The 101,586-nt window shown below is 43.6% G+C and overlaps 1 protein-coding gene and 1 non-coding gene across 2 annotated transcripts; both read left to right on the plus strand.

Annotated features, from left to right (window-relative positions):
* Positions 1 to 13,833: 13,833 nt before the first annotated feature.
* On the plus strand, positions 13,834 to 60,849 carry SUPT16H (SPT16 homolog, facilitates chromatin remodeling subunit). The gene is made up of 26 exons (XM_075828963.1): positions 13,834 to 14,192; positions 16,356 to 16,448; positions 16,648 to 16,818; positions 19,930 to 20,085; positions 32,869 to 33,015; positions 33,099 to 33,250; positions 33,571 to 33,743; positions 34,303 to 34,393; positions 34,484 to 34,557; positions 34,667 to 34,779; positions 41,597 to 41,662; positions 41,786 to 41,884; positions 42,040 to 42,155; positions 42,266 to 42,419; positions 48,975 to 49,102; positions 49,192 to 49,327; positions 49,419 to 49,545; positions 51,783 to 51,901; positions 51,997 to 52,122; positions 52,887 to 52,999; positions 53,154 to 53,229; positions 53,372 to 53,541; positions 57,973 to 58,102; positions 58,642 to 58,771; positions 58,956 to 59,033; positions 59,626 to 60,849. Exons 1-26 carry the CDS (start codon positions 14,127 to 14,129, stop codon positions 59,736 to 59,738), a joined length of 3,117 nt encoding a protein of 1,038 aa, XP_075685078.1. The 5' UTR covers positions 13,834 to 14,126; the 3' UTR covers positions 59,739 to 60,849.
* On the plus strand, positions 16,172 to 16,273 carry LOC142722787 (small nucleolar RNA U6-53/MBII-28). The gene has a single exon (XR_012875079.1). It is a non-coding gene; the product is annotated as a small nucleolar RNA U6-53/MBII-28 (small nucleolar RNA).
* Positions 60,850 to 101,586: the final 40,737 nt, after the last annotated feature.

Consider the following 101,586-nt stretch of genomic DNA (forward strand, 5'->3'; position numbering starts at 1 on the left):
CTTTGCAAATGTGACCTGGCCTCCGCAAACCATTCCTGCTAAATTTGATCTCAAAAAGCCAAATAGTGCTCTTTCCCTTCTAAGCCCTGCCGTGTGTCCAAACAGCTGTTTATTACCACATGTGGGGTATTGTTTTACTCGGGAGAAATTGCTTTACAAATTTTGTGGTGCTTTTTCTCCTTCAGTCCTTCTGGAAATGAGAAAAAATTAGCTAAACCTAGATTTTTTTGGAAAAAATGTAGATTATTATTTTCAGGGCCGACTTCCAATATTTTCTGCAAAAAAACTGTGGGGTCAAATCGCTCACTATACCCCTAGATAATTTCCTCAATGGGTGTAGTCTTCAAAATGGGGTCACTTGTGGGGGGTTTCCACTGTTTTGTCCCCTCAGGGGCTTCGTAAATGTGACATGGCCTCCGCAAACCATTCCTGCTAAATGTGGACTCCAAAAGCCAAATGGCGCTCTTTCCCTTCTAAGCCCTGCCGTGTGTCCAAACAGCCGTTTATTACCACATGTGGGGTATGGTTTTACTCGGGAGAAATTGCTTTACAAATTTTACGGTGCTTTTTCTCCTTCAGTCCTTGTGGAAATGAGTAAAAATAAGCTAAACCTACATTTTCTTTGAAAAAATTTAGATTATAATTTTCACAGCCTACTTCCAATAAATTATGCAAAAAACCTGTGGGGTCAAAACGCTCACTATACCCCTAGATAATTTCCTCAATGAGTGTAGTTTCCGAAATGGGGTCACTTGTGGGGGGTTTCCACTGTTTTGTCCCCTCAGGGGCTTTGTAAATGTGACATGGCCTCTCAAACCATTCCTGCTAAATTTGAGCTACAAAAGCCAAACGGCACTCTTTCCCTGCTAAGCCCTGCCGTGTGTCCAAATATCCATTTATTACCACATGTGGGGTAGTGTTTTACTCGGGAGAAATTGCTTTACAAATTTTGTGGTGCTTTTTCTCCTTTAGTCCTTGTGGAAATGAGAAAAAAAATCGCTAAACCTACATTTTCTTTGAAGAAATGTTGATTTTAATTTTCACGGCCTACTTCCAATAATTTCTGTAAAAAACCTGTGCAGTCAAAATGCTCACTACACCCCTAGTTAATTTCCTTGAGGTGTCTAGTTTCCCAGATGGGGTCACTTTTGGGGGATTTTCACTGTTTTGGAACCGCAAGAGCCCTTCAAACCTGACATGGTGCCTAAAATATATTCTAACAAAAATAAGGCCCCAAAATCCACTAGGTGCTCCTTTGCTTCTGAGGCCTGTGCTTCAGTTCAGTAGTACGCTACGGCCACATGTGGGATATTTCCTAAAACTGCAGAAACTGGGCAACAAATATTGAGTTGCATTTCTCTGGTAAAACCTTCTGTGTTATAAAAAAAATTGTATTAAAAATTTATTTCTGCAAAAAAATATGACATTTGTAAATTTCACCTCTACTTTGCTTTAATTCCTGTGAAATGTGTAAAGGGTTAAGACATTTTCTAAATGCTGTTTTGAATACTTTGAGGGGTGAAGTTTTTAAAATGGGGTGACTTTTTGGGGGTTTCTAATATATAAGGCCCTCAAAACCATTTCACAACTGAATTGGCCCCTGTAAAAATAGCCTTTTGAAATTTTCTTGAAAATGTGAGAAATTGCTGCTAAAGTTCTAAGCCTTGTGAGGTCATAGAAAAATAAAAGGATGTTCAAAAAACGATGCCAATCTAAAGTAGACATATGGGGGATGTTAATTAGCAACAATTTTGTGTGTTATAACTGCCTGTCTTACAAGCAGATACATTTAAATTGAGAAAAATGCAAATTTTTGCAATTTTTCACTATATTTTCGTGTTTTTCACAATTAAATACTGAATGTATCGACCAAATTTTACGACTATCTTAAAGTCCAATGTGTCACGAGAAAACAATCTCAGAATCGCCTGGATAGGTGAAAGCATTTCGACGTTATTACCACATAAAGTGAAACATGTCAGATTTGAAAAATGAGGCTCTGTCAGGAAGGTCAAAAAATTCAATGTGTTCTGACAATTCTAAGTCCTCTTCTAAGCGGACTGCAGCCGCGAATTATAGTTGTTTCATACAGGCAGTGCGGCCATCAGAGATGGTGGTTTGACTGCACTCTGATAGCACAGACTACAGGGCAATATTAGCATTACCATATAGAGACTTTCAGTTCACATTGCGCTTTTAATCTTCATTTGTATGCTTATAGTCTTTTACAATAAAGTTATATGTTATAATATCAGTATGCATTCAATAGGTACCTGGGAAACAAGGGCTAATCTTTTTGCTTCGGCAATATTGATGTGTTTTTGCGTGTATCTCAGCTCACCAGTTACCTGGGTCCTCCGTTTTTTTCTTTATCCTGTCTGATGGGCCCTGTATCTGAACCTACCACATGTTAGGCTTAGATACAGGGTCCCAGCAGACAGTAATCTTATACTGTATAAGATTACTGTCTGCTGGGGCCCTGTATCTAAGATTAACATGTAGTAGGCTTAGATATAGGGCCCATCAGAGAGGATTTTTTGTGTTTGTGTTTTTTTTACAGGTTCGGCTATTGGACTACGTCGGATTCGAGGACTACTTTGATGACGTTTTTTTTTATGATCAATAAAATAGTTAATGAGGATTGTGTGGTGTTTTTTATTTCAATAAAGTATTTTTTCTATGTCTTTGTATTTTTTTTAAACTTTATTACTACTGCCTTAGTAATGGCTGCTGGCTGATTGTCAGCGTCCATTACTAAGGCGGGGCTTAATGTTAGCCGGTGCAGAGGCGAACACTAACCCCCGTTACTACCCTGATACCCACAGCCAGGGCCGTCCTTAGGTTGGATGGCGCCCTGTGCGGGACTCTCTATTGCCGCCCCTTATACAAACCAAAAATTAACCACATATATAGACACGCTGGAACATATATACTGTACATACATAAAGACAGATATTTAGACATACAGGCAAATATACATACACACATCTGGAATATATACATACAGGTAAATATATAGACGTACAGACACATATACACACACACACACACACACACACATCGGCAGATAAATACACAGACAGGAACATATACAAATACATAAAAGGCACATATATACAAGCAAAAAAGACACTGTAAAGGATCTGCCAGACACAGCTTCTGTGTCGACGCCCGTGGTTAATCAGTCTGCACCTGCTCCTAAGTCTGATAGAGTGACTCGATCATCTACCACTCAGGCTGGGAGGCTGAGAAGTGGGAGAGCCTATCACAGCCTGGCCAGACGGAGCTAGCTCCCGCCCTCTGTCTATTTATACCTTCATTTCCTGCTCTTCCTTTGCCTGTGATTCTGTCTGGTTTCCTGGCTCTGCTGTTCCTGCTAGTACTATTGACCTCTGCTTCAAATTGACCCTGGCTTTACTGACTACTCTTGCTCTGCGTTTGGTACACTCCTGGTTTGACTCGGCTCGTTCACTACTCTTGTTGCTCACGGTGTTGCCGTGGGCAACTGCCCCATTTCCCTTAGCTTCTGTGTACCCTTGTCTGTTTGTCTGTCATGCACTTATTGAGCGTAGGGACCATCGCCCAGTTGTACGCCGTCGCCTAGGACGGGCCGTGCAAGTAGGCAGGGACTGAGTGGCGGGTAGATTAGGGCTCACCTGTCTGTCTCCCTACCCCGTCATTACATAATCACAGGCCCATATACCTTTTCTACCCTGGTCCCTGACTCAACTTTGGACCCCCTTGAGATCCTGGCTCAGCAAATGCAGGGCCTCTCCCTACAGGTCCAAGCCCTGGCTCAGAGGGACAACCAGCATGATGCTACCCTGGTAGTGCCCCCCACCTCACCTCTTGAACCCCACCTCAAGTTGCCTGACCGGTTCTCAGGGGACCGGAAGACTTTTTTCTCCTATCGGGAGAGTTGTAGGCTCTATTTCCGTCTAAGGCCCCACTCCTCAGGTTCTGAGAGCCAGCGAGTGGGTATAATTATGTCCCGGCTCCAGGACGGGCCCCAAGAATGGGCCTTCTCCTTGGCTCCTGATGCCCCTGAACTTTCCTCTGTTGATCTTATATGACGAGACTGACAAGACTGCCTTTGCCGAGAGTCAGCTGGTGACCTTACGTCAGGGTAAGAGACCCGTTGAGGAGTACTGTTCTGACTTTAGGAAGTGGTGTGTAGCTTCTCGGTAGAATGACCCTGCCTTGAGGTGCCAGTTTAGATTGGGTCTGTCGAACACCCTGAAAGACCTGTTAGTTAGTTATCCCTCTTCTGACTCTCTAGATCAGGTAATGGCTTTAGCGGTACGTCTTTACCGACGTCTCAGGGAACAACGACTTGAACGTTTTTGTGCTTTCTCCTCTGGCTCCCCCATGATGGCTCCCGAGGTTCCGTTGCTTCGTTCTTCCACGGAAAACTCAGATGAACCAATGCAACTCGGGGGCCTCTGTGTCTCTCCAACAACGTAGAGAGCTCCGCAGGAAGAGTGGTCAACTGCGGGGATGACAAGCATCAAGTGAACGACTGTCCTAGGCGTAAGAATAAGCAGCCGGAAGAGCTTCCGCGCCTAAGTGACCATCGGGGAGGTCACTTGGGCGCACAGGTATTTCCCGTAAATATGAAACCTAATAAGATCTTGCTTCCCTTTCAGGTCTCTTTTGAGGGTAGGTCTGCTGCCGGCAGTGCCTTCGTGGATTCAGGGTCTTCTGCCAATATTATGTCTGTGGAATTTGCTATGTCTCTAGCTATGCCATTGATTAATTTGCCTAAACCTGTCCCGGTAGTGGGTATCGACTCTACTCCACTTGCTAATGGTTATTTTACGCAGTATACCCCTGTTTTTGAACTCCTTGTTGGCTCTATGTATTTGGAGCAGTGCTCTGTACTGGTGATGCAGGGATTATCGTCCGATTTGGTTTTAGGCCTTCCCTGGTTGCAGATGCATAATCCCACGTTTAACTGGAATACTGGGGATCTTACCAAATGGGGTAATGAATGCATGACGTCATGTTTTTCTGTTAATTTTATTTCTCTCCCTGAGGAGGTGAACACTCTACCTGAGTTTATTCAGGACTTCGCTGATGTTTTTTCTAAAAAGGCCTCCGAAGTGTTACCTCCTCATAGAGAATACGATTGCGCAATCGATTTGGTACCAGGAGCTAAGCTCCCTAAGGGTAGGATATTTAATCTCTCTTGTCGCGAACGTGAAGCCATGAGAGAGTAAATCCAGGAATGCCTGGCCAAGGGTTACATTCACCCCTCTACTTCTCCGGTAGGTGCTGGTTTCTTCTTCGTAGGGAAGAAGGATGGTGGTCTTAGGCCGTGCATCGATTACCGAAACTTGAATAAGGTCACTGTAAGGAACCAGTATCCCCTTCCTTTGATTCCTGATCTCTTCAATCAGGTTCAGGGGGCCCAATGGTTCTCTAAGTTTGATCTACGGGGGGCTTATAACCTTATCCGCATCAGAGAGGAGGATGAGTGGAAGACTGGGTTTAACACGCCCGAAGGTAATTTAGAATACCTCGTCATGCCCTTTGGGATGTGTAATGCTCCCGCGGTCTTCCAGAATTTCATAAATGAGATTTTAAGATACTACCTGGGGATATTTCTTGTAGTGTACCTTGATGACATACTTGTGTTTTCCAAGGACTGGTCCTCCCACATTGAGCATGTCAGGAAGGTGCTCCAGGCCCTTTGGGAAAACAAACTGTTTGCTAAAGCTGAAAAATGTGTGTTTGGGGTGCAGGAGATACCATTTTTGGGTCAAATCCTCACTCCTTATGAATTCCGCATGGACTCTGCCAAGGTTCAGGCTGTGGCTAAATGGGTCCAACCTGCCTCCCTGAAGGTGTTACAGTGCTTCCTGGGGTTTGCTAATTATTACAGGAGATTTATTGCTAACTTCTCGGTCATCGCTAAGCCTCTTACGGATCTTACTCGCAAAGGTGCTGATCTCCTCCCCTGGCCTCCAGAGGCGGTCCAGGCTTTTGATGTCCTTAAGAAGTGCTTTATCTCGGCCCCAGTGCTGATTCAGCCTAACCAAATGGAGCCATTCATTGTGGAGGTTGACGCCTCCGAGGTGGGAGTGGGTGCTGTCTTGTCCCAGCGTACCAGGTTCCTCACCCATCTCCTTCCCTGTGCCTACTTCTCCAGGAAGTTCTCGCCCACTGAGAGTAACTATGACATTGTCAACCGCGAACTCTTAGCCATTAAATGGGCATTTGAAGAATGGCGCCACTTCCTGGAGGGGGCTAGGCACCAGGTAACGGTCCTTACCGACCACAAGAATCTGGTTTTCCTAGAATCTGGCCAGAGGCTAAACCCGAGACAAGCTCGATGGGCATTGTTTTTTTACTAGATTCAACTTTTTGGTCACCTATAGGGCTGGGTCTAAAAATATTAAAGCTGATGAACTGTCGCGTAGCTTCATGGCCAGCCCTCCTTCGGAGGAAGATCCTGCTTGTGTTTTGCCCCCAGGTATAATAATTTCCTCTGTTGATTCTGACTTAGTCTCCGAAATTGCGGCTGATCAAGGTTCAGCTCCCGGGAACCTTCCTGAGAACAAGCTGTTTGTTCCCCTTCAATTCCGGCTAAGGGTACTCAGGGAAAATCATGACTCTGCACTATCTGGTTATCCAGGGTACCAAGCACCTCATTGCCAGAAACTATTAGTGGCCTGGGTTGCCTAAAGACGTTAAGGCCTAAGTCGCCGCTTGTGAAATTTGTGCTAGGTCCAAGACTCCCAGGTCCCAACCAGCGGGCTTACTATGTTCTTTGCCCATTCCCCAGAGACCTTAGACCCATATCCCCATGGATTTTATCAACGATCTGCCTCCATCTCAAGGCAAGTCGGTGGTGTGGGTTGTAGTAGACCGCTTCAGTAAGATGTGCCACTTTGTGCCCCTCAAGAAACTACCCAATGCTAAGACGTTAGCTACCTTGTTTGTCAAACACATCCTGCGTCTCCATGGGGTTCCTGTCAATATTGTTTCTGACAGAGGGGTACAATATTTTTCATTGTTTTGGAGAGCTTTCTGTAAAAAGTTGGAGATTGATCTGTCCTTCTCCTCGGCCTTCCATCCTGAAACTAATGGCCAAACTGAGAGGACTAATCAGTCTCTAGAACAATATTTAAGGTGTTTTATTTCTGACTGTCAATATGATTGGGTCTCCTTCATTTCCCTCGCCGAATTTTCCCTTAATAACCGGGTCAGTAACTCGTCAGGTGTCTCCCCCTTTTTCTGTAATTTTGGGTTTAATCCACGGTTCTCCTCTGTTTCACCTGGTGGTTCCAACAATCCCGAGGTAGATGTCGTTCATCGGGAACTGTGCACAGTCTGGGCCCAGGTTCAGAAGAACCTAGAGGCGTCCCAGGGCATACAAAAGACTCAGGCAGATAGAAGACATTCTGCTAACCCCTTGTTTGTGGTCGGGGATCTGGTGTGGCTGTCTTCAAAAAATTTTCGCCTTAAAGTCCCGTCCAAAAAATTTGCTCCTCGGTATATAGGGCCGTACAAGGTAATTGAAGTCCTTAACCCTGTCTCCTTCCGACTGGAGTTACCCCCGTCTTTTCGAATACACAACGTGCCTCCCTCCTGAAACGCTGCTCCCCGTCCTTGGCTACCTCGAGGAAACCTCCGGTCCCTGTTCTCACCCCTGAAGGGGTAGAATTCGAGGTGGCCAAGATTGTGGACAGCAGGATGGTCCAAGGCTCCCTCCAGTACCTGGTCCATTGGAGAGGATACGGGCCTGAGGACAGGACTTGGGTACCCTCCCGGGATGTTCACGCTGGGGTATTGCTCAGGAGGTTCCATCTTCGGTTCCCCAATAAGCCAGGTCGACCTAGAAAGCGTTCAGTGTCTCCTCATAAAAGGGGGGGGGGGGGTGCTGTAAAGGATCTGCCAGACACAGCTGCTGTGTCGACGCCCGTGGTTAATCAGTCTGCACCTGCTCCTAAGTCTGATACAGTGACTCGATCTGCTACCACTCAGGCTGGGAGGCTGAGGAGTGGGAGAGCCTATCACAGCCTGGCCAGACGGAGCTAGCTCCCGCCCTCTGTCTATTTATACCTTCATTTCCTGCTCCTCCTTTGCCTGTGATTCTTCTGTTTCCTGGCTCTGCTGCTGCTGCTTGTACTATTGTCCTCTGCTTCATATTGACCCTGGCTTTACTGACTACTCTCCTGCTCTGCGTTTTGTACCTCGTATACTCCTGGTTTGACTCGACTCGTTCACTACTCTTGTTGCTCACGGTGTTGCCGTGGGCAACTGCCCCATTTCCGTTAGCTTCTGTGTACCCTGTCTGTTTGTCTGTCGTGCACATATTGAGCGTAGGGACCGTCGCCCAGTTGTACAGGACGGGCCGTGCAAGTAGGGAGGGACTGAATGGCGGGTAGATTAGGGCTCGCCTGTCTGTCTCCCTACCCCGTCATTACAGACACATTGACAAACAGACCTATATATACCCAGTACAGATGTCGTAGATTTAATGTGCAGCCCCATGTAACACCACAGATAACACACAGTAATAACTGAGTACAAATAATGTAGTAGATATTGCCTGCAGTCCTATGCAACACCACAGATAACACAGTGATAACTCTCTGTGTACAGATAGTGGCGTAGATGTTACCTGTAGTCCTATGTAACACCGCTGATAACACAGTGATAACTCCCTGAGTACAGATAATGTCGTACATGTTAACTGCAGTCCTATGTAACACCACATATAACACACAGTGATAACTCTCTGAATACAGATAATGCAGTAAATTTAACCTGCAGTCCTATGTAACACCGCTGATAACACAGTGATAACTCTCTGAGAACAGATAATGTAGATGTTACCTGCAGTCCTATGTAACACTACAGATAACACTCTGAGTACAGATAATGTAGATGTTACCTGCAGTCCTATGTAACACCACAAATAACAGTGATAACTCTCTGAGTACATATCATGTAGATGTTACCTGCAGTCCTATGTAACACTACAGATAACAGTGATAACTATATGAGTACAGATAATGTAGTAGATGTTACATGCAGTCCTATGTAACACTACAGATAACACAGTGATATCTCTCTGAGTACAGATAATGTCGTCGATGATAACTATGCCCACAGACACATATAAACACACAGAGAAGCATATATATATATATATATATATAAAAGGGCAGCAGAGTAAATAGTGGCAGAAGGGCATATAAGGGGCAGCAGAGTATATAGGAGGCAGCAGGTTATATAAGGGGCAGCAGGATATATAGGGGTAGCAGGATATATAGGGGCAGAAGGGTGTATAGGGGCATCAGTGTATATAGTGGCAGCAGGGTATATAGAGGGAAGCAGGATATATAGGGGCAGCAGGGTATATAGGAGGCATCAGGGTATATAGGGGCAGTAGGATATATAGGGGCAGCAGGGTATATAAGTGGCAGCAAGATATATAGGGGGCAGCAGGGTATATAAGAGACAGCAGGGTATATAGGAGGAAGCAGGTTATATAAGAATCAGCAGGTTATATAAGGGGCAGCAGGATATATAGGGGTCAGCAGGGTATATAAGGGACAGCAGGGTATATAGGAGGAAGCAGGTTATATAAGGGCAGCAGGATATATAGGGGAAACAGGATATATAGGGGACAGCAGGATATATAGGAGGCAGCACAGATCTTTGTTTTATCTGTTCTACTTTAACCCCTTAATGACCGGGCCATTTTGCACGTTAATGACCAAGGATTATTTTTTGTTTTTTCATGGTCGCATTCCAGGAGTCGTAACTTTTTTTTTATTACGTCGACATAGCCGTATAAGGGCTTGTTTTTTGCGGGACGAGTTGTATTTTGTAATTGCACCATTTTTAGATGCTTACAATATATTGATTAACTTTTATTAACTTTATTTTAGGAGAGAATTGAAAATAAGCAGCTATTCCAGCATTAATTTTCACATTATAAATTTATGCCCTTTACTATGCAGCGTAAATAACATGTTCACTTTATTCTATGGGTCGGCACGATTACGGGGATACCAAATATGTAAAGGTTTTATATGTTTTCCTATGTTTGCACAATAAAAACCCTTTTAGAAAAAAATTACTTGTTTTTGCATCGCCGCGTTCCAAGAGCCGTTATTTTTTTATTTTTCCGTCGATGTGACCGTATGTGGGCTTGATTTTTGCGGGCCAATGCGTAGTTTTCATTAGTACTATTTTGGGGTACATAGGACTTATAGATTAACTTTTATTTTATTTTTTATGGGGGGAATGGGAGAAAAGAGAGAATTTTGCCGTTGTTTTTTGCGGGTTTTTTGGACGCCGTACATCCGGCGGTTTCATTAATGTGTTCATTTTATTAGTCAAGTTGTTATGATCGCGGGGATACCATATATGTGTATGTGTTATTTGTTTTGACACTTTTACTGAATAAAACCACTTTTTGGGCAAAAAAAGTAGTTTTATTTGATTTTGACTGTAATTATTTTATTTTTTTTCAACAAACTTTATTTAACTGATTGACATTTTTTTTTTAAGTCCCACCAGGGGACTTCACTATGCGATGTGCCGATCGCATATATAATGCTTTGGTATACTTAGTATACCAAAGCATTATTGCCTGTCAGTGTAAAACTGACAGGCAACCTGTTAGGTCATGCCTCCGGCATCGCCAAACAGGCAGTTGCGGAAGACAGACCTGGGGGTCTTTGTTAGACCCCCGGCTGTCATGGAAACCCGACGGCGACCCGCGATTTGTTTGCGGGGGCGCCGATCGGGTGACAGAGGGAGCTCCCTCCCTCTGTCAAACACATTAGATGCCGCTGTCACTATTGACAGCGGCATTTAATGGGTTAAACTGCCAGAATCGGAGCGCGCTTCGATTCCGGCAGTTGCAGCAGGAGCCAGGCTGTGTATAACAGCCGTGCTCCTGCCGCTGATCGCGTGGGTACACTGGCAGTACCCGCGCCATCACAGGACGGATATATCCGTCCTCCTGCGCGAACTAGCAGCTGCTGAGGACGGATATATCCGTCCTTCGGCGTTAAGGAGTTAATATTGAACACACACTTTTACAAAGAGACATAAACACATGCAGAGGCAAACACAAACTGTAACATATACACATACACACACACACACACACACACACACACACACACACACACACACACACACACACACACACACACACACACACACACACACACACACACACACACTGTAACATATACACATACAAAAACAGAGACACATACTGTATACACACACACATACTCTCACCATCTCTCCATGCTGACAGGATCACAGGCTTCGTGCAGGACGGGCTGTGGGCGGAGCTTCCTCTGTGGGCGGAGCTTCCTCTTCTACTGTTATTTACTCTGTGTGTGTAACTAAGAACAGACACAGAGTAGAGGCAGAGCCCACTGGCGCCCCCTACATGCTTGCACACCCCTAAGACCGGCCCTGCCCACAGCAATCAGGGGTGCCAGGAGGAGACGGGTATGATCCAGTTCCCGACTATCTGTAGCGATGGTCGGGTACTGGGGCAACTGCAGGCTGGTATTATTAGGCTGGGAAAGCCAAAAAACAGTGGCACTTTGCATCCTGGTAATGCCAGCTTGCTGCTGATATGTTGTATCTGGCTGGTTATGAAAAATGGGGGGGACCCCACGTAGTTTAGTAAAAAATAAATTAAAAAAAAATTATGTGGGGTCCCCCCCATTTTTCATAACTAGCCAGATACAACATAGAAGCAGGAGGCTTTGAGGGCCCACTGGTTTTGGGCTTTCCCAGTTTAAGGGTATGTTCACACACAAACTCGAAAACGTCTCAAAATACGGAGCTCTTTTCAAGGGAAAACAGCTCCTGATTTTCAGACGTTTTTTTTACGGCCGTTTTTGGAGCTTTTTTCAATAGTCTATGGAAAACGGCTCCAAAAACGTCCCAAGTGTCCTGCACTTCTTTTTCGCGGCCGTTTTTTTACGTGTAAAAATTCAGCGAAAAACGCTCCGTCGGAACAGAATGCCGTTTTCCCATTGAAATCAATGGGCAGATGTTTGGAGCCGTTCTGCTTCCAATATTTTGGGCGTTTACGGCCCGAAAATAGGCCGTGTGAACATACCCTAATGATACCAGCCTGTGGCCGCCCACGTGCCCGACCATCACTACAGATGGTTGGGTACTGGATCACACCCGGCTCTTCTTGGTACCACTGGTGGTGGTGGGTACCGGGTTAATAATGGGGGTTAGTGTTAGCCTCTGCATCAGCTAATATTAAGCCCCGCCTTAGCAATGGACGTTGTCAATCAGCCAGCGGCTATTAATAAGGCGGTAGTAATAAAGTTCCAAAAAATACAAGGACATAGAAAAAATATTTTATTGAAATAAAAAAAGCACGACACAGTCCTCGTTAATCATTTTATTAAGAATAAAAAAAAAGGCTTCATCGAAGTAGTCCTCGAACCCGACGTAGTCCAGAAACCGAACCTGTAAAAAAACACAAACACACAAAAATAATTAGTAACACTTAAAAAAGCAAAACCATTCTTATACTTACCTTTCCTGGGTCCAGCGCTGGAGCCGCATTGTCAGCGAGCTGGGCCCTATAGGGTCGTAGTGCTACAGATATGCTGTCTCATATACATATACACACACACACACACACTTTTATTTGGGGGGGGGGGGGGGGGGGGTAAACATGTCTCAGGGGTTGTGCCCCTGATCTTTTAAGACCCTAGCAATGCCCCTGCATGTAACTGTACCCTTAGTGATTAAATGTCTGACACCTGGCCAGTATATTTGGGTGGAAGAGGGTCAAGCCTATTTGTGATGCCTCTTAATAAATGTAGCGCATCTTGGGCTGTAGGTACCACAAGCTGAAATCTACGCCAGCTATAAGCTGACGTAAAATTTTACTATAATTTATCGCTTTTTTTTATGGCCGTGGGTGACTCTGCCTCTGACCACAAAGACCTGACCACTTTTTCAAAACATGGTGAGGGCGGCATAAAATCGAAAAAAGTCAAAATATTTTTTATTCAAAATAGGCAGGCGCCAAGATTTTCAACTTTTTTTCAGCCACAATTTGCATCACGTTGCACAGTAAATTGCTTGGGAGATATATCTGCAAAGAAAAAGTGGAGTAGTTTCCCATGGCAACCAATCAGGTTGCTGCTTTCATTTTCCAAAAGAACTCTGAAAAATTAGAAGTGGACTCTGGTTGCCATAGGCGACTACACCAGCTTTCCTTTGCACCAGTTTTTATCCTTCATGTCTTTTAAGTCACTGGGGAAGATTGAAGTAGATCTGTTATACTATGGTGTCCAGTTAATGGGAACATAATATCGGGACAGGTCCGCTGCACTACTAGCCCAAAAAAATATCGTGCCGTTTTGGCTTATAGCAGCTATCAAGCTATACAGCGGACTCGTAGTTATAAATCCGCTGAAGTCATGAGGGGAGCGCTCCTCTCTCACGTGTGAATGATGGCTGCGTGTATCCAGCCACATACATGGCAGCCCGTCAATCACTAGTGCAGAAGAAAAGTGAGGAAGTAGTCTACAGTAACCAATCAGATTACAACTCACATCTTATCTGAGGCATACTACTAAATGAGAGAAGTAACCTGATTGGTTGGTTGCTTTGGGCACCTACTGCACTCTGAGGTAGTATTTAGAATCTCCCTCAGTAGATCTTAATTTTAGTGAGAAAGGCTAAGTTATTTCTAATTAATATTATTAATTAAAAGTAAATAGAGAGACCTAATTTGCGGCTACGTTACAGTGAGAAAACGACATGTAAACATCTCCGACGATACTCCAGTTTTGTTTTCTTCTTCCTATTAGGGAATCAATAGATGCGTTTCAATGCTCACATCCGGCGGCAGGGGGCGCTGTGGGCCCTGCTCGGTCCTTTCTCTCCGCCCTCCGGTTCTCTCTAGCAAGTCGGGATTTCCCGCTCTGCGTACCATCTTTTGTGCGTTTGATTTTGAAAGCCCGTGCAGGCCATCCTACGGGCTCCGGTGTTTCCCGGAATACTATCCGTTTGACTGGCAGCTGGCCCGGCAAGTAGAGTAGGAAAGACACGCGGGAAGACCGGCCTGCTCCGGGAGGGAGCCCCGGCCTGTGTACAGGATGGCGGTCAACCTGGATAAAGAGGCCTATTACCGGCGAATTAAGCGTCTGTACAGCAACTGGAAGGTGATAAATGGCGGGTTTTTATGTAGATTCTGTCTTTTATTTCTCACTCCATGCTTTCATGTCACCGATTCAGATCCCCCATCGCATACCTCGGTAACGTGCGTATTATCCCCGCCACAACCGTCATCCGTGTCACGTGTGTGCTGCCCAGCTGCAACTGAAATTGTCCCCTTTACGTAGCTAAATAAATGTCTAGATGTATGTGTGCTGATGAGCTACATCACCGGGGGGCTATATTAATATATATATATATATATATATATATATATATATTAGTGTGTGTGTGTAGAGTAAGGGGTTAATACAGTTTCCACACCACGCTGTATATCCAGAGGGATTCTGTAGGACCCGGATTTAGTAACCGCAACCATTCAGTATAAACTGTCAGCTCCGTGCAGCCATGCTCCATTCAGTGAGCCGCTGCATGTTTCTGTTGTGTGCAGTAGGACATGCGGATTGAATATTGCAAATAATTGTGGTATATCTAAGGCCCTGTTCACACAGTCTTTTGCAGGCAGAAATTTGCCTCAGAATTCCTTCAGGAATTTAGAGGCAGATTTTGAACTGCCTGCATGTATTTTTTTTTGCCTGCGGCCATTGAAGCTAATGCAAGGACTGTGGGTAAAAAAAATGCTTCGGAAAACGGTCAAACAAGCGCCAAGAAATGTCGTGCTTTCACTGAGTGGCTAAAAGCCGCCTGGGAAAACCCCTCTACCTCCCATTGAATTCAATTGGGGGCGATTTCGGACATTTTTTGGTCTTTGATTCCGACCTGGTTTCCATGAACTTAACCCTAACAAAAAAACGCGCCAATTTTAGTTGTGTATTTTGTTTCTTCCTTTGAGGGGCAGCCAAAAACACTGGCCTGATGTCTGCTGTTAATAAATAGAAACTGGGGAGGAGACCTCCAGCTCACCTTTCACACTCCAGTGTGGTGTGGATTGTGGATGGCGCTCGGATCCTCGTGTCGGCACACGGCAGGCTAACGAAGAAGGAAGAAGGTAGGAGGTAGGATCCAGCGCTCGGTGTAGTTAAAACGGATATTCTGTTCCAAGTTTATTGGAGGTAGATTAAAAGGAAGTCCAGTTGCATGTAGTCCTGGGTGAGTGAAAAGTGGAGGTGTATGTCTTGGAACAGAATATCCGTTTTAACTACACCGAGCGCTGGATCCTACCTCCTACCTTCTTCCTTCTTCGTCTGCTGTTAATATATAGGAACATATGAATATCTCTACACACAGCATTTTGGTTTAGGGCTTGTTTTGCTTTCTTTCCTCAAGATGCGTCAAGTTTTGTGGATGGCGTTTTTTTTCATAGACTTCAACAGGCTTTGTAATGTGCCTTAACTGTATAAAATAATGCTAACTATAAGACCTTGGATGTGGTTTTAAATGAAAGCGAGAATTCCAGTGTGAACCCAGCCTAAAAGGGACCCCTCTATTTTTAGGCCACAGAAGAAATATATAAACTAAGGCCTTATAGATTTGCTATCATGGATTCCATTCTAGTTTTGGCTTACAAAATGCAGCAAATCTGCACTATGGGATCCCGGCCTAAGGCTTCGTTCACATCTGCGCTAAGTTTTTCTGTTCTGCCCGTCACATGAATAGAAGAAAGAAAAAAAACAAAAGTGCCGTAGCTATTGCATCACGGACTCTTTAGGGCACCCGATGGAACCGATTGACTTTAATGGGCCTCCGATGCTGATGTGAACAGAGCCTAATCTGGCCGTAAACCATGTAATGTTTCCCCAGATTTCCTGAGTGATAGTAAGTAACATTATGACACTGTGATTGGTGGTTGATCAGGTTTTATCCAGCACATGTTTCAGGGCAGCTTGGTAGCTGAGTGGTTAACTCTGTTCCCTTCCCCGCTGGGGCTGTGAGTTCAAGTCTGACCCGAGCAGCTATTGATCACTGGTTTATTCAGCTCCATTTCACCCTGTAGATCCAGCTGTGGATGGAAGATTGTGTCTGGCATTGCCTGTGATGATTTGCCATGCTAATACTGATGCTGCAGCAACCCAGGAGCATGTGGTTTCTGTGCTGGCAGCGATTGAGTGTAAATGACTTACTGAGGCTGCCATGACATCTATGTATGCTTTTTATTCCTTCATTTATGTAGGAGAAACAGATAGACAGTAGTAATTGCTTTTATCTTTCAGAAAGGTGAAGATGACTACTCCAATGTGGATGCTATTGTGGTATCCGTGGGAGTGGACGAGGAGATTGTGTACGCCAAGTCCACTGCCCTACAGGTGAGACACAACATTATGTGTAAGTTTATTTATTTTTAAAATAAATATATATATATATATATATATATATATATAACTTGTGTATGCTTTTTTTTTTTGTGTGTGTGTGTGCGCAGCACGATCTGTGCGTGCGTGAGATTTCTGTAAATGTCAAGAATCTAATGTGTTTGGTATTTGTTTTTTTGTCTGCTTGTTTTAGACCTGGCTTTTTGGCTATGAGTTAACAGACACCATAATGGTTTTCTGTGAGGAGAAAATTATCTTCATGGCCAGCAAGAAAAAAGTGGAGTTTCTTAAGCAGATTGCAAACCTAAAAGGCAATGAGAATGCCAATGGCACCCCAGCAATCACACTGCTAGTCCGGGAGAAGGTATGTGCTCGACTTCTGCTAATAAACATTCACACTGCAGTAGTTGCCACTATTCTGATGCTCCATAAGACCGGTTCACTTTACAGGAACCTTTTCACTTATATCACTAAGCTAGTGGGGGCAACAGCTTGGTGGTCTCCGATCCTTAGGTGTCCTGGGAACGGTTCAGTGGGTGCCATTGCACCCACTAGCTTTATATTGTTAGGAAATTTTATGGCTGCCCCAATTTTCAAGAAAATTTGTCTCCTTGATGGATTCTTTTTAAATAGTGGCACCTGAATCACGTACCTACAAAGTTCAGGGGTGCTATAGGCAACTACACTGCCAAAAGCAAGAGTAAAATTTAGTCTCAATATGTCACCACATTACATTGCTAAGGCCAGGATCACACACAGTTTTGATGCTGTTTTTTTTTCTCAATCTTTTTAGCCAAACACACAGGTGGACGCAAAAAAAAAGCAAATATATCAGTCTTTTCTCTTTACCTTTCTTTCCCCTTTGGATCCACTTCTGGTTTGGAGTCAGAACCTGCATCAATACTGTGTGTTTTGTGTGTGATCCTGGCCTAAGAGCTGCAGGCAACAGTTATTACAGAGCAAATAAACACCATAAATAAACCAGATGGGTTGGTACCCAACTTTCCCAGACCCCTGAAGAAAATATTTAGCGAAGACCTGAATTAAAGTGCTAAAACTTGACTTATATTTGAAGGGAACCTGTCAGCAGTTTTGAGGCCTCAAAACTTCTGACAAGGTGATATAGGGGAAGGAAAGGGCATTTTTTTACCTTGTTGCATGACAGATGTTGGATTCCCCGGATGTGGCGGTCACAAGTGCCACTCTCTGCTCTGAGTGTCAGCTCTAGCGGCCAAGCGAAAGACCGCTGGAGCAGTCACTCAAATGGGCGAGACTTGCAGCGTGCAGTGCTGGAGCACTTGTACATAAAGTGGTGCCTTGGTGGCACTTAAAGGCTCTGTCACCACATTATAAGTGGCCTATATTGTACATAATGAGATCGGCGCTGTAATGTAGATTACAGCAGTGTTTTTTTTATTTAGAAAAACAATCATTTTTGACGGAGTTATGACCTATATTAGCTTTATGCTAATGAGTTTCTCAATGGACAACTGGGCGTGTTTTACTTTTTGACCAAGTGGGCGTTGTGGAGAGAAGTGTATGATGCTAACCAATCAGTGACCAATCAGCGTCATGCACTCCTCTCTATTCATTTACACTGCAGATAGTAATCTTACTAGATCACTATGTGCAGCCACATACACACACATTAACGTTACTCAAGTGTCCTGACAATGAATAGGCATCACCTCCAGCCAGGACGTCATGTCTATTCAGAATTCTGACACTTCGTTAACATTTGTGTGAGATTTACAGCAAGGCAAGCGTAATCTCGCGAGATTACGATGTAAACTGTCATTTAAAACGAAATTACGCTTGGCTTTCTGTAAATCTGACACAAACGTTACCGAGGTGTAAGGATTGTGAATAGACGTCACGTCCTGGCTGGAGGTAATGTCATTCACTGTCCGGACACTGCAGTAACGTTAATGTGTGTGTATGTGGCTGCACATAGTGATCTAGTAAGATTACTATCTGCAGTGTAAATGCATGGGGAGAAGTGTATGATGCTGATTGGTCACCGTTATACACTTTTCTCCACAACGCCCACTTGGCCATACAGTAAAACACGCCCAGTTGTCCATTAAGAAACTCATTAGCATAAAGCTAAAATAGGTCATAACTCCGTCAAAAATGATCGTTTTTCTACATAAAAAAACACTGCTGTAATCTACATTACAGCGCCGATCACATCATGTACAATATAGGCCACTTATAATGTGGTGACCGAGCCTCTTTAAGATCGGTGGGAATTAAACATCATTTTCTTGGTCATTCAACTTGCATGACTGAGAGAAAAGGTATGTGTAAAATGCCCTCTGCTATATCGCCCCGTTTGCAGTTTTGAGATCTTTCGTTTTTTATTTTTTGCCAAATAGTTTTTAACCCCTATTACACATGGTTTACGATTTCTACACCTCATATTTATTGCACTTACTATATTTGGGTAGATTGATTCTTTTATAATGAAACACCAGGCTGGTAATAATGGGTGCCATCCATTCCAATGGGCTCAGTTTTGTATATTGTTGCAGAATGTGTTTTCTGTAGTAAGCATTACAAAGAGCTCTGTTTTGTATGTTGGTCTAAACCATGATGCTCTGATCTTGAGGTGTTTTTCTTCCCACTATTTAGCACCTTGATGTTTGCCTTTTTACTTTCTATGTGCTTTCATATGTAATGTATATTATAGCTCTAATTGGTTATGTACATGGTGCCTGCCCTTGGTCCCAGTTTGTCTAGAAATTTTAGGGAGATAGTTTGGTAACATGCCTGCAACCAAGGAAAATTCGCTCATTTTCGATAGAACACATTTATGTTGTCGAGTTGTTTGTAGTAAACACTATGATTGTTACTTTACAATTGTCTAAAACTTAAACTAAAAATTGTTCACATCCTGAGACCTGTTGGTGAATTCTTTTTCCCAACTAATTCTGTTAGGCCTTATTCACACGAACGTGTATTACGTCCGTGATACGCGCGTCACACGGACCTATGTAAGTGAATGGGGCTGTTCAGACTGTCAGTGATTTTCACGCATCGTATGTGCGCTGCGTAAAACTCACGACATGTCCTATACTTGGCCGTTTTTTGCGCATCATGCACCCATTGAAGTCGATGAGTGCCTGATCGCACACGGAAGCACTTCCAGGTGCCGTGCGTGATTCATGCTACAGTAGTAAAATAAATGAATGAACAAAGAAAAGCACCTCCTGCTTTTGTTTGTAAACATAAACAGTCATCCTGCTGCCATATTCGCGGAAATCACGCAGGCACGCACCAAATACTCATGCCTCACGGAAGTTTTGTACGCGCAAAACGGGCACGTTCGTGTGAATAAGGCCTTAGGGAAAGATTATCTGAATGCTTCTAAAGACTTTTCCCCAAAATGACGTCTATGGTCAGATTAATAGTTAAAATATGGCCATGGTACAATAGTACACTGCTTAATTATGGATTATCTGCTCTTTTACAGCAAAATGAGGGTAACAAGGCAAACTTCGAAAAGATGCTCGAGGCTATTCGAGGGAGTAAGAAGGGAAAACGGATAGGTGTTTTTAGCAAGGACAAGTTCCCAGGAGATTTCATGAAAAGCTGGTATGACTGTCTAAATAAAGAAGGTTTGGACAAGGTAAGAAATTACCATTTCTTGTTTGTTACGTTGGGGGACACACTGTGTATATAATGTTGCCACTAAGGAATAAAAAAGTGGCTCCTCCTACAGGATATACCCAGGATTGACACTGAGCTATTCAAGCTTAGCTTGGTGTCCGTAGGAGGCAGACATGTCTGCTAATGGAGCAGAATCTCCACCAAAGATATTTTTTTTAGATTTCATTTTTTTTTTCATCGAGCAAGAAGATGGGGCACAGGTTTGACACCTGTGTCCTGTCCTTGGCGGGCGCACGGTGTCATATTGCACTGATGTCTTCAGTCAAGTTGAAAAAGAGAGACCAGAGCGTCAGCTGCTCTGTCACCCACCAGCCCAAGGAGCACCTCTAACACCTCTCCCACCAGTGTCCCCTTAGTAATGGAGGTAACTCTAATGGGATTCTCCTGCTGCTCACTCATCTGAGAGGATGGTGAGTGTTACTTGCGCACTGCAGCCACCACCCCTGGACCTACCCTTCAGTAGCATGTAGTTTGGGGCTCTTTGGCTCATTTTGCCTGCGGCACCATTTTCTTCAACATGATAGATGCCAGTTGCAACATTTTCGGCTCCATAGTACAAGCAGGGGGGCGGGCCCTTCTTCCCTATCTCCTCATGGGGACTGAGCCTTCCCCTCTGATTGACCGGTCTCCTCACATGAGACGCAAGCGGCCAATCACGGCACTCGGGACGCAGAGGCTATTTGTCCCCTTGCCTGCTGCACTGCTGTCCTCCATATGGACAGACACTGCTGGGGACACAGGACCTCTTGACTAGTGCTTCTGCATTTATGCCTCAGGTGGGATATCAGGCACTGAGGCATAAAGGAGGCTGGTCCTCATATGCTTCCAGTCAGTGACTGTCACGTCACAATGACAGAATACATTACACTATGTAGGTAGTGTAATGTATTTCAGCAGCGATCAAAGCTGCAAGTCTAAATGTCCCTTAGTGGGACAATTAAAAAAGTGAAAAAAAGTAATAAAAATGTTTTAAAAAAGTGTAAAAATAAGTTGTTACATAAACAAAAAATGCTTTTTTGCCTATAAGTCTTTTATTATAGGCAAAAAAGTGAATACATTAAAAAAAAGTACACATATTTGGTATCACCGTGTTTGTAACGACCCAAACTATAAAACTATGAGGGTATGTTCTGAGTTTTTTGCAGGCAGAAAATTCTGCATCAAAATTCCGCAGTTTGCCGTGTTTTTTGCACGCGGCCATTGAGCGCCGCGGTCAAAAACCGCCGCAAATTACTTTCTCTGCCTCCCATTGATGTGAATGGGAGGTCAGAGACGTAAACGCCCGAACATAGGGTACGCTGCTCCTTTTTGCCGCTAGACGGTTTTTCCGCTCGTCGTGAAAATAACTCTTCCGCCTCCTATTGAAATCAATTGGAGGCATTTTCGGCAGTTTTTTGGCATGTTTTCCGACGCGGTTTCCGCTTCAAAAAGCGTGTCGAAAAAACTCAGTGTGAACTGACCCTAATATTCTTTTTCCCGCATGGAGAACACTGCAAATAAAAAGTAAAAAAACAATACTAGAGTTACTATTTTATGGTCACCACCCCTCCCAAGTTATAGAATAAAAAGTGATAAAAAAGTCGCATGTACCCCAAAATAGTACCAATACAAACTACAACCCGTCCCGCCAAAAACAAGCACTTACACAGCTTTTTTTGACTGAAAAAAAAAAAAGTTAGAGCTCTCAGAATATGGTGACACAAAAAATATTTTTTATAAATAAGTGATTTTATTGCGCAAACGCTGCAAAACATAAAAAAACCTATATACATATGGTATCGCCGTAATCGTATTGATCTGCAGAATAAAGTAAAATTGTCATTTACAGTCCACGGTGAAAGCCGTAAAGCCGTAAAAAATAAAAAAATAAACATGGTTGGAATTGCTGTTTGTTGGTAACCTTGCTTGCCAAAAAATTTAATAAAAAGGAATCAAAAAAATCGCATGTACCCCAAAATGGTACCAATGAAAACTACAGATTGTTCCGCAACAAATAAGCCCTCACACGGCTCCGGTGAAGAAAAAAAAAATAAATTCTGGCGATGCAAAATGTGCAGAGCGTTCCAAAAGCGGATAAGATCGGGCGCCATTTATCAGTGCGACGCCGGCCACACATCTGCGGATTATTATTTATTTACCGTATTATTATACCCTCTTATTATGCCCTGATGTTCTCCGCACAGATAACACATACCCCCACATTATAAACCGAAATACAGTAAAACGCCAAACAGAACTACTACCAAGCAAAATCTGCACTCCAAAATCAAAATGCCGCTCCCTCCCTTCTGAGCCCTGCAGCGTGCCCAAACAGCAGTTTACGTCCACCGATATGGCATCGCCATGCCCGGGAGAACACCGTTAATATTTTGAGGTATTTGTCTTCAGTGGCACAAACTGGGCATAACATATTATGCACTAAAATTGCACATCAGTGGAAAATTTAAATTTTCACTCTGCACTATCCGCTGTGCATTAACACCTTCGCGTACCACGACTTAACAGCATGTCGTGATGTATGGAGTGGGCTCATGCACTGAGCCCGTGTCATACGCTATGGGTGTCAGCTGTGTATTAAAGCTGATACCTGGGACTAACGGACAGGAACAGCGATCGCGCTGTTACAGGGGCCTGTAAAAATGACAATATACTGCAATAGGTTAGTATTGCAGTGTATAGAACCTGATATCTACTGATTGCTGGTTCAAGTCCCCTAGGGGGACTAAAAATGTGTAAAAACAAAAGTAAATAGTTGTTAGTGGAAATTTTTTTATTAATAATTAAAGTCCAAAAAAAATACACACTCCCATCTTTTTCCCTCTAAAGTAATGTAAAAAAAATACACCAAATTGGTATCGCTGTATCTGAAGAAGTCTGAACTATTACAATATACCATTATTTAACTCACGGTGAACGGCGTGAAAAATAAAGAATTTAAATCTGCAAAATCGCTATTTTTTGGTCACCTTGGCTCTACCAAAAAATTTAATAAAAAGGGCTCAAAAAGCTGTATGTACCAATAAAAACTACAGCTTGTCCTGCAAAAAATAAGCCCTCACACCACTCAATCGACCAAAAAATAAAAAAGTGATGCCTCTCAGAATATGGTGAAACAAAACAATTTTTTTTATAACATAGATTTTACTTTGTAAAAGTAGTAAAATATAGAAAAAAAATATAGAAAAATTTGGTATCGCTGTAATTGTATTAAGAAAGAAAAGCATTTCCGGTAAATTTGAGCTCCAAAAGCCAAATAGCGCTCCTTCCCTTCTAAGTTCTGCTGTGGGTCCAAACAGCCGTTTATTACCACATATGGCATATTGCTGTATCAAATGTCTACATTTTCTCAGAAAACAAAAGTAGATTTTCACCTTTTACAGACCAGTTCCAATAAACTCAGCAAAGCAACTGTGGGGTAAAATTGCTAACTATACCCCTAGGAAAATTCCTTGAGGGGTGTAGTTTCCAAAAGGGGGTCACTTTTGGGGGGTCTTTACTGTTTTGGCACCACAAGACCTCTTCAAACCTGACATGCTGCCTAAAATATATATTTAAAAAAAAAAAAAAGAGGCCCAAAATCCACTAGGCGCTCCTTTGCTTCTGAGGCCTGTGTTTCAGTCCAGTATCACACTCCTGACGAAGCCGGTCGTTCGCGAAACGCGCGTCGAGGCGTTCCTGTGCCATTTCCCCTCATCTCCTGCTTCCATCATGTCGACAGGTATTTGCATGAGTTATGTTCTCAATATTATGTTCACCTTATATGTCGATGTGCAAAGCACGTTATTCATTCCTTGCAGATTTATGACATGTACTCTTTCCATGTGGGTATTTCATTCACATCGATATAGTCTCTCTCTTTCTCTGTTATTTCTGTCATCTGTGCTTTTGGTATGGTCGCATTAAGATGTGGGGATTTTTTGGTTATGTTTTCTGTGCTTCCCATGGTATTTTGTCATACTTACTCCTCTTGATATATGATCCGCCATATACAGTCTTTTAATACATTTGATATTGTTATACCATGTATTGTGATACATTAATAAAAGTATATATTTTCATATTATCCATGGTATTTACTTTCAGATTCTACTGGGATGTTATGTCCCTGGCGCTCGTGCGCTTATAGGTTGGTTTTTTTTTTTTTTTTTCAGTATCACACTAGGGCCACATGTGGGATATTTCTAAAAACTGCAGAATTTGGCCAATAAATATTAAGTTGCATTTCTCGGGTAAAACCTTCTGTGGTACAGAAAAAAAAAAAATGTATTACAAATGAATTTTGGCAAAAAATAATTTAATTTGTAAATTTCACCTCTACTTTGCTTTAATTCCTGTGAAACGCTTATTGGGTTAAAACACTTACAGAATGTGGTTTTTGAATACTTTGAGGGGTGTAGTTTTCAAAATGGGGTGATTTATGGGGACTTTCTAATATGCAAGTCCCTCAAAGCCACTTGAGAACTGAACTGGTCCCTGAAAAAATCGCCTTTTGAAATTTTCCTGAAAATATGACAAATTGCTGCTAAAGTTCTAAGCCTTGTAACGTCCTAGCAAAATAAAAGGACGTGAAAAAACGATGCAAACATAAAGTAGACATATGGGAAATGTAAACTAGTAACTGTTTTCTGTGGTATTACTATCGGTTTTACAAGCCGATACATCTAAATTTTGAAAAATGCAAATTTTTGCAAATTTTCACAATCTTGGTGTTTTTCACAAATAAACATTGAATTTATCAACCAAATTTTTTCACTAACAAAGTACAATATGTCACGAGAAAACAATCTTAAACACTTGGATAGGTAAAAGCATTCCCAAGTTATTACCACATAAAGTAACCATGTCAGATTTGAAAAAATCTTCTTCGTCCTGAAGGGGTTAAGGGAAAATCCTCACGCCAGAAATCAGCGTGTATAGCCTGGTGGTAATCTACTGTTTTACATGCTGCCGATACAGGTTCAGATCTTGGTGCTGTGCTGTTTCTAACTACAACCGTTGCAGTTTATTATGCTTGTTCCAAGTGCAATACTAAATTTTATTGTGGTCAGTCTACTTCCGAATGCGATGTATGCCGACCTCCTGGCTAGGCGCCTGCAGCCTCTGCACCTCTGCCACCCCCAATATTGCTCACCCCTGGTATGGATCCGGAATGGTCCCATTCCCTTTTCAGAACAGTTGATAACCTAGCAAACATCACTTAGTCTATCTTTGGCAGAATGTCTACCCGCCCTCCACTGGACTCCTGTTCTGCCCGTCCTCGTCTGGGCTATCAATGTCTTACTCTTGAGGCAGACCCCGCAAGTAAACTAGGTCCACACGCCTGCCTTCACTTTCACCGTCCTCTTCTGTTTCACCTCTCCCACCACCGGTTGAGGTCTGGTGCTTCCTCTCCCCCAGAGAGGTTGTGTGAGTGCGAACTGTGTGATTCAGATTCAGCTGGTAAGGGTTCTACCCCTCCCCACCTCGGTGGAGTTCCTTATTAGGGCTGTCCGTGACACCCTACAGGTCACTGATTCTGCACCTTCAACTTGCTCCATTCCCTTTTTCTGCCTCAATTTTCCCTAGGGGGTCTTTCCATAGCATTCGTAACTTGAAGGGATTGTCTTTAAGCGTTAAACACCAGGACAAGAAGTTCACACTGTAGTGGTCTGGATGTTTTCTACCCTTTTCAAGGAAGGAATTCTTCCGAATGGGTTAGGTTCCTGGCGGTGGATATGCAGGTTTCTCGTTTAGCCTAAACTACTACTACTTCATAATAGTCTGGATCGCTGTGTGGCACTTTTGAGGCCTCTGGCTATATCTGGGTTAGCAGAGCCATCACTGACTGTGTGCACAAACTCAGTCATGGCCTACTCTCAGGCCCTTCTCAGGAGGACCTGGTGGTTCTGCCTCACCTTATCTCGACTGCGTCCAAGGATGTGTGTGAGGCTGCCTTGAAAGCTGCCCGTCTGGTGGCTCTGGCTTCGGCCTCTTGTATTGCTACCTGGCTCAAAGCTTGGTCTGTTAGTACGGCTTCCAAGCGGTCCTTGACTGCACTCCCTTTTGTGGGTTCCTGTCTCTTTAGTCCTGGATTGGACAAAATTATCTCCGAGGTCACAGATGGCAAGAACACCCATCTTCCTCAAACCAGGGTCAGACTAACTACTTCCACAAAAAGGCCAGTCCCTGTTTTTGGTCCTTTTGTGGGCTCTTCAATGTCGCCCAGATCACAATCTCACCAGGATTGGAAGACCAAACCATTCTTCAAGATTCGCCCCCTCCTGGCGACCCCGGCCCCACACCTACGAAGGCTAGAGCTGGCAAGGCCAGTTCCGCCTGAATGTGCGCCCCCACTCGATTTTAACTCTGATGGGGGGGACAGACTTTTGCACTACAATTTTTTTTTGGCTCTCTCACGTTTCGGACGCTTGGGGTCATGAGTCAGTATCTGCAGGATACGAAATTGAATTTGTCAAACTCCTGGAGTTTTCGATCAGTCCACTGTTTTGAAGTCCCCGTCCCCCCCCCCACTCCAGGGCAGCAGGCTTTTTTTCGCGCAATCGACTCTGCTTCAAAAAATTATCATTCCTGTACCCTCGAACCACAGGTTCTGGGGATTCTATTCCAACCTTTTTGTCATCCTCCAAAAAGGGAAGTTCGTTGCGGCCCATCCGGGGCCTCAAGCGTCTCAAAGCACATGTTCGTAATTGTCAGATGGAATCTCCGGACTGTCATTGCTTCCGTGGAGCAGAGGGATTTTCTTTCTCAGTGGACATCAAGGATTCGTATCTGCACGTTCCTATTTGTTAAACTCCCCAACGCTTCCTCCGCTTGTTGTACTGTCCTGTCGTTACCAATTCGTTGGCCTTCCCTTTTCAGTCTGGCCACGGCTTCGAGTCTTTACTATGTTCTCTCTCTGATGGCACTCCTTCGCACCAGGAGGTGTCTGTTACCTTGTACATGGGCGCCATCCTGATCAAGTACTCCCCCAGGGAGGACCATAAGAAGGCTCTTCAGATTACTCTTAACACACTGTCGATTCTGTTGGATTGTCAACCACTCCAAATCTTGCCTATCTTAATCTGCGATTTTGTTTTCCGTCCTCCAGAGCATCTATTGATTCTTCAAGAAGGGATTTATTCCTTGCATACAGCCATTCCGACGTCACTCCACCTCTGCATGTGGGTTCTCAGGACCATAATGGCCTCGATCAAGACCATTCCCATTGCACAGTTCCACACGTGCCCTCTTCAACGGGCCATCCTTTCCCAGTGGAACCGATCCTTACGAGTCTGGATCTGAAGTTCGTCGTTCCCTTCGCAGTCTGTCGCTCACTTCTGTGGTAGATCACCTCCCTGGCCATTCCCCGGGGTCATTCCTTCCTTCCACTGAATTAGCTGATCCTCCCCATGGATGCCAGTCTCAAGGGATCTCAATTTCATTTTAGCGGTCTTCTTACTCTCTGTTCCCCTTGAACCATTGCGAGACATCTCTCTTCATTTTCCATCCTGGAAAGTTTTTTGTTTTTCATTTTTTGTTTTTTTTAGTGCCAAATTTTATTGAAAATCATGTCAACGTGGGCACCACAGAGAAGAGAAGCATAGCATATACATAAATACAATGGTGTACGCACCTATACATAGATATACAGCATTTTATATTAATAACATAAAGCAAACCAACACAAAACAAAACTGCTGTCCATTGATTGACAGGATGGTAAATGAAATGCAGCATAGAAAGAATATATACAGCAAACACAGGAGACACCCCACCAGCAGCAATGTGTTTTAGGAAGTATGTGGATTGGCTTTCCAGGATTGCCAGATTTTTACAAACTTATCCGGGCAACCACGGGTTTCGTAAGGAAGTTTGTAAAGCGAGAGAATGGAATTAAAGCTAACCTTTCACCTGCCCATACTTGTGCCTCTGAGTTCAGCATGTTATAGGCAGTGCTGCACAAACTGTGGGTCACTTTACCTTTTTTTTTCCCTATCCGCCATTATTTAGCTATCCGTGCCATTATATTTGGCGCCTGATATTTAAATAACCCCCTGAACTGTCAATGGGGTGTGTAATTGGCCCCCAGTTTAGGGGGTTAATTAAATATCGGGTTCCAAATAGAATGGCACCAATGTCTAAATAACGGAGGAGGATAGGAAAAAAAAAGGGCCCCAGGGTTTGTGCAGCCCTGCCTATTACATGCTGCACTCTGCTGCACATGTATTGGCAAGTGAAAGGTTCTCTTTAACTACTGCAGTTCACGCTTGTAGCTTAGGGGGCTTCCAGTTCAGAAGAATAATCTCTTTTGCATAAAACAATAATATCATAAGGGATCTGGTAGCAACATTGGGAATAAGGTCTTACACCAGAAGGAGTAAGTAGACTTTAGGGTGCAATATACGAGGAAGTCCGATTTTAGACTCTACTCCAGGACCTCAGCCCAAAAGTCAGATATGACCGAACACTCCCAAAACATGTGAAGGAAGGAAGAAGTCCTCCCTCTGGCACTAGGGGCAAGTAGGAGAAGAGCGCTTCCCCATTCTAAACCGCTTAGACTGGGTGTAGTAAATTTGTTGGAAGAACTTAACTTGAATAAGCTGATCCCTTCCAGATATCAAGAGACCAGTTAGGGCACCCAAGAGTTCCACATGATCTTCATTCGAAACAGAGAGTAGGATCTGGGACCATCTATCTAAAGCTCTGTCAGTTTTATTGGTAGAGACCAGTAACAAATGTTTGTAGAGAGTGGATATCCGCTTGGTCTGTGTCTCCTGAGTTACAATCCTCCACTGGGGATGTGCACAAACAGAGATCATAACCCGCAAACTGCGACCAAAGGGCATGTCTGGAAGAATTGGGATTTCAAGTGAGGTGGTATCTGATGCTTAGTACTGAGTTGCGTAAAATTGACATTCTTATTTTCTATCACCACATCCTCAAGTCAGTACTCCCAATTCTGCCCACGTAGAGGGATTTGAGAGCCTTTGAATGTGTCAGGAGTGGGTTATACCAAAGAGGTGGTCCTGGGTGACCAGGACACCACCTTGGTTCGAAAAAATAGGAGAGACCTCTGCCACACCTTCATGGTGGACCGCATGGGTATAATGAGGAGATAACATGGTGGAGGTGCTAGTCGGAATAAAGAGTTGACCAGGGCCTTACATGGCCCCAGTAGGGTAGCCTCAAGATCCGTGCATGGGTTTAGATGCCTAAGACTCCCCCCCCCCCCCCCCCCCCCCCCCCCACCCAGTTGGAGTGTGCTAGGGGCAATGCGAGTGGGATTCCACCCGCACAAATAAAGGACCCAAGATCCTTATCCACCCTCGAATAAAATGAAAGCGGCAACCACACAGGATTTATGGCAGCGGTACATAAATCTCGGGAAAGACTTAATTTTAAATAGATTGCTGCAGCTTGTTACCGAAAGAAGCAGGTGTCTCCAATTGTCAAAATCCACCGTAAGGCGCTGTAAGAGTGGAGAGATGTTATCCGGTGTAAAGGTGTTTCTATCAGGACTAATCACTATACCAAGATATGTAATGTTATCCGCCCATTGTAGGGGAGAAGGAAGAGTGGGCCCCCCTGGCTCCTACATCCACCGCCATTATCAAGGACTTTGACCATGGAAAGTTTTTTGGGTTCTTTTCAGATTGCGGTGACCTCCATCCGGACTGTCTGAGCTGACAGCTCTTTCTTGCTGTTCTCCTTTTCTGACTCTTCATGAAGACAAGGCGGTGCTCCGCACAGTGCCTTGTTTTTTTCCTAAAGTTTGTTTTTTGGCTTTCCACATGAATGACAATATTATTTTGCCGTCTTTGTCCTTCTCCCAGTCATCTGAGGGAGCGTTCAGAGACCAGCAGGACGTGCTGTCACTGAAGCCATCAGTCCTGTGATTCAGCGAATGGTACAGCTGCACTGTATATAGGATACAGAGCAGCTGTATCTTGCATAGTGTAAATATTTTTTAACCCCTTCCCGCCGCAGCCCTTTCTCATATTTTCATTTTCGTTTTTTTTCTCCTCACGTTCCAAAAGCCATAACTTTTTTTTATTTTCCCATCGATATAGTCCTATGAGGGCTTGAATTTTACGGGACGAGTTGTAGTTTTTCGTAGCACCATTTATTGTGCCATATAATGTACTAGGAAACGGGACAAAAAATATTTTTGGGGTAGAAAATGAAAAGAACAGTGATTCCTCCATTGTTTTGCATGTAGTTTTTACGGAATTCACTGCAATTAAAACAACATGTTAACTTTATTCTGCGGGTCAATATGATTATCGCGATACCAAATATATATTGTTTTTTCTATATTTTAAAACCGAAGTGTAAAAAAAAATAATTTTATTTTGTTGCCAAATTCCGAGAGCCATAACTTTTTATTCCATCGATTTAAGTGATATGAGGGCTTATTTTATGCGGGTTAAGCTGTAGTTTTTAATAATACCATTTTGGTGTACATGCGACGGTTTGATCACTTTTTTTATTTCATTTTTTGTGGCAGATGAGGTGACCAAAAAATAACGATTCTGGCGTTTTTATAATTTATTTATTTATTTTTACGGCGTTCACCGTGCCGATTAAATAATGATATATTGTAATAGTTCAGACTTTTACGGACGCGTCGATACCAATTATATTTATTTATTTTTTTACTATGCTCCAGGGGGAAAATGGGAAAAGGTGTGTTTTTGTTTTTTTTTTGATAACTTTTTTTATTTTTTTATATATATATTTTTTTTTTTTTTACATAAACACCAACTTTTATTTTACTTTTTGTATTAGTCCCCCTAGGGGACTTCAACCAGCGATCATTAGATCGCTTGCTCGATATTCTGCAATACTAATGTATTGCAGTATATCGTGATTCTGACAGGCTTCTATTAAACCCTGCCGGAGGCAGCGCTTAATAGGACCACAAAGATGGTGGACCTGGGGGCCTTCATTAGGCCCCCAGGCAGCCATAGCAACCATCGTCCGGCCCGCCCCCCGATTGCTTTGCGGGGGGCGCGATGAGCTTTTAGAGGGGGTCGCCCCTCTCTTTCTAACAATTTTAAATGCTGCGGTTGCTATTGCCGCTATATGCCGCTCGTTACTCTGAAGTGTCGGCTGTAACAAACAGCCAACACCGGCATCGTATGGAGCGGGTTCACTCCGTGAGCCCGTTCCATACTTCCCCTACCCGACTTTGGCGTATGGATACGTCAAATGTCGGGAAGGGGTTAATAGATACTAGTTTGAAAGTTGCACCAAACAGACATTTTTATTAAAAAAATATATATCACTTTCAAAGGTTTACATAGCCTTTAATGGATTTGTCTTTATTTTTTTTAAAACCTAAGTAACTATGTAACATATTGCAGCTGTTTGCGTTTAAAGAGGCTCGGTCACCACATGCAAGATCGACTTACCTGCAAACGCTGATGCTGCTGCAGAATCAACTGTAGCCTCTGGTGCCGATGTGGCCGTCACGATGCAGGACCTGTGAGTGACGTCACAGATCTGCACTGTCAGAAGCTGGGCGTTCTGAAGAGAAGAGGATGTTACTTCTCTTCAGAGCGCCCAGCTAGTGAAAGTATTAAAAACGCCCCGATGTACGCACATAATACACGCCCACTTGGACTTTTACTTTTAAACACACCCACTTGGACTTTTGCAAGCCTCATTTGCATAACTACAAAAATGGTCATAACTTGGCCAAAAATGCTCGTTTTTTAAAAATAAAAACGTTACTGTAATCTACATTGCAGCGCCTATCTGCTGCAATAGCAGATAGGGGTTGCAAAATCTGGTGACAGAGCCTCTTTAATGCCCAATTGGGCGTGTTTTACTTTTTGACTAAGTGGGCGTTGAGGAGTGAAGTGTATGACGCTGACCAATCAGCGCCATACACTTCATTCATTTACACAGCACATAGTGATCTTACTAGATCATTATGTGCAGCCACATACACACACATTAATGTTGCTCAAGTGTCCTGACAATGAATATACATTACCTCGAGCCAGGACGTGATGTCTAGATGTCTATTCACAATCCTGACACTTCTGTAGCGTCTGTGTGATTTACAGCACAGCACATCGAGATCTCGCTGTAAATGACAGTTTACAGCGTAAACTCGCGAGATTATGCCTACTATGCTGTAAATCAGAGAAGTGGTCAGGATCCTGAATACACATCCCGTCCTGGCTGGAGGTAATGTATATTCATTGTCAGGACACTGCAGTAATGTTATAGTGTGTTTATGAGGCTGCACATAGTGATATGGCTATATCACTATGTGCTGTGTAAATGAATGGAGAGAAGTGTATGACGCTGATTGGTCAGTGATTGGTCAAGGTCATACACTTCTCTCCACAACGCCACTTGTTCAAAAAGTAAAACACGCCCAGTTGGTCATTAAGAAATACATTAGCATAAATCTAAAATTGCTCATAACTTGGTCAAAAATGATCGTTTTTCTAAATAAAAAAACACTGCTGTTATCTACATTACAGCGCCGATCACATCATGTACAATATAGGCCACTTATAATGTGGTGACAGAGCCTCTTTAACTAGGACAATCTCTTTGTTGGAAAGATACCCTGATAACAGATAACCGCTTCATTGCTGGTTAGACCATAACCCTAGTACAACCCTTCCTCATAGGCAACATGAAAGTATTGGGAATGAGCCCTTATCTATGAGCAAACCTTAAATGAAATGAATGTAGCACATTATTTAGTGTGTCTGTTTCAAAGAAACTTGTTGTTCTGTAGGTTGATATTAGTGCTGCAGTGGCGTACACAATTGCTGTAAAAGAGGATGGAGAACTAAACCTGATGAAAAAGGCGTCTACCATTACTTCTGATGTCTTTAACAAGTTTTTTAAAGAGCGTGTCATGGAGATTGTGGATGCTGATGAGGTAACAAAATACTCTATTTAATAATCATTTGTTTTTTACTTCTGAATTAAATGTGCGAAACATTTATGCTGTTCTAATTCTAGAAAGTACGGCACAGCAAGCTCGCAGAATCTGTGGAGAAAGCCATAGAAGATAAAAAATATTTGGGTGGGACAGACCCATCCACTATTGAAATGTGTTACCCTCCCATAATCCAGAGTGGAGGAAATTATAATTTAAAATTCAGTGTGGTCAGGTAAGTTTTTAATTCTAAGGGTAAGGCCAAACGTAGCGGCGGAGACGCCGTGCGACAACAGTTCTTACTGCAAATAGGCGCAGTTTTCAAATTTATAATGGTCGCGTGGTTTTGCAGGTAAAACTGTTGGTTACTTTTAAAATCGTGTGGCCATTAATATTGAACCGTGCAAATTTGAGGAACAAACTGTCGGAACTGTTTTCGTCCGCACCTCGCACAGCCACTATGTGTGGCTTTACCCTAATAAAGCAAAATTAAAATCTGGTGTGTGCTTATTTGGAAACGCAAAAAGCATCTCTTTTTTGTATTTTTGCTTACAGTGACAAAAATCACATGCACTTTGGGGCAATAACATGTGCCATGGGTGTCCGCTTCAAATCATACTGCTCCAATTTAGTGCGCACGCTGATGGTGGATCCAACACAGGAAATGCAAGAAAATTACAACTTTTTGCTACAGATGCAGGAGGATTTATGCAAGGAGTTTAAGCATGGTATGTGCTTAATGAATTGTCAATCTATATTTTATGCCAATGGCCCATCTTTACCACACCTGTGAGGGTATTGATTTATTAAATGGCTTTATATAAGGGAATTGTAAATGCAATTCACTTAGCTATAAGCCACACTTTGCCTAAGGCGCCACTTTCACATGGCAGTTGTGACACAATTTAAGGACACAGGATTTTGGGGTGTGGATGTAATATTTGAGATTTGCTGCTCCTCATGAACTATGCCTCCTGTTATACAATTAATTTGTCACCGTCTGAGGACACCGCATCAAGGTTGCAGAATGTTAAGGTGGAGATGTTACCAATATCCAGCCCATGGCTTGATACCTTGCTCGGCCAAATCCCAGTACAGCCCCCTCCTGTCCTGGGGCAGGGCCGCTCCTGAGGTTTAAAGCCACTCGTTTTATATAACCGTTTGGCTTTATACACACACGTTGCGGTCTATAGCAGTCTTTGCTTCGATTTAACAAAGATCTTGGTGAAAACCACAATATGACCGATCCTTTAATAATAATGTTCTATTCTTCTGTATTGACACAAGGTGCAAAAATATGTGAAGTCTATCAAGCAGTAATGGAGCAAGTGAAGAAGCAGAAACCAGATCTGATGAGCAAGATCACTAAGAACCTGGGGTATGTGCAATACAGCTGTTTGTGCATAATATTACATGCAGCAGATACTCTACTTCTTACTAACCCTTTCTTTTTATTTGGTCTCTACAGCTTTGCAATGGGAATAGAGTTTCGGGAAGGATCCCTTGTAATAAATAGCAAAAATCAGTTCAAACTCAAGAAAGGTAAGAGCCCAGTTAATATACTTTGTGATTGGAAAGCTAACAAGTGTTTATGAAACACCAAGTAAGAATGTATCAGTTTTGCTGATTTCTGATGACTTCTTCATGTTAGGAATGGTGTTTAGTGTGCACTTGGGCCTATCAGACCTCGCCAACAAAGAGGGAAAGAAACAAGAAGAGAAGACCTATGCTTTGTTTGTTGGAGATACAGTGCTGGTTAATGAGGTAAACTTGCAAAGGAGGAGGACACCTTTAAATATAACCCTGCTGTGGTTTTGAAAAATATATAATTTTTTTTATTATTGTGTGATTTTGTTTTTTTGTGAATCGGCAGCCTTTTTTGCCGTGATCTTACAAGAATCTCAGCAATAATGAATGGCTGAACAGTCCGGTGAATACACCCTTAGGTAGTCCTGTGCACCTGTCCACACAAGGTGATTGACCGTTTTTGTTGTTCGTAGGGCTGGACGATTAAATTTGATCGCCATTTCAAGTTGGTATGATTCTGGGTTTGCCCAGAATCGTGAAATCGTTACAGGTCCTGCCCCTATAGCGGGAGAGTAAAAACAAAAACCCTTTAACAAGCAGACACGCTGCACAGCGCATCTACTTCAATGAATGGCAACAAAGAAAAGGAGCAGTAGTGAGGAGGACTGGGGTTTTCCAACTGTGTGTTATACTGTGAGTCCAGAGATTGTTTGTTTGTTTTATACGGAGTCCCTTTTACACCTGCCGATATTTGGCCGACGCAGCGAGCGCCGATCAACGAGACATCGTTGATCGGCGCTTGTTTGCTCCTGGCACACGGAGCTATGTATGGCGACGAGCGGTCTTTACTCCGATCGCTCGTCCCCATACGTTATGTCGGCAAAGCGTCTCCCCTTTTTTTACACAGGGAAATGTTCTGCCGACAACGATAATATTTGACTCTTAAACGATACGATCAACAGATCTCGTTCATCTGCTGATCGCTGGCCTGTTTACACAGGGCAATTATCGGGAATGAGCGTTCTATGAACGCTTATCTGCCCGATAATCGCCCAGTGTAAAAGGGCCTTTACAGAAGTGGTTTTCGTTCTCTTCGGTTATGATAACGCCGTATCAGTGGAGGGGCCTCGGTGCTGGTGATGTGCAGCGGTGTTTACTAGTTCTGTGTAATACTGCTGGTAATAAATCTAAGGCTGGGTTCACACACCCTATTTGCGGATTCGGGCGTTTTAGTCTCTAATTACGTCCGAAAATATGGCTCCAAAGCGTCGGCAAACATCTGCATATTCATTTGAATGGGTTTTACGATGTTCTGTGCCGACGGTCATTTTTTTTACGCGCCGCTGGCAAAAGACGGCGCGTAAAAAAGACGCCCGCGTCAAAGAAGTGCATGTCACTTCTTGAGACGTAATTGGAGCCGTTTTCAATTGACTCCATGGAAAAACAGCTCCAATTACGTCCGTAATGGACGCTGCGAAAAACGCCTGCACGTGCCATTACGTCTGAAATTCCAGAGCTGTTTTCTCCTGAAAACCGCTCCGTAATTTCAGCCGTATCGGACGCTGCCGTGTAAACATACCCTAAGAGACTTGACACCGAAGTTATGTTCCTAAGAGCAGTCCTAAATCACACGCAAACTTTGGGGGTAACTTATAATCCTTTCTACACCAGACAAGGGCCCAAAAGTCACAATTTGGCGTGACCTCTGCAGCCCAACAAGTTAATTATAATTTGCGCCAGGCTAATTGTAACATAAGGACATGTTAAATGGCCTATTACACTGACCAATTTTGGCCGGTGCAATGAGCATTGATAGAGACCGCTCGTTTGCGCCAGTCACAAGGAGTTATGTATGTGGACGAGCGCTCGTTGCTCAGATCGCTTATCCCCATTATCATGTCGCCAGCACATCTCTGTTTACACGCCAAGATGTTCTGCCGACAACGATAATATAAAAGATTTTTAAAATATGATCAGCGGATGAACATGCGTTTGCTCGTTCATCTGCTGATCGCTGGCCCTTTTACACAGGGCAATTGTTGGGAAGGAGCGTTCTATGAACGCTTGTCTGCTCGATAATTGCCCAGTGTGAAAGGGCCTTAAGCATGTATGTCTGCAGCTTTCCAGGCGTACACGCTAACCGTAGGGAAAAATTGTGAGTGGGGCCTTATGTGTATTTTGCCTGAGGTCTCACTGTTCTCCTGCTGCTCATATATGCACTACACCATATATACTGGTACATGGTTTACTAGCAATGTACCATATATACCCTATCTTGGTATTTTTTTTCAGTTTATTTAACGGAAATCGAGATTCAAATCGAAAATCGTCCTTAGTGTTGAAAAAAATCTAGATTCTATTTTTTGGCATAATCGCCTAGCTCTACTTGTTCATTACATTGGGGGGACACAGACCCTGTTACTTAAGGAGATGGGCGCTATAATGTAGGTAACAGCAGTGCTTTTTATTTAGAAAAACTCTATTTTTACCACGTTGGGAGCGATTTTAGTTTTATGCTAATTTAGTTTCTTAATGCCCAACTGGGCGTGTTTTTACTTTAGACCAAGTGGGCATTGTACAGAGGAGTGTATGACGCTGATCAATCGGCGTCATGCACTTCTCTCCATTCATTTAGTCAGCGCATAGTGACACTGCGTTGTTCACTATGTGCTGTCTTATACTGATACATTAACGTTACTGAAGTGTTTAGACAGTGAATAGACATTCCTTCCAGCCAGGACGGGATGTCTATTCACAATCTTGACACTTCGTTAACGTTTCTGTGGTACTTACAGCAGAGCAAGCGTAATCTCGCTGTAAATGACAGGTTACAGGGAGAATAGATTGCTCTGATACAATGCCCACTTGGTCTAAAGTAAAAACACGCCCAGTTGGGCATTAAGAAACTAGTTCGCATAAAGCTAAACTCGTTCCTAACGTGGTTAAAATAGATTGTTTTTCTAAATAAAAACTACTGCTGTCACCTACATTATAGCGCCGATATCCTCATGTAGGAGATAGGGGCACTTATAATGTGGTGACAGTCCCTTTAAACGGCTTGGAACAGCTCCATTGCTGTTCCTGGCTGTTAGAGCAGCATGTCCGCTGTAAAACACAGCTGACACCTGCAGTCTATGGAGCTGGCTAAGCGCGTGAGCCCGCTCCAAACATCATCCCCTCCCCGCTCCATGATGTGCCGGCACATCATGGGTCGGGAAGGGGCTAAGTAAGAAGCGGTCAGGAGGCCCTTGACTTCCGACTATAAGATGCAGGGAGTTTTTAGCAAGATTTATTCTCGCTAAAAACTCAGTCTTATAGTCCGAAAAATACGGTAAGTGATGTCTCCTACTGGATGTACCCTGCCCACAGACACTGAGCTATTTAGTCTTACGTAGTGTCCGTAGGAGGCAGACACTTCTGTTGATGGAAGCAGAGTCTCTGCCAAGAATTTCCTTTTTATTAAATTTTTTTCTTTTTATCATGACGATCTAGGGATACAAGATTTACCGGTGTATCCCTTTCGGCGGACGCAGTGTCCTATGTAAATGCACTGTTGTCCAACCTGCCTATGAAGACAAGCAGGTCAAGAGTGCCAGCTCCTCTGTCACCCACCAGCCTAAGGAGAACCTCCACCAGTGTCCCCTTAGTAAAGGCGGTAACACGGAGGGAGGGGGTGCACCTTATGGTCAGAACATCTGGGAGATGAAGAGTAGGGCGAGTGTTACTTAACCCCCCCCATTACCGGGCCACAGTTTGTGCATTGTAGCGGGCTACTGGACCTGCCTATTCCCTGGGGCTTGCCCTTAACCTACTCTACGCTGCCTGGCACTTTTGGGCCGACACAGCTGATTTTTGCAGTATGGCCGGCGGCGCCATTTTGCTCTTTACTGCACAAACGAGGGGACAGGACCTTAACTATAGAATGCACCAATAGCGCTTCAGCGTGCTTTCATCACTATCGCATCATGGGGAATCGCTCTCCTGATTGGCCGGTCTCACATGACTGCCAGCGGCCAATCACAGTGCTCCGTGTGTGGAGGCTTCAGCATTCTCCTCTGCTCTCCTCCATTCGGAAGGACGCTCCTGGGTACACAGGAATTAGGCAGAGCTGCTGCTTCTTGCCTCATGAAGGCCATCTGACATCTTGAAAGCGGGTTGGGTCAGCCCTAGCTTCTACTCCCCTACAGGTGCCCTAGCCTACAGGCACTGATTTATTTTTCTAAGAGAAAGTAGTCTTTAACAGTGCTATTTTCAAGATCGAACACTTCTCTAGCAGCGCTAGATGAAGCCGCCGTTGCCCCTTGAGTAGGAGTACCCCTTTCTGAGCAGTTTGAGTTTTTGGGGTTTTTCTTGCCTTAATTTTCACTGTCCTTTTTTTTTTATTTTTTTATTTTTTTTAATCCGCCCCCCCATGTGGGCAGGGTATTTATGGTCCTGAAGTCAGGTCTGGTATCTTCTCTCCTCTTAGGGAGGCTCTGTCTGATGGTGAATTATCTGATACCAATCCGGATTCAGTTGGTAACATGGTGGAGGTGCTAATTAGAGCTGTCCGTGACACTTCAGGTCACTGATTCTGCACCTTCCACTGACAGATCCTTCAGCCCCAACATTCTCAGGCTCTTTCCAGCCCACTCGAACTAGAGGGGTATTGTCTTTAAGGAATTGAAGCACGTGAACAAAAAGTTTTCGACCGTTTTCAATAGGGCAATTCTTGCGCGTAGTTGCGGACTTTGGTGGTAGATCCTTCGGTCTCCTGCTTACCCAAGACCACTACCTTGCCAATGGCGGATTCCACTTCCATCAATGATCCCCTGGATCGCTGTGTGGGCTCCTTTGATAAAACTACCTTTTGAGGCTTTGGGCTTTGCCATTTTGCATTTGTCAGTGTTATTAGAGCTCTCGCTGAATGGGCTCACAAACGGTCACGGCCTGCTCTCAGGTACTCCTCAGGAGAAACTAGTCTATCAATCTCCAACGCGTCCAAGTATATCTGCGATGCTGCCTTTGACACTGCCCGCCTAATGGGACGGGCTTCTGCTTCCTCTGTCGCTATTCACAGGAAAACTAGATGACTGGACACTGAGTCGGTTTATTTGAATCATCAACTGGTCCATGTATTGCCTATCTCCTTTACAGCAGATAGTTTTTTTTGGGGGTTGCCTTCGAAACTCACTCAAAGGTTTCCCTTCGTTCGGAACGTCTTCTCATTCTTCAGGATGGGATTTGTTCCCTGCAGACGCCTGTTCCGAACTCACTTCGCCTCTGCATGTAGGTGCTCAGGACCTTGGTGGCATCAATTGAGACTATTCCATTTATGCAGTGCCACACGTGCCCATCTACAGCATGCAATCAGTGGATCTGAAGTTCATCCTTTTCTCAGTCCGTCGCTTCAGTGGTGAATCATTTCTCCAGCCGTTCCTCGAGGGCACTCCTTCCTCCCGCTGAATTGGCTGATCCTCTCAACGGATGCCAGTCTCGGGATGGGGGGCACTTTTCGGAATCTCAATAGGGGAGCCATCCCTTGAAATTGCTGTGTAATGTATTTGTGTAGTACATTTTGTAATTTATTTTCCATGTCTACTCATTAATTTGGACATACTATTGTCATTACTATAACAATCCAGTGAAAATCACATATACTATGATCATGATAATGTTCAAGCAGTGGCCAATAGAAATGACTTGTACGAGAAATAACTGTCTAAGGCCTCATGCACACGACCGTAAAAACTCCCGTTCTTACGGGTCGTAATTACGACCCCTAATAACGGGCTCATAGACTTCTATTGGCGACGGGTGCCTTCCCGTTTTCTCACGGGAAGGTGCCCGTGCCGTTGAAAAAGATAGAACATGTCCTATTTCAGGCCGTAATAACGGCACGGACAGTCCATAGAAGTCTATGGAGCTCTCGTAATGACGGGTGGCTACATGTGTGCACCCGTCATTACGGCAGCGTTGCTAAGCGACGTCAGTAAATAGTCACTGTCCAGGGAGCTGAAAGAGTTAACTGATCGGCAGTAACTCTTTCAGCACCCTGGACAGTGACTACAGATCAGTATAAACCTGTAAAAAATAAAAATAAAAGACGTTCATACTTACCGACAACTTCCTGCTTCCTCCAGTCCGGTCTCCCGCCCGTTGCCTTGGTGACGCGTCTCTCTCGACATCCGGCCCGACGTCCTGGATGACGTTTCAGGCCATGTGACCGCTGCAGCCAATCACAGGTCAATCACAGGCTGCAGCGTTCACATGGACTGCCGCGTCATCCAGGGATGTCGGGCTGGATGTGAAGAGAGGGACGCGTCACCAAGACAACGGCCGGGTAAGTATGAATTTCTTTAACTTTTATTACAGAAAAGGCTGTCCCTTCTCTCTATCCTGCACTGATAGAGAGAAGGGGCTGCCGATTACTGCAGTGCTATTTTGCCGCCAAAAACGTGCTCGTAAATACGGGTGGAATACGTGTGACACCGGACCCATATTTACGAGCACGGGTTCGTAAATACTGGTGCAAAACGGGTGGAATACGTGTGACACCGGACCCGTATTTACGCCAGTATTTACGGGTGGGAAAAAATACGGTCGTGTGCATGAGGCCTAAGGGTGTGTTCACATCAACGGAAAGGGAAACTGAAACCATAGCTTCTGTTTGCATTACCATTGATTTTCAATGGTAATGCTTCTTTTTCTAACGGTTTCAGTTTGTTTGTCGCCGTTCCGTGAGGTTTCCGTTGTTTTGGTGGAATCATTAGCGCAGTCGACTGCGCTATTGTTTCCGCAAAAAAACAACCTAAAGCCTTACAGAACGGAGAGAAACGGAAACTATTAGCAACTGAAACAATACCATTGAAATGGTAATGCTAACGGCAATCTATGTTGTCGGTTTGCCTTTGCTTTGATGGGTTCCCCTGACGGAAAAGTCTGACGGAACCCATCAACGGAACCGAACACTGATGTGTACAGGCCCTTAGAGTCCATAGTTATGCCGATATTTCAATACAATTGTATTCTCATATAATTAATAATATAATTTTCACTTGTGAATTTTACTTAGGAGGGACCAGCAACTATACTTACCAGTGTTAAGAAAAAGGTGAAGAATGTTGGAATCTTCTTAAAGGTAAGCTGTAAAAAATTAAGGCCCATTTTCATCTGGATTGTCAGAACTGTATAGATCTGTTTACTTGACGTTTAATCTTACTGTGATTTGTTAGAATTTGACTTTAAAGTTCTGTCTCATCAGAATGAAGATGAGGAAGAAGAGGAGGAAGAAAAGGATGAAGCTGAGGATCTTCTTGGCCGAGGATCTCGAACCACGGCACTGCTTACCGATAGGACCAGGGTATGTTCTGTATTTGACCAAACATTGGCTGGCTGATGCACCATACACTGAATTATTTTGCTTTATTAGAGTTATATCTCTTAGGATCTCATGTATTGTCTCGACTATATTGTTTTTAAGTTGTGCTATATTTCATTTGTAATCTCGTCCTATAGAATGAGATGACCGCAGAAGAGAAGCGTCGTACACATCAGAAAGAGCTTGCTACACAACTCAATGAGGAAGCGAGGAGGAGGCTAACGGAACAGAAGGGCGAACAACAGGCACAGAAGTAAGCTCCTCATCCTAACCGATATTACGAATATAGGTCATTCAAAATACTTTCATTTAACTGCTTTATGCACCTTTATTCACTGGTAATAATTTTCTCTCTTTATTAAGGGCTCGAAAGTCTAATGTTTCATACAAAAGCACATCTCAAATGCCAAAAGAGCCAGAGATTCGGGAGATGAGAATTTATATAGACAAAAAGTACGAGACTGTGATTATGCCTGTGTTTGGAATTGCTACTCCCTTCCATATTGCCACCATCAAGGTAAATAATCATCTGTTAACAGTATTTCGTTCTGCAGAATTGACACCATGGACATTTCTAAAGAAGTCACCATCAAAAATATGACCTGAAGGCTTGTTTGTGTTCAGTGTGACCTAAAGAATGTTACAGGAGAGTGGAGCACTTTTACCATGCAGTGCACCTTATCAACACTGTCCAAGAGCCGGTACTGTTCTAGTATTTATTCCACTTCCTAATATACAATGTTTAGAAGTTCAGTGCCTCTTTATTGCATTTTGAAGTGCTGTCCCCTGATTATCTAGGTCTCCTCCCCAAGCAGCTCCTCTGCTCTCATGCTTGATGCAATCCGGTCCATCAGCGTCTCCCATTGCAACACACTGCGCCTGCGTTCGTTTCCTGGTACACAAGCACAGATTAAGGTATCATACAAAGCTTTCATCTACGCTTGCACGCCAGAAAACAAACGCATGTGCAGTGCATTATAATAGGAGACGCTCATGGATGGGGTTGCGTCATGTACCCCTTAATCAGCGGCCGGGACGAGAGTGGAGACCTAAATAACCAGGATGCAGTGAAACCGTCCCGAATTTCTAAGTATTGTATATAAGTAGTATATACAGTGCCCACCAAAAGTTCCGGAACACCCTCAGAACTTTTTAACAGCTCGAGGTACAGGGTTGAAATTTTCTGGGATTTAATGGGGCCATAAAATCTACCAGTTAATGCCCAATCAACAAAAAACACCCCTACTCCCTTGGGGGCGGTATACTCTCAAATGGCACGGGGGGGGTTCAAGTGGGGGCTCATTTGAGAGCTTTTATCGCTGAGATTTAACGTTAAAGCTATCCTCTTCATTATCAGCTACCACCGGTGTTAGCAGTACCCAAAATGTACCGCGCGAAGGTCGCACGGTCAGATTTACATCTCATCGGGGTGTGAGTCCCCTTGCCTCTTTTGTGTGTGTGTGTACATACAAACATAACAATTACTGTATTAACCCCTTAGTGACCAGCCCATTTTAGGCCCTAATGACCAAGCTATTTTATTCGTTTTTCTATAGTCGCATTCAAAGAGCTATAACTTTTTTATTTTTTCGTCTACATAGCTGTATGAGGACTTGTTTTTTGCGGGATTAGTTGTGCTTTTTAATAGAACCATTTTTGGGTACGTATAATTTTTATATTAACTTTTATTAACCTTTTTGGGGGGGGATTATAAAAAAAACCTGAAATTCCGCCATTGTTCTATGCGTTTTTAAATTGACGCCGTTCACTGTGCGGCGTAAATAACGTTACCTTTATTCTATGGGTCGGTACGATTACGGCGATACCACATATGTAGAGGTTTTTTATGTTTTACGACTTTTGCACAATAAAAACACTTGAACTAAAATTATTTGTTTTTGCATCGTTGCTTTCCAAGAGCCGTAATTTTTTTATTTTTCCATCAATGTAGTGATTTTTTGGGCTTGTTTTCTGCGGGACAAGACGTAGTTTTGAATGGTACTGTTTTGGGGTGCATGGGACTTATTGATTCATTTTTATTAGGACTTTTTGGGGGGGGCAATGGAAAAAAATTGCAATTTCGCCATTGTTTTTTGCGTTTTTTTTTTTACGGTGTTCACTTTGCGGTTTAAATTACATATTAACTTTATTAATGGAGTCATTACGGTCGCGGCGATACCACATATGTGTACTTTATTTTTTTTTTTACACTTTTACTAAATAAAACCACTTTTTATGGAAAAAAATGTTTTTTTTTTTACTGTACTTTTTATTAATAATCTTTATTTCACTTTGATGACTTATTTTATTAGTCCCACTAGGGGACTTTACTGTGCGATATTCCGATCGCTGCTATAATGCTTTGGTATACTTCGTATACCAGAGCATTATTGCCTGTCAGTGTAAATCTGACAGGCAATCTGTTAGGACGTGCCTCCGGCGCGTCCTAATAGGCATATGTCCAGGGCAGACCTGGGGGCTTTTATCAGGCCCCCGGCTGCCATGACACCCCATCGGAGACCCGCGATTGCATTCGCGGGCCGCCGATGGGTGACAGAGGGAGCGCACTCCCTCTGTAAACAAAGTTAAATGCCGCGGTCGCTATTGACGGCGCCATTTAATGGGTTAAACGGCCGCGATCGAAGTAAACTTCGGCCGCGATCGAAGTAAACTTCGATCGCGGGCGTTGGAGCAGGAGCTCAGCTGTCATCAGACAGCAGAGCCCCGGCTCCTGCCTGCACGGGACACCCGTGCAGGACTTGGACTAGGCTGACGTGAAAAGGCGTCAGCCTAGCGTAAAGCCCATTAGTGACCGACGTAAAAAGGCGTATTACTGGTCACTAAGGGGTTAAATCAAATGTTCGAACTGAAGTCCTTCAACAACTTGACAGTCCTAAGCGAACGTAAAACGTGTCAATAACGTTATTTATAACATCTGTTGTGATTTGAATTAGAAATGTTCACTATTCTTTCCCGCAGCTCGTCTAAGTTTGCGATCCTATTCTCATAGACTTTACTTTTTAAATGCCCCCGGTAAAAAAACAAAACGTATAATGGGGTCAAATCTGGTGATCTCGGTGGCCATTCTATCGGGCCTCTTCTACCAATCCATTGATGAGGAAAATCCATTGATTTCGAGCTTGCAGAGAAAAATGAGCCGGAGCTCCATCCTGCTGATACCAAATATTGCGGAGAGCTTCTCCAGCAATATTTTGAATAGCCAGTATCCCTTGTTTTCTTAGCAAATTGCAGTAATTTTCTGCATTTATGTTTCCTTCAATGAAAAACAGTCCTACAATATGATTGAGCAATATTCCGGCCCAAACGTTAACCTTCTGATACTGAGTATGACTGTCTCGAATCCAATGTGGATTTTCGTCTGCCCAATACCTCATGTTCTGTCGATTTACAGAACCGTTTAGTTCAAACGTAGCTTCATCTGAAAAACAGGTCCAGTTGAAAATCTGATGATTATCATCAAATCGTGTCATCGCAAAATTCCACTCTCCTGTCATAATCATCTTCGGATATCTCCTGAACTAGACGTATTTTATAAGGATGATAATGATGCCTCTTCAAAGTTCGATGGACTGATGTGGCGCTGATATCATTTTGTTGTGCTCCACTCGAGACAGATGTATGGGCATTATCATGTACAGTGAGCAGAACATCTGAAGCTTTTTCATCATTACTCGCATATTTGGGTCTTCCGGATCTGGGTGCGTCTTTAATTGAACCGGTTATTTCTAACAGTTGACCATGAAATTGGTTCGCGGATAGGATAAGTGGCATTGAATAAAGCCGCTACTTCTCCATAGGATCTTATTTTTTTTACGCCATACCCTCTCATCATCAATAAAGTGATCCTTTCCGTTTCGGTCAAATGCATTTTGTGATATGACAATAGAAATGTAAAAAAAAGAAAATTACTCTCCGAATTAGCGCTCTCTGAAATTCACAAGTGACTACCGAAATGTGTACACATGAAATCATGTTACAATCGTAGACAAGGTCCATTTTGTATTGCCGAGACCGATTGTAATAATACATAATTTAAAGTCACCTTGATGTGACATTCCCAAGCTCACCCACACATGCACACGCGCCCACACACATTTAGGATTTTACCCACGTGGTACATTTTGGGTAATGCTATTGTATCCTATCTCAATCGATTGCAGCATTTTTTCTGTATTGATGGGGGATGGGGTGGTTTTTTTTTTGGCGTTAACTGGTAGATTTTATGACCCCATTAAATCCCACCAAATTTCAACCCTCTACCTCAAGCCATTCAAAAGTTGAGGGTGTTCCGGAACTTTTGGTGGGCACTGTATATCCCCCTTATCCATTGTTTAGCATGCATTATATATAAAGTGGCCAACCTTTTTTTTTTAAGGCAAAGAGTTTGCATGTAGATACATGATTTCATTTCAGTTACATGATCAAATGATGCGTTTTACTAATGACTGGCACCTATATAGAGATAAGAAATCAAAATTAATAGTCACTTGTACGGACGCAATCTCTTAGGTATCCCGTATAAAAAGTGGATGTGCCAGTTATCGTCCCATTTGATTGCTCAATGTGGACCTCAAAATTTACGCCAAATTGCTGGCTAACAGATTGAATAAACACCTACCCACCCTGATTCACCCAGAACAGGTGGGATTTGTGCGCGGTCGGGAGGCACGTGACAATACTCTTAAAACTATGGATATTATTCATCATGCCCAGACTCCAGGCACACCTCTCATGATCCGGTCCCTAGATGCCGAGAAGGCGTTTGACAGAATATCCTGGCTCGCCCTTCATCACACACTTCAACACCTAGGGCTAGGACCTTCCCTCTTTAATAAAAGTATGGCCCTCTACCATTCTCCCTCTGCCCAGATAAAAATTAATGGCTCCTTCTCTGCTCCCTTTACTATTCATAATGGCACAGGCAGGGCTGCCCCTATCCCCATTGTTGTACGTTCTCGTTATAGAGCATCTCATGGCCTCTATTCGGGACAGTCCGGATATTAGGGGTGTTCTTATCAGCGGGATGGAATATAAGTGCTCTGCATTTGCGGATGATTTACTGGTTTATCTCACGAACCCACATGTGTCTCTTCCCTCGTTGATGTCCGAGCTGTCCTGGTTTGGGTCACGGTCCAATTTTAAGATCAACTTCTAAGTCAGAGGCTCTGAATGTACCCCTTTTGTCCATAACAGTATCACTTCTCAAGAGTGATTTCCCCTTTTCCTGGCCCTCTAGGGGCATAACGTATCTGGGCACGCGTATATAAGTAATGACCTTTCACAACGGTTTGTCAATAATTTCATTCCCCTACTGGCCAAATTTCGTAAGGATCTTGATTCCTGGAATAAACAAAGAATTCTCTTGGTTTGGCCGTATTAATATTATAAAAATGTCACTCCTACCCAGATTGTTGTACCTCCTGCAGACTATCCCCATCTCCATCCCCTCTTTGGTTACGTATCCAGCAATGCTTTGGATCGTTCATCTGGCCATCGGGTCGTCCCCGAATAGGCAGGACAATTCTTATTCGGCCCAGAGATGCAGGTGGGGTTGGTTTGCCGGACTGTCGTCTCTATTACCTATCGTCAACTCACGCTTGTGTTCTTGACTTTTTTCACAACTATGACTCAAAAGTTTGGGTTCGTTTAGCCCAACAACTATGCACCCGTAACCTGTCCACCCTACCGTGGACCCTGTCTGGGAGCAGATTGACTCAAGCCTCATTTGTGGTTTCCCAGACTCTCCTGGCATTACTTTCTTCTGGGGTGGGAGGTTCACTCATAGACCCACTGGGTCCATTAACCCCCGTTACGGACAACCCAGCATTTCCTGCAGGTGAGGCTCGACTCTCATTCTTAGGCAGGACATCCACTAATCCCATGTTCTTTACTCAAGTCCTTTCCAATTTCTCTACTCCCGTTACACACAATCTCTCCAACTGATGTGCCCTCAACACGCCACATGTTTGAATATGCCCAACTACAACGTTTTTATAGTGTAACCAATCGTCATGCACACCTCCATCGTACGCTAACTGAATTTGAACGCCTGTGTTTCCACCCTGCCCCCTGCGCGCGCACGCACGCACACACACACACACACACACACACACACACACACACACACACACACACACACACACACACACACACACACACACACACACACACGATCTCTGCATTATACAAACTACTGCTCTCCCAACGATGTGAACACCTTCCACCTTTCTGCAAGGCTTGGGAAAGGGACTTGGACAAAACATTCACTGAAGTACAATGGAAACTGTTTTCTCCTCTCCCAAAAAGCCTCTAGCCACACGGGCTCAGGAAACTAGTTATAAAATAGTGTCAAGTTGGTATCGGGTCCCTACTGCCCTTCATAACTGGTACCTGTCGGTGCCAGACAATTGTTGGCGCTGTGGAGCTGCGGGTGGTTCCATGTCTCAAATTTGGTGGAGTTGCCCCTCCCTGTGTAGCTTCTGGGACACGGTACTTCGTATCATATCAGAAGTCCCCAATTCTCCTGAGGCGGCTCTACTATTCATGTTCCCTATGCCGCCACCCGTTTATAAACTATCCCTTACTAGACACGTCTGTCAGGGCCGCAATATCGGTTATCCTACGCAAGTGGAAAACGTTGGTCCCTGTGATAACGCTTATAGGATGCAGTTATACTTTGTTGGGGGCCGAAATGTTCTGTCTCATATTTATGCAATGCTCCTGTTCACTATGTTTACACTTGCTGCTGATGTATACCGCCGTTAATCATGGGATGTCCACCCTCTTGTTTGGGCTTTGCCCTTTGTTTTATTTTAATTTTCAAGTGTGGAGGCCCTCCCTCCAAATGTGTTTTTATACTTGTTTGTTTCAAAACCAATAAAAACTTTGAATATGAAAAAAAAAAAAAGTGGATGTGTTGTCTCCTTTTAACTATATTAACCACTAGTCACATGAAGACATGCACTGCCTTATGGTTTTGTGGTGTTTTTTATTATTTAAATTTTTTTGTTTGTTTTTTACATGTTTATGTTTTCTGTTTCATTTTGTACAGAATATTAGTATGTCGGTTGAAGGTGATTATACTTATCTCCGTATCAACTTCTACTGCCCTGGTAGTGCTCTGGGGCGAAATGAAGGCAACATATTTCCCAACCCAGATGCCACATTTGTTAAGGAAATGTAAGTAATGTTTGTTTCAATAATGTGTCCAAGTTTCCTAAGCATTTTTATTTTTTTGTTTTATTTTTACGTTCTCTTCTTTTATTTAGAACATACCGGGCCTCCAATATGAAGACCCCTGGAGAGACTGCTGTGCCATCACTTAACTTGCAGAATGCTTTTCGAATCATCAAGGAGGTTCAAAAACGATACAAGACCAGGGAGGCAGAAGAGAAGGAGAAAGAGGTGAGAAAATGAGACTGACTTGTGTCTCTGGCTGTATCCTGGGTGCTTGATTTCTATGCAAATTAATTGATGCTTTCCATTCCTTCTACAGGGCATTGTAAAGCAAGATTCTCTTGTCATTAATCTTAATCGTAGTAATCCAAAACTGAAAGACCTGTACATTAGGCCCAACATTACACAGAAGCGAATGCAGGGCTCTCTTGAGGCCCATGTAAATGGTAAGTGTGAACCGCCAAACACAAAGCTTTGCCTAAAGCTCTTCAGTCTACAGAAACTTGGCACCTTCATCAGACTGTAATTACAAAATATTGAATAAGCTTAACTGGTTGCTGACACAGGACGTGAATACTTGTCCTGATTGGTGGGTACTCGGCGCATTAGGATGAGTATTCTCGTCCTGTGTGACAGCCAGTGTCCACGCGCCACGATGATCAAAGCAGCGGCTGTAACTGCTGTAATACACAGCCGCAGCCCCGCTCTATCGGAGGAGAGAAGAGGAACCTCTTCTCTCCGCTGTTAACCCCTTGAATGCCGCGATCAAAGCTGATCACGGCATTCAAAGCTAAAGTGTGAAGGGGGTCTCCCCTTTGATCGCGTCACAGGAAATCCCTGTGACTCGATCAATGGCTATACCTGGTATGGGCAGATAGCCCAGGGTCCATTGAAGGACCCCAGGGCTGTCTGACCATATTTCCTGTTAGGGCATACTTAAGTATGCCCTAACAACTGCCTGTGTACAATCCGTACACCGGCTAATGTACTGGCATGTAGATATATGGCAGTACATTAAAGTTCAAATGCCTCTATGGGATTAAAAAAAAAGTTTTGTTAAATAAATAAAAATATCGTAAAAAAAATAAATACACATTTTGTACAATTTAACTTTTCAAAATAGAAGTCCCGAAACACGAAATAATACACGCATATTTGTTATCGCCACGACCGTAACAACCTGTACAATAAATGTATAATGTTATTTATGATCGGTATATGGTGTAAAAAAATAAAAATAAAGAAAACTGCAGCGGAACTGCGTTTTTTTTTTTTTTTTTCTTTCTTTCTACATTTCTGCCAAAATAAGAATTTATAGAAATTAAACAATAATGTAAATGTACCAAAAAATGGTACCTACATAAAGAACTACTTGCCCCGCAAAAAACTGTCTCCTAAAGCTACATCGGATAAAAAGTTATGAGCGCCGGGATGCAAAGAGGGAAATATAAAAAAAAATGTTCGGTCCTCAAGGCCAAAATTGTCCGTGTCCTTAAAGGAACAGTGTCACCAACATTTTTTTTTTTTATATCAGTTTTATGTTAGGGTTTTATTAAAAACGTTTATATTTATTTGTGTGTTACTTTTTTCTATTTTTACACTTTTTCTTCCCTATGGGGGCTGCCATTTTTTTTTCCATTTCTGTATGTGTCGATTAACGACACATACAGACATGGAATACGGCAGCTCCAGTCCCATAGGGACTGCGAACGGGGCCCGTTCCATCCACTTTGGTGTACGCCGTGTGTGTGGGAACGGCGCATGCGCCGCTCCCACACAGTCCGATTTGAAATGCGCGCCGTCCGGCACCATTTTCCTGTGGACCGGAAGTCGCGGCCGGGCAGTAAGATTACTACTTCCGGTCGCGGCTTCCGGACTTGTGCACATGGAGCAGCGGCAGCAGACGGAGCGGACGGACCGGAGGGAGCGGCGGCGACTGGAGCAGGTAAGGGATTTCTATGTATGTTCGTGTTTCAGTGTGTTTTACTACTGTATGTAAACCTTCTACACTGTGTGTTAGCTCAAAAAATGGCGACACACAGTGTAGGAGGTTAGACCGTTCAAACCCCTCGTTTCTCCCGGCACTAGCCAGGATAAAGGAGGGGGGGATTCTGAGAGCTCACTAGAGCGAGTGCTTTTTTCCCAATTTTGCAGCATAAAGCAATGTGGTTGCTTTACCACATGCAATGCTGCAATTTTGGGAAGTGCTCCATCTAGTGACCAGTGCTGGGAAATATTATAAATTGAATCCAATTTATAATATTTCCTGACTCGTGAAAAAAAAAAAATAAATTAGAACAATGTTTAATCACCTACACACTAAATGTTTAACTAAAAAAAAAAATACATGTTTTTCTGGCAACACATTCCCTTTAAGAGGTTGCAAACTGTAAAGCTGAGGGTTAATGTGTTTGGAGCAGATTTTTGCATGGTACATGCCCCTAGTGCTAACGAATGGGCCTCATTATCTTTTTATGCCAGGCTTCCACCACATTGATAAATGCACTCCAGTGTGTCAGATTATTACATGAACAGTGGTGAGATGACCGTTCGGTTTACACACCATATTTAATTGTTCAGTTTAAGGTCTATAGACGCATATGCTGCCTAGTTATGTGACACTTTGTAGACAAATGAATTATTTTTTTTTGTAGTCAAACTTTTTATATTTTTCATCTCTTAGGTTTCCGTTTCACCTCTGTAAGAGGAGATAAAGTGGATATTTTATACAATAACATTAAACATGCCATTTTCCAGCCTTGTGATGGAGAGATGATCATTGTTCTTCATTTCCACCTCAAGGTAAAGATTAACTTTTTCTTTTTTCTTCTTTAATGGATCACGTTTAATTATTTACATATGCAACCAACGTATCGTGTCATGCTTTTGTTGTACAGAATGCCATAATGTTTGGGAAAAAGAGACACACGGATGTTCAGTTCTATACCGAGGTTGGAGAGATCACCACAGATCTAGGAAAGCACCAGCACATGCATGACCGTGACGACCTGTATGCCGAACAGGTTAGCAGAAGCCACCCTTATCCAAGTGGTGTCATTAACACGGTGTAACATACCATTTATTTCTCTAAGAGAATATTTTCTTACACAATACAAGTTTCACTTATTTATTTGCAATGATTGTCTTTTCCCTGTGGCTTCTGCCATAGCGCATGTTTCCGAGACCATCTTTTAAATGGAACAAACGTTGAGAAGATAAATTTCCTTAGCTATACAGTTACGTGGGCACCAAGTTCACACTTAGGAATGTTCAGCAAACATAGTGCTCTTCTCTGTGGACCCTTTTGTACCATCAGATTGACATCTTAGTTTAAATGACTTACGGTTAACCCCGTCCCTCCGCAGACCATTTGTTTTTTTTCATCTTAATTTTTTTCGCACTGCATTCCAAAAGCCATAACTTTTTTTTTTTTTACTTCTCTGTTGACATAGCCGTATAGGCTGTCAGAGGCGGCGGCCGCCCCCTCTTCCTAACCGCAGTCGCTATTGACCGTGGCATCTTAGGGTGTCAAATAGGCGGAATCAAAGTGATCTTTGATTTTGCCTGTTGCAGTGAAGTGTCTGCTGTATCGTACAGCTAACACCCGTTCAGCATGGAGTTGGCTCTGCCCGTGAGCCCGCTCCACACAACCCCTTTACACCTGTCAAGTACAGTTACGTTATAATGCGTTAAGAGGTTATTTGGTGACAAAAAAATCAGCAAATGTCATTTATATTGTAAAATATATCTTAAACAAAATGTTATCTTTTGTCTTGTATGGTAACAGCTGGAGAGAGAGATGAGACACAAACTGAAAACCGCCTTCAAGAACTTCATTGAAAAGGTTGAATCTTTAACAAAGGAGGATCTGGAGTTCGAGGTGCCGTTTCGAGACTTGGGGTAAGACTAATCACTTTGCCGTTGAGTTCACTGTAGTATTTGTAGATTTGCAAACATTCTGAGTTTTTGCCACAAAAACATACTCCAGCAACTTCTTAACTTGTGCAAAGGTTGTTAATGTTCTCATATGTTAAATTTGATGTCCATGTTCTAGGTTCAATGGAGCTCCGTACAGAAGTACATGTCTTTTGCAGCCAACGAGCAGTGCTCTGGTAAACACAACAGAATGGGTGAGTGTTCATTTTTTATTTTTCTCATTTAGGGAGCCATTTCATTATTTTTTTTTTTGGGAGGGGGTGGGGGGGTTGTGTCCTTAACCTTAGAATTGCCATGGCCTATTTTCCTTAAATAGTGTTGGTTTTGATTTCACAGCCACCATTTGTTGTAGCATTAGACGAGGTCGAGCTTGTACACTTTGAGAGAGTCCAATTTCACCTGAAGAACTTTGATTTGGTCATAGTCTACAAGGATTACAACAAGAAGGTCACTATGATCAATGCCATCCCTGTGGGATCACTTGATCCAATCAAAGAGTGGTTAAAGTGAGTACACCCATTGTTTTTTGTTTTTTTTAAGTCTGACACACATTAAAAGTAAGCTTTTTATGTGCAAACCATTGTAAATCAAATTTGCTCCAAATTATTTTCCTGAAAGATTTTTCTTTTATCTAATCCTCTAAGAAAAAAAAAAAATAAAAAATTCTGAGGAGAATTTGGAGCTGTATATTTTTATATGAATAATTCTTTTAATGTTGTATTCCATTTGATGTTCACAGCTGTTCCAGAGGCTATGTTTAGAGCCTCCATTACAGATTCTGTTTTTGTTGGACAAAATAGTGCATCATGCTGCGTTACTTTGTCAGGCAAAACTACAGAACTTCATAGGGTATGTTCACATGCAGAATCAAAAACGGCTGAAAATCAGAGCTGTTTTCAGTGAAAACAGCCTCTGATTTTAAGACTTTTTGGAAGCTGAAAACTTTTTTTGAGGCGTTTTTCTGGATGTTTTTGGAGCTGTTTTTCCATTGACGCAAGTGACATGCTCCTTCTTTTTTGGGGGGCATTTTTTCCCTCTACACCTCCACGACAGCACCACCAGGAGGGATTCCCCGCCTACAAGGACAATTCTCCCTCCTTACCCTCTCCAGTTGTTTCCTGTCCCTTGGGACACGGGAAGCAGGATCCGGGCAGAGCTCCGTGGGATCAATGGGTTCTTATCAGGCGCCATGGTCTTGTCTCTTCTCCTGGACGAACGAGCGGTGTTTCGGCATGGAGGATTGGGGCGGGGACCTGGGCTCAGAGCGGCAAATGCCTCCTCTCTAGCTCCTTAGCATAAGTCCTCTCTAGCTCCTTAGCATAAGTCCTACAGTGCGGGCAGCCCTGGGCTTCCGCACCTATCTCCAGATAGACAGGTAACGGGGGTCCGCGCTAACCTGGCAGCACTAGACTCAGGGATTTCCCTTGGGCAAGGAAATCCCTTACTGCACGTGGAGCCAGCGTCTCCAGCATCCGGAAGTGCTTAGCGTGCATGCGCGAGGCTTAACCAGCCTCTTAAAAGGTACAGAGTTTGAAATTTTCACAATTTTTGGTGCCCAAATGTTTTTTAAAACCAGTACTGCTGGTTTTATCTGGGTAGTGGTTGTGAGTTATTTCAAGGCTGCTACTTGCTGAATTCATAGAGTTCAGCCGAGATGTCCCGTGCAGAGTCTGCTCACCCATCCAGAGCCCCTAGCCGGGAGGTAAAGTGGGAATTCAAAATATCTGACATACAAAGAGGTGCAGAACTTACAAAAAATCGCTTCCTACCACACATAAGAAAGCGCTATGCCAAAAATGGAGAGATTCGCAGTAACATTGAAAGGGAAGGTTCATCATCTTCATTTCCAGACCCTGCCATTTGGCCTCTCTGCTATAATTTTGGTTAAGATCCTGTGGGCAGAAGGGTTCACGGCCTATCTTCATCAGAAAGAGATATTAATCATCCCATAATTGGGACGATCTATTATGATCAGCAGAATCTCATCAGCGATTAAGTTGCCATCTGAAGAAGACGCAACAGCTTTTGCCATCCCTGGGCTGGCTGATCAACCTAGAAAAATCAGACCTGACACCAGAGCAATCAAAGGTATTTCTAGGGATTCTTTTGGATTCTCGGGTCCAGACTTTGTTTCTTCCAAGAGAGAAGAGAGATGTGCTACTCCAGAAGGTCACTTCCTTCATTTATCAAATATCGGCTTCTATAAGAGAGATAATGTCAATGTTGGGGTTGCTAACATCTTCCATTCCGGCAGTCAGATGGGCCCAGGCACACTCGAGAATTCTCCAACACTTCCTTCTGTCATGCTGGGACAAGAAGCAGGAATCTCTAAATCGCAAAAGGAGGATTCCTTTCAGGGTAAAACAATCTCTGATGTGGTGGACACAAGAATTTTTTGTCTTGTGGTCACAAAGGTACCCAGTAGTCATAACTACAGATGCCAGTCAGTCCAGATGGGGAGCCCATTCAGGTCAGAACATGATCCAGGGATCATATAACCTCTCTCTATCAAGAGCTTCATCAAACTTAAGAGAACTGCAGTCTCTGAAAGCCTTAAAGTCTACTAAAGGGCAAAGCCATCTGTATTTTCTCAAACAATGTTTCTACGGTAGCATACCTGAACAAACCAGGAGGAACGAGAAGCCGCCTACTTTGTCAGGTATCAGAACAAATTTTTATCTGTGCCGAGCAAAATGTTTTATCTCTTAACAGCTATACATCTAAGAGGAACAGAAATTCAGGTGGCAGAAAAATCAGACCTGACGCCAGAGCAATCTAAGGTTACCGCGAATCTCCGGATTCTTTGTGAGTCTGGATGTATTGGTATATGGAAGTAAGCATCCTGTAGGTCTATTGAGTCCATGAATAAAAAGGGTCTGCGCATATTGATGGTGGAAGTAATCCTCTCCCTCTTGAACTGCAAACTACCTGAGCAGACAGACCTTGTTTCCAGGAGAATGGTGTCTGAATCTGCAGATATTCAAAGACCTTACCTGAAGATGGGGACAGCTGGAGGTAGATCTGTTCGCAAACAGGAAGGTAACTAGGTTATTTTCCCTATCCTACAAGGACAATCCGCCAGGAGTAGATGCCCTGTCTCAAACCTGGAGGGGCAAACTCCTATATGCTTTGCCTCCATTCCCTCTCTGGGTACTGAAGAAGGTGTTGGAGGAGAAAGCGAGAGTTATTCTTATAGCCCCATATTGGCCCAAGTGGTCATGGTTTCCACTATTGCTGAGGATGTCTCAAGAAGCCCCCTGGCATCTACCTCCCAGGCGGGACTTGCTGTTGCAGGGACCAATCCTTTACCCAGAGGTGAACCAACTTCATCTTACAGCTTGGATGTTGAACGGAACATGTTGATGTAGAAGGGCCTTTCAAAAAAAAAAAAAAAAAAGTGGTAGATACATTATTGAAGAACAGGAAAAAGGTCACCTCCAAGGTTTACCACAGAGTTTGGAGAACCTTCCTCTCCTTCATGAAGCGAACCTCTTCAACGGATTCTTTTCTCCAACCCTAGATATCCACTATCCTTGATTTTCTTCAGTCAGGTCTCAACTTATGTTTAAAGAGACTCTCTCACCAGATTATAAGTGCACTATCTCCTTCATAATGTGATCGGCGCTGTAATGTAGAGAACAGTGGTTTTATTGTGAAAAACTATCATTTTTGATAGTTCTAAACCATTTATGATAATTACTTTCATAAAAGACAACTGGGCGTGTTTTTAGTCCAGATTTCATTGTCGGCAAGAAATATCCCTTCCTCCTTTCTGCTCTTCCCCCTAAGAATGAAAAGGAGGCAGAATTTCATACGTTGGATGACAGAAGATGTATCCTCACCTATCTAGACAGAACAAAAACTTTCAGATGTCAGGAGCAATTGTTAATTCAGTTCCACGGCAAAAACTGAGGTCCCAAGGCAAGTAAGATATCTATTTCAAGATGGATCAAGGAAGCGATCTCCCATTCCTAGAAAGTCATGGAGAAGTCTCCTCCTTTGCTGCTTAAAGCTCATTCAACCAGAGCCGTTTCTACCTCGGGCTGAGAGTACTTCTGCCTCAATTGAGCTGCGACCTGGTCTAGTCCAAATACCTTTTTTAAACACTACAGATTGGATGCAATGTCCAACTAAGACCTTCGCAGTGGCCGTAAAGTTTTACAGGCCATTATCCCCCCCCCCCCCCACCTCCCCTTTAGGAAAAAAAAATCTGACAATCCTTCTGGTGGTGCTGTCGTGGAGGTGTAGCAGGAAAAATTGCTTATTACTTACCGGTAATTTGATTTTCCTCTAACCTCCACGACGGCACCAGGTTTTTCCCCACCCTTTTCCATAATTTTATTACAAGAATTTTAAGATTCTTAGCCTGCATATTATCAAGTCTCCGGTATTAACTGGAGAGGTTGAGGAGGGGGAATTTAAACGGCTTCCGGTTTCCTGTCCCTTGGAGGCAGGGAATACCTCCTGTTGGTGCCGGTGTGGAGGTTAAAGGAAAATCAAATTACCAGTAAGTAACAATCATTCTTTACGCACAGTTTTGTAAAACGGCAGCATAAAAAAAAACGCCTCGTCTGAACGAAACACCATTTTTCCCATTGAATTCAATGGGCAGATGTTTGTAGGTGTTCAGCTACAATCTTTTTAGGCGTATTTCGGGGCGTTTACTGAAAACACAGCGCGTGAACATACCCTTACTGTCAATGGGATCCGTCGGGCGTTTGTTTTTATCATGCGAATGATCCGGCAGCTCCGATTTTTCGTTCTGCTCCTATGATTGAGCACAACGGAAAGCCCTGACGCAGATGTGAGCAGTACCTTTATATAGATCACTTTATATTAACAGATTTTGACCTGTATGTAAGCTATCAGTGCAGTGTCATGTTTAGCATAACTAAAATTGTAAAGCCATCCACTAATTCATTTATTTCCTTACACAGCTCATGTGATATTAAGTACACCGGAGGAGTTCAGTCACTGAATTGGACAAAAATTATGAAAACCATTGTAGACGACCCTGAAGGTTTCTTTGAGCAGGGTGGCTGGTCTTTCTTGGAACCAGAAGGAGAGGTGATAAAATAGTGTATAACATAATTGTGCTTAGTGGACCGGTCTACTCTCCTGACGTGTCCTGTTTTAGTAAATACTTGTATTCCTCATGAAATAAAAATTATTTTCTTTAGAGCTCTGCATTTTGCTGTTCCTGTTTATTCCTCCTGGAAATAAATGAGTTGGCGACTGGATGTCACCATTCTTCTTGTCAATAGGGTGTGTTCTTACAAACTTTGTACAATCACTGCTGACCGTGTCAATGTCAGACTGTGTAGGGACATGCTCCATTGACCCGAGAGAGCGCCTAGTTGTCAATTTATTCATACATTTCTTTGAGGAAGAATTACAGAGCAACGGCACAGTGCGAAGTTCTAATAAAAGATGCTCCAAAATTATTGTTGTCTGTGGAATATAGGAAACTATTAAACAGACATGTCAAGAGAACGGACAGCTCGTCTTTAACGTGAATGTGTCTTGAAAACAAACATTTTAAACAAGATTTTCTCATAATCTCTTTGTGACTGTAAAGAAATGTTTTTTTTTGGTCCTTTTTTTAGGGCAGTGAAGCAGGAGCGGACGGTTCAGAATCTGAAGTAGAAGATGAGACGTTCAACCCCTCTGAGGAGGAGTATGAGGAAGAGGAAGAAGACAGTGATGAGGATTATTCTGATGAAACAGAAGACTCTGGTATATATTCGGAATGAAATACATTTTAATCTGATGTGGTCAACTGCATATAAAGTCAGGTGACATTCTGTGAACAGCTAAAATTCTAAGTGGTTCTAGTGACCAAACTATGAAATAGGGGAATTAATAGTAAATGAATAAACTAGTGTTTTATATATAAATAACTTTGTATTTCTTCTTAAAGTTTACAGTGAAGAATCTCTAGGCACTGATGAGGAGAGTGGTAAAGACTGGGATGAACTAGAAAATGAAGCTAGGAGAGGTGAGTGTCTTTTGTAAGAATTCATTTCCATTGCATGATGTATAGACAAACTAGAGCTGCATGACTTGGTCAGGTGACTATTGATTAAAACGATCCCTAAGCTAGTAGATACCGTTACACTGACCTCCTAGTGGCTGTCAAGTTCAAATCAGGCGCTGGGCAGCCTAGTCCAGTAACCAAATTAGTGTGTGACTCTAGCTGACCACACACAAACTAAAGCACAGTGGTAAACAACCTTATTTGATCCAAGGATCACATAGCACTACATAAATTGGAAACCATCAAATTAAAATATGTATTGCAAACTTACAGCAAGTGTTAAGTTAATGCAGGAGCTCTGAGCAAGTCTAGTTCTATTCACTTGGGAGGCATTATTGTCATGTAGCCTCGTCACATACAGTAGCCAAAGTATCATGTAACATCCATCTGCATGCAAGTTAGGTGCCATGTGGCTGCAGCATAATAGGACATTATATCCTTGTTACAGTACCCATAATGTCAGGCACAAAGTTAAAAAAAAGTAGTTGTGTTGTAGTTCGTTACACTGACTTGGTGTTTGTTCAAATTAATGGTAACGGTCTTGCCTCAACAGCTGACCGTGAAAGTCGTTATGAGGAAGAGGAGGTACAAACTACGACTAAGAAGAGGAAGGGTCTTGGGCCTGTACATGCACCCAGCCCATCAAAGAAGAAGAGGAGGAAGTAACACTAGTGATACCTCTTCCTTTTCCCGACTCACATTCTTCCTTTGTTTTCACCCCCTCTCTACTTTTAAAGTAAATTTCCATGTCCCATCTTTTTGGTCATTCCTCTTTGTCTGTTCCCATGATTCAGAAATTCTTACCTTTCCTTCACTTGCCCTATGAGTCTGAGGTGTGTCACCTGTGCTTTTGCTGCTACAGACTGCTGGGAAGCTATGTAATTGTTAAATGGACCAATATGGCATTATGTCATCTTGATTTTCTTGAAACTGGACTGGTCACACAATTAAAACCATAGTGCATTTTCACTGCACACAAAAATACTCCCTATTTTTTTTATTTGAAAATCCATTTTTCATTGTATCTATAAACTCTTCCATTATTTCACGGACTTTGTGATGCTGTGTGGCAGTTAAGTGGTTAAAGTGACACTGCCAGTCTACAGAGCTGGGTGGTTTGCCTGTATCCCTATGTGCACTTGACCAATTCCCTTGCCTCCTCTTAAAGTTTGCCGTTTTCATATTTCTTGTGCTGCTCTCCTAGGATTTCTTGTAAAATGTTACTTTTTTTTAAATTTTATTTGCAATATGTTATTTTGTTTAAAGTGTCAGGCGTATCATCATTCTTCTCGCTGCTCATCTTCTGACTTTAGGCTGTTCCACCATAAAGGTGTTTTTTTTTTTTCTTTTGGATTTTCCTTCATTGCCTCTGTTTTTCTCTCTAGCAGTGAGAGGTGTAAATGGTGTTTTTCCGACCTTGGAGACGTATAAACAAATAAAAGAAAAACATTTTTGTACCTTTTTCCCCGTTTGCTATTTTTTTGAGATCCTGTGGTAGATTAAGACCATTTTTACTGAACACTCAGATTCTGTGGAGCAGCACTTGTAAATGACACCTTGATTGTTCAGTCCTGTTCTAAACAATAAAATGCGATTCCTCAGGGATACAATGCCACCTTTTTGTGTGTGGTTTTGTGCTTTCATTACCTAATATTTAGAGTCGGTGAGCCAATGTTCTAAACCTTTTTCTCATTATTTACAGTACTTTTGCAGTCTCACCAGTGGGAGCTAATAGGACAATTTTAAATAAAAAATGCAACAGCAAATAAAGATTGAACCTGCTTGTTGGTGCGCTTTTTTTTTTAATATAGATTTGTTATACTGCTTGTGGACTACATACTTTACCAGAATTATTTATTTGCAATTTATTCAATATAAACCATTGAGTTCCTTAGTTTATAGTGTCTTCTCTTTTCCAAAACTCACAACAGAAAGTTACAGCTATTACAACTTTTTTATGGTTGTCACCTAATTTTACAGATGTCTTCACCTTTTCCTGACATTTGCCGTATGGGTACGCCATGGAAAGCTAGGACTTCCCGCAAATTGCCGTATACATACGCCAAATGTTTGGCACCGGCTCAAGCTGAGCCGGTGCTATCATCGCCGGATCTCAGCGGTATCTTACAGCTGATATCCGGCTGTAATGGCGGGGACAGAAATTAGCTTAGATCCCTACCATTAACCCCTTAAGTGCAGCGCTCTAACGCGATCGCTGCACTTAAGGTGTTTGCAGCTCATCGGAACCCCAGCAATGAAATTGCCGGGGTTCCGGTGGCTGCAACGGCAACCAGAGGCCTAATACTGGCCTCCCGGTCTGCCTAGCACGGAAGACGGTCCAGATCAGCCCGGCGGCGGAGCCTGATCAGCTTCTGTAGCCGCCGGCAAGATGGCGCCGGCTCGGGAGCTGATCCGGTGTCATCAGCAGTGTAAGTCAGCTGTATGTTACTGCTGACATCCACCTGTAAAGGCAGGAACCGGAGCTAGCTCCGATCCCTGCCATTAACCCCTTTGATGCAGCAATTGAAAGCGGTTGCTACCAGATCGCTAGCCCTGACAGGCAATCAGGACTGGCGACTGCTGCTATGGCAACAGGAGACACAATGGCCTCCTGCTCTGCCATTACGGAAGCCGATTGGGCCCCGCCGGGAGGTGAAGCCTAATCGGCTTGCTGTCAGTGAATAACTGACAGATCTAATACATTGCACTACGTAGGTAGTGCAATGTATTAGAAAAAAAAACATCAGCCAGTTGGACCTCCAAGTTCCCTAGTGGGACTTGAGAAAAAGTGTAAGGCCTCATGCACACGACCGTAGCCGTGTGCACGGCTGTGATTTTCGGGTCGGCCGGCTGCGGACTGTCAGGCACATGGCCGCGGCCATTGTTTTCAATGAGCCCGGACCGCAGAACCGGGCCGTAATAAGACATGCCCGTTCTTTCTGCGGTGTGGGCTCCCGGGCCGTGCACGGACCGCAAAAACTACGGTCGTGTGCACGGCCCCATAGAAAAGAATGGGGCCGCAATTCTCCCGTGGATTTTCGGGGGAATTGCGGCCGCAAAAACACGGTCGTGTGCATGAGGCCTAAAAAAAATATTAAAAAAAATAAAAGTTTGAAAACAATAAAAGTTGCAAGTAATAAAATAAAACACAATCGCCCTTTTTCTCTTATCAAGTCCTTTATTATTGAAAAAATAATAAACCATACGTATTGGTATCGCCGCGACTAACGACCTGAGGTATCAAAATATTATATTTATTGCACACGGTGAACAGCGTAAAAAAAACACGTGAAAAACTATACCAGTGTTTCTGTATTTTTTGTTGACTTTGCCATACAAATATTGAAATAAAAAGTGATCAAAAAGTTGCACATATGCAAAAATGGTACCTATAAAAACTATAGGTTGTCTCGCAAAAAAGAAACCCTCATACAGCTCCGTCGACAAAAAAATTAAAAAGTTATGGTTCTCATAACTTGGCGACAAACAAAACACATTCTTTTTACAAAAGTATTTTTTTTGTGCAAAAAGTTGTAAAACAAAGTTCTATAAATTATCGCCGAAATCGTACTGACCTGCAGAATAAAGTTAACATGTAAGTTATAACACATGGTGAACGCTGTATAAAAAAAAAAAAACTTTGTTTTTGTTTACCTGGCCTCCAAAAAAAAAAAAATAGGATGAAAGGTGATCAAAAAGTCGCATGTACCCCAAAATGATACCAATAATAACTACAGCTCGTCCCGCAAAATAAAACCCTCATACCACTACGTCTATAAAATAATAAAATTAGTTAAGGCTCCAGTAAGTCAGGAAATGAAACAGAAGAAATGTTCCCCTCGGGCCGCACAACTGAATATTTTTTAAGAGGCGATTTATCAAGGACTTAAAATTAGGGAACCAGGAAGGGGGAGGGCCAAAACATATCCACTGGAAGCGACGGGGCCCATATTATACCAGGACAACACTTTCCCAGCAAAATTCCCCGTACTGCAAAGGTGCGGAGTGTGGACCAAAAGGGGCATAAAGGACGCCATTTATCAGTGCAGAAAGGATTGCTTCACAACGTGTAACACATCTATGGAACACTTTATTATTTTGTTTTTTTACCCCATTATTATACCACCTGACTGTGCCCCTGATGTACTCTGCCCAGCTTACATGTACCCCCACATTATAAATGGAAACACCAGCAATACTCAAACAAATCTACCAAGCAAAATCCGCTCTCCAAAAGCCAAATGGCACTCCCACCGCTCTGAAACCTACAGTTTGCCCATACAGCAGGTTACTTCCACATATATGGCATCGCCATACCCAAGAGAACCCTTTTAACAATTTTTGGGGTGTGTGTCTCCAGTGGCATAAGCTGAGCATTACATATTTGCCACTGAAATGGCATATCTAGGGAAAAATATAAATTTTTAATTTGCACCATCTGCAGCGCATTCATTTATGGAAAAGACCTGTGGGGTGAAAATTCTCACTACACCTCTTAAGTACCTTGAGGGGTGTATTTTCCAATTAGGGTCACCTTTCAGGGGTTTCTTTTTATTATTTCACATCTGAGCCTCTGCAATTGTGAACCAATACTCGAATGTCCAGGCAAAAAGAGTAGGGCCACATGTAGGGTTTTTCGGGAAACACCGCATAATAATTCGAGAGCTGTCTTGTTATGGTGACACAAGCTGGGCACCACATATTGGCATATCTATGGAAAAAATCCCATTTTCACTCTGCAACATCGAGTGCACACTAATTTCTACAAAACACCTGCAGGGTTAACATGCGTACTACACCACTAGGTAAATGCATTGAGGGGTGTAGTTTCCAAAATGGGGTCACTTCTGGGGGGTTTCCACTGGTTTGGTCCAACAGGCACCCAGAAATCAATCCAGCAAAATCTGTACTCCAAATGGCGCTCCTTCTATTCTGAGCCCTGCCGTGTGCCCAAGCAGCAATTTATTAGATATGGGGTATTACCGTACTCGGGAGAAATTGCTTTACAAATGTTGGGTTCTTTTTTTACCCTTTATTTGTTGAGAAAATGAAAACTTTTGCGCTAAAGCTACGTCTTATTGAAGAAAAAGATTGTTTTTATTTTCACTGCCCAATTCTAATAAATTCTATGAAACATCTATGGGGTCAAAATGCTTACTACACCCCTTGATAAATTCCTCAAGGGGTGTAGTTTCTGAAACTGAGTCACTTTTTGGGCGTGTTCATTGTTTTGTCCCCTCAGGGGCTTTGCGACATGGCCTCCGCAACCATTCCTGCTAAATGTGATCTCCAAATAGCGCTCTTTACATTCTAATCCTTGCCGTGTGTCCAGCCGTTTATTACCACATGTGGGGTATTGTTTTACTCGGGAAATTGCTTTACAAATTTGGTGGTGCTTTTTCTCCTTTAGTCCTTGTGGAAATGAGAAAAAGAATCGCTAAACCTACATTTTCTTTGAAAAAATTTAGATTTTAAGGCGCAAGGAAGAGGAGCGTAGACCAGCGGCGGCAGCAGCAGGAGCAGGTAATTTATGTTCGTGTGTATGCTGAGCCCTGTATCTAATCCTCCTACACTGTGCAGTCGCTCAAAGTGGTGGCACACTGTGTAGGAGGTTTGAATACATTCAAACCCCTCCCTCTCTTGGCACTAGCCAGAAGAAGGGAGGGGGGATTGTGTGAGGATACTAGAGAGAGTGTATCCACCCCAAATTTGCAGCATAAATCAATGAGGTTGTTTACCACATTGACCATGCTGTAATTTTGGGAACTGCTCCCTCTAGTGGCCAGCACATGGAAATGTTATAAATTAGAATCTAATTTATAATATTTCCTGACTTGTGAAAAAATTAAAACAATGTGTAATCACTTAAATAATAATTGTTTAACTGGAAAAAAACACAAACATTTCTAGCGACACATTCCCTTTAAAGGTATATCTGTAATTTGTCTACAGCTCCTGTAAGGACTGATGCTTCCATAGTGTGTAGTCTGATCCTGCAGTCCTGTATTATTCCTCTCACTCTGCCCTATCTTCATGTGAGGGTATGTTCACACGGCTTATTTTCGGACTGTAAACAGCCGAAAAACCGGAAGCAGAACGCCTCCAAACATCTGCCCATTGATTTTAATTGGAAAAACGTCATTCTGAACCGGTTTTTTACGCGTCCGTTTTTTCAAAACCGCTGCCATGTGTGTGGTCTCCTTTGGGGAGGGGAGGCTTCTGCTAGGGTCAGGACTCATGGCCCAGCGTTTGGCTGCTTCCGGCTCACTGTAGTGGCCATTTCTGGTGGTGGCACGTCACTTCCTGTGGAGGTGACATGTGGACGTCCCAGGAAGTGGTGTTCTGGCAGCCCAGTTGGGGGAGGAGGGGCTACAGCGTGTCATAGCCAGGGAGCCTCCCCAGCCAATGCGATGCCTATTTCAGGCCTGCACCAAGATGGCTCCTCCAACCAAGCAACAAGTATGGAAGCAGCAGGAAGAGCTGAATCATAGGTCCCAGCAATAGCCTCCAGTCTGGTACTTTAAACGGCATGGGGTCTTCTAAGGAACATGGTAGGACAAACCAACTTTTTTTTTCATATATATACATTTTTGTCCTTCCTGCTATATTACGTGTTTCTTAGGTTAGAGAGGGTCCCAGGAAAAAGTTGGATAAAACTCTCAACAGAGAATGAGCTGTGTTGTAAGAAGCTAGCAGCTGCTTATCCGAAACGTGTATGCCTGTCATGTTTAGATAATATCCTGGCAGAGGAATTCACCAGCCTTGCCACGAGCATCAAAGATATGGTGCGAACAGAGGTTAAGAATACCCTTAGAAAGAAACATGACCTTCCTAGCACCTCGTCTGGTAAGACAAGACAGGGCCTAGGTGTTTCTAATTCTTCTAGTGAAGAGTACATTTTTGTGGAAGGGGGGGAGCTATGCTCCTCTGAAAATGGAGGGGGGAAAAAAACTAGTTCCAGCTGAGGATATGGACCAACTTTTTAAAGCAGTCTGGGCCACTATGGATATTGATGACCCCAAGGAACCCTGGTCTGTGCAGGACATTATGTTTGAGGGCCTAAGTCTTAGAAAACAGGGGACTTTTCCTGTTCACAAAAATGTGACAAGCCTCATTCGAAGGGAATGGAAGAGCCCTGATAGAAAGTTAGGCATTCCCAAAATTTTAATCAATATATGCACTCCAGATAGCAGTACTGCGTGCTAGGTACGGTTCAAAAAACGACCCCCCCATATGTAATCAAATAGGCAGCTCCATAATATGTATCAAAACACAGAAAGAGGAGAAGAGCTTATAGCCAGGAATATATATATAAAAAGTAGAAATTTTATTAACATATATAGACAAACAATTTTTTAAAAAGTGTGTATATATATAATACAAGGACAAGACCCTAGTAAAAAGGTTAAGGAGCGATTATCCAGATTACTAATACAAAGAATGGGTTAGCTATACTACCACAGATCAAATCCTGTCATATATTCAAATGTTAGATTCCTATATGGAAAGTAAAGGAACAGTTGAAAGGATGTACCAAATCTATATTGAATTTAAGGCAATGAACAGGGTTCAACCATCTTAGTAAGGTGCTAGTGCAGAGATAGGTAAACTAAAGTGGCAGTAGCTCACCCATAATGTAATGTAGTTGAAGTCCGGTAAGCGCTCCAGCACAAAAGCCCCAACGCGCGTTTCACTGTCAAATTGCTTCCTCAGGGGGAGATGTGTGTATGTGTCCTATGTCTTACTACCCTTTTATAGTGTGTACATCTAAAGAAGAATGCCGATGATTGTCGGCGCATGCCCGATGACACTGCTGGAAGTGAGGACTGCCCCACTTCCGTCTCCAAGTGCTGGAGCGCACATCCGGATTCCCGACGCGTAGCGGGAGTTCCGGGCATGCGCAGTGCACCATCGGAGACGCAGCGGGGACAGCGTCACAACAACGGCTAGACACGGGCATGCGCACACATCGTATTGAAGGACTTAGAGTCTGTAAGTAGAGTGGTGTCTGTTTAAGGGCAGATTCAGACGAACGTTGCGTTTTTGCGCGCGCAAACATCGCGGCGTTTTGCGCGCGCAAAAACCATTTGACAGCTGCGTGTGTCATCCGTGTATGATGCCATTATAGAGATGAGGCTAGTCGACGCCCGTCACTGTCCAAGGTGCTGAAAGAGCTAACTGATCGGCAGTAACTCTTTCAGCACCCTCGACAGTGAATGCGCGAACACTATCGAGAAACCTGTTAAAAAAAAAAAGAAAAAGTTCGTACTTACCGAGAACTTCCCTCCCGGCCGTTGCCTTGGTGACGCGCCTCTCTTGACATCGGGCTCCACCTCCCTGGATGACGCGACAGTCCATGTGACCGCTGCAGCCTGTGCTTGGCCTGTGATTGGCTGGAGCTGTCACTTGGACTGAATTGTCATCCCGGGAGGTCAGACTGGAGGAAGAAGCCAGGAGTTATCGGTAAGTCAGAACTTTTTTTTTACAGGTTCATGTTTATTGGGATCGGAAGTCACTGTCCATGGTGCTGAAACAGTTTAACTCTTTCAGCACCCTGGACAGTGACTATCTCCTGACGTCGCGTACCGTAAATTTTTTTGCCGGGTTCGGCCAAAACGAGTTCGGCCGAACCCGGTGAAGTTCGGTTCGATTGTCCGCGTTCGCTCATCTCAAAGACACTCCATTTGGATGTTTGGAAACAGAAAAGCACGTGGTGCTTTTCTGTTTACATTCATCCTTTTGACAGCTGGTGCGCTGTTTCAGTCGGTTCGCACGGAAGTGCTTCCGTTCGACCTGCGTGGTTTTCACGCATCCATTGACTTCAATGGGTGCGTGATGCGAGAAATACGCGGAGATATTGAGCATGTCGCGCTTTTTGCGCAGCTGACAAACGCTGCGCAAAAAGCACGGACTGTCTGTACTGCCCCATAGACTTGTATTGGTCTGTGTGTGGCGCGTGAAAACCACGCGGCCCGCACGGACCGAATACACGTTCGTGCGAATCCCCCCTAAGTGTAGTTCATTATGTGTGTGTACGGGGGCATTGTTAAACTACCATACCATCAATGAGAAAAGTGATTTATAATGAGAACGGATTATAAAAGATATAGGAGTGTAGTGTAAGAATACAGTTGAAAGAAAACTCAACCCTACCGTGGTATATATCAGAATAGTATGTAGGTATAGTGAAAGACTCAGTGAAAATAACTAAAATAGAGCGGGGAATATTACCTAATAGGTGCTCACGGACAGAAGAATATATAAGACAAAAAGAAAAGGAGTGAGAAAAAAAGTGATAATAGGACAGAAAAGATAAAAAGTGAAGAATAAGACAATAGCAGAAGCTATTGATAACAAAAAGTGACCATAATGACAATAATGCATTATAAAAATATCTGACACTAAAAAAGGAAAACAAATAAAGTAAGCAAGTGTACCAATTCGTAAACGGTGCTAACTTAATAAATGTAAGAGAAGTAGGGTGAAAAGTGATACATAGTACATATGAGGAAAGGTAGAGACATAAATCGATATACAGTACAGTTACACGCATACATAGAAACATCATATAAGGCTCCATGTATTCATTACAGATAGTAACAACCATATTTAGATCAACAAAGTGACTACCGCCGGAGATTGCAAGGCATGGTTGACCTCACTACCTGCCATGAGCACCTTGATTGATAAGCTGACGCGTTTCATCCCTGTCCGGATTTCCTCAGAGCTATTCAGTAAGTGCAAGAGAATACGGCATCTTTAGGCTGGATTCACACGAGCACATTACGTCCGTAATGGACGGAACGTATTTCGGCCGCAAGTCCCGGACCGAACACACGGCAGGGAGCCGGGCTCCTAGCATCATAGTTATGTACGATGCTAGGAGTCCCTGCCTCGCTGCAGGACAACTGTCCCGTACTGAAAACATGATTACAGTACGGGACAGTTGTCCTGCAGTGAGGCAGGGACTCCTAGTATTGTACATAACTATGATGCTAGGAGCCCGGCTCCCTGCAGTGTGTTCGGTCCGGGATTAGTAGCCGAAATACGTTCCGTCCATTACGGACGTAATGTGCTCGTGTGAACCCAGCCTTATAGTGCCGTGCTTGAAGGGAACAAGTCCCAGATATTCAGTATACCACAAAATAATGATTCCTTTACAATGATTTATACCAAGATGTAAAATGTTATGTACATTTCTCTATTCTCCCAAATTATTATAACTATTTTATCATACAATTTTAGAAGAGAAAATACATTTACATTGACCGTCAAAGATATATACTAATAATAGGTCACAGAGTACTGTTTTTCATCCCGGGCATTTTTATGAATGATCAGCGATGTCCTCTCCAAATGGAAATAAACTAAAAAACAGATACAAAATTAAATATAAATGAGAAAGAAAAAGAAAACAAGAGAAAATAAAATAACAAAGTTAAGTTAAAGTGTAGCTAAATGTGTCTGTTCGGCTTTTTCCGGAAACTCAGTGTTTTGGAGTACGGGCTCATAGACTTTCTATTGAGTCCGTACACGATACATTTATTTATGGAAAAAGCCGAACAGACACGAAGTGGCTGAGCGCTCACACAAGCGCTTCAGCTGCTTCGTTCTAGAGATTGGTGGTGCTCTGCGTGCTTGGACCCCCACCAATCCAAACTTCTGCCATGTCACTATGACCTGTCAGAAGTTTGTCAAACGTTTAGCTACATTTTAAGCAATTATAAATAATATGGAAACAATTTCCTATTATTTAAACAAATAATTAAATTTAATAAATCCTAATAGAATAACTAGTAAGGAGTCTGGGGTTCACCCCGGGGTGGCAGGGAGTCAGTTCGATGCCAAAGTTAAGGCAATGGGACCGGGTCCCCACCAGCCAGAGACAAGCCCAAGACTCCATCAAGATGGAATGCTCAATCATTCTTACTGTAAGGGGAATAAATATCCTGTGAAGGGCCTATAAACAAGAGCTGAGTAACTTAAGGTCTGCCTCAGGATGGCAGGGAGTAAGTCCACCTTCTAAGGCATTAGGACCGGGTCCCCACCAGACAGAGGCAGAACATAGTCATCAGACATTCAGGTATCTCCCAATATAATAAAATTATATACTATAGAGGACCTATAACTGTTGAACAAAGAAATCTCATATATACCCCTGGATGGCACAGGATCAGCCCATTGCCCGGTAAGGAGATAAAAGGAACAGTTACCCACCAGCCATGACCAAATAAAACCTTAACAGGGAATGCGTGGAGATCGCTTGGGACACTAGTATACAGCCAGCCCAGCGAAACTCCACGCATAACCTGTCAAGAGGAACTGTTAAATCAATCATAAGAACATATTACATTTTATTTCATTATTATGTCCCCCAGGGTACCCAATGTGTAGATCCCCTTATTTTCCTTCGGTAAAAGGATATTATTACGGTCACCACCCCTTCTGTCTCCTGATAGTTGATAAATCCCCATGAATTTCAAACCGGTGGGCGATTGTTTATGGTGGGTTTTAAAATGTGCTGCCAATGGATTTTTTATTTCACCCTTTACAATGTCTGAGAGATGTTCACTCGTATTTGTAGCTCTCGTTTCGTTTTCCAAATATATTGTTTTCCACATGGGCAAATGATTGAATATACAACCATAGTGGAGCTGCAATGAATCAGATTTCAGAGCATATTTGCAACAATTGCAAGAGCCACACATGTATATCCCTTTCGGTCGGTTTTTTAACCATGATTGATTTCCTGGGGTCTTTCTTTTAAACTCGGAACTAACCAGGAGATCTTTCCTTGGGACCATACTTGGGGTGTTCCAACTATTGAGCCAATTCTCTTATCCAATGTTAGATGTGGCCAATTTTTTATCATTAAGTTACGTAACAGGTTCCAGTGGGATCCATACCTCGAAATAAATTATGGAGATACTTGAAGACAGATGTCCACCAGAGACTAAGAATAATCTCTTCTATTTTCCTTGAAAGAAGGCCAAGGTTTTTCCAAGACATTCGGTCCTGAAATAAGTTCTAGAGAAATTAGTGGACTTGGGGAGTTGATTTAGAGCAAGATTGATCCCAAAGAGCGAGACTTGGGCGTGTCCCCCCAGAGTTGATTTGGCAGCAACTAAACTCCCTAGGAGATCTGTCTTTCACTCAGATGACTTATCCCTCTTAAGGGACCCAATGGACCGCGAGGCTAATACCACTCTGAAAAGCTGTTATTCTACCTCTGCAGCTATCTGTAATGCTGCTATGGCCTCAGTGCCTGCAGCCAGAGCACTCAGAACCTGGTTCAGTCAAATTACCAGAGAAATTGAAGGAGGAACCCCTAGAGAAGATCTTCAAATGTTGCCTTCCACAAAGAGTGCTACTGAGTACTTATGTGATTTTCCCCCAGATACCTTAAGGTTGCCTTCCAGGAACCATGCTCTCTCTAGTCAGATGGCCCTACGGGCAGAGTTAAAGCCCTGGTCTGGGTATGCCACTTCAAATGGCAACTGTTGTATGCTCTTATTTGAACCAGAGAAGTTATTTGGAAAACAAATAAGATTCTTGAGAGTGTTAATGAGGACAAAGGCCACATTTTTCCTTCTACTAAGAGCTAGATTTCGCACCTTTCGCAGCAGAAGATGATCTCCTAGATTTAACAGAGGATTTAGATCTTCAGGAAAACCATACGACAAGAACAAAGGGAAGACAAATTCTTCCACGTTCAAGAAGAAAGCCTTCTCCAATGCTACAAAATCCGAGCTATGACGCCAGTTTAGCAGGGAGAGTAGGTGCCAGACTTCTAAGATATTCTCCTCTATGGTCAGGCACAACCACAGATGCCTGGGTTCTTCAAATGGTTCACATTGGTTACCAGCTAGAATTCTATCACCTACCCCCCGAAAGATTTGTTGTCAACCGAGGAGACAATCCTGTGGTCTCACAGCTTCTTCAAGATTTTCTCCTAAAAGGTGCATTAGAGGAGATTCCTGTATCTCAACAAGGAAGGGGACAATATGCCATAGTTTTGCCTGTTCCCAAGGTAGATGGAGGTTGGAGGTTAATTATAGATCTGAGATTTCTCAACAAATTCCCTCCAATTACCTCCATGTGCCTATCCGTTCCAGCTGTTGGAAGTTTCTCAGGATTGCAGTTCAACATCAAGGTTCCATCAGACACCTACAATTTGTAGCCCTTCCTCTACACCACGTGTTTTTATCAAGCTGGTCGTTGTCATTGCCGCCCATCTAAGACTTGAGGGTATATATATAAGTCCCTACCTGGACGAGTGGTTGCTCAATGCAGCAACTCCCTTCCAGCTCCAGAGTCCTCTTCAGATCACTATCCAGTGTAACGTCTGTGGTCACTGACCACGAACTCCTTCCATCCAGTCGACGCCCTTCTCTCCAGAGATGTCTGCACATGCGGCTGTCTTGTTCCACAGTGACCGCCAGGGTGCGCTCGCGAGCTCAGTTCAGACAAGGAGCCAGGTCGCACACAGGTGGGAGATTGAGCTGATTGCTCTCAGAGCACCCTGGACTATAAGAAGGGCCCAGCCCCTTCCTGCCATGCCTGAGCCTTGTCGTTATTCTAGTATGTCTATGCAAATGGTCTACTAAGTGTTTTCCAGTTCCCGGTGTTCCCCGTTCCTGTAACCTGTGTACCATGCCTTTCCTGCTGCGCCACGCCTGGCACCTGCCTACTCCCAGCTGAACCTGTCTTGCTACTGTCTGAGCTACCACAGGTACACTATACAAACTATAGACTGTGTCCTGTTGGCCAGCTGCCATACCGTCAAGGCGGTACGACCCAGTGGGTTCACATACCCAACGTGACATCCAGTGTCTGTCCGACCATGGGTTTCTCATAAATTGGAAAAAGTCCATTCTGCAGCCCTCCATTTCCATCCAGTTCCTGGGAATGATTATTCACACAGGTCTAATGTCTCTGTTTTTACCCCCAGACAAGTGTAGCAAAATTCGGGAGGCAATCAAGCATCTTATTCTTCATACCAGAGGCCCTTTCCGAACAGTCATGCAGATTTTGGGATATTTGACAGCATCAATAGACGCAGTACCGTGGGGCAAAGCACATTTAAGGCCTCTTCAGTCACAATTTCTCAGAGTTTGGGACAGGAAGATTACGTCCCTGGACAGGACTCTGTTGGTCTCCATTCAGACAAGGAAACATTTGAAGTGGTGGCTCTCTCCTCAAACCTCTCCAGAGGGTAAACATTTCACCTCATACCTCAAATGTGTCTTTCCCACAGATGCCTCCCAGAAGAGATGGGGCGTCCCCCTGGAAGGAAGATGGTTACAGGGCAGTTGGTCTCTTCTAGAACAACGACTTCCCTCCAACGTCAGAGAGCTCAAGGCGGTCAGAATGGCTCTTCTCACTTTCTCTCACCAGCTCCAAGCCAAATCTGTGGAGGTTGTCGGACAACATGCCTACTGTTTATTATCTAAACAAACAAGGGGGTACCAGGAGTATAGCTCTCCAGCCTGAATGTGAGCAAATAATGTGCTGGGCAGAGAGGCATCTCCAGGATATTTCAGCAGTCCACATACGAGGGGAAGAGAACATTCAGGCAGACCTCCTCAGCCGTCAACCCCTCAAACCAGGGGACTAGGAGCTCAACTCCAACATTTTTCAGCATTTAGTTCACAGGTGGGGGTTCCCAGAGATCGACTTTATGGCCAAGAGAAGCAATGCCAAACTTCCCTGTTTTTGTATACTGTACAGAACAGATCACCCAGAAGCCCTGGATGCCTTCTCTCTGACTTGGAGTCACCTGTTCATTTACATTTTCCCCCTGTTCCTCTGATTCCTCGAGTTATCAGGAAGATCAAGGCGGAGAAGGTTCAATCAATCTTGATGGCACCTTTTTGGCCCTGAAGGGCCTGGTTGCCAGTTATTAAATCTTTTGAGGGACAAGTTTTGGCGTCTTCCTCAGGCTCTAGACTGGCTGTCCCAGCATAGCCTGTATAATCAGAATCTCGTCAAATTACATATGACGGCATGGAAACAGACAGGATGATTCTGTCTAGTGAAGGCATTTCTGAAGAAGTCATCAGTACTCTTTTTTTCAGCAAGGAAACCATCTACTCTTAAGGTGTATAACAGTCTGGGGAATCTTCCCAAGATGGTGTACTTCTCACTCCACTTCACCTACTTCCATTTTTGTTCCGCTGCTGCTTCAGTTCTTTCAGGATGGTTTCCAGTCGGGACTCAAGGTCAATACACTTAAAGTCCAGATATCTGCAATCAATGCTTTCTTGCATAGAAAGTTTTCAGGGCACACACTAATCAAAAGATTCTTTAGAGGGGTAAAAAATCTGAGGCCTTCTGTGAGATCAACTTTTCCATCATGGGATTTATCCCTCATCTTAAAATGTCTTATGGATTCACCCTTTGAACCCCTGTCTGAGTCTTCTCTCCAGCTACTATCTTGGAAGACCCTGTTCCTAATTGCCATTACATCTGTGAAGAGTTTCTGAGTTGCAGGCTTTGTCATCTAAACCTCCATATTTAAGATTTTGTTCGGATTGTGAAGTCCTGAGGACTGTGCCATATTTTCTTCCCATGGTTGCATCGGAAGAGAAAATAAATCAAGAGATTTATTTGCCTGTTTTCTACCCTGTCCCAGTGAATGAGGAAGAAGCTAAGTTGCATCTCCTGGATGTGAAAAGAGCAGTTGAAACTTACCTTTCCCATTCCAAGGAGTTTAGAAAACCAAGCACCCTATTCTTACTAATCTTTGGCTCCAGAAAAGGGGCTTAACCCCTTAAGGACACAGCCTTATTTTGGCCTTAAAGCTCAGAGCCCATTTTTGAAAACTGACATATTTCACTTTATGTGGTAATAACTTCGGAATGCTTAAACCTATCCAAGCAATTCTGAGATTGTTTTCTTGTGAGACATTGGGCTTTATGTTAGCGGTAAAATTTGGTCGATATATTCAGTGTTTATTTGTCAAAAATTGCAAAATTTAGAGAAAATGTTGAAAAAAATTGAATTTTTCTGAATTTAAACGCATCTGCTTGTAAGGCAGATGGTTATACCACACAAAATAGTTACTAATTAACATTTCCCATATGTCTACTTGCATCATTTTTTTTAAGATTCTTTTATTTTTCTTGGACGTTACAAGGCTTAGAACATAAACAGCAATTTCTCATATTTTTAAGAAAATTTCAAAAGCCTTTTTTTTAAGGTACTTGTTCAGTTCTGAAGTGGCTTTGAGGGGCCTATGTATTAGGAACCCCTATAAAACACCCCGTTTTAAAAACTAGACCCCTCAAAGTATTCAAAACAGCATTTAGAAAGTTTTTATTAACCCTTTAGGCATTTCACTGGAATTAAAGCAAAATGGAGGTGAAATTTGCAAATTTCATTTTTCTTGCTGAATTTCAATTTTATTCAATTTTTTTCTGTAACGGAAGGTTTTACCAGAGAAACACTACTAAATGTGTATTGTCCAGATTCTGCAGTTTTTAGAAATGTCCCACATGTGGCTCTAGTGTGCCCGTGGACTAAAACACAGGCCCCAGAAGCAAAGAAGCACCTAGTGCATTTTGGGGCCTCTTTTTTATTAGAATATGTTTTAGGCAGCATGCCGGGTTTGAAGAGGTGTTAAGGTGCCAAGACAGTAGGAATCTCCCAAAAAGATCCCATTTTGAAACTAAAACCCCTCAAGGAATTCATTTATGGTTGCTGTTACCATTTTCACCCCAAAGTTTTTTCACAGCATGTATTTGAATTGTATAAAGTACAGTGAAGTTTACCGCTCAGACGGCACTGGTAACAGTCCAATATCATTCAGTATGGGCTCTCTCCCAGAAAAATGCAGTGGACAGTCTGCAATCCAATGAGGGTGTGGATGGTAATTCTTATCCTTGTAGTTCCACCAAGCTCCTTATCATCTCCCTCCACATTCAAAGAACTCCTGGTAGGAAAAGGATCTTATGTCTCTAATAGATGGAAAAAGGAAGACACATAGTGCAACACCCTCTGCAAAAAGATTGCTCCACGCCAAGTTTAATCCATACTCACAGAAGTAACAAGAAATAAAAGCATCAAGGTAAGTAAAAATCTTTAAAATTTCTAGGCGGCACGCCAAACACTCTCGCCCGACCCTGGGTTTCGCCCTTCCGGCTTCCTCTGGGGCATCGATTTTTCCATCTATTAGAGACATAAGATCCTTTTCCTACCAGGAGTTCTTTGAATGTGGAGGGAGACGATAAGGAGCTTGGTGGAACTACAAGGATAAGAATTACCATCCACACCCTCATTGGATTGCGGACTGTCCACTGCATTTTTTTGGGAGAGAGCCCATACTGAATGATATTGGACTGTTACCAGTGCCGTCTGAGCGGTAAACTTCACTGTACTTTATATATGCTATTTAGGGTATTTGTTGGATCATACCCAATTTAGTTTTGCCTGCTCCGGTCTGAGAGAGATTTTGTGGGTATTTGAGCCAAGAGAAACCACCATTATACGTATTTGAATTGGGCTGTGAAATTAAAAAAATTTAATTTTTTCAAATAAGATGTCATTTTTCATCAAAATATCTATTTTCACAGGGAACAAAATATCCCATTTTGTTGACCAATTTCTACTGAGTGCAGCAATACCCCATTTGTGGTGATAAACTGTTGTTTGGGCCCATGGGAGGGCTCAGAAGGAAAGGAGCGCTATGTGTTCTTTGGAGTTCAGATTTTGCTGGATTGGTTTTCGGGTGCCATGTCGCATTTGCAGAGCCCCAGAGGTATCAAAGCAATGAAAACCCACCAGATGTGACCCCATTTTGGAAACTACACCCCTCAAGAAATTCATTAATGGGTGTTGTGACCATTTAGACCCCACAGATTTTTCACAGAATTTATTTGAATTTGGCTGTGAATTAAAAAAAAAATGTAATTTTTTCCAATAAGATGTAGTTTGGGCTCAAAATTTCTTATTTTCACAAGCAATAAAATACCAAATTTTGTTGCCCAATTTCTACTGAGTGCGGCAATACCCCATTTGTGGTGATAAACTTCCGTTTGGGCCCATGGGAGGGCTCAGAACGAAAGGACCACCATTTGGCCTACTGGTGATTTTCTGGTGCTAAGTCAGGGATCTCAAACTCGGCCGGGTAAGTGGGCCACATATAGAGAAAATGTGAAGTTGACGGGCCGCATTACTTTCAAATTTGATACAATACAAAATTATTGTTAATCAATTAGTTATTTGAACTACTATAATAATAATAATACTACATTACTATGATACTACACTACTATAATAATACCGCTAGGTTTAAACTTAACGTAAATTTGAGAGATTACTCCATGTGCTTATTTCAACAATCCAGTTTTCCAGCTAAAGTATCGCTAAATGCAGTCCGGCGGCTCAGTTGGTAGCGTTTGGTAGACACACAAATGTCAAGATTTGGCAGCCCCTTTTTAGATAGTGCCAGAGAGCCCTCTGTAGATACTGCCACAGTGCCCTCTGTAGAAACTGCCACAGTGCCCTCTAGAAATTGCCACAGTGCCCTCTGCAGATACTGGCACAGTGTCCTCTGTAGATACTGCCACAGTGCCCTCTGTAGATACTGCCACACACCCCTAGATAATGCCAGTGTCCTCTGTAGATACTGCCACACACCCAGTGCCCTCTGTAGATACTGCCACAGTGCCCACTGTAGATGCTGCCACAGTGCCCTCTGTAGATGCCACAGTGCCCTCTGTAGATGCTGCCACAGTGCCCTCTGTTGATGTCACACACACCCCTTGTAGATAGTACCACACACACCCCTAGTAGACAGCTTCATTGAGGCTCTCTCTAGGAGTGGAATCCCCAGCCAGAGCGTTGCCGAAGCTTTGGCCAGGGATTCCTCTGCTTGAGGATCCCCTAATGTCACTGTCCATACACAGTGAAGTCAGGGGATCCTCCTGGACCGGAATGTGATGTTAGGGGCAACCAAAGAGCCGGTGTCCCAGAGCAGAGCACTAGTATAGGCTCTGCTCCGGAACTCTGGGGAAGCAACTGACATCAGTGTCCATATATGGACAGTGATGTCAGGGGCTTGCCCGGAGCTGGAGTCTCGGAGCAGAGCTGATACTAGCGCTCTGCCTGGGACTCCGCTCTGGGGAAGACCTTGACAACACTGTCCATATATGGACAGCGCTGTCAGGGAATTCCACAGAGTCTCGGAGCAGAGCCGATACTAGCGCTCTGCCTGGGACTCCGCTCTTAGGAAGACCCTGACAACACTGTCCATATATGAGTCCCAGAGCAAAGCTGATACTTGCGTCTCTGTGTCCCACGGGCCACAGATGACAGCCCCAGGGGCTGCATGCGGCCCGCGGGCCGCGTGATTGAGACCCCTGTGCTAAGTCCTCTATGCAGAAGCCCCTGAGGTACCAGTGCAGTTGAAACCCCCCGAGAAGTGACCCCGTTTTAATAACTACAACCCTTAAGGCATTCATCTAGAGGTGTAGTGAGCATTTTGACGCCACAGGTATTGTGTAAAAGATAATGCGCAGCAGACGGTGCAGAGTGAGATTTGTAATTTTCTATACATATATGCCAATTCAGTGTCCGACATATTGTGCCCAGCATGTGCCACCAGAGACATACACCCTATAAACTGTAATGTGGGTTCTCCCGGGTATGGCAATGCCCTACAAGTGGCTGTTAACAGTTGCCTGGGCACACGGCATGGCTCAGAAGGGATGGACCTCCATTTGGCCTACTGGGGATTTTCTGGTGCTAAGTCATGTTTGCAGAAGCCCCTGAGGTACTAGTACAGTTGAAACCCCCCAGAAGTGACCCCATTTTCAAAACTACACCCCTTAAGGCATTCATCTAGAGGTGTAATGAGCATTTTGACCCCACAGGTATTGTGTAAAAGATAATGCGCAGCAGATGGTGCAGAGTGAGATTTGCCATTTTCTATACATATATGCCAATTCAGTGTCCGACATATTGTGCCCAGCATGTGCCACCAGAGACATACACCCTATAAACTGTAATGTGGGTTCTCCCGGGTATGGCAATACCCTACAAGTGGCTGTTAACAGCTGCCTGGGCACACGGCAGGGCTCAGAAGGAAAAAATTAGGGGGATAAGCTGTGCGGAGTGCATCAGGTTAAGTCAAATTAGGGTAGATTAAAAATCAAGGGATGTATGATAAATTTTAAAACACTCTTTCATACAGAGCCCTGGTTTTTCGGGACCGTGTCACATCGATATATTGTGTCATTCCTTATCCCCCTCTTATAGCAGACTTTTCACCTCTTTTGACTTTTTCCCTTATTACCAGTTTGGGGAACTTCTGGAAAGTGTTGCCCTGGTACTATGCGTGTGGCCTCGCTTCCAGAAGTACTGGGTGGCCCCCTCTTCTTGGTCCCTAAAGATTAGGTTCTTGATAACCACCTCTTGAAATTCCTGGAAAGTTCCCCTCTGGCCTTCACATCGACGTAGCACGTACGCATTGTAAAATGCCCTCTGTATGATGTGCATGGCCAGTTTCCTATACCACACCCTCGATTTCCGCATGGCATTGTAGGGCTTCAGGACTTGATCTGACAAGTCCACCCCTCCCATGTACCTATTGTAGTCCAGGATGCAGTCTGGTTTGGGGGTCTCTGTACTGGTACCTCGTACAGGTACATGGGTACTGGTGTGGCCATGTATTGTTGTCAATACAAGGACATCTCTCTTGTACTTGACACACAATAGGTTGCTTCTAGAATGTGCCCTGCTCTCAGCCCTTCTGAGTGTTTGCCCAAGCAGAGTCTTATGAAGGCCTCTCAAATTTCTTCTAGCAGTGCCGCATGCCACAGTACTTCTGAAAGCGAAGCACTTGAAGAGTGGGACGCTGGTATAAAATTTATCCAGGTAGAGGTGATAACCCTGGTCCAGCAGTGGGTGCACCAAATCCCACACAATTTTTGCATTAACTCCCAGTAAGGGGGGACAATCTGGGGGCTGAATACGGGTGTCCTTCCCTTCATATATCCTAAATTTGTATGTATACCCTGATGCACTCTCGCACAGTATATACATCTTCACTCCATACCTTTCCCTCTTACTCGGCAGGTACTGCCGGAATTGAAGCCTCCCTTTAAAATGTACCAGGGACTCATCAACAGAAATACACTTCTCAGGGGTGTATGCTTGGGCAAACCGGGCACTGAAATGGTCTAAAAGGGGGTCTCAGTTTATACAAATGGTCAATATTGGGGTCATCTCGGGGTGGGCACTGCTTATTATCGGTATAATGTAAGAAGCGAAGTATTGCCTCATAACGCATCCTGGACATGGCCATACAGTACATCGGGGTGTGGTATAAGATGTCCGTGCTCCAGTAGGTCCTAATGGACGGCTTTTTCAGAAACCCCATGTTCAAGTGAAGTCCCCTGAACTTGCCCAACTCTGCTGCGTCTACAGGGGTACACCTGTGGGATTGAGCATCAAATTATGTGGGGTTCTTAGTAATATACTGTTGGGCATATAAATTTGTCTGGGACACCATAAGCTCTATAAAGTCATCAGTGAGAAAGAACTTGAAAAAGTCCACTTCACTGAGCCCTGCCGTATTAAATTTGATCCCTGGGCTGCCTGTGTACTCGGGGATTTGGGGCTCATAAATGTCTGGTGTGGGGGCCAAAATTGGGTCACTTCGCTCGGGGGTTTCAACTGCGGCGGGTTCATTTTGCTCGGGGGGTTTCAACTGCAGTGGTGGTCCTGGGGCGTCTCCTAGGGGGTTCCTCTTCTTCATCACTGGATGAGGTGGATAAATAAAACAGTCCCACCAGTCTGTGTTGGAGGCAGTAAATGTCAGTTGGGACATGTTTGTTTGCTTCCCTAACTAGGAGCAATAGGCTTCTACGTAAACTAGCCCAAAAAATTGGTGTGTTTATAGAACGAGTGGGCTTCCCTGAGACTAAACCTAACTAGGGCGAGGGTTCCTAACACTAAACCTAACTAGATTTTATTTGAATTTCCCTGAAACTAAATCAAACTATGGTGACTATTCCCTAACGCTAAACCTAACTAGATTATTCCAAGCTTCCATGACACTAAGCCTAACTACGGTGACAGGTGCCTGACACTAAACCTAGCTACGGTGATGGACCCCTAACGCTAGATCTAACTGGAGTTCTAAGTATTGCAGCTGCTGATAACCCTCACTTTCTAGCTACTTAAATCCCTCGGGTGCTGCCAAGAACGATTAGGATACCTCAAATTTGCTTACCTGAAATTTTTGTTTCCTTGAGTCCGAAGGCATCACCTATCCCCCCCCCAAATAAATATATTTTTACTTTCAAAGTAAATAAATATATGTATATATATATATATATATGTATATATAGATCTATCTATCTATCTCTCTCTCTCTCTCTCTCTCTCTCTCTCTCATATATATATATATATATATATATATATATCAGAAAAAGAATGGCGACAGCACACTGCGACACTAATGCCACCTAAACCACTAAATATAAATAAATATGCATTACTGCTAAATCCACTTATATAAGGGAGGCTCTTAGTGCACATTTTGATCAAAGAGTGTTTGCCCACTTGCCACGACAAGCCGACCTCTGTAAGGTGGGAACCTACGCTGCACATACACCCAGAACTGGGACTAAGCCTATATATATGCCTGGGGATGGTAGGATCCAGCATTGAACTAATTAAAATCACCCAGGGCAGGAGTACAAGAACAAAAATGGAGGAAGTCACTGACCCCACATATATGAATCACATAAACACAAAAATTTGAACAGCACATTCCAACTAAATGATATAAATTTGCTTACCTGAAATTTTTGTTTCCTTGAGTCCGAAGGCATCACCTATCCCCCCCAATAAATATATTTTTACATGCAAAGTAAATATATATACACCGCGTTCCAAATTATTATGCAAATGTAATTTTTCGCTGATTTTCCTAAATAGTCGATGCAAATGACAGTCAGTATAATCTTCAAGCCATCAACCGTTGGAGTATAATGCAAATTTTATTGAACAAATCTCCTAATGATAACAGATTTTTTTTTAGAAGTAAAAAACTAAAAATGCACTGTTTCAAATTATTATGCACAACAGAGATCAAAATATTTTAAAGGTTGTAAAGAGAACTAAAATGGTCATTTGTTGAATTTGCAGCATCAGGAGGTCATATTTACAGAAATCAAAAGCTCTTTCAATCAAAAAAAACTTAACAAGACAAGTTACATGTTAACATAGGACCCCTTCTTCGATATCACCTTCACAATTCTTGCATCCATTGAATTTGTGAGTATTTGGACAGTTTCTGCTTGAATATCTTTGCAGGATGTCAGAATAGCCTCCCAGAGCTTCTGTTTTGATGTGAACTGCCTCCCACCCTCATAGATATTTTGCTTGAGGATGCTCCAATGGTTCTCAATAGGGTTGAGGTCAGGGGAACATGGGGGCCACACCATGAGTTTCTCTCCTTTTATGCCCATAGCAGCCAACGACACAGAGGTATTCTTTGCAGCATGAGATGGTGCATTGTCATGCATGAAAATAATTTTGCTCCAGAAGGCACGGTTCTTCTTTTTGTACCACGGAAGAAAGTGGTCAGTCATAAACTCTACATACTTTGCAGAGGTAATTTTCACACCGTCAGGGACTCTAAAGGGGCCTACCAGCTCTCTCCCCATGATTCCAGCCCAAAACATGACTCCGCCACCTCCTTGCTGATGTCGCAGCCTTGTTGGGACATGGTGGCCATTCACCAACCATCCACTACTCCATCCATCTGGACCATCCAGGGTTGCACGGCACTCATCAGTAAACAACACAGTTTGAAATTTAGTCTTCATGTATTTCTGAGCCACTGCAACCGTTTCTGCTTGTGAGCATTGTTTAGGGGTGGCGGAATAATAGCTTTATGCACACTTGCAAACCTCTGGAGGATCCTACACCTTGAAGTTCGCGGGACTCCAGAGGCACCAGTGGCTTCAAATACCTGTTTGCTGCTTTGCAATGGCATTTTAGCAGCTGCTCTCCTAATCCTATTAATTTGTCTGGCAGAAACCTTCCTCATTATGCCTTTATCTGAATGAACCCATCTGTGCTCTGAATCAGCCACAAATCTTTTAACAAGACGATAATCACGCTTACGTTTTCTTGAAATATCCAATGTTTTCATACCTTGTCCAAGGTATTGCACTATTTCACGCTTTTCGGCAGCAGAGAGATCCTTTTTCTTTCCCATATTGCTTGAAACCTATGGCCTGCTTAATAATGTGAAATGTCCTTCTTAAGTAGTTTTCCTTTGGGCACACCTGGCAAACTAATTATCACAGGTGTCTGAGATTGATTACAATGATCCAAAGAGCCCTAAGACACAATACCATCCATGAGTTTAATTGAAAAACTAGTAATTACATGTTTATGACACTTAAATCCAATGTGCATAATAATTTGGAACACGGTGTATATGTATGAGCTTGGTTCTGGAGCTGTAGTTATATAGGATAAATTTATAATAACAAAATTGCAGGGCAGATGGAATTGTTCTCAATTCATTGTATATTTCATGGGAACTTGTCTGGTAGTTTTAACCCCTTGAACCGCCACCATGCGGTAATACATGACCTGATATTTCCAAATGTATGTTTTTTTTCAGATGCAGCAAAATCTTTAAAATCCACTTTTAAAACGGCACACACTATATGTTAATTGCTCATTAAAGGGTCATGGGGCAGTGCCGCTATCCTGAAGAGTCACATAGTCCTGCCTCCAAACCCACCTTTCCATGTTTGATTGACATCCCCCTGGCTGATACAACTTTCTCGGATGCGCCATTGCCTTGTGGCACTATATACAAGGGGGGGGGGGGCTATGTGGCACTATACCTAAGGGGGAGCTGTGTGGCACTATACACAAGGGGGAGCTGTGTGGTACTATACACATGGGGGAGCTGTGTGGCACTATATACAAGGGGCTGTGTGGCACTACTAAGTAGAGGGTTGTGTGCCACTATTTATAAGGGGGAGGGCTGTGGCGCAATCTACAGGGGGCTGTGTGTGGCACTATCTACTAGGGGGGCTGTGCGGCACTATCTACTAAGGGGAGCTGTATAGCTCTATATACAGGGGGGGCTTTATGGCAAAATCTACAGGGGAGCTGTATGACACTATCTCTACAAGGGGAAGGTGGGGGGCGCTATCTACAAGTGGGGTGTGACACTGTCTATAGGTGGGGCTGCATGGCACATTCTACAGTGGGCACTATCTATAAGGGTTTATAAACACAAGGAGATAAAGGAGCTAAACAGCCAATAATAATAAAATATCTTTAATTGACACATAAATACACAAAATATTAAAATTACAAATGGATAAAAGGACTCTGTCGTTCCAAAAGAGCACAACAGGAGAAACTCCCAGAAATAATCCAGGGCAAAATAAACAAACAAAATAGGTCCAGAGCATGAGACACAGTGTCTAATGGTACAGGTGAATGGTTATATCCCATTACAAGTGCAACCTTCACATGCACAGGACAGGGTAAATAGTGGGGATGAATCGCCTGAAAATACAGGTCTACAGATTGAAAAGTCAGTCACCACCCGTTTGTTCAGAGAAAAATATGTCTTACCCATAGTAAATTGACCGGGAGAATCAATCAATGTGCCGTTTAACCCCAACGCGCGTTTCGCGGTCTGCTTCCTCAAGGGGTATGATGTATCAAAGAATGGGACAGCAATATATATGATAAACAACAGGTGTTCATCACTGGTTCAATTACCACCCTCCAATGAGCAGCGGCTCGCATTCCCTGCCGAAAACCGGAAGTGAGGCATGCCCCACTTCCAGCCCCCGGCACCATAGCGCACGCTCGGAATCCCCGACGCGTACAGGGATCCCGAGCATGCGCAGTGCGCCAAAGGGGGCGGGAGCGAGACAGAGCCACATAGCGGGATCGTACAGGAGATGGCCGCACCCCATTGTAAGGTGGGAAGAGGGCGGAAGAAATGATGCACTGTCAGAATACGTAAGTGGCAGTATGTAAAAAACGTATAGATCGTAATCATCACAGTAAAACGATAACTAAGTAGAAAAATGGGTAATAGGAGTGTAATATCGCGAGGAGTGAGATAGGAATCGGCAATATAAAGAATAAATATAATACTCTAATGGTAATAAAGACAATTAAATGTGATTATGTATAGCAAACCCTACACATTTATCGTGATTAAGACTGAGGACACTGGAAAACGCAGTATAAGTCCGCAGATTTAAGAGAGGCACTAAGTCTCGTATTAAAGTAAGTGATAGGAAAAAGGTAAGAAAGGAAAGATGCAGGGATAAAAACACATAAACCAATATGTGTGTATGTATAGTGCAAACATTGCAGTGAGATAATTAATATATGGGTATACAGTATGAAATAGACATAGAACATACTGTCAGCAGAATATAATCTAAAGCACGGTATCACTGGTCAAAAAAATACATATTAACAGTACAAAAGAAAATCAAAAAGAGATACCGAGCTATTTCTGCCTTAAACACATAAGTTGTGATCAATACATAGATCAAGAATATACAAAAAGACATGTACATCCATTTATGGTATTACGATGTTATCTTCTTTCATCTTGATAGTAGGATCCAGTGAGGGATTTCAAGGTCTCGTCAGAGAAAAATGCTGTCACAGAGTTAATGCATCAAATGCCTATATAGCAAAATCAAGATACAACAATTAAAATAAAATTACATTAAAAGCAAATGGTGGTACGGAAATTTATAGAAAAGGGTCGAAATTTAGTTGTTCATTAAGCCCACTAGGGGTCATAGTTCCAAGTTTCACGATCCACATACACTCTTTTTGAGCCAATACCTTCCTCAGATCACCCCCTCTGATGCCACAATGTATGCGGTCAATTCCGCAAATCAAAAGAGACTTGGGATTACAGCCATGATATTGTTTAAAATGTCTAGGCAATGTTTTAAGTTGTCTATAGTCGCTTATTGCCTTAGCTCCAATGATATCGCGTACGTGTTCTCTGATGCGTATCCGCAACTGTCTGGACGTTAAACCTATATAAATTTTGGGGCATTCACAAAGTGCGTAATAGACTACATGTGTAGTGCTGCAAGAGATATAATCTCTAATTTCGAATGTTCTCATACCATCCGCAGTCAGAAAATCGGTAGCTCTACTGATATTGGGGCATGCACTGCAGTCACCACATGGGTAACATCCGGTTTTAGGTTTGCGAGAGCTAAAGGGATTAGCGTGTTTCGGTATATAGTGGCTTTTGGTAAGAAGATCTTTGAGGTTTTTACTGCTTTTTGCTGTCATCATCGGTTTTGAGGGTAGGCATTGTGCTAAAACGGGTTCCGATCTCAAAATAGGCTAATGTTGTCCAAGAATTGACCTCATTTTGTCCCATTGGCTATTGTATGATGAGATAAATCGAACGTTGTTATCTACAATTGGGGATGTTTTCGTACGCAGTAGATCGGTTCGTGGGGTATTTCTAGCTCGATTATACCCTGATTTAATAAGGCGTGTGCTATACCCTCTATCCTCAAATCTGGTTTTGAGATCACCTGACTGCTTTTCAAATAACTGGTTGGTAGAGCAGATCCGCTTCATCCTGATGAACTGCCCAACCGGGATGGCTTTAACAGTAGACCGGGTATGGAAAGACGTGGCATGCAGCAGTGAATTTACTGATGTGGATTTTCGAAAGACATCAGTCTGGAGGAAACCATCTCCATCAGCAAAAATCCCTATATCAAGGAAATCTATCTGTTGTCTATGAGATTTATAGGTTAATTTGATGTTGTAGGAATTTGAATTTAACTGCTGCATGAAATTAACCAAACTACATTCTGACCCCTGCCAAATAAATAGAATGTCATCTATATATCGGAACCAGCACTGCACATGTTCAGCGGCCCGAGCGCCATCCCCATGAAAAACCTGCCTCTCCCAGAGGCCAAGAAACAGGTTCGCATAGGATGGCGCACAGGCCGCGCCCATCGCAGTGCCACGGGTTTGTAGATAGTAGTGGTCCTTTTTTGATTTTCTTTTGTACTGTTAATATGTATTTTTTTGACCAGTGATACTGTGCTTTAGATTATATTCTGCTGACAGTATGTTCTATGTCTATTTCATACTGTATACCCATATATTAATTATCTCACTGCAATGTTTGCACTATACATACACACATATTGGTTTATGTGTTTTTATCCCTGCATATTTCCTTTCTTATCTTTTTCCTATCACTTACTTTAATACGAGACTTAGTGCCTCTCTTAAATCTGCGGACTTATACTGCGTTTTCCAGTGTCCTCAGTCTTAATCACGATAAATGTGTAGGGTTTGCTATACATAATCACATTTAATTGTCTTTATTACCATTAGAGTATTATATTTATTCTTTATATTGCCGATTCCTATCTCACTCCTCGCGATATTACACTCCTATTACCCATTTTTCTACTTAGTTATCGTTTTACTGCGATGATTACGATCTTTTCGTTTTTTACATACTGCCACTTACGTATTCTGACAGTGCATAATTTCTTCCACCCTCTTCCCACCTTCCAATGGGGTGCGCGCATCTCCTGTACAATCCCGCTATGTGGCTCTGTCTGGGTCCCGCCCCCTTTGGCGCACTGCGCATGCTCGGGATCCCTGTACGCGTCAGGGATTCCGGGCGTGCGCTATGGCGCCGGGGGCTGGAAGTGGGGCATGCCTCACTTCCGGTTTTCGGCAGGGAATGCGCGCCGCTGCTCATTGGAGGGTGGTAATTGAACCAGTGATGAACACCTGTTGTTTATCATATATATTGCTGTCCCATTCTTTGATACATCATACCCCTTGAGGAAGCAGACCGCGAAACGCGCGTTGGGGTTAAACGGCACATTGATTGATTCTCCCGGTCCATTTACTATGGGTAAGACATATTTTTCTCTGAACAAACGGGTGGTGACTGACTTTTCAATCTGTAGACCTGTATTTTCAGGCGATTCATCCCCACTATTTACCCTGTCCTGTGCATGTGAAGGTTGCACTTGTAATGGAATATAACCATTCACCTGTACCATTAGACACTGTGTCTCATGCTCTGGACCTATTTTGTTTGTTTATTTTGCCCTGGATTATTTCTGGGAGTTTCTCCTGTTGTGCTGTTTTGGAACTACAGAGTCCTTTTGTCCATTTGTAATTTTAATATTTTGTGTATTTATGTGTCAATTAAAGATATTTTATTATTATTATTGGCTGTTTAGCTCCTTTATCTCCTTGTGTTTATAAATGTATCTATAGGAGTTGCCTTTTCTTGGTATTGAGGGAGGATGCGTTAACCATATAGCACCTAGCCCCTGACTTTATTTGCCATATGAGCCACCCTTTTGTGTGTTTACTATCTATAAGGGGGCTGCTTGTGGCACCTGGGGGGGCCCCAGTCAAGAGTTTGCTATGGGGCCTAGTCTTTCCTAGTTACGCCCCTGACAGAACGCTTCATAACATACTTGCATTCAAGCTCTAAACCTCATACATTAAAAAATAGTTTAGGAATACGTAGAATGTGGGAACACCCACAATCCCCATAAAAGTGATAGTAAATTAGTCAAGAGTGATACATGCCCGTCAATTGTGCCCCAAAGCAGCACAGACCAAATCATCCAAGCTGATCTGGGGAGCAAGGGACAGGGGCACACAAAAAGCATTTGTACAAGCTCCAAATATATATAAAAATAACAAAAATTATATATATATAATATAATAATGATAAAACAAAAAAAGTGCATTTATAGTGTCAAAAGACAAATATATTGGGGTGAACCATCAAAGTTCACCAATACATGTGATAGTTATCCCAAAAGCCCACCACAAATTACTATCAACCACTTCAAGTAAATATTACATTTTTCCCGAAATATTTTTTACATATATATAAAGTCATATCCTGAGTTCATGCTGCTGAATGGGTCCTCCGTCAGTCAGATAATTTAATTCAGTTTCTCGAAACTAGAGTAGATCATAGATGTACATTCAATTCCATACACTGTCAATATAAAGAATTTTGAATTAGAAAATAAAAAACACGTAGATATATTTACAGATATGATGCAAAGCTAAGAGACTCGTTCAGGCCCTTTGGTGACATTGTGTCTAATGTTACAATCTACTTAAAGGGAATGTGTTGCCAGAAAAACATGTTTTTTTTTTAAAAATTAAACATTTAGTGTGTGGGTGATTAAACATGGTTCAAATTTTTTTTATTTTTTTCACGAGTCAGGAAATAGTCAGGAAATATTATAAATTAATTCTAATTTATAATACTACCCATTTTTGGTCACTAGATGGAGCTAGTTCCCAAAATTGCAGCATTGCAACATTGGGTTAAAAGCCCTCGCTCTAGTGAGCTCTCAGCATCCCCCCCTCCTTTATCCTGGCTAGTGCCGGGATAAACGAGGGGTTTGAAAGGTTTAACCTCCTACACTGTGTGTCGCCATTTTTTGAGGTAACCCACAGTGTAGTAGGTTTACATACAGTAGTAAACACACACAAACACTAACATACATTGAAATCTCTTACCTGCTCCTGCCGCCGCGGCTCCCTCCGGCCCGTCCGCTCCCTTTGCTGCCGCTGTTCCATGTGCACAAGTCCGGAAGCCGCGACCGGAAGTAGTAATATTACTGTCCGGCCGCGACTTCCGGTCCACAGGAAAATGGCGCCGGACGGCGCCAATTTCGAATAGGACTGTGTGGGAGCGGCGCATGCGCAGTTCCCACACAGACGCCGTACACGGCAGTCAATGGGACGGGAGCCGTTCGCAGTCCCTATGGGACTGTGGCTGCCGTACTCCATGTCTGTGTGTGTCGTTAATCGACACACACAGAAATGGAACAAAAAATGGCAGCCCCCATAGGGAAGAAAAAAGTGTAAAAATAAGAAACAGTAAAACACAAACACACAAATGAAAATAAACGTTTTTATTAAAGCACTAACATCTTTAACATATAAAAAAATTATTTGTGATGACACTGTTCCTTTAAGTTCTCTACGCAATAGCGGTCTAAATACATTCCCTCCTCTTTTTCCCTCGTATAACCTGTCGATACCTTTTACTTTCAAAAGTCTCCAATTGTTCTTATGGAAATCCCTGAAGTGTCTTGCTTGGGGTTTACTCCTATCTCCAAATTCATCCACATGATCTTTGGGTAGTAACCCCTTTATGTCCCGAATGTGTTCCATCACGCGAGTTTTCAACTCCCTAGTGGTCATACCAATGTAGATTTTGTTACATGGGCAACTGGAGTGGTAGACCACATTCCTGACATTACAATTAATATAGTGGACTATCTTATATCTCTTTGTATCGTATAAACCAAAAAAGCAATCAGTCCTATCCATAACCTTGTAAATTTCCATGGAAATCCCTTTTTTCGTATTTGTATTATGTGTAAGGCTTTGTTCACACAGAGTTTTTTTAGTCCTCTTTTAGACGTGGAAACCGCATCGGAATCAGCACCAAAAAACTGTCAAATTCGGCCCCCATTGATTTTAATGGAAGGCAAATGCGTATTTTTTTTTTCCCAGGCGGCATTTGGCTGCTCAAGGAGAAAAAAAACCTGCCATGTCCTTTCCAGCATAAAAAAACTGCGGCGCTTTTTTCGGGGCGTTTTTCACTGCGTTTTTTGCACTAGCTTCAATGGCCGCGGACAAATAACATTCATTATATTTTACCGACCACTCGATCTTCAGAGATTCTTGACCAGCATAAAATGGGTAGGGTCCTATTGCCATTTGATAGAATATCACACCAAAAGAGAACAGGTCAACCGTGCAGTTATAGGGCTGTTTACGAAGCATCAAGTTGGAAGGATTGTCCAGCCTAAAGGAGAAGAGGTAGCAATGTGCTGATCGACTGTAATTCCACAAACTCCATGACAGTGATCACGGTCAGTAATGTGCTCTGTAGTTGGAGAATAATTAGTGTAAGGCTACCTGCCACTTTTGTTTTGTAAAAATGGCAGAAAAATATTTTCCTGTAATTTTTGCAAAAGAAAATCACGTCAAAATTGCGTTAAAAAAACAGTCTATTAATGTACCATATCCTCTCCTTTACCATAACTCACCTGTCCAAGTCTCCTTGAATGAATGAATGAATAAATGAATAAAAGCTCTGGCCCATACTTTGTCTTTAAAGATGGTTTCTAAAAAATCTACAACACATCTTGCACAAAACTAGACTTCACACGGCTGCATTGATGAAAAAATAAAATAAGTTATGCCCAACTAAATGCAGGGGGGCAAAAATGTTACTGGTCTTTAAAGAGGTATTCCTATCTCTGTCTATCATGTCTGATAGATATGGGTCCCAGCACTGGGACCAACACCTATCTTGAGATCTGGGTTCCCCCAACCTCGTACCAGCCTCGTGAGATAACTGCTGGCCACCGCATCCAGGCGGAGACTTCTACTGTATGTGAATTACGGAAAAAGCGTAGCCCAGCATGCTATATTTTTCGGGTCATTATCATCGCGGCGATACTATATATTTATTTTTTTACTTATTTTACAAAATAAAACCACTTTTTAGTTAAAAAAAATTGTTTCATTTACTTTTTACTGTTTACTTTTTTTTATTTAACTGTATGAAATTGTTTTTTCTATCTCTGATATAATGCTTTATTGCCTGTTCATGTAAAACGGACAGGCAATCTATTAGGCCATGCCTCTGGCACAGCCTAACAGGCATATAGTCATGGGGGTTAATGTGCACATGATAAGGTTTTTCTTTCTAAATCGGGCCAATTTGCTAATTTGTTGTTTATCGTGGCCCGTATTCTGTCTATGGGGCAGGAGGCATATATGTATTCATCAGAGGTGTAATTAGGAAAGGCTGGGCCCCTCCCCTCCGCTGGGTATCACACAACCCCCCCTTGTAGATAGTGCCTCACTATAGATTCCACCAAACAGCGCCCCCCTATAGATAGCACAGTCCCCTGTAGATAACGCCATACCGCCCCTGTAGATAACGCCATACAGCCCCCCTGTAGATAACGACATACAGCCCCCCCTGTAGATAACGCCATACAGCCCCCCCTGTAGATAACATCTTACAGCTCCAAATCCCCCCTGTAGATAACACCATACACTCCCCTGTAGATAACTCCATACAGACCCCCTGTAGATAACGCCATACAGACACCCCCCGTAGATAACGCCATACAGAGTCCCCCTGTAGATAACGCCATACAGACTCCCCCTGTAGATAACGGCATACAGACCCCCTGTAGATAATGCCATACAGACCCCCCCTGTAGATAACGCCATACAGAGTCCCCCTGTAGATAACGCCATACAGAACCCCCCCTGTGGATAACACCATACAGAACCCCCCCTGTAGGTAACCCCATACAGACCCCCCCCCCAAAAAAACGGCCTATAGTTTGTCCTACAAAAGAGATGTATCCCCTATCCACAGGATAGGGGATACGCATGCGTACACGCGCGACCGGTGCGCAAGTCATTTCTATGGAGCTGCAGACAGACCCCGGAAGTCTGAGGTCTGTTATGGAGAACTTCGGGGGACTTTCGGTCCCCTGTTTTCCTTATCGCTGGGCGTCCCAGCGATCACACACATGTATCCCCTATCCTGTGGATAGGGGATACATGTCTTTTGTAGAAACAACCCCTTCAGTGGCGTCACGCTGTAGCAGCCATAGCGGCTGCTAGCGGAGCCTCCGGCCATGGGGGGGCTGTGCCGGCGGGTGGCACGGGCCCCCTCACGCTGCGGGCCCCGTAGCAGCCGCTACGGCTGCTATAGCATTAGCTATGCCACTGGTATTCATAAAATATCCTGAATCTGCTGATGGATTGCACGAAGCCATAAAAAATTTTGTATTACCCCCGCTACCCTGCTTGTAAAGGGAGTATTTTGATAATCGGTTTATGTTATGGAAATTATATTTAAGCAAAGGTAAACTGAATAGAATGTTATCAGCCAACTGCAATTCAGTGTTTTACTCATTGTAGTGATAATTGCTTTAGTGATGTATTGCTGGTAATTGGCTGGGAAATTTCTATGACTCACTAAAACTGTGCCCATATTTTTTTATTATTATTAATATATATATATATATATATATATATATATGTATATATATATATATATATATATATATATATATATATACACACACACATATTATTATTATTGGCTTTTTCCCCCCTCAATGCATGTTTCAGTTTCCTCACCGTTATATCCCTCTGGCATTTTAAAGCGCTGAAATAATAAAACATCCATGTGTTTATGTATGTTCCACCATCAATCTGTACAAACAGGGCTGATTCTAGCTTTTCTGATGCCTGAGGCGAAAATTGAAATGGCGCCCCCCAGATTTTGATTGACATCCCCCTGGTTGTTCTACATCACTACCAACCTTCTCCAACTCTTGCGGATGCGCCGTTGCCTTGTAATCCCCTGGCATGCGCGGTGCAGTGATGAAGCTGGGCAGAGTACACCCCGCCGCACGGTGCGTGCCCAAGGAGTACAAGACAATGGCGCATCTGAGAAAGTTGGAGGAGACTTGTAGTGATGTAGAACAGCCAGGGGCATGTCACTCAAGCATGGAAAGGTGGGTTTGGAGGCAAGACTATGTGACTCTTCAGGATAGCGGGACCGACCCATGACCCTTGAATGAGTAATCAGCATATATATTGTGCACAGGTTGAAAACTTGATTTGATAGATTTTGCTGCATCTGAAAAAAAAAAAACATACAAGAGAATGTTTGGAAATATTGTCAGGTCATGTATTACCACATGGTGGTGGTTCAAGGGGTTAAAACTACCTGACATGTTCCCATTAAATATACAATGAATTAAAAAAATTCCATCTGTCCTGCAATTTTGTTATTATAAATATATCCTATATAATTTCAGCTTCAGAACCAAGCTCATACATATATACAGCACCAGAACAAAGCTCAATACATATATACAGCACCAGAACCAAGCTCAGTACATAAATGCAGCATCAGAACCAAGCTCCGTACAGAAATACAGCATCAGAACCAAGCTCAGTACGTATATACAGCACCAGAAATAAAGCTCAGTACTAGGGATGCACGGTGCATCGAAACTTCGATACTGTTTCGATACTGTGCATCCCTAAACGGTTCGATACCGCTATTTCCTGTATTTCGATACTGAGCTGCGCAGCCGCACAGCTCAGTATAGTAACACATGAATGTATGGGAGCGCGGCTGCGGCTGTGTAATTCAGCCACAGCCCCGCTCCTGAGTCATAAGTGCGCGGGGTCAGGATGATGCGATGTGGCCAGCGCTGTACTAATGAGCGGCGGCACTGAAGACAGAACATGGCGGGCGCACTACAAAACACCCCCATGTTCTGTCCTCCGTGCCTGAACTGCCGCTCATTAGTGCAGCGCCGGCCGCATCTCCTCATGCTGACCGCGCATGCACTTCCTGTCAGGAGCGGGGCAATGGCTGTATTACAAAGCCGAAGCCCCGCTCTATAACGGCGGAGATCAGAGAAACCTCTCATCTCCGCCGTTATTCCCCTGAATGCTGCGATCACAGCTGACTGCAGTATTCAGGAGAAAATGAGAAGGGGGGATGCCCCTGGATCGCGTCACAGGGAATTCCTGTGACGCGATCGAGGGCCATACCATATATGGGCAGACAGCCCAGGGTCTATTGACGGACCCCAGGGCTGTCTGACCAGATTTCTTGTTGTTAGGACATACCCAAGTATGTCCTAACAACTGCCTGTGTGCTATCCGTCCACAGGCTAATGTACTGGGATATATCTGATATATGTCTGTACATTAAAGTTTAAAAATAAAAGTAAAAACAAAGTATTGTTAAATTTAAAAAAAAAAATACACATTCACCTTTTTTTACAATAAACATTAAAATAAGTCTCAATACATAAAATATTCACACATTCAGTAATGGCGCGCACAACAATTTTTTTGTATCATTTATGATGCGTACGCTGTAAAAAAATGAAATAAACACGGCTTTCATTCACTTATTAATGTGAGGCGCGAGGTGCGATGATGAATTTAACCTCCATGTGCCTCACATTAATAGTAATTAACCCCATCATGTACCTCGCACATTAACCCATTATGACTGAGAAACATGATGGGATTAATTACTATTAATGTGAGGCGCGTTCAAAATTCATCACACGTCGCGCCTCACATCAGAAAACGGAAGAATTATTTTTTTATTACTGTTGGTAAAGTATCGAAATTGGTATCGAAATCGCAATACTAAACGAAGTATCGGTATCGAAGTCCAAATTCTGGTATCGTGACATCCCTACTCAGTACATATATACAACACCAGAACAAAGCTCAGTACATATACACAACCCCAGAACCATGATCAGTACATATATACAGTACTAGAACAAAGCTCAGTACATAAATACAGCACCAGAACAAAGCACAGTGTCACACTCTATGTGTATGTGGACCCACTAGGCCGCTCTGCCATAGCGGGGAGGCAGCTGGCCAAATAACAGAGTACCCCAGTAATACAAAGTCCCGCACTAGGGTACCTGAATAGTCCAGACAGTGGCTGAGGCTTTGGCACGGATGGAGATGGATACAGCAGGTTACGCCAGATGTGGCGGATGACAGCAGGTTGCGCCAGACGTGGCAGATCACACTGGACATGGCAGATTGCACTGGACGTGGTAGACAACAGCAGGTGCTGAGGAACATGGCACCAACACTAACAGGCTCTGGAACAAGGACACAGCAAGGGAAACAGGATAAAGGGCACGGGTAACAGGAACAGGATAACATTAAGGGACCATTTGCAAGACTGACATGGGAACACTAACAACGCTCAGGCAAGGTTCAGAAGGGCAGGGCAGGAATAAAATGTGCCATCTTCGAAAACCGGTCCACCACCACCCAGACAGTATTGCATCCTGCTGAGGGAGGAAGGTGTGTGACAAAGTCCATTGCAATGTGCTGCCAGGGGACATTGGGTACAGGCAGAGGTCGGAGCAGCCCGGCAGGCTTTCAGTGAGCAACCCTGTTAGAAGCATACACCGTGCAGGAAGAGACAAAGTCCACAACATCTTTGGGTAGCGTGGGCCACCAGAAGTGACGAGTAATCAGGTCTCGGGTATTACGAACACCAGCGTGCCCAGCCAGTTTAGAGCTGTGTCCCCAGCGGAGAATTCTTCTGTCTGCCAACCGAACAAAAGTCCTCCCCGGAGGGATGTCTCTAACCTGCAAAGGATTGGCAGTGACGATGCAGGACAGGTCTATGATACTTTGAAGGGACTCCAATGACCTGGACAGGGCATCAGCCCTCACATTCTTGTCAGCGGGATGGTAGTGGAGCACAAATTGGAAACGGGTGAAGAACAGCAACCACCTGGCTTGACGAGGGTTTAGTCGTTGAACCGAATGGAGATAGGTGAGGGCCTTGTGGTCTGTGTAGATCAGGACGGGGTGAGCTGTGCCCTCTAGCAGATGTCTCCACTCCTCCAGAGCCAACTTGATGGCCAGTAGCTCCCGATCCCCAATAGAGTAGTTGCGCTCTGCAGAAGAAAAAAAGTCTCGAGTAATAGCCACATACTACTGCCTTTCCTTTGGAGCTCCTCTGGAACAGAAGTGCACCTGCACCAACAGAAGAAGCGTGAACCTCCAATGAAAACTGCCGAGACACGTCAAGATGATGGAGGATCGATGGCTGAAGGGAAGGCTTTCTTGAGGCTAATAAATGCGGATTCTGCCTCTGGAGTCCACACCTTGGCATTCAGACCCTTCTTGGTAAGGGTAGAGATGGGAGCAGTCAGTGATGAGAAGTTTGGGATAAATTGCCGGTTGAAGTTGGCGAATCCCAGGAAACGTTGTATGGACCTCAGGCCTTGAGGACGTGGCCATTCCAGGACAGACTTTAGTTTCTCAGGATCCATCTTGAGACCTTGATCCGAGATGATGTAGAGAATGGAAGGGTAGAGAATTCTTTTCAAAGATGCACTTCTCCAGCTTGGCATATAAACGATTCTCCCTTAATCGCAGTAGAACTTGACGGACGTGCCTCCAATGAGTCGTCGGATCTGGGGATAAAATCAAAATATCATCGAGATACACTACAACACAGACATAGAGGAGATCTCGGAAGATCATTGACGAATTCCTGGAAGACCACGGGAGCGTTACACAGTCCAAAGGGCATCACCAGGTATTCGTAGTGCCCATCTCGGGTGTTGAACGCCGTCTTCCACTTGGCCCCTTAACAGATTCGGACCAAATTATAAGCCTCACGCAAGTCTAATTTTGAAAAAATCCTGGCTCCCCGTATACAGTCAAACAGTTCGGATATAAGTGGCAACGGGTATTTGTTCTTGACTGTGATCTGGTTGAGACCACGGTAGTCAATGCAGGGTCGATGAGATCCGTCTTTCTTTTTAACAAAGAAGAACCCGGCCCCGGCCGGGGAGGAAGACTTTCGTATGAAACCCCTCTACAAATTCTCCTTGATAAAGGCCGACATGGATAGAGTCTCTGGCAAGGAGAGAGGATATACCCATCCACGGGGGAGAGGCATTTGGAACCAGTTCAATGGGGCAGTCATAAGTCCGATGTGGGGGCAGCATCTCAGCCTCATTCTTGCTGAAGACATCTGCAAACTAAGCGAAATGGGGGGGGGGGGAATCCCACCAGTGACTGAGGCAGAGGAGGCTGGACAGGATGGATCTGCAACAGACAGCGACCGAGGCACTTGGAGCCCCATTGGAGAACCTCTCCGGAGTTCCAGTCCAGGACTGGGGTATGTAGACGAAGCTAAGGCAGGCCCAGCAGAACAGGATTGATTGCTTTGGGCAAAACAAGAAGTGAAATTATTTCCGAATGAAGGGCTCCAACTTGGAGCTTCAGCAGCTTGGTCTTAGATACAATCGGATCGGGCAGAGGCAGTCCATTCACCGAGGCAACAGCCAAAGATGTCTCCAGGGGAACTGTGGGCAACTGGAGATGATCCACTAGCTCCTTTTGGATGAAGTTTGCCGCTGATGCGGAGTCCAGATAGGCAGAAACCCGATGCGTCTTCTCGCCGGATAATATGGTCACAGGAATGGTCAACTTGGAACTGAATGCTTTATTTGGTACCGTCCCACCTAGGGTTGTCTCTCCAACGAATCCTAGGCAGTGGGGTTTCTCTGGCCTCTGGGGACACAAACGCACAATATGGCTTCCAAGGCCGCAATACTGACAAAGTCCAGAAGTGCCTCTGCATTGTCTCTCCCAGAGAACCTCTTGGAAACGCTCACGGATCCTCATACTTGCCCACGGAGAGGTCTCTCTTGTGTAGGGTCAGCAGGGATGCAGCAGCAGAAGAAACTCTCCCAGGTTCCTGGAATATCGAACGGAAAGTCAATAAAAGGACTGCAAGTCACTGGTCTCTAGTCCCTGATGTTCCCACAGAGGATTTGCCCATACCAGAACTTTGCCAGTAAGGAGAGAGACTATGAAGGCGATCCTGGCGTCATCAGAAGAGAAGGCACTGACATGTAGTCTGAAGTGGATCTGGCACTGGTTCAGGAATCCCCGGCAGGTCCTCGTGTCTCTGTCATATCGAGAAGGAAGAGGCAACAAGCATAGGGGAGCGGCACTGGTACAGACAAGAAGTGTAGCAGGAGGAACAGCAGGAATAGGTGCGGTGACGACTGTGGTCTGGGCAACCAGCCGACGTGCAATGGCGTTCACCGGCAGGAGGAGTTGGTGTTGCCATGACTAGAGGTCTTGCATCTCGGCCAGCATGGCTTGTGTCATCAAGGTCTCAGGTTTACCAGCGGGGTCCATGGCCTGCGTGTACTGTCACGGTCTGTGGGTATGTGGACCCACTAGGCTGCACCGCCGTAGCGGGGAGGCAGCTGGCCAAATAACAGAGTACCCCAGCATTACAAAGTCCCGCACTAGGGTACCTGAATAGTCCAGACAGTGGCTGAGGATTTGGCATGGATGGAGATGGATGCAGCAGGTTACGCCAGACGTGGCAGATGACAGCAGGTTGCGCCAGACGTGGCGGATCACACTAAGTGGCAGAAGACACTGGACGTGGCAGATGGCACTGTACGTGGCAGACGACAGCAGGTGCTGAGGAACACGACACCAACACTAACAGGCTCTGGAACAAGGACACAGCACGGGAAACAGGATACAGGGCACGGGTAACAACCAGAACAGGATAACACTAAAGGACCATTTGCAAGACGGATATGGGATTACTAACAACGCTCAGGCAAGGATCAGAAGGGCAGGGCCCTTTGTATAGTCCAGGGAATCATGGGCAGTTGATAATGATGATTCCATTTGTGCGCGCGCTGGCCCTTTTAGACCGGGCATGAGCGTGCGCGCGCACCCTATGGGACACAGCGGACCGGAGCGGAAGTGAGCGCTGGCGTCTCCTAGAAAGGAGATGCAAGCCAGCACTCACATATCCATGGCTGCGGCCGCCGGGGGTTGAGTAAACCTGGTGGTCCGCGGCCATGGATGCTACACTAAGTACATAAATACAACACCAGAACCAATCTCAGTACATATATAGAACACCAGAACTAAGCCCAGTACATATATACAGCACCAGAACAAAGCTCAATACATAAATACAGCAACAGAACCAAGCTCAGTACATAAATACAGCACCAGCACAAATGCAGCTCAATTTAGTGCCACCCCAGCCGTATAGGTTTGTACAGCGTAAAACTGCAGCTCCCAGCATGGCCCAAACAATGGTAAGGATATGCTGGGAGTTGCTGTTTCACAATAAAAAAAATCATACCCCCCATCGTCTTGCTGCAGATCATACAGTGACTACAGTACTGATTAGAGGCAGAATAAACATTTACATTACGTGACCCACGGATGACCTCTTTTCAGATTCTAGTTGTTCTTTTTATCTTTTCTTCTCCATCCGGTCCAGACCTCTATGACGACTACTCCCGGCCACAGCCCATTTCTGCATTTTGCCGCTCAGATGTCTTCAGATTCTTAGTTTTCAAACATTTCTGCACCTATAAACAAAGATAATACTCGCATGGTGGCACACACTACGCGCCTAAATATAATCGTGTAATACACTGCACCTCTAATTATATTAGCACCATAGACTGTGTCTCTGTTTACAATAGCACCATACACTGTGTCCCTGATTGTAATAGCACCATACACTGTCTCTCTCACACACATACACACACACACACACACACACACACACCTACACACACACACCTACACACACCTACACACACACACACACACACACACACACACACACACACACACACACACACACACACACACACACACAGTGTCTCCTGTAGATAGTGACCCCCCATAGAGCCCCCTGTAGATAGTGACCCCCCATAGAGCCCCCTGTAGATAGTGGCCCTCATAGAGCCCCCTGTAGACAGTGCCCCACATAGAGCCCCCTTTAGACAGTGCCCCACATTGAGCCCCCTGTAGACAGTGCCCCACATTGAGCCCCCTGTAGACAGTGCCCCCTTTAGACAGTGCCCCACATAGAGTCCCCTGTAGACAGTGCCCCATATAGAGCTCCCTGTAGACAGTGCCCCACATATATGGTGCCCCCTATAGAGCCTCCTGTAGATACTGCCCCACATAGAGCCCCATAAAGATAGTGCCCCCCATAGAGCCCCTGTAGATAGTTCCCCCCATAGAGCCCCTGTAGATAGTGCCCCCCATAGATCACCTTGTAGATAGTGGCCCCCAGAGCCCCCTGTAGATAGTGCCCTACATGAATCCCCCTGTAGATAGTGGCCCCCATAGAGCCCACGGTCGATAGCCCCTGTAGATAGTGACCCGCATACAGCCCCCTGTAGATAGTTCTCCACATATAGCCCCCTGTAGATAGTGCCCCACATATAGCCCCCCTGTAGATAGTGCCCTACATATAGCCCCCTGTAGTTAGTGCCCTACATATAGCCCCACTGTAGATAGTGGCCCTGATAGAGCCCCTGTAGACAGTGCCCCACATAGACCCCCCTGTAGACAGTGCCCCACATAGAGCCCCCTGTAGACTGTAAACCCATATATAGCCCCCTGTAGATAGTGCCCCACATATAACCCCCATGTAGATTGTGCCCCCTGTAGATAAAGCCCCCCCTGTAGATAATGGCACTCACACTTTTAAGAGGAGAAAAAATTACTTTGCATACTCACTCTCGCGCTGTCCTCTTGTAATGCAGGCCTGCTCTGAGTCCTATAGACGCAGATACAATTATAGTGCTGGAGGGAGTGGCGGTGGCTGGTTTCAGTGGCGCCGCCACCCCCTCAGAGAGGCAGCAGGGCACCGCCTCAGACGAGAAACTCTGTATACAGAACATGTACACGTCCACTTTGAGCTGCAACCTATACTATTCTGTAATTATTGTACACACAGGACATATCATTAATAAATTCTAGTAGATCATTTGTGAATTAACCCTCTTATAATTGT

The sequence above is a fragment of the Rhinoderma darwinii genome, chromosome 1, assembly GCF_050947455.1.
Source record: "Rhinoderma darwinii isolate aRhiDar2 chromosome 1, aRhiDar2.hap1, whole genome shotgun sequence".
Taxonomy (NCBI): domain Eukaryota; kingdom Metazoa; phylum Chordata; class Amphibia; order Anura; family Rhinodermatidae; genus Rhinoderma; species Rhinoderma darwinii.

What these genes read in the sequence shown, in the direction of transcription:
- SUPT16H (XM_075828963.1), top strand. Translation starts at nt 14,127, where the DNA reads ATGGCGGTCAACCTGGATAAAGAGGCCTATTACCGGCGAATTAAGCGT. An exon ending in CCAATCAAAGAGTGGTTAAA is followed by an intron (nt 53,542 to 57,972) that starts GTGAGTACACCC and finishes TTCCTTACACAG; the next exon opens with CTCATGTGATATTAAGTACA. An exon ending in TGATGAAACAGAAGACTCTG is followed by an intron (nt 58,772 to 58,955) that starts GTATATATTCGG and finishes TTCTTCTTAAAG; the next exon opens with TTTACAGTGAAGAATCTCTA.